The sequence below is a fragment of the Fringilla coelebs genome (assembly GCF_963513975.1).
Source record: "Fringilla coelebs genome assembly, chromosome: 3".
Taxonomy (NCBI): Eukaryota; Metazoa; Chordata; class Aves; order Passeriformes; family Fringillidae; genus Fringilla; species Fringilla coelebs.
Window position 1 is genome coordinate 60,159,011 of NC_140030.1, and position 120,492 is coordinate 60,279,502.

A 120,492-nucleotide genomic window follows, 5' to 3' on the forward strand; every position below is an offset into this window, starting at 1 on the left:
GTTTTAGAGTGGGAGGGCTGGGAAGGAACAGAAAACCCAGGTGTAGCACGCAATCGGCTCTCCCAAAATACAACAGCACAATAATACAGCAGCAGCTTGATCATAAGCATCCCACAGTTACCTTTTATTGTCAAGAAACTTGTAGGAGAATAATATTAAAAATTTCCAGACAGTAGGCTGAGATATGAAACCCCACAAAAATGTAAAACACATACACATTTTCTTTGTGTATTTTTTGTTTAGCGCTGCTCAAATAAAGAATTAGTGCCTGGTCTTACTTCTCTAGTTTCTTTGGCCTTTATTAATTTGTTCAAATGTCCATTTGAATCTTCCTCAACCACAAGATCCTATTTTCATTTCAATCATAAATCAGAAACAGCTCTAATCAACAATTCAGATTTGACACAAACAGTAGAAAGAACCAAGTGCTGAGGACAAAACCTCTTGCCTGACAAACCCTGTTTACTTAGTGGGAGAATTTCTTATTTATGCTCAAGTACAAAAGCAGCACAAGCATGGTGAATACAACACTGCCTTCTGCAGGCACCCAGGTGTGACAATGCCAAAACTGGCTGAGGTGCTCAGCAAGGGCACCCTGAGCAAAGGGAGGAGGTAGAAACATACTGAATAGACTAGTCATTACTGGAAATCACTGAAGACCTAAAGAAAATAACAGAAACGTTGCTTGGCCTGTGCTTTCAACAATGGAAATGAACTTTTGGGGTCATGTAGTGTGCCACCTTCCACTAGGACAGCACCTGGAATTTTGTTTTGAGGGTGCAAACTAGGCAAGAGTACTGGAAAGCAACCAGAAAACAATGTTTTTGGCAGCATCTCTTCTCCCACTAATGGCTTTTGTATGTTTTTTGATTTTATAACTGACTTTCACTTCATTTTAAAATGTAGGCATGTTACACACATCAAACCCAAAAAGCTTGTATCAAACTAGTCAGGGTGATGCAATTCTCACAGCTCCTGCCCTGAGACAACACTGCCAGAGCCAGCCTCACTAGCCAAGATGTCTCTCTTCACAGCCAGCTACATGAACGGCAAATACTGTGTGAGACCAGACGGTGTCCAAAATCTTGGACTGAAGCTGGCTGAATTTTGAGAACACACCAAATGCTTCATTGCTAACTAGATGAAAAATCCACACTTGCAAGAGTGACCTGTGGGAGAAGTCATGTGCTTTGCTAACCGTGTTGTGATTCAGGTTTTTTGAACTTCAGACTTCTGGTGATGTTTGTTTTCACTCCTTGACGTTTCTTGATAGGGATAAAGATAGCAGGAGTACTTCTCATCACAGCTTCCCATCACACCTCCCCCTCGCTTTGGTCAACCACTGGGAAAATGAGTCATGATGCTGAAACCTGAGCCTCTTCCACATCCTTCTAAAAGCCTTATTTCCCACACAGACCACATCCATTCCAAGCACAGCAGCCAGCCACAGTCAGTACAGGCCAAATGCATTTCTAGTGGCCAGATTCACCCAGGTGTGAGCACCCCGGGGTATCTGCCTGCCTCTCCCAGCCAGCCCCAGCTCACTTGTCCCCTTGGCTTTAGTAAAGGCCCCTCTGTGCAGCCCTAGGTGAAAGGTGCCTGTGCCATGCAGGGAGCTCATATGCTGCCAAACCTTTTTGGCTCTGAGATAATGGCTCCCTCATATTACTTCTGTGCTAACACTGTGAGACACATCATGTCACTCCTCAGTGTTCCCACACTTCCACAGGAAAACCAACTTTGCAAATCATGTACCTTGTCTCATCAGCCTTTTATTTGGAGGCCTGTCACTCATATCCTGAGCATGAGGGAGGGAAGAGGGGGGCTGCTGCTTTAGCTGATGGGTTTCCCCTCGCCTTCTTGCTCCTCCACCCCACACAGGCACCGCACAGACAGCAGGAGAGGGCAGGCAGGGAAGGCAGGAGGTCCACACCTATCTCTCCAATGCAGCCTATGAATCCAGCGTTACAAAACTCAGAAAGAAGAGAAAAAAACAGACCTTTCTTCCTATCCAGTGATAAGAAGCTGATGTGTCTGGACCTAAAGGACTAAGGACTGCTTGGGGTGGTCTAAGTAACTTCAAAGTGGAGTCTAAGCCAACAGTTTACTAAGCAGAGAGGAATCAAGAACTTGGAAATGTTGCCTTGTGGGCAGCATTATTTTTGCTGGAAGGCTCTGATCAAAACAAACTGATTATGCTATAAATATTAAAGACTTTATAGCTGTTTGTTTGTGAAATAAATTCTTGGAAAGTCCCTTAGCCTTAATGTAGGGAGGAAAAAGTCTGAGAAGAAAGACATAGGAAAAGGGAATTAATTAATTTAGGACATAATTTATTTTGCTCTCATCCTGCTCACTTACAGGAACTTATACCAACTTCCCCCCAGAAACCAGTGGTCAAGAAATATGCCAGACAATATTAAGACTTCTGCATGTTCAATGGAACATTCAGTGAAGTGGAAGAGTCTCAGCTAAAACTGTGTTACACCTAAGAAAGCCTTTGGTCACATTCCATGGAGAGACATTTAAACACCACAGTTGCACTACAAGAATCTACAATACCTGAACTACAGCCCTCACTTTCTACTATCATGTAATAAAATCAAACAAATCAATCAAGATGCAGCCACTAAAGTTTGGCTGATCTTTTACCTCGATGAAAATCCTTAGTTTCATCATTATTCATGAAATTGTTATTCACAAGGCAGAAAATGTGGGTTTTTTGCCTTGTGTTTTGCTAATGGAGTTTTGTTTGGTTGGGGCTCTTTTACAGTTTACTGATTAAAATTTTATGGCTCATTTGTGACTACTTGGCATTATGAACATTTTCACTGGAAATATGGGAGGATTTCATTAAAAACACTGGTACTGAAAACAGCTAATGGGGGATTAAAGAGGAAAACACATTAATAAGTAGCACTGAGAAACATGCAGTTATTTGGGAAAAAAAACCAAAACATTAAATACACGGTCAAAACAATGAATATCAGTTTAGACTGTGGCATATTGTATGCCTTTCAGTAAATATTGCCCAAACAAAAAAGCCTCTAAGTAATGGTCAAAAGGGTCTGAGGCTCCTCACCTGCAAAGGCATTCCCAGAGCACATCTAAACATGTGGTGGCTGAGCACCATCAGTCAGCACAGCCCAGGGATCCATCAGAATCTTGCCAGGTTTGCTCCACAGGTACATTTCAACAGTTCCTGCTCTGGCTCACTTGCACTGAAAAAGGGCTACACTTACCAAGGAGGGTGTGGAGTGTCAGAAACAACCGACAAAAAAAGCCCAAGCCCAACGACCCCTCTCAGCTGAAGATGGCACAGTGAACTGGACCTCTTGTCCTCTGCTTCCTTGGCTGCTGTCTGGCACAGAGAACATTCACCCTCACCAGAGAACAAACAGCAACCACAATCATAAACTGACCCCAAGGATTTCCCCTATAACTCAGCACTCTCTGGCACTTATTTTATGCTTAATTACTCCATCTCCATACTCTGTTAATCAATCACATGATTGTCTAAGACATCTTTACCCTCTCCCAAAAAAATGTACTGGATAACTCCATAACCGCTTAAGGGAGAAAGTCAGTGGCTTACATCATCCTGAATAACTGAGGTGACCACACAGGGAGGTTTAAAAAGAAATGTTTACATCTATTCTATGTCATCCTAAAACAAACACATTTCTTCCACTGGCAGGAACTGGAGGACACCCAAAGGTCCGGGGTTTTTTCCTCCACTGAGTTTGTAACCCTTATTTTTTCTTCTACTGGCAAAGTATGTGCAACAGACAACTCCTGCCTGTTTCATATCTAGTATGTATAAAAAAAAATCCCAACTCTAAGTGATGTTGGAGCAGTAATATTGCTTTTAAATTTGACTTTCTACTTTTGGACAAAGTTCAGAATAACCCAAACTAAGCTTTTGGACGACTGCACAAGGCCCCGTGGGAATGACACAATCTTACCAGCAGTTGCTATCATAAAGGAAGACAAAAGTGATGGTTAGGGACTTGCATTGTGCAGGCAAGGGGATAAAGAGAGGTTACTATTTTAAACTGATGCAGCAGAAGCACAGGCAGCAGAATTTGGTGAAATTACACACTGACAGCACCTCTTTACTGCTTTTGACAATTTATCTTACAGCTCAAGTGTGGTGTGTGGAACTATATATAACTGCTTTGAAAGACTGCCCTTGTTTCATATTCCAGCATCATACAAATGTAGTGGTAGAAACAAATGTGCATGCTGCAGTTGTGTGGGGTGCTTTCTTTGCAGAGTTACTGCCACTCAGCTGAAGCAGCATTTCACACAACACAGACCCATACATTTAGCTTAGCCTGATCCCTCTTTTTTCACTCTCCAAACTGAGGCTTTTTGGAGTGCTTTTTCTATATTTTAAGTGAATCACAGAATATGCTGACTTAAGTCAGTGGCTTCCTCAAGAGGTCTTGTCCATTATAAAAAACTTACAGCCTGCAAAGAGACAAAAGCATTCCTATGTGACAGCCACAAAGAGCACGTGCTCCATAACCACAGCATGTGCAAAGTAAAGCTCAGGCTACAGCAAAGAAAGAAGCCACAGTTGTACAGCAGGACAAAGGTTACTCCAAAGGACACAACAATTTCCAATTCCCACGAGCATTTCTATCTCACACTTTGAGATGGTGCATTAGGATGTACGAGGGAAATTGGGGGATGAATATTTTAGTGCAGGAAACTCAAGCAGAAGCCAACATTCACACTCCTCTGAGCTACCAATCCTGCTGGCAATCCATTTCTGAGAATGCATGAGCACAAAAGCCTTTCTGCTCAGATCATGTGTAAGATATTCCAAAAATTGAATGATGAATGCAGGAAAGCTCCTAGGTAAGTAAAACCTGCAAAAAAAGGGTTTGAGTTGAATTAATCAAGATCTAAGTTAAAGCCTGATGAGGGGTTTAACTTGATCTATTCAGGAGGTGATTGCAGATATAGAGCAGTTTGGGAAGACTGCCTGGTGGCAGTGTAATAAAACAGGATGCAAGATTTGGACTAAAGAAACATTTATGCAAGAAGAAAATTCTTTATCCTCTCTAACTCTAAAGCTAGTCATTACCATCTGTTTCTGTTTGGTTAAGTTTTGGATTTTTACTCTCTCTCCTTTCTGTTCAACGAGCACCAAGACTATGGAGCATGATGCTTGTAAAACAAGCCCTGCTGATGAGGAAGGAAAAGTTATGGGCTCATTGATTAGCACAAAATTAGTATAATGCTCTCAGTACTGTGTTCACCTCTGTTGGTCAATCAGAATTCAAACACTGATTAATTTAATTGTCCATAATACTAGAGGAAACGCATGGCTTGGAGAATTGCCCTGCACTCTGTCTCTACAAGCCGTTAGTGTTCATTTTTATGTCCTATTTCCTCTCACACATTACCATCCAAAATAGGACCTTTTTTTTTTTTTGCAATGGTTATGTAAGAGAAAACAAAGGTATTGGCTTTCACGTATTCTACAGATTTCAACAGAAGCCTGCTCAATATTCCAAAAGTGCACGATCCCCACTATACATATATGCAACAGTACTAAATATTATTTTCTTTTTTTGTGGGGTTTATGATCTTCTTCAATTAACTGTATTGTTTTGCCACCATGACAGAGTATTTAGAGTATTGTGGAGTACTGTACCATGGCAGGATATCTAGAAATGTATATGGTACTCATTAGGAAAGTCAACCTAGATACACTTTTTGATTGGATCGATACACATATCTTCGACATCAAGAGATGAGCCAAGTTTTTTCATAATAGTAGAATATTTTGCAGTTTAAGCCAGAAGGATATCACCTGTGATTTATTCCTTTTTTTTTTTTACCCCATAACTGTAGAGCATCCTCTATATTCACTATCGCAATAAGAGGTTTAAGCATGATGGCCCCCATTCCTTTTTTAAGTACAGAAAACGCAACACTGAAGATGAGCAGAACTTCCATTTTAAAAGTCTTGTTTGGACAACACCTTTAGAACAGTTCAGCCTTTTTGAGGCTGGACTATACACCACAGAGCCTACAACGTGGCAGTTTCAGCCCTTTTCTTGGAGGCAGGACCAAACTGTTGCAGGGTTCAGCTGCACAGCAGCAGTTCATGTCTAGTACAGACTGCCGTCTCGGGGAGTGGAGGAGAGCGGCAGAAGACAGACATGTCTGCTTTGATCAGAAAGGTCCCAACCAGCCTTTCCAGGCATTAGTGAGTCAAAATCAAACACAATTAACTGAGAAGTGAATGAAACACCCTGTCTCTTTCTGTGGGGCTGTAGCACAATTTCATCAGCTCGTTGCAGCAGAATGGTGACATCTTCACAGACAGAATTACAGTGTGTTTTTAACATCCTGTTATCACATGTGATTCCCGCCCCAGTCCTGAGTGCAAACTAGCATTTAACTCCCCTCCTTCCCCACCAATCATTAAATACAAATCCTTCTTTTCAGCATGACCAAAGGAGTAGAGGCTGTCGGCAATGTATCATCTACAAAAATAGTTAGTCTTATAATTAGAAGGTAATACAAAATCTTATTTTCTTTTCATTTGACTAAGCTGTGCCCAATACTTCAATACAGGAAGGTACAAACTCTATCTGTTGAAATGTAAAAATATATACAACTATATTTAACATTTAAATAACTTTAAACACAACTGTTGGCATACTAACAATCTTATATACATTCCTTCTTAAACAATACCTCTTTAATATCCTCCTCTTTTGTTAAACAAGTTTTATTTTCCTCACAAAATACCCAAGACTACTTTAAAATTCTGGAGGGGTAAAAATTAGAGCTATATAGAAAATAGCAAGATGTCTTACAATTGTAGTGTATGATAGCACATATTTTTCATAAAAACAACACATCATTCAAAAACTGAACCACTGTAAAAGTTCTCGCAAGTCCAACAGGACTGTCTTTAAAGGTTACTTTGGTTAACAGCAAGTCATTCTTAAACAATTAAGGAAAAAAATATATATTCTTTCACCACCTCTACAGATGCATTTCCTTGGCTTGTTGTAGCAATCCATACACCTTTACAGATGAGCACTGCAGTTGTTCAGTGCTCCTTATTTGTACTGTGATTTCAAATAAAATAGATTATATATATAAGGTTGGATTGATTTATAATTAATTAGTCCAACTTCTTAAAATCTCTGAATAAGAGAACTCTCTTCCTAAGACTTCATAGGAACTCTGGATATCAGAGAAAGAACGGTAACACCACTACTTCTTCCTCACAAGGTTGATCTCATGCAGTACTTGAAACAGCATCACCAAGTTGCATGAAGCTGCTGTTTCCCTGCTTATTTTCCCAGTCAGGAGAGAGACAACTTCTGTGAGCTCTTCATATTCTGACACCCTGCCAGCTGCACCAGCCTCTGAGCATTCAGACAACTAAAGTGCCACTGGACTTCACAGTAATGCAATGCTTTCCTCTGAGTCATTACGCATTTTCCAGGTCACTTGTGGCCTCTACCTCACTGAAATTTTACTCATTTCCATGGGAATAAACGCCTTCAGTTTTTGGCCAGGAAGAGGAACTTGATCTTTCTTCCCTCCTTGCACTATGAAACCCTCTGATCCATCAAAAATGACAAACAAAAAGGCTAAAGTGTGAGATTCTCCAGGAAAAGAATACTGCATTAGTCACTGTGTGTCAGTCAAGCTGCAGAGTAGAGAAGTCTGGCCGAGGAGCAAAGGCACTTGGTAACAGCGCTGCGGACAAGTCAGTGAGTCAACAGTTTCAGTCTCGTGAACCAATTGACCAACAGCGAGGGCTCTGCCGAGGAGGATTTCGTGGATGATGTGACCGATGATTTTTTAGCACCTTCCTCTTGAAAAGGAATTGTTGCACTGTTGTGGAGGTCTGTGTTCATAAAACACCTGCTGCCTCGAGTATAATCCGTTCCCCTCACCAACTGCTTGTCAGACACCGGCCTGGAGAGCGGGTGCTGCGTGCAGGGGCTTTCCTCAATGATTGGGGGTATCCTTTCATTGCTGAAGTACCTGCAGAGGACATCTTCACCTGTACAAACAGGAGGGGGAAAACCAATTATTGCTGACTTCAAAACCCTCCAATTAACATTTTCTATTTTCATAAAAGTATTCTGGTTACACTTCAAATACCTAGATCTGGGGTTTTGTTAATAAAACACCTGGACATAAGCAGCAACCAATAGATTCACAGCTTTTTGCCTCTTTAATGTTTTTTAAGTGACACAATAATGAAATAAATCCATACACAGCGCAGATTGTATTTGACTGTTATATTCCAGATTCACACACACCAAAAATGATGATACAGACTACTTCCATGCAAATCATTATCATAAGTGATACTTAACAAATCTTCTTCTAATGTGTCATTCAAAATGCTGAAAAGACCAGAGCTGAATCCATAAACTTCTCAGTATAATTCATGAGTAACTTAAAAGCTACTAATATTACTCTGGACAAGAGAAATTAATTTTGCAAGTGAAGATGTAAGAACTTCCCTCCCTGATTTTGACCAGTGATTTGTGATGCTTTCTTTGTTTTAACTCTTCCCAGACACCTGACCAAGGCAGCTGCTGCTAAAGAAATCCTGCTGGATTAGACAGGCCTTTGGTTCTGATCCAACACAGCTTAAATCCAAGCCTGGAGCACTTAGATACATTTCAAGCATTTAAAAAGGCAACACAAAACCAAAAGTAAAACCAAACAAAAAACCATACACACAAAAACCAGCCCTGCCACCTGGTGATCACTCTGTTAGTATCCCTTCAGGCTGATGCTTCTCGTTACCAACTTCTACTTTATAACAGAATAATAGAATCCAGCTTCGATTTTACCTAGAATTAGACATTAGCTTTCATAACTGATTCCAAGAATAAAACTAGTCATCCTTATTTCCCACTCCAACAGGACTCAAATAGTCTTTCAGATGCAGAAGAAGGTGGGAAGAGGACAGTGTGGGAAGAAAAAAAGCCATCCAACTGAACATAAAATGTTATGAGCTTCTGTCTCTCTCCCATTCAATGATGCTTGCAGAATATGCCCCTTTCTAACAGCAGTAGCAGTGAAAAGCAGCTCCTAAAAGGCCCTACATTTTACATTTTGTGAACAAGCTTGCTTCAACAACAGCCTCCACAGTGAGCTAAACAAAAAGAAAGACTTTGCAAAAAAAGCAGTTTCATCATCAATATTAAACACAGTAGGAAAGGGAAAGGCTGTGTGCAAGAGCAAAATGCTACAAAGTCACAAGATCTGCCCTAGTCATTCTAGCTAACTTTTAATGCTCACTACCACTCTGAGGCAGAAGATTTGAGTCCTGCCACTGAATAGCCTCAGAAATTTCACAGTTATCATCTACGAAACCCAACAATGGTCACCTTGCGTCAGTTCAGCAATGTGCAAACCACAATCCTCCATTCCTAATTTAAACACTTTCATGTAGTTCACCCCAAGGAAATTTTGGAGAGGAAGAGATTGAGGGATAAAACCTGAAACCTTGCCTTTTCTCCCTGATCCTCGTGGCCTCGAGAAGGGTTCTGCAGCTCCTATCCAGCTTCCATCAGCAGGCATTGACAAAGGACGAGGTTTTCCTAGAGACAACACAGAAGGTTATGAGGAGTTACATAAAGTTGAGGAAACCAACTTTTAAATTTTTGCTTTTCCCAGTTAAACAAAGGCAAGAGAAGCAATAAGGAGTTCAAATTGCAGAAAAAATGAATATCTGAAGATAATTCCACTGGTGACATATAAGAAATCAGTGTGCTGAGATTAAACAGCTGCCCTCCTGCTCATTTAGAGCAGGAGTGGACATAATGTTATAATCAAATCACATGTGGAAATGGTGCTCTGTAGCAGCAGACCCCAGCTGAATGACATTCATTAGCGAAATAACAGCTTTCAAGAGACATTTATTTCAGATACAGAATTTCAGATTCACAATTTGTACAAATGGCCTTAATATCAATCAAGTCCAACAAGCAGTTTTCTAAGACGAATCATTTCAGACTGATCAAAGCCCTTATCACAACAGTGATAACAAGAGAGGAATGAACTCACCGTAGGACTGTGTTTTTTCTCTCATCTTGGCTGGCAGGACATTTACTTCCATGGGATACCCAGGCAGCTGATCTGAATCAGCAATAGTGAACCTCCGCCTCCGGCTCTCCTGATCCAGAAAAGAATTGGGAGACTCGGCGCCCTTGGACCCAGGCAGTGGCTGACTGCGCTTGCTGCCTCCTCCATACACAAAGCTCCCCTTTTCATCTCTGAAAGGACATGTCACTGCAGTTAGTGGCTTGAAAGAGTTTAAAGCTACAGACATGAGTAGGTCTGAAAGATGCTGCTAGCAGCAAGTCATGCTCATGACAACTGGCATTGTGCTGCAAACAAGCTGGAAGAAACCTCCGAGAAAGTCAGGTGATGGAAGACTTCATTATATTTAACAAGGAGAAAAGAAAGCTACCCTCCCAGGCTAATTCACTGTTAATGAGCCAGTAATTTAACACACTGAGAAAATTTAGAGGCTCCATTCCTCCAAAATCCAAAAGATTTTGATAAATGAGACCTTTCTGTCCTGAGGGCATCAAAGCCCCTGATTTGCTGCCTGCTCAAATACATAGCTGTGACTCGGGAGTGCTACATAAATTTATCCATCTCTGTATGTGTAATGGTAACAGCTATTACCTCCATCTGAGGGTATCTGCCTTTCAGTCATTATAGGAGTTCAATACATGTCACTGAATATTTACCACCTTCTCTCTCCCTCCTTGAGAGTTTCAGCAACAGATTCATAGTGTGTCTATATATACATATATATGATTTTGATTAAATTCTGCAAGTACTTTTGGAAGAGAAGCTACTCTTCAAGTTAAGATTTGCCTGGAGGTTTTTTGCCCTTCCTACATGTTACAATCTTATTGCTTGAAGCAACCACTAGCCAAGTCAGGCATAGAAACACATAGCTGAATGCCTAAGCACACATACACCCCAGTGTTCATAGAAGTCCCTGGACAGCACATCCCACTTGCCCAGCTCTCCAGCAAGAACAATACTACAGCTCAGTGAATAGGAGGAGCTATTTATGGAGATGCAGAGACCAAAAACTGCACTCAAGTTGCATCCAAAATGTATGTATGTGAAGAGCTCTCCTACACCACCACCATGTGGAGACTGTGCCACGGGGAGGGAAACCAAACACTGCTCTCTGACTCCCAGTGTGGAGCAGAGGAGATGCATGTCAGGAAAGGAAGAGAGTAGGATGTTGAGGGGGAAAAAAGGCAACTATCACACAAACGCACCACAATTCCAAGAGAAAAGCAAAACATACAGAGGTCAAAATAAATGACCAAAGAGAAGGCAAAAGAATCATCCTTTCTCCTCTTCCTCCCTGCCATAGCTTCTCACATATGCTTTCTTTAAAAGTCAAAGTCAAGATGTCTTTCCCTTTCCACCCATCACCCCAGACAAGTTTTACATCTTGTATTGTGATTTCTGTCCTTTTCAACAGGGATTCAGATCTAAAGGCATTTGAAGCTCGATATGATTTTGTATCTCTTTAGGAGAGATAAAGAAATTGAGCACATGGACATAATTCACCAATGTGCTTGAGATATTAATGATTTGAAGAAACAACTAAGGCATTCATCTTCTAAATCTTTATGGTTGTTATTGTGCCAAAAGATTTAAAGATTTGAAGGTTTTTTAATAAGAACTGAGCATGTGTAACCATAAAAGCAAGGCAAGAGCAGGTCAAGGTGGGTCCAGCTTCAGTAAAGAGACCCTACCTAAGCAAGCCCCCCCTCCCCCCCAGTCCTGCCCCAAAAACTGCAGTAATACCACCTCTGTCTGTACCAGCCTTTACATGGCAGGAGGCAAGTCCCCTCCCACAAGGCCTGCAGCAAAAGGTCACAGTTTCTGTGCTGGGCTACCTACACGTAACCTAAAATGTCAGGGAAGGCCAGGAAGCATGCCTGCCTTACACATCTTGTCTGGAAACACCTTTTTCCTCACATTCCCAGATCAGCTGGCAGGGTTCTGGCATAAGTCAACATGGACTTGAGAAGAAACAACAGTCAGCCTTACCATGCACACCACTCCCTCACCTGCTGTGCATACAGGTCTGCATTTTCATAGCTTACACCACACAAAAAAATTAGAGTTGATGTATTGCCTCTCCCTACCCTTCAGTGGGAACATATTTGTTTTAAACAACTTGCAAGTTGAAAAATTTAACGTGATAGGCGTCATTTAACGTGACATTCTTTTCTATCCTAACTCCCACAACAGTCACTCAACTTGCTAAAAAAGAAAAAATCCAACAGTGAAAAATGTTAGGGACAAAAATTATTTCTTGCTGTGTGCAGCTGGATTTAAACAGTGTCAGAAACTTAACTCCACAACAAAACCAGAGATGACATTGGTGTTGTGTTCTGGGAACAACTCTGCTCTCTGTGGCACACAATCTTCCAGTAACAAAATCTGTTACAATCCTGGGAGTATACACATTTAAGCATAAGTTCAAGCAATCCAACTCATTTAGGCAGCTAGAAGAAACTTTGAGACTTGCAGCTTCCTCAAGCTCATCTGCACAGAGCTCTAACAGCAGGCCAGCTCAGAAACAAGTGCAGTGAAGGAGGTTTCTGATGAGTGGAGCAGGTTTGTTTGCATACCGAGGAGAATACGGAACAGCTGGTGGAGGGGGTATGTACAGATCCAAAATGGCTGGCTTCTCCTTCTTCAGTGAGGCATCCACGGTGCTTTCTGGTGACTGAGTTGAAGCTGGTGAGGGACTGGTCTGAAATGTTAAACAGCTATCAAACATCTGAACATTCATTTATCATTCATCAAAAAAATCACATAATAATCAATTGCACCATTTTCATCCCCTAGTGAACCACTATCTCTGTGATATATGGACACTTCAAAAACTCTTAGAGTCCACATTTTCCTCCACCCCCAGTCTTGGCTAGCTTTACAGGCCCTCCCACAGAAGTCCTATCATGGGTAATGCATTGCTCAAGCATATTTTGCTCTTTCCAGTTCTATTTTCCATGTAAATTCCACAGACAAAAAAAGCAACTGAGACAAAGCCCCCTCTTCTATATTTAGAGGTGTTAAAAGAAAGCAACTTGTTTAATACAGATATGATTAGCAAGCCTTGTGAAGCTGGCATATGCCACCTTTACTCCATACACTCCAACGCCTGGGGCACAGACAGGAATATAGTAAAGTTCACAATGGATATAAGGGCCAGGGAAGCAAACTAAAAATAGATCTGCCATTGCTCATCTTTGCACCTCACTTCTATATATTCTCAGCATCTTTCTAGGTTCCTGTGTGCCTTTAGGAGAGAAAAGGTTTCAAAGATCTTTCTTCAATCACTCCCTTCCCTAAGGAAGCCCTGTTGGGCACAGCCTATAAGCCAGCCCACCTCAGCTCTTCACACTGGTAGCACATGTCAGGCACGATGCCACAAAAGAGGACACATGCATTGGTGAAAGGAAGGATGAACAAGCAGTCAAGTATACATCTTCTACCCGCTTGGAGAGAAATCTGCCCTCATGGAGACTTGTGACAGCCACCAGCATTTCACAGGTTTAAATTACCCCCATGGCTGTAGGGAGACCTGTATCACAACAGGAGGAGGAAGAAGGGGAACTCTCTCTGGTTTTATTAATTTCAGATAATTAGTTTAAATTCAGTTGGGTTGCTCACTCCTGCAAGCATTAAGGCCAAAGTTTTCTAATGCAACACACCATTCCTCAACATGGTTATTTAAGAATTACTAACATCACTTTTTCTGCCTGCTCAGTACCCAATCTGTGAATTCCCCAACAACAAAATCTTTTTTAAACAAGCAGTTTAAACAATTTTTTTTGAAAAAAAACCACTCCTCCTCCGCCTTCACTAGACTAAAAACAGGACAAATATATGGAATAGTCTTAAGCTATTTCAGCAAAAACATATTACTGTGATAAATAGAGAAAGCATTTATTTACTGCTCCGTGCTCCATTGAATTCCATATATATCAGCAGTTTTGCCTCAGATAAGTTCTCCCAGTGGCACACAGACTGATTCAAATATTCAGCACACCTAGTCCCTTTGTGTACCCAGAGGGCATTATCTGGTAGCAAGGAAAAAGAAGACAAAAAAAAAAAAGGAAAAAAAAAAGGGAAAAAAAAAGGAAAAAAAAAAAAAGGAAAAAAAAAAGGAAAAAAAGGAAAAAAAAGGAAAAAAAAAGGAAAAAAAAGGGAAAAAGGAAAAAAGGAAAAAAGGAAAAAAGGAAAAAAGGAAAAAAGGAAAAAAGGAAAAAAGGAAAAAAGGAAAAAAGGAAAAAAAGAAAAAAAGAAAAAAGGAAAAAAGGAAAAAAGGAAAAAAGGAAAAAAGGAAAAAAGGAAAAAAGGAAAAAAGGAAAAAAAAGGAAAAAAGGAAAAAAAAGAAAAAAAGGAAAAAAAGGAAAAAAAGGAAAAAAAGGAAAAAAAGGAAAAAAAGGAAAAAAAGGAAAAAAAGGAAAAAAAAGGAAAAAAAAGGAAAAAAAAGGAAAAAAAGGAAAAAAAAGGAAAAAAAAGGAAAAAAGGAAAAAAAGGAAAAAAAGAAAAAAAAGGAAAAAAAAGGAAAAAAAAGGAAAAAAAAGGAAAAAAAGGAAAAAAAGAAAAAAAGAAAAAAAGGAAAAAAAGGAAAAAAAGGAAAAAAAAGGAAAAAAAAAGGAAAAAAAAGGAAAAAAAAGGAAAAAAGGAAAAAAAGGAAAAAAAGAAAAAAAGGAAAAAAAAGGAAAAAAAAGGGAAAAAAAGTAAAAAAAGTAAAAAAAGAAAAAAAGGAAAAAAAGAAAAAAAGGAAAAAGAAAAAAAGGAAAAAAAAGCAAAAAAGCAAAAAAGCAAAAAGGAAAAAAAGGAAAAAAAGGAAAAAAAGGAAAAAAAGGAAAAAAAAGGAAAAAAAAGGAAAAAAAAGGAAAAAAAAGGAAAAAAAAGGAAAAAAAAGGAAAAAAAAAGGAAAAAAAAGGAAAAAAAAGGAAAAAAAAGGAAAAAAAGGAAAAAAAGGAAAAAAGGAAAAAAAGGAAAAAAAGGAAAAAAAAAAGGAAAAAAAAAAGGAAAAAAAAAAGGAAAAAAAGGGAAAAAAAGGAAAAAAAAAGAAAAAAAAAAAAAGAAAAAAAGAAACATTTTCCCTTTTATACCATAGGAGGACAGCTATTTCACCTAGCCTGCCTTGACATATACTCAAACATGAGTACTTTGGTGCATTTCTGGGATTTTTCTTTTTTCTAGCTGCAACCAAGGCATTCCCATCCTGAGATGAGAGTGGAGCTGGCAGGCTCTCACCTGCACCAAGGGTGGTTTCCAGCGCAGGTTCTTCAGAGGAGCAGGAGTGAAATGAAAAGAGCCGGTAGGACGTTTCTTAAGCAGCAGCCTAACTCCAGCAGGATTCTCTCGCAACTTTGCCACCAGATTTTTTAGTTGCCATCCAACCTGGAAGAGAATAAAGACATCTTTTATTCAGCATTTCTTTCCTGAAAGCAAACAAACAAGAAAAACCTAAATCGGCCAAGTTAGACAGCTTGTTTTGGCATGAACCTAGAAGAGAAAAGGGATCCAAAAAAGCCCTCTTAATAATTAAAAAAAAAAAAGGAAGGTTCTTTTTTTGCAAGGTTCTTCATTTTCTTTCCAAGTTCTCTACTTAAGCTGTAAACTAAATACTAATATATCAATCAGTACTCTTTATACTTCAGTTCCAGTCCTAGAAGGACACATGGATATGCTCTAATTTACTAACACAGGGATTCACAGCGAACTACTTTTGTCATGTTTCTCTCTCACACTGAAACGCATTGCCTAATGTGCTAAGCAAAAATGCAATCATTACATCCAGGTTCCCAGATGCAAATGAATAGACAATCATTTGCAAATTACTGGGGTGCATTTTAAAGCTCTTTATCTGCATTTCAGTGGATTGTAACGAGATACTTCAAACAGGTCTTAAATGCAACACAACTATTTTAATATTAAGCATAAAGCATTTTAACATGAAATACTGGATATTTATCAAAATATTGCAAATAATAAAATTTATCTTGAAAATAAAATGTTTAAAAGCCTCAAACATCAGAACTGCCTCCTGACCCCATCCATGCAGCCCCTGTGGTACAGAGCAAGCATAAGGGAAGTTACTCACCACAGTTTGCTGATTAACCTGGATCACTTCATCACCAGCGTGAATCTTCTGGGAGCGATCAGCAGGGGACTACAAAGAGGAAAAGAAGAGTCATGTGCTGCATCAGGTCATCCTCCCTCCTATAACAACCCCCACCAATCTAAGGCAAAGGTTGCATCAGCAATGATCTTCACTATACATAATTTTCAACTCTGCTGATGACTTGAGAAATATAAATTAATGAATTGAATAATTCATTTTTATGCTGGGGGAACTAAATGGGAAGAGAGAAGGCATAGCCTCCATCTGTTAAAGACCAAATTATAATTATGTCATGGGACAGTCTCCACTCCTTTTCCCTCCAGTTTGTACTATAGTTTTAGACAGTAATGGAAGAGGGCAAGGAAATCCTGAGGAGGATTTCTGCCCTAACACAACAATCATCTTAAAGAGCTTTTAAACAAATGTGTATTTATGTTAAAAAATACTTTAAGACTTTGAATGTACAGAACAAAGGATCAAAACCCCTCCAATCCACAAGATAGATCCTTTGCACTTACCCTTTTTGTTTTCCAATGTAAATAACAGCTTCTGACTTTAATATGAAACTGCCTGCCTGAATCACCAAAGTCAGCAGATAAAAATACTTGCACAGACAGGTATTTTTTCAAATACCTATCTAATAATAATACACTTTAAAATACAATTTTCTTGGAATGAAACCTAAGCTCTGGGGAACCATTAGCAAGAAACGGATAAGTATGTCAATATTTAGATTTATCAACAGCTGGTGCAATGCACCAGCCTTTGCTGCAGTTATTAAAAACACTCTCACTGCTGTAACACACCAACTCCTACCAGCCTTGACAACACCCAAAGCACACAGACATGCTACCTCGGTATATGCTGCACCCTGGTCACAGGAGAGCAACTCCTCCCATTCCCTCCACCCCATGAGTAACCACCAGGCAGCAGGCCAGCTCTTCCTAGTGACTCCAGAACTAAGCACTGGGATTAAGGACTCCCTTCTCCACCTCATCACACCTTTAGACCTCATGTAACTTTGTTATGAGAAAGAACTGTGAGAATAAACAGTGCAACAAATGAAGACAACATGGGGAATTTGTGGGAGGCTTCAGCTATCATGAGTAACCCCATTTCTTCATTGTCTTCTTGCTTCCTCTGAGAGGAAATGCCTCTGTGGAAAGCTGCATATATAGGAGTCAACCAAGATCATGAAAAAATGCTGGGCCAGAGTCAAGTTTGTGAAAAACAAAGCTCCTTTCAAGCTGCCCTTTGGGTGACCAACAGCTCATCTGAGGGAGGGTGGAGGACCCTTGCAAAGAGAACTCTCCTGCAGCAGGTGACAGGTCACAGCACTGGCATCACATCGTGAGAGCAGAGGAAAGAGCAGAGTTTAGCTGTAGGTGAACACGACATGGCAAGTCTCACGTAGGATGGCATAACTTAGGGATCCTCCTGGCTGACTCATACCAAAAATGGACTTCCAGTTCTTCCATTGCTCAGTACTGTCAGTTCAGGGATGCAATTCCACTGCATTCCTATACACCAGCCCCTGGGGATAGCTACTAAAATACAATTCCAAATCTAGCAAGAAAACTGAGCTAAGATCCAGCCTGGGCCACCTAAATGATACCACACGACCATAAAGCCATAGTTGCTCACAGATTTCTTAGTTGCTTGTCAAGTTCTGTTGCTCCAAAGGAAGGAGTTTCTCCCAAGGAAGGAGATTCCACAAAGGAAGAACCAGTGTTGATAACAAAAAGTAGACACTTAGGTCAACACTCAAAGCTACAGAAGGAATACAGACCCAAGACCTACATGCAGAAGCAGCTTGTCAGCAGTCAACATTACATTCTTTTGCATTTATCAGATGTTAAAATTGCTGCAGAAGTGGACATGGTCTCTGTGGCAGATCCTATAATACAGAGTTATGCCAGGACAATAGTATCAAACCTATAGAAGCTTACACTCTGCAAGCACAGATTTCCACACTCTCCTGCCTGGTCCCTGGACCTGGCAGGGGAACAATTAGAACCACTGGTTTTTTCCTATCCTATTCACATTAAAAAAAAAAAAAAAGCATTGCTGCAAAAGCCAAGTTTCTCTGCTCTTTTTTTCTTTCAGTCACTGCTCCTGGACAGTAGTAGCCTGTTTGAAAACACCACAGCATCACCTGCCAGCCTCAGCTGCTGGCTAGAGGTCACTCCTTCAAGGGCTGCCCAGAAGCCTTCAATAAACTCTCAGCTGCAAAGGACTCAGTGTACAAATAAAACAAGGAACCACCTGCAGTAAAAAACTAGCTGTCTGTCTTGCCAACTACTTCCTTCCAGCTGACCACTCTTAAAGTCTTACTTGCTCACAGTCGTTTTACTCTGCAAGGTAATTTTGTCATGGGACAGCTCATTGATTTAATTACTCACTACTGAATTTAGCACACTACTGCCTAAATGCTCCCATTAGGGGAGATTGCCTTTGCCAGTGGAGAGCAAGTACACCCAAGACTTTGTTAAGCAAGATACCATAAGAGCTCAGAACAGCAGATACATTAACTTATTAAAGCAATTACTTTAATGCCAAGCATTTGAACTAATTTGTGTACTTGCAGAAACTGGTTTAATCAGACCAACAGTGAAACATGCAGGCACAAAATATTTACAAACTGTGGACAAACAAACGATGGATCACGCAGTACTTAATGCAGTAATGCCATGCAAGTCATGTCTAAAACAACAAAAAGTAGTAAGTCAAACTAACTCAGTCAAAGCTGCTGTCTGAGATAATCTACACTTGCTTCACTTACATTTTCTGTAGTTCCAGTAATTACATGCAATCCATCATAAGTTGATTTGATGTACATTCCCTAAAGAAAAAATGAAAAACAAGTTTAAAGGCAAAACAAACCACATAACTTATCTGATTAAAACACTGTTGGCAACAGACTCAAAACATTGTTAAAACCAGTTAACAATTTGTATATTCTCCCTAAAAAAGTGTGTAGTCTAATATTACAACATGCTAAACTTCTTCACAGATCACTTTTAGTGTAATTTATTATAATATTTATAATGACTTAAAACACCTAGTGTATGGAATAAGACTTAGAAACACTCTCTGGTTGATAATACCAAACACTGATGATTTTTCTGCTTTGTCAGACTTTGGCCTTGAACAGAGTTTTATTTCCTTACTATCCAGCCTGCTTTAGAGAATTACAGGTTTTACTAGGTGGCCACCAGTTCTCTCCAAACAGAGCAGACCCACACTGGTGGGCTACAAGTATTGCTGACATGTTCTTTTACAGCTTCTCTTAGTAAGTCAATACACAGACAGCCTCATAACCACCATGCTTACAGGAGCACTAAAGTTCCAGCAGAGTATTTGTGGCTCTGTATGCTAATGCTAAGTGTGAACACAAGGACAAACTTGATGAAGTGGGTGTTGACTATAAGAGCACCAAATTGAAAATCATGAACAGGCTATTAACTAACAATTATGTAGATTTCCCACAAGAGGTGACCAGCATATTGATTTCATCATTTATGAACAAATACATAACTGCTTTTCCTTTCTACATCTGTTGTTAGAAACACTCACACTGAGAAGTACAGAACTGGATGTTAATCAGGAGCTGAAAGCAGCTTAGCTGCCTGAAGTTATCACACTTTAAAAATAGGTGGAAAATTAGATGATCTTTTCAACCCTTCCTCTCCAGCCAATTCTCTGCCTGCTTTCCTGTCAGTATCCAATTGGGCGCACCCACCTCCTTGTTTCTTATTTAGGCCAAGCTAGACTGACTCTGCTTTGATGTAGGCTGTGTATTAACAAAGAGATTCCCATAATTTCAAAAATGCATGACTGATTCAGTCAAATCCACTGGTCTAGGTAAAACTAGTAAGACTGTGCAGCTTTCTCTGAAAATGCTCATTTCTCCTGCCTTCAGGGCTAGGAGTGAATACAAATGCATATAACAATCTAAATTCCCTCCAACTCATTCTAACACATCTGTTCCCTAGACAGAAAATCCACCAGGATTCCAAATTAAGTTTCTCATAACCAGCACTCAGCTAAGCAGAATCCATTGAATGAATAAAAGTCAGGAATAAGACATGCCCACCAAACAGCTAAAAAAATTCTCATTTTCCTGCTAACAGCAAACCTCAAAAATTCTCCCATTCATGTCTGTCTTGCTATAAACACACATAAAAAAGCATCTTTCAAAACACAAACATAATTTCTCATTGCCTTCTCCCTCTCCCAGCCCCCCTAGGAAAAAAGTGGTTATGGTAACCAGAAAAAAAAGAACGACTAGCTTCACAAGCATTTGTAAATTCTGCAATATCCCGGTTAACACACAAACCTTCAACAATTTAGAATCAGAAATTATATTTGGGATCAAGCCTAATTAATGTGCATATCTGTCCCTAGCAGCCACTCCAGCACACCACCTGACAACTGACCTTTAGGGTTCCTCCTCGTGCCTCTTTCTTTTCCCCACATGTGGGGATTTGAAATACTTTGTTATAAATACACACTTGCATTGGCTCACAGGGCTACCTATTAAATACTGGGAACATCAGCACACTCCAGCATTGCTTCTTACCAGGCCCTCCCCAGGTTTAATGTTGGTTAAATGGACCTCCTCCAGACAGGCACACTGGCTCATCAGTGGGTCTGTAGTTGATCGGATGGCTTTATCACAAATGCCATTTAAAGTCTTTGCCTGCAATGAGAACACACAAAAAACAGTTAGGAAAATTCTCTCCTGGCTTCTTCCTCTTTTAGTTTTTGAAAGATATAAAGGAAATGGGTTCTAAAATCAGTGAAATAGAAGATTTATTTGTACAGATCTATTCTACACCATGTTTACACCCTTATTGTAGCACAGAAACAACCTGTTTCCATTAGTGCCACCTTACCATAACTAACAGATGCTGACACAGCCTCTGTCTGAAAAAACAGACACACAAATTAGAACAAAAAACTGGGTTTGGGGTTTGTTTGCTCTAACCAAAACAGAACTCATTAAAATATTGAAACATTTTGATGATTCCTTGTGAGAACAATTGACAGGTTCTAATGTTGTTCTGTATTTCTGCTATAAGAATACAACTACCCATGTGTCACAAAAAGGGATGTGCTGGCCATTGACATATCTGCACAAAACCTTACAGTATAAGGAAGGACCATGCAGCACTTGAGTGCTTCTGCAGTACTTCTCTCCATTGTGCCTCTGAATGACCTCTTCTGGAATGCTTACACAGGCAAGGTTCATATTTCCTTTTGACCAAAACATAACTGATCTAAGCCAACATTATAAATAAAGGCCAATTCTGACCTTGGCATGTGTGTCAGTAAAGTTGGAGGCAGAATGGCTTTGCCTTGCAGAACATGTAACTATCAAAATATCTAATTAAACATGAAAAAAAGAAAAAAAAAAGTAAAAAAATCTGTGCTCTCTCTCCACTCACAAATTTCAGTATGTCCCATTGTGTTTTCTGCTTTTACATCAACTGAAGCAAGTCTGACACTCAAAGTAGGTTAAAAAATCTTAAAGGAGAGGGTAGAAAAGATTACTACACAGTACAGTGTTAGCTACAAACAGTTTGGGAACCTACAAGGTAAGTCATCTTTCACAAGAGGCTTGAATCCTTCAGTCAAAGTAGACACACGTAACTACAGAATTAGGGGGGAGCTGTGTCATAGGAAGACATTGGTTTGGATTACAATGGACCCTGGAAACAATAGCACCAACGTTTTCTGTTTTGTTTTACGTCAGATTTCTAGAGCAGCAATAAAATAAATCAAAACAATGCTTAAGTGTGAATGTGAGGAACTGCTCAAACAAGGGAATTCCAAACAACAATACCTACTTCCAGTGTGGGCGTGCACAAATGGAAAAAGAAAGATCCAGAGAACTCCCTTTTACATGGTCTCGTTATTTATGAACAAAATTATTTTTAGTTATTGTGCTACAAAATTCCTAAGCATCTATGAGCTACCGGAAGGCCTTATCAAAGTGCACAGCCTGGTTCATGTCAAAAGCAGGAAGCGATGATTAACTGTTACAAAATATAAAAAGCATTCCATTACACTCTGCATTTGGTCACAAGGCTGCTTCAAACAGCCCTAGAAACTCAAGCTCAAGTACAGAGCCAGAGCTTCATTTCTGTGGCAGGGCAGTTCTTCTACATGAGGAAGCATAATAAGGCAGAGCTTCTGCTTATTAAGGTGCTAAATGCTCTTCACAGGCATAATTGGTTTATTTAGCCTGCAATCATTTTACAGGACTAGTCCTCCCTTGAAAATTTGAGGTTAAATTCTCTTGGAAATATAGATGTGTAATGAAACTTTAAGGGAAACTTGACTACATGCTATCACTGCACACTATCCATCTGCTGAAATTTCAGTGATTTCCTCTACAGGAAAGAACATTCACAACACAAGTCATAGTAATGTTTACTTGCATGATATGCTTGGGCATTTGGAACTGAAAAGCTGTTGTCAACACAGTCAGCATAGAAGCATCCAAAATGAATGTGAATGCAGACAGCTGAGTTTCAACAAAAACATAAACTTACCACAGTCTGGACTTTATCTTCCATGTCAGCCACAGTGCAATCCTAAAAATAAAACAAGAACAAAACCCCTACATTAACCAATAAACATGGAAACAAATCATCTCTGAAAACTCTACAAAACTTCCATTTTAACCTCAAATAGAAATAGAGTTATTCATGCTGCAGGGATTAGTCAGATTAGTTTCACCCAGGAGGGCTCAAAAGGACTATTAAGCAACTATTTTCTGGCCCTGACAGAAAGCAATAATAAACCTTGAAAACTAAGAGAATGTGGGATTCAATTACAGCAGCTGACTTTTCCAGAAAAGCAGAACCTTGCACAATTACATCAGATTTTCAGAAGGCCAGGCAGAAGTGCTTGCCTTACACTGATAAACCCCAAGTCAGGTACTCCTCTGCCCCAGGCATCAAAACGGATCTAAAGCATACTGTTAAAAATAGAAGGGAAAGTGATTTTCTAAAAAATATGCTATCAGTGACATTCCTGAAGGGCAGAGGACTGCACACAGGGCATTATTTACATAGTCCAGGTTTAAAAGCCTTTGACCTGAAACAAGTTTGTGTAAAAACCTACAGAAGTCATCACTGTTTTCTGCAAGAAGTGCTGAACTGGAGAATGATATTATTCTTAGATTAAAAAGGTAAAACAGCAAGTTTTAATAATAGACCAAGATTTACAATATCAACAAAGAGAAAACCCCCAAGCATTTTAATAGGCTGAAGGAGGAGTCGTGTTGGAGAAGTTTGTGGAGGACTTTCCCCTGCTTTTCTCTGCTAAATACATCTGCACAAATCAATAGCAAATGCCATCTATCATCACGCAGCCAAAATGCTCAATATTGCAAAGTCCTCCTGCTCCCACTCATTTCTGTTTATACTGTTTATTATTTCAGCCCTAAAGTTTGACATGGAACTTTAAGTGGAGTAAAATCCTGTCCTTGAATCTATATAGCTATCATCAAAGGTAACTAGAATCTTCTTACATTCCTGCCTTGCTTTCTTATGATATGCTTTTATGCATTATTTATGATTATGCAGAGCAGCATTGGTTCCACAAGAGCCATTCTGGCTTCTTCACCATTAGAACTGACCACCTGTTTCTGTAGTCTATGTCTTAATAAGAAATACTTCTGAAGTCTAAAAACCCTCCTAAAGATTTTTCCACTGTATCTCTTTTCCACATCAGGAGACTCCTTCAGACTATTCTAGCATATGTGCCCTGCCCCAGGACAAAACCATATTGGTTGGTTCTTCCCCAATTAATGCTTTTCTCATATGCACCAAGCCCATCTTTTATTATAGCTCATATCAAATTGGCAGAGAAGTAGTCTGACATTTTTTAAAATGCCAAGGTTGCTGTTCACAACTTCCATTCCCCTGCAATCAAAGCCTGACCTAACAGAAAGATTAGACACACTTTTTAGCAGCTTTATTCATACATTAAGTAATCTCCTGTCTCAGTTCCTGTAGCACTCTTGGGTGAACACCACCTGCTGCTAGAAACACAAACTGTTCCAGTGCACAACCTGCACATCTGTAGCCGTAAATCACTGCGTTTGTGCAATTGCACACAGAGTGCCCCAGCAAGAAGGGCACTGAGCAGCAGGCATGCACACCTTGGGGCACCCAGACACCATCCTTTCACAATGACAACTGACATCACTGGCTGGCATCACAGCTTTACAACTCAGGATGTTTCTGTCCTTTGACATCACCCCTTCAGCACGGGGAGGAAATCACCCATGTCACGGGGCATGGTCCTCCAGAGTTCAAACATTATATGGGCACAGAATAATGGTTATGAGCAAGTCTGGCAGTCACTGAAGTGTGCACTGAAATGCCTCACAGCCACAGCAGTGCCACGCTCTCAGAACAGGCTCAAAAACAGGCAGCATTATTCAAAGAAGAAAATTATGTCAGCTGCCAAGATTGCCATGGCTGCTATATATCCTTTTAGCTATTTTTTATACAAGCACTCATCATACAGCTGGTAAATTAAAGTTTTGAAAAATATTCTGGTCTTGCAGTAGTGGCAGAAGCAGTCTGGCTAGTGGGATCTGTATCATAAAGGTGGCAGCTCCTTCCATTACATGCAGCACTTCCCATTTGGTGGCTAAAACTTTCTGCATGGGACAAGATCTATGGAGTCTGCAAACAGAGGTACAAAAACCAATGGAGTCATATTTCTGTTTAGAGTTAGCACTGATAACTGTTTCTCAACATGCTGCTTGGAATGTGAAAATCTTCAAATGCAGATCAACTATTTCAAAGACTAACCTTTTTTCCAGTAAAGCTCAAGAAAATAAGAGTAGCCTTTAAGCTGCAGTCGCTTAAGACAGAGCCAGCAATACCAAAATTGATAATTAAATCGAAAAGCAGGGGAAACAACAAAAAAACCCCACAACTCAGAAACACAGAAAACTGAAACTGACCTTCATGGATGTTCAAAGTTAAAAGTAAGCTCTCATTCCCAGAACTGCCTTTCATTAGCACTCAGCACAAAGCAATCACATTACTTCCCCCACATCTCCTTTCCTTCCCTTCTGGAAAGCAGGGAGGAAAAGAAATCAGCTGACCTTTTGAACAGTAGTAGTGAGGTCCAAGCAGAGCTGAATGATTCTGTTCTTCATTGATGAAAAGTCAGCAATACCTGTAAATGGGGTCCTACAACAAGAGAAAACTCCCCTTAGATTGGAGGGACCAGCCTTCTCCCATCCTGCCTTACCAGTGAGGAAGAGCATATGAGAGTAAATGCTGCAACTCTGACATTGATATAGTGTGAGGATAGTTTTACAATGTAAATATTCCTGATGCATACTCCTGCTCCACTCTTGCACCAAAACTGGGAATTTTCTAGCCCTGTCCTTGGGTTTACCAGTGAGAGAACCTTCAACTTTCTGACTGGAGAAGGAAAAAACGATTCTCTGAAAGAAGAAAAATAGATTTTCATATTTTACACACAAAGGTGCAGTGAGACTTAGAGAAGAATCATTACAGGTAGGGCAGCTTTAGGACCTGAAGAGTTCCACCTGTGACCTTTCAGACAGTTTCAAAGCCTAGAAGAGGGGTTGAGAAATAACTATAGCAGGTGTGGAAATGGACAAGCCATTTAGGGTGAGCTGCCAGCAACAGTGTGAGAGGAGAGGACCAGGTGAGAGGCACAAAGCATTAACATTGCTGCCTGGACACAAATCTTTACTTAAGAGTGGGAAAAAGGATAAAAGTGCACCTTGCTGCCAGTCCCTGTGCAGTCATTCTCCTAAGTCTCCTTCTCAGGCAAGCTACTGAGGGCTTTGAGAATTTATGTTCATCTCTTATCATGGGCTGCATCCCTGCCAGCACCTGACCGGCTGCAGCTGTAACAAAATAACTCTGTCTCTTTCCAGGGGAAAAAAAAATAAATAAATAAGGAGGGAAAAAAAAAAAAAAAGACAAAAAAAAGAGAAAATGAAACAGCAGAAGGATAATCTCTTCCACTGCTCAGTTTTCAAATCACATAGCTAAGGCCATGATTTCATCAGAACGTTAAAAAAACCTTTCAGGAAGGGATCTGCCAATGACAAGTAATTTAGAAGCTGGGAAAGCCATGTGTATGAGAAACTGACCTAAAAGGGAACACTCCTACTTTTATAAATACCAGTTTGAGTGCAACACTAACAGTTTCATTGGTTTTAGCAAGAGTGGAAGTGCAAAAATAGATACCCTAGGTTAAATTTACCCACTAGAGGTCTGCTAGCAACACCAAAAAAAGGTGCTAGCAACATCAAGATCTTTACACCCAGGCATCTAGGGAAGGCCCTACAAAGAGAAACAATTCATTAGAGCAGCAAATTAAAATATAACCATTTCATTCTTACCGGTCCAACCATGCAAGCAAGGCTTTAGCAGCACCAATGAGCTCTACGACAGAAGTAAGGAACTCATTGGGGGGCTTGCGAGAGGTATTTCCATCATAATTGGAACTTTTCCTACGGCTGCTGATGTAGTTTTGCAGATTGTTGGATGAGCCTCGTAGCTTGAGAACCAGGTTCTTCATATTGTCTGTTTCAAGGCCATAGTTCTGCAAGGAACATTATGAGGCTTGATAAATATCCTTGTTGAGTTCTCCTATTTATTATAAAACAAGTTAAAAGCTCACATGGGATGAAAAGTCTTAACGATTTGCACAACTTTCTCATGGTTTTTTGGCAAAAATGCCTTGAAAGATTTGTTCTAACTATAGCCAGTAAAGAATACTTTTGTAAGTGCCAAACCTCAGTTTCTGTCATTAATGAGATTTAAGGACACTTTTAACCAGAATCAAGTCCCAACATCCTAATAGATATAATTTACTAGTTAATAACCAGATAATGTTATTTTCTTTGTGTTAAAGAAGAGCAAGCATTTTGTTTTTCTTAAAACAATTTCTATGCTGTGGTAAATAAACACTGAAGTAACATTTCATTCACAACTAAAGATAAGTTAAATCAGGTAAGAGATTAAAACATCAACAGGATGCAAATGCAGTTTGCAATCAAAAGCTTAAATCAATATGAATCACCAGTTTTCAGTAACTCCTTGACTACAACAGTGAAATTATTTGCAAGTTTGAGGACAGTGTTAACATCATGCATGGTAATTAAACCCAGTTTTAGGCATCAAATTTTTCATTCATTTACAAAACAAAAAAAAGATCTGAGAGCCTTGCCTACAACTTCAACTTTATAGACTCAAATTCCTACTTTCATTGAGAAAAAGAAAAAAGAAACAAAAAAAAAAACCCAAACAACAAAAAAACAATCCCGCCAGAACAAAACAAACGCACAAAAATACAAGAGAGTCTGGTCCTTCACTTTTCTTTTGCTGCTGCAGATTCTTGCAACTAAACTCCAACTTCCATAGCCCAGTCAGATATACCCTCTACTCCCACTTTCCTTTTCAAAAACTGAAACCAACTAAGGCAAATTTTAATTTCATTTAATTCCTAGTTTCCAGGAGTTCCTAATACCTCCACTCAGGATCACCATCCCAGCAGAGGAGGAGCTTTAGAGTCTCAGACCAACCTCCTGCTCAGAAGAGGCTCAGCTGTAAGCTCAGACCAACTTATTCAGGACTTTATCATGTCAGGTCTACCTTTAAAATATTACTGCCTCCTATGGGTAAGATCCCAGTGGGTTTAAGTTACACAAGTGCCTCCCTCCTCCACCTCAGGGCTCTTGGCAAGGAAATATCCTTACAGTGCAGCCAGGAGTAGGGGTTGAAAGGATATGTCCAATTTTAAAAAAGGCCACTGTTGCAACAGCAAAGGATATCCTTAAATTTTCCAGGATTACAGAAAGGGAAAGATCTGGATTGCTAAACAACTTTAAAGTACTTGCACACTGTGATGTGTGAACTTATCACCTTTTAATTTTAACAAAAACAACAACAACAACCAAAAAAACCACCAAAAAAACCCAGCACCCCAAGAGCATTATTTCTTGCAGTTAGTTTTATCCTCCACTTAGAGGATTGAATATTAGTCTCTTGTTGAGGGAATACTTTTTCGCACACAGGTCTGGATGTGGGGCAAGTTCCTATGACCACAAGAAAGAGCCACGTATCAGAAACCCTCCCCTTAAAGAGGGGAACTAGAGGATGCTGGTCCCCTGCTTTCATAAAGAGACAGAAAACACTTTTTCTGTGCAGAGGTACAACCTACCACCCAGATCAGAACTTGAGAGTTTTCATGTAATTAAGAATCTCCAGATCTTTCTTTCTGTCATTCAGATGCAGAAACTCAGCCAACCACCTGTGGGTACTTGAGATTAGAGATGGCACCAGCATTTAAGAGGACATGTGTTGATATAGCAGGTAAGATTTTGGGCTTGGCCTTAAAACATTCACATACCCCTTATCACACCCCTTTCACCTTATTTATACCACAGGTGAGTCTGGTGTGACTCTTCCAGTTCAGGTAGGTTTTAAATAATTGTCAAGTAGTTCTCAGTTTGGAGGGTGACTTCAGCAACACATGTGCAGCCTCTAGAGATGCAGGGGCTCCAGCTCATAACTGCAACTTGTGTCCCCAAAAGACCCTCAAGAGCACATCACAGCCAAGCTCCAAGTCACTGCTCGATGTTCCCTCCCTACAGCTTCCCCCAAAGGCTCTAGAGAGTGCACCTCCACTGCTAAACCAGCAGTTTGTGCTTCAGGAAAGGTCCTGACCAAGCACCACACCTACCCAGCACAACACAGAGTATGCAGCTCTTGAGTACCTGGACACCAAATTGGACAACTGTGGATCAGCCCTAGTGGATGAACTAGCCCAGAAATAGGAGTCATCCCAACCCAAGCCACCTCTGCTCCACCAGTCTCCTCACTGTCTGCTCTAATACACAGAAAGCATTTTGCCCCTTCACCAGCTACAGCAAGTTTCAGCTTTTATCCAAGCTGAAACTCTCTTGACCAGCTTTCACATCACCTGCTATTCTTTCTCCTTCACTTGCCATGTCCAGTCTGTTGGGAGGGTTGGCTTGGGGATCTAAACAATACAAAGAAACCTAATCCCTTGGTTTAGCTCCCTGAAGTAGCTCACTTCAGGGTCAGGTGAGTGCAAGCACAAAGGATCACTAATCAGAGGACAGGAGGGGGTGGAGACAGCAGCTGACTTGGATTAATTTAACTTGTCATAGAACTGTAGCCCCAATCCACGACAGATAGGAATGCTGATATTGTGGCAGCACACCAAACAACCTTCACAGTGACACACAGTTGAAGAGCAAAGCTTAGCAGGCTTTTCTTGAAATATTTCCACAGGATTAAGGCTACAAGAGTTAACAAATTATTACTTGAGCAACCAAAAGGTTTTAGATGTTGCTCATGAACCAAAAAAAAAAGGCTGCACGTTACTATCGCTCTCGATTTTAAACATCAAAGTTGTTTTAACCTAAACACAGGCTGAAGCCAGCGGTCAAGAGCACCTGATGTCAAACATTCCCAGGCTATTACTCATTAACCTGGGGAGCCACATGCAGGGCTGGAAGAGAGGCAGCACCCACACGTGCAGGAGAGAGCACATGAGCTCACTCCTTCTAAACTCCATCACATTTAATGAGAAAAAGTAATCTGACCAAATAATGGCTCAAGGTCAGGCAGCAAACAAACAAAAAATAAAAAACGAAACAAAAAACCAAATGTGGCTAACTGAAGTCAAAAGAGCAGAGCAGTTGTGTCAGAGCTGAACTGGGCTGCTGAAGAGCTCTGCTACTGCCCAGGGACAGCATCCTCTTCCCTTTCACAGCCATGTTCACATGCTGCAATGTGATGAGTTGTGCATGCTGGCTGATTGAACTAAAAACCTGCTCTGGGAACAGAAAATGAATAAAACCAGTTCATATGCTTGCTCAGATGCTGACCCAACTCACTGCAGGCTATATAAAGAATTAACACAAGGCACTGTCACAGTCACCCATTCTTGCTCTTTTCCTATCAACAAAAATGCATTCTAAAGAATCCTCTGGAGTAGCAAATTTCCTAATAAACAGCACAAAATCTGAAGCCTCTAAAAAACTAAAATCTTATGTGGCAGTGCATATTGACAATGACCCAAAGGGTAAGTCTTCATGAATGCTTTTTTTTTTTCATGTTATGATGTTACATTTTGTTATGCTGCAAACACGCTGGCAGAACATTTCCACCAGTAAAACTATGAAAGGCACAACTATGTCCTCTTTCGGTTTATGTGTTTTTTCAGGGTTTGGGGTGTTTTTTTTAAATTGTATATAACTAGTATCTCTTTGTTCTAATCTCAAGAAAAATCCACTGCATTTTGTTTCCAAGCTCTCCCATGATACAGTGTAGGCAAACATTCAGAAACCAAATCCAAAGAACACATTAAAAGTGAAAATATTTGCATAGTTTCTTGCTTACATTGCTTTATATTCATTAAGCCCTCAAAAGCTTGTTTTCTGTCCCTGCTTTTGTGGTTTGAAAAGGAAAGTTATGTATGTTTGTTCCCCCCTCCCCCAGATACTTCAATCAACAAAGAAACATGATCTTTCTTCCAACCCTTTCCCTCCCCCTCCCACCAAGAAGTATTGTCAACAAAAAGTTGAAATACTCAAGTTGATGATTTTTTCCTTCCCTTTTCAGGGGGAATTCAGGTTCTTTGATATATCCTCTAAATTCCTCAAATAAGTCTTCAACACCTGTTCAGAAAATTCTATTAAACCAACTCAACAGCAACAGAAACGTTGTATTCCAGTCTACACTCTCCTGCTGACTCTTCAAGATGCTGCATATGCAGCCACTGCTATGAGAACACGAGGGAACACTGCTTCATCACCAAAGCAGTAGAGAAAGATGCAATTATTTCCTTTTCACACCAGAAACTTCCAGACATATTTTTAGCTCAGTGCTGCCAAATACTACTCAGCCCCTAGAAAAACTAAATTAAAAAATCAGGTGCATTTGGTGTATTTTGTCAAGGCAAGGACGATGTTCACACTCTATTTAGTGACTGATCTGTGGAGGCTGGAACAAAGGTCTCTATGGTAAATGCTTGAAAAGAGATACTGCAGGAGAAAGAGGTTCCAAAGAGAGCTTCCTCACTGTCTGTAGAGCCACATGTGTTCTTGTGGTATGAGGAAACCAAAGCACTGATCTGAAGGAAACTTAGCTGGGAAACTGCCAAGGCAAAACTAGATAAAAGGGGAAATTCTTCTTGGGAACTCCAGGACTGAGAAACCACCAAAATCCCCTCTCAGCCTTTCTCCACCAAGAATGACAACCTTGCAAAGAGTGACATCAGGCTGGCCCAGGCAATGCTACATTGCCAACTGACAGCTTAGTGGGGGTGACAGTAGGGTCAAAAAAGAAAAAAAAAATTAAAAAAAAAAAATAGTTCCTTTGCTTACAAGGCCCCAAATGCTGGGGAAGTGTCAGCATATGTACAAAACATTCATTAAACAATAAACAGTCCCACTTTTAAAGAACTAACACAGGTGGAATCAGGAAACCTCTCTCTTGCACAAAAAGAAACAACAAAAAAAAATTAGCTGTCATTAGCATTTAGTATCCCTTGGAAACAAAATCAGTGGTGATTCTATGCAGTTTCAAAAACTCAAGGGAACAGGCATCAAGAAGGTGGCAAAGGGCAAACTGAAAACACAGGAATTCTTCCTTCACCTCTTAAAAAGGGAACAAGTACATTTCAGCTGTAATATGCAGTATCTGTCTAATGCATTAACTTGAGCTGCATTTCACAAAGGATTTCCAGAAATGGGTCTGAGGTCAAAACTTTTGTCTACAAAGGAAATTAGAAGGAAATTGTAAGAGATAAAACACAGGTTTAGGTTCTGGCAGTTGTCCAGCTTTGTTCACTTTATTCTAACATTTTTAAGAGAATAAAAAAGTGCCTTTGGGGACTACCACATAGATGACTTCAGTCAGGACCCTATACAGCCAACAATACATTTACTCACTCACCAGACCCCCAGACTTGCCCAACAAGTTCCTTCCTACACCATGAACTGCTTTACAGTCCACCTACATTCTTCTATTAGGTTTTCAAGTTAATGTTAAAATTTTTTGGTAGATCAAATACCTAAAGGAAATAAAATGTCTTTCAAGTATAAGAGTAACTTTTTCAGAAACATTTTAGATCGTTTGAAGAGATTTCATTAAATATGCTTCTTTCAGTACAATTTGCTCCAGGTTGTGCAGTAGGAACACTCCCTGTAGCACCTCTCTGCAGCAAATAAAGCACATATCACTCAGGCAATAAACACTCTCCATTTTAAGAAGCATGTGTTCACTGCTCCAAACCTTGCCTAATGTAGGAAAGACAGGCCACTGCTGGCCAAGGAATCATCAGGCAGGCTTCCCCACCCTCCACCCTGATGTAATTATATATACCTCTGGTGCTTATTACACTGTACTGCATCAAACAAGCCTTCAAGGCTGTGACCAGATTATGGCTTTTAAATAAAGCCTGCTCTAGTAAAACAATCCAAAATATACTTATGCTTTTCAAAGCATGTTTGTTTTCAAAGTATCTGCAGTGAAATATCAGGAGTAGGACAAAAGAACAGCTTAAGTTCTGAATCCAGTGAAGAGTTCAGCTAAACTGCAACTGAGGTGGCTAAACATCCCCATCTCAAGAATTAATTTTTATTCACTTCCTAGGTTTGCTACAGAATTACCTTAAACCCATTTCAACTGATGTGAGGAACTTGTGTCATTTAAGTAGTGTGTTTTCTGTCTTCTAAGACAAACTGTTCACTAACGGGAGCCCCAAGATCTAGCAACATCACTCAGACAACTTCTTCCTTTGGAAATGCAAGCAAATGAATTGAAGTCGTCTCTTATCAGGAAAAAGTTAGAGAGGTATTAATACAAAACTTGCAAGAATTAAACAAATTCTCACTTTTTTCTTTTATCGTGATGTATAACAGAAAGCAAGAGACAAAGGTATTCTGGTCTGATCAATTTTGCTTTGGTTATTCACCCCAAAAAGCCCTTCAAGAAATTCTTTGCCTATCCCTTCACAGCATGACTAACCAGTGCACACAGGAGATCCACAGCCTCTAGAACCAGTTCCTGGTGTCCAATCCGTGAGATACCCAAGTCTTCGAGGTCCTGGTGAGAGATCTGTAACAGCTGTTCACCATTTATCTTCTCCCGTTCAAATTTGTGCACATACTGCTGCAGGCAATCATCCAGGCCTACCAAAACACAAAAGAGAAACAAGGGGATGTTAGAAACAAACAAACAACCCCCCCAAAACAAAACAAAACCTTGCAAAAGGCAGAAGTTTTAAGTTCATATAATATACAATGCAAAATTATGAAGGAAACTTGCAGTGTGGCTGAGGTTGTGCCATAAGAGCATAGAAATAGAGCACATAAGTTCTGGGGATCTTTGGGTCACCTAAGTCAATGCACAACCTGCCTGCTACTTGTGGATCAAGCTCAGCCAGTAAAAATGTGCCTTTGTTGTCCGCATAGGCAAAGTGACCAAGGGACATACACATCAGGGTAGCCCAAACCCTGAGGGGCATCCATAGCAACAACAACAAAAAAAAACTGTCCAAAAAAAAATGTCCAGGTCCAGGGCAAGGCAAGAAAAAAGATCTTGCCCAAAGCCTGTTAAACAAGCAAGGATCAAAAGCATAAAATGATAAGAAGGAAAATGACCAAAAAAATAAAACACAAAGGCAAAGCAATCAAAAGGATGTTTGGCTCAAGTCTCATTATTACCTTGATTTACAAGAGCCTGCAGCTTCCTGAAGCAGCCATTGCTTCCCCTTTCTGAGGATCAACAACACACACCAGTAAAAAATGTAATTGGTTTTTTCTCTCTAGAAGTATTTTTAAAACAGTTTAGACTATTTTGTCCCAGCAATATCCCTGAAATCCTCACTTTAAACAGTGATTCTATGATCCTGTTCTCTACAGTAGGTTTTCCCAAGTGATTACAGAAAGCATTTCTGGTTTTCATCTTATTTTACTCTAAGCTTCATGTGTTAATCCTGTTTCCTTGTGTATTTTCCTTATTTCCTTTGTTGTTTAAGAGCCTGTGAACAGCAACAATCTGGGGGAGAATTTGGATGGATGTGTTATTTTTTAAATGTTTCAGTGCTCTTGTAACTGTTCCCCTACAGTATTTTGGCTGGAGCAAAAGGAACAGACCCAATTAGGTCTGTTTCACAGGAATACACCACGCTCATTGAAAACAGTTGACACGAGCAAAAATTCAAATAACACATTTGACGTCTTCTTTGTATTGTCCAATACAGCTACATTGTTTCACCATTCCTTTTTTAAAAAAAGGTTGAACCTTTACTTGAATAAAGGATGTTTATGCACAATTCCGGTTCAAAAGGAAACCATTGAGATGGACAGGATATCGAACGCAGCAGATGAGAAACACGAACAGCATCCTGAACTACAGAGAAATGAGAGCCAAAACACCAGCACTCGGCTCCACTCGTGGAGCTGCAGCAGCAGCCTGGAAAACAAGCACTCCCAGCACACTCTGCCACCAAGAAAACACTTGACTCAAATCACAAAGGGTTTGAGGAGTCACATGAAACATATTCATACCCAAAGAGCGGCAGGAGCAGGCATTGCTTCCCCACAGCGCCTGCTCACAGCAGATGAGCAGAGGATGGGCTCCCCAAGGCACAGCCTGACTGAACACACAGCTGAACACACACCACTCACCCTTCCAAGTCACCGAGGACAGACACCCCTTCACACCACTCAGGCAAGCTTAATTAACAGAGTAAATCAACATCTGGCTGAACAAGCTCGACTCCTCCCTGAGCAGAGCTACCAGCGCGCACAGCTTGATTTTTAAGCGTAATTATGAATGGAAAAACCCATGCATGCAAGTGTAGCAGTGTCTCCCAGGGCTACAGTTGTTCAGGGTGCACTCTTGTTTCTTCCCATATGTCTTGGCAAAGCTGCGCAAATTTTGAAAATTGAGCCCACTGTTCTCTTTCCCACAGGCACCAAATTCCTCCTTAGGCTATACAAACTCTTTTCCCAGGAAAAATAAAAAAAAAACTGGCCTTCATTGTTTAACAATTTATTTTTTCAAACAAATTCACAACCATGGCTGACATACAGTGCACATATTTGGCATTCCCAATTTTTATTGCTGCCTCACAGACCACTGTTTCCCATCATTTGCTCTTGTAAGCCCATAGTTTCCATTACAAACTACACAAACACCTAAAATAAAACACTTCATTCAGCATGCAGTAAAGGCTTTATTTTTTACGTTTTTTTTAATGCAGTTTGGATTTTGTCTACTATCCTTTCTAGAACTTCATTCTATGCTGAAACATGGAGATTCAAATGTATATATCCTCCCCAAAAAATACAGCTATGGCTCTTCGTTTGCCTGTGCTTTTTTTAACTCATGCTTGTCCATTTTTTGAAGGTCTACTAAAAACTTGAAGGGCTACTTTAATTTTTTTTTTTTAAATCAAGAGCCCTTAAAAACAGTACTTTTATAACCACACTGCAGGACTATATGAAATAAGATATTACAAAATTGCACAAATATTGACTCAAAATAGGCAACACAGTGGCACAACTGCTTAGCTAGACTCGTTCTTAAGATTAAATGACCAAAACTATGCAAAGCAGGAAGTGAAGACAGACCCACAAACTCATGTATTGGTAGATAGTTTAAGATGACCTTACCAGCATTAGGAAAATTGTTATTATTTTTACTAAGAAACCTAGGGGAAAATATTAAACATTTTAATTGAGATTGCAACCACATTTTATAGCCTATAGTTTAATTTTCCATGATATGAATGAAATGTCTAATCACATGTGAATCAAACACATCATGTGCAAACCACACTTCCAAGAGGGAAGGGAGGATGGAGGAAGAAGGACTCATAACCCAATTCAATAAATTTTAATAATATTTAAGCAAAGTCTTAAAATCAACATTCAAATGTCACTAGTAGTCTAAATGAACTGCTAATTTTTCCCTTCTTCCACATATCTATACTCTTTCCATGTATTTTGTCCATGAACTTCAGAGCCTTATGGAGACTTGGTATTGTCAATTGCAATGTCTGGATATCGCTGAAGAACTTAGATGAACTAAAAACAATAAGAGCAAGTCGACATTACTTAGATAATTTCTTTCATTACTTAGATACTTTCTTACATGCCAGATCATTTTCAACAGTGCAATATCAGCAGATTCAAGCAAGAAAGTAGTTTTCTGTATTTCTGAAAAAATACAATCAAGACTGACATTGAAAAAAGGTAACTCCTGTATCCACTGAAGAGCCATTCTCAAAGCTAATCTATTAATTTTCAGCTCAAAATGTGTTTAAAAAGCATTTGTCTCAATCAGGTGTGCGAAATCTTTACATTATTGCACATACAACAAAACCATGCACATAAGAATGTCCTTTCTATTTATGTAATTGTTAGAGAATGAGGAAAGGTATAAATAAAAATAGCAATTGCAGAAAATTATTCAAGTTTTAGAATACTAGTAGCAGAGATTATTTGGGGGAGGGAGAGTGAAAGAAACAGACTAATTCAGTTAGTGCTATGTGTGTTGTGAAAACCTTTCTGATGAACAGCAGTGCAATTTAAACAGAACTCTCTCCCAAATTTTGGCAAGTGTAGAGATGTGCAATAGATCCTAAGAACTGTCTAGACTTTTCTGTCTAAAATAACCACCCCGCAAAGCACCCCTGAAGACATTCAATACCTTGCATTCATGCAAAAACATTAGGACAGAGCTTACACTTAAGGATTTGCACTGATACCAATCTCTGTCTGTTTCCACAATTAAGAAAGTGATTTTGTATAAGAATTGAGGGGAAGAAAGAGACAACTTGGAATGAGTTAAGGGTGAGGCTTGGGTCCCAGCCATAACTATCGGTTTTCTATTCAGAGAGAATTAACATTTCTATAGTCAGCCATCCAGCAGCGGCATACCTGATTCCCCAAAAACTAGGGAGGTGTGTTTTGGGAGCAGAGTTGTTAAGCAGTTCCACGCTTTTTGCTCAACTTCTGCATTGGACACTAGCAAACGATTTACTTACTATAAAGCACCAATTAGCTAACTCATTACAACTCGCCACCTCTTTTTTCTTCCCTCACTCTCTTTTCCTGTGATACCACAGTCAACAGACAGTGGTATCTGTCATCTCTTTTCTTGTGATACCACAGTGAACTGCCCGACACAGCAGGGCAGAGGGGGCAGAGAGCAAGGAAGATGAGACAGATAGGGCAAGGGACTGAGGAAGGCACGGGGAGGGGAAGCTGGAATGTGACAGGGATTACTTTCCGAACAGATTCCCAGGACAGCTCATAAAATGGCAAAAGTTGACAGCAGGAAGCGGGAGGAGCACAAGCCACTTGAACAGAGGAAGAACTCGCAAGTACAAAAGCTTTTCCTTCCCTAGCAGGAATATGGGGATCAGTGCTCACTGCCTCAAAGACACAGTGTTGTTATGATCATGTCCTCTCCTCTGCTGGGCGACTCACAAGCAGGCAGCACCTGGCACCTCAGCGCAGAACCAAGGTTCAGCTACAACCCTCATCCCATTAAGGAGCTCCCTGGGACCTTGGATAGCCTGTTAGGATAGGACTGCCAAAGTCATCTTGCCTCATCACCTTAAAACTGACCCTCCCACCTAAAAAAGTCACTCTTATTCTGGTCTCCTCTTCAGGGTCTATATAGTTGACACTTTTAGTATCTAAAGATTCCCTGCACACATCAATTTCATCCCTCCCAAGCCTTGAAAGATAATCAGTCGCATGAGAATCTTTGGCATACCCCACGGTACATGCCATTACACTGTCATTTACATCCACATCATTTTATAACAGTTAGTGTGATAGCTTCCTCTATCAGAGATCATTTCCTCTATTTCCAAGACTGGAAGAAATTAATCAAAGGTAACGCTGGAAGGAATCAAGACAGCAAATGTATACTAGAAAGAGAAAATAACTACTTCATAAGCAGATGAACCAGCACCTGAGAAGGCAAATGAAAATAAGGGAAAAGGGTCTGAAAGGCAGCTGAAAGCTGAAGCAGCTCAGTAGGACAGATACAGGGTCAAAAGAAGTAAGAAAAGTTCAAGGAGAAGAAAATAAATACATGGTTTTCTTTAATATAGAACACAGTGGGAAGGTTTTACACAGTAACATCACAGATGGCATTTTCCTCCTGCAGTATCACAAACAGAACAAGGGATAACCTTAACAGAGAAATTCAAGGTTCTTTTAAAGGAGGATAAAAAATTAAATCTAGAGCAGCAGTAGAAACTTATTTCACTAATAATTTAATCCTAGGTAAGAACTGACTTCCTAGGATCCACATGCCTGATTGTTAGCTATCATCAATGTTTTCATGTTAATCCTTCCAAAAGTTTCCAAAACAAAAGTTTAGTTATCAACTAGTGAGAGGCACTTTTAGGGGTCAGAAAAGACCTCAAAGGTCTTAGTTTTCAAAAAAATGCCTTCAAGGGATCTTTGTACTATTGCTTAGTACAAATGTGAAAAAACTTCCTCATTCCACTTTTTACTCTCGTGTAATTTTAAAATTAGTCATAACACTGCCACCATCTGAAGTATCAATCACTTAATAAACAAAACAACACAAAATCAGAGAGCAAGAGCTTCTTATTAGCACCACGGAAAAATGTCTCCTGCCTAACCAGATTGTTTATTCAGTAAGCTCTCCTCAAGCTGTCAGTTGTAAGCAACTCTTCTATGGCTTTGTCTGAGCACCTGCATCCTGATGAAGCAAGCACAACGTGCTGCCTCAACAGGCACTGGGTGCAGCTTTGCTGAGCACAGGCATTGCCAAGAGCAGCCAGAACTGTACAGAAGTTTCTCATCAGTCTCCCCATCACACAGGGAAGGTACCGGACAAATTGCTGGGCTCTGCCTGCCAGCCAGGATGCAAAGGGCAGCTCTCACATTAAGGTCACAGCAGGACAGAGGGAAATGGTGAAGCCTTCAGCCTCGATAATGAGCGCTTTGCTGTCCCCTCTGTAATCCTCCCTGACTGACAGTTGCACAAAAAGGCTTTTGCAACATGTTTCTATTTTCAGTATTTTCAACTAATATATTTAGCCTGGAAAAACAGGCTCCATACTCATGCATTCATGTTACCTCAAAATAAATCCATTCATTCCATTCAAATCCATCCATAAATCCCTTTGCTTTCTTTTTTTTTTTTTTTTTTAGCACAAAACTGAAAGCTTTGCCTTGTAATAAAAGAACGCGTGGGTAAATTTGGGTTGTAAGCTACCCTGACCAGAAGGGAAACAGAGACTATGTTTAACCTTTAGGTGCCCAGTATAGATACAATCTCAGACTGACAGCCCTTGTGTTATGCTACACTTTTTATCAGTGCTCCCTACAAAGCCACTGATTGCAACCATTCTGGCAGTGCCTATTACCTTGCTACTGACAGTAAATGTGAGGACAACTCTAAGCTTTAGCACTTGACAGTCATAAACTATGTTCAGGAAGAGTCAAAATAGCTTGCTGAACCCTTCCAATACTCCAGAAGTTTTATAAGGCAAGACTTCTCTTTACAAAATCCAGAAAAATTAACTCAAATTTTCCTCAAAAAATATTTTCAGGAAACTAAGCAGACATGGAATAAGTTTTACAGAAGAAAATACTCTGGGGAGAAGGACATGATAAAGGCCTGTAAAGCCAGAAGTGGCCAGAAAGAACACAGATTGCTCCTCATCTCTTCTAATACAGGAATCAGAGAGTGAAGCAAGCACGTAACAGGTCCAAACAAGTCATAAAGGAGCGACTCTTCACACAGCAGTATGCAATGAATGCTCAACATCCATACACAGATTCAGGGAAAGGTGAAGAGGGTCATGAAAGAAAGTGCCACAGAAGCCAAGTCTGACCCTGACAGACTCAAACAGAGATGGTTTAAGGCTTGAGGAATGGGAAATGCAAGAGAAAATACAGTGTGCCATCTTTCCTCTTATATTGCTTAATTTACTCCTTTTTGGCAAACATTCTGGACAGGACACTTAGCTTGGCAGCACAGAACACAGGACTATCACAGCTGGGCCATACAGCACCAAAACATAGATGGCAGCTTCTCTTTTAATTACTTTGGAACCACAGAATTGTTTGGGTTGGAAGGGACCCTAAAGATCATCTATTTCCACATCATTCTCTCCACCCCCCCACAGTATGGGCAGGGACATCTTCCACTGTACCAGATGACTCAAAGTCCCATCCAACCTCCTACTGAACATTTCCAGGGATGGGGCACCCAGAACTTCTCTGGGCATCTTGTTCCAGTGCCTCACCATTCTCACAGCAAGGATTAGCTCCTATTCTAAGACTTAAGAAAACTGTCTCTCTTCACTTGCGAAAGCTACTCTTGGTTTTAACATTTTTTGTAAGAGTGACACAAGATTTTACCAAAAAGGCAAAACTCTGTATAGAGTAATTGGAGTTGGGGAGGTAGAGGGGAAGAAGAAAAAGCTATACACTAATACTGAATTGTGATAACAATTTAAGACAAAGATAGATCCAAAGCTTTTTCAGACTGGTTTAAAAAAATACAGCCAAAAATTTACCCTAGTAATACTAGGAAGCAGATCACAGTGAATCACACAGTGTGTCTCATGGGTTTAGTAATCTAGATTGAGATATTAACATCAAATGGAAAATTGCTAGAGTGAATTAATTTATAAATTGTAGCTTTGATTGACAATGAGTGAACTTGCATCAGAACTCCAAAAAGAGATTTGACATGGAGAAATGGTTGAGTACAATAAGCAGTGATAAAGGCAACTCTGTAATAGCTGAGAAGTTAATGGTACTTAATTCCAAAATTTCAACTAAAATTCAAAGTAGAGTTGAGTTTTCTTTCTTTTTAATAGCTCCTTTTCAGATAATTAATGAAAAAAAAATTGGGGTGGAGAAGCAAAACTTATTTCTAACATTTTCCATAGGGGTTTTTATTATGACATAGCTTTGAGACTTCAAATTAAAGGCAAAATTGAAATGCAATGTTACAGAAAAGTGAGTAGTGATAGCATGTCATGTATCTAAAAAAAAAAAGGAAGAGCGAAAATGCAACCAGAATACAGTGTAACATCATAAAGGTTTAACCAGAAAAGGCAGGTATCAGAATATAGATGCAGCCCTGCTTTTCACTAGCAGAACTGGACTGGATATGTGTGCAAAGCTGTGGGGCCCTAGGCCACAACCCCGTGGGGCTTTGGTGCCATCACACCCACGGGTATCACCCACTTCCCTAAGACACTGACTCATCTGTGAATATTCAGCCATTAAATATCATTTGGCTTCCAGGGGCGAAATTTTCACTCACCTGGGAGAGAGAGGGAAGAGATGAGACACCCCCTTGTTGAGGAGTTACCACTCAGTTACAGGCAGGCAGACTCCATGGTGCTACCCCAAATACTCATGCTGGGAAAAATGGGTTTCCAAGAAAGAAGAGGAACCATAAAAAAGGGTTCATACTCAACCAGCAGCATGATATCTTGCTCCCAGCATTTCAGCTGGAACTTTTGGCTAATCCCAGCTACCACCAGAAAAAGGACTCCTTACCAGAGAAAGATGAAGGACAAAAAAAGAAGATAACCAAAGCACACTATTTTTTCCTGCTGGCCTTGGTGTATGCTCTGTATGCATCAGGGATTAAGGTCCATATGATGCAGTAGCTTCACAGAGCAACACTCACTCTTTGGTTTTCCCTCTTAAAAATTAACTGCATCACTCACTGACCAGCTACGTGTTGCAAAATCAATCTTTCCATGCTTTAACAGATTTTGTTTGGCACATTACATGAATGAGATGGAAGCAGAGTATATCCACATGTTCTGTGCAGACAGACCTGGCACTCTTAGTTTCAACAGAACATGCAATAAAAGCCAACACTCAGCAAATGCATGCAAACACATCATTAAAACAGAGAACACCTGCTTTAGGCAGACAAGCCCAAATAGCCTCCTAGCTAATGCCACAGGATGTCTTCAGGGACACCTGACAACATCCTCCCCCACCCCACAGTAAAAAATATCCTACTTGTGGCAAGGTGCAATTTGTATTCATCTGCTGGGTGCAGCACAAGCAAGGCAATATGAACCAATACAAAGGCAGTATGTTGTAGCTGTAATGAGGCCCTTTTATTTGTTGCTCCAGGATCACTTAAGAACTACTATGAACTCCAAACTGAAACAAGAAAACATCTTTTTTCCCCCCCAGCATACTAATACATGCAGAGGTGGCCTATTTGTCTGTTGGTTCCATTTAAAGCAGTGGTACTCACATGGGTTTAGTATGGCCCCAACTGACACACAAGCACTTCAGCCAGCATGACTCAGATCTTGGTATTCTTTCTCACCCTAATTCTTTACCATAACATCTAGCAACCAACTTACACCCCTCCAAAAAAATTATTTTGAACCCACAGAGACTGGCACAGCATATTGTAGTAGACTACTGCAATAGCAGAAAAAAAATGCACATTTTAATAAAAAATAAGGGGGTTTTAAACAAAAAAAAAGATTGTTCTTGAACTAATTCATGCAAACTTTTGATAGCCATCATGCCCAGTGAAAAAAACCTTATGTTTGTCAAAACCTAATTAAATCATTATGCTGGTGAAGACATGACTGACAGTGTGAGCAAATATAGAGCTCTCAGGACAGTAGAAGGATAATCACTCTGGGTGACTTTACAATTGCATTCATTATGTGAGGCAAGAAAGTCAACCTGTACCGAGAGAGATGCAACAGGACTTAAAATACTGCCAGCTCCTACACCGTAAAGGATTCTCTTCTTTAGTGGTTTGCAACTGATACGGTGACTAAACAAAAGATGTTGCTTAAACAGGGCATCACCAGAAGAGAGTTACTTTATTACACCAGCATACAGCAGCTTCATCAATTTCACTCACACACTGAGGGTAAACTGTTCCACACACATCAGAATATGTTAATATGTCCTATGGACTGCTAGTGACACAGCATATCATCCTTACCTACTGTGCCAAAATTCTGACAATGAAACTTTCACCACAGTTTCAATGTGGGGAATCTGTTCCACCCTGGGTTTGAAAACCACACTCCTCTTGGATACCCCCAAGTTGGTTCCCAACAACTCAAAAAACCACTAAGTCTTTCTCCAGCAGAAAAAAAAAGCAAGTGGTAAAATCAAAAGCAAAAAGTGGAGAAAACCAGATGATTCTGGGATTCATTTTTCTCAGCCCGCTAAGGCTTTTTTTCCACACTAAGTACACTTTAAGACCTGCTGGTCAAGGCATTTTAAATTGTACTCAGACAGGAACTTGCAACTTCTATAGTCCCAGTAGATCTGCTCACCAAAAAACTGTTTTGCTTCACTGATGCAAATAAAGCTTTGCCTGGCAAGAATGAAAGCACAGTGATATCTGGCCACTGAAAGCTGCAGTTGAGAAAAATCTACAAACAAGGCCTTTGTCCCTCCCTCCACACAGCGCTTGACTTTATAGGGAATCACTCCCCTTCACCATGTGTTCCCTCCTGTACAGGGCACACAGGATGACTGCTACAGAAACAAAGCACCTGTGGGCACACCACAGCCCCAAATGTCCCCTTCTGCAGCCAGGTGCCAACAGCAACAGGGGGGTGAGAACAATTGCCATGTCAGCTTCAGGCTGGGCAGTGCCCTGACTCACTCTCTCAGCAAGGAGACCTCATGCAGGAGGACAAACATGACCTCAAAGATTCACTGGATCCCAGACAGCACCAAGAGATGCACAGGTGGTTACTGCCAACTCACTTCTACCAAAACCAGAGGTAAAGCTGCCCTACATCACCAGAGAGACTTGGCTCAGCCACGTAACATCAGCATCTTGCAAGCAGAAGGCAAGCCACGAGGATGCCTGAGCTTCAACTATGCAATAGGACTCTAAAAGCTCAGCAGCAGCAGCAGCTTCAGCCAGTATAATGGGCTGCAAACTGGGAAAACACACAGGAGGAAACAACCCAGTCTGCCTTCTCTGCTGTGGAGTTCCTGCAAAACACAAGGGCAGAGAGATACAGGGGGTGTGGGACAGACAGGAGAAAACGGCACGACTACGACAAGGAGAGCTCCTCTATCTAAAACCTGACTCGTGCTTTGTGAGACCCCCCACACACTCCTCACCAGACTGGCTGCAGACCCCACTCAGAGACATGCATTTCCTCACACCCATTAACAGCTCCAAAGAGAAGCCCAGAAGAAATCTCACTGCTGCTACTAACAGATACAGCTGTTTTCACTAAATCAATGCAACCGCAGAGGAAATACATTTCCCAGAATTTTCCAGCTCACACAACTATGCTAAATTTGTTGTGTGGTTTCTTTTTAATGCCACTATACTAACACACACATCTTACAGGAGAATTTTTACTCAAAACAAGTCTTTAAAACACTACCATTTTGCCTATTGAACATAAAATAGCTCCAACGTTAGATATGGAATCATTCACAAGACTACAAGAACCAGATTCTTTTTTTTTTAAAGGAAACAACTAAATTTTGCTTTATTGTTCAAGTGGAATACATATTGCATCTTAATCCATAGCAGGAATAGGAAATTGTTTCAATCTCCAGAGGCAAAAACTCTAGAAGCTGTGGAAATTATGGAATTTGGAGTCAGTCTGTAGTTCATGATATATGGCTGAAGACCACCTCTTCAATCTTATCCTTCCCATTGTCCAGTCTCACTCCTCTCTCCAAGACCCCTGGTCCCCTACTTTCTCACCTCTGAATGAAAGAACAGGCAAAGTTGGAAGGCACCACAGTGGGTTCTCCTGATCCAACATCCCTGCACTGAACTACCTGCCCCTTGCCAGAAAACCTTTCAGGTCCACAGCAAAAGGAAGGAAAACTGCAGGTGATGAGGGGGTCTCACCATGTGCTCTGGCTGTATCTGAGTATATTCTAGGAGGAATGCCAGGGCACCAGAGAAACACTGCAAACAGCAGGCTGGACCAACATTCCCCATCCCTGGCACACTAGTGTACCACTTGGCAGCACATGACACCATGCAAGGCACAGGTTTAGGCAGAGCTTTGGGGAATTATGGGTGCCATAAGGGGGGAACTGGTGCAGGACTGCACTTGGCACCATGGATTTAAGGAATATAAGGCTCTTTAATGATTGATGGGACATTGGACAAAAGACAGTGTGAAGAGGGTCCCGTGGAGAGTCAGCCGAGTAACGACAATCACACCAATATGGCTACAGCTCCTTCCACTTTATTTAGCAATCCTGTCATATTTAATCTTCTAGACACTGTTTCACACAACGCTCGTTGGTTAAGTGGCTGCAATCACACCTACACGTTACTTGCTGATTGACTGTCACCCTTGTCACATTGGTTGTCACCCATGCTTTAGCTACGGGGTGCTAATTTAGAGGTTTTCATATCCCACCTGGCCTCTAGCTTTGTCCTTGCACAATGTTCATTCTTCCGTGCTCTATCTGTTTGGGGATGGTACAGAGTCTTCAAAGTAACTAATCTGCAGGCCAGGGTTGTCCAGTCCCTGCAGGAGTACAGCACGCCCTTGTTCTGCCAAGAACTCCTCTGCAACAGTGAATGCTACAAAAGAGAGGACATGAGGAGCCCAGTGTGGTATAGGACGTAGGGCTGCACTGCTTGCAAAAAAAAACACTTGAAAAAAAAAATTAACTCCTTACAAAAGGGTATGTCCTTTGGCAGGTTTCACTCCAACTCTCACATATCCTTAATCCAGTTTTCCAAGCAGCAGACATTGAAGCTAAACTTACAAAAAGGCATCTTCCTACTATTGTACTCTTCCAGTTTACTTAACTTCATTATTACTATAATTCACAATCAAATTCAAACAATTTTCACAAGAGCAGACATAGGACAACTCGTGGACAACTTAATGAGCCTTTTCCCTTATAGACTCTTGGAATTTCAATTGTAATGTTAATGCATTCACAGTAACATGAAGTTTACACCAGCACCATCACAAGATGAAACTTCAAGGTGTCAAAAATTCAAAGGTGTCTGAAAGAGGAAGTGTTTCTGCTTCATAGAGAGGTAACCTCAGTAGAACAGTCACCTGTATTTCCACCTATATTATCTTTCACCTACTGACACTTCAAAGCAGTGCTTCTTCAGTTCATTATTTTAATGCATTTAACTATTCTCTTTGTCTACATGGCATCACTGAATTCTTATGAATAATCAAGTTTTCCTCATACTGAGATTTTTCTGTGCCACTATACAGTTGGGCGGGGTTTTTTGTGTTTGAGCTGTATGATTCTGTGTGATTTTTCTGTTTGGTTTTTCCTATTTTAAAAACAATGCTACACTTAGAGCTTTTTTTAGCAAAATATAATTTTCTCTGTAGACTGACTTTTTTTATTAGGGATAGCTTTCATACCAAACTAATTAATCAAGTTTAAAAAAAAAAACAAACATAATTCCATAATTCCCATGCTTGTGTCAGTCAACAAAAAGTCAATAGCTGAAAGAACATGAACTGGTAGATAAGAGAAACACTTACAAGAGACAAAAACTGGCAGATACCTGCTAAAACCCCCAAGCCATTCATGGAGAAAATGTGCTACCCTAGTGGCTGATCCACCTTGTCAGCACCATATTTCTCCTGCATCCTAAAAACAGCTATTCTCTATTTCAGTTATGCCAAACTTCACATCAGCCACTCTACTGCTGTATAGTAACCAAGGGGAAGGATTTTCTAAATTGGATTTTAAATAAGGCTGAATGGATCGGATAACATTTGTGAAAATGGTACATGACCACTTAACAGCCTCTCTTCCAAGAGATTATTAAATGGACAATCTCCCCTTAAAGCTTTGAGTTCTGTATTTGCCAAACTGATGCAAGAGGGATGAAAATCCCGTAAGTGGTTTGCAGTTAGAATGCCTGACACAATTCAGTTGTTTGGGAGCACCCCACATGTGTGCGTACATGTATGTGGAAGATTGCATGAAATCTTTCACAATAAGGCCCTGATGCTGAACCTGTAAAATTACTTGAAACACCAAAAATAACCTATTATCCCCCTGCTGCAATAAACAGGTGGAAAACAGGCTAGAAGCATACAGATGCAAATGCTGTCCTAAAAACAATGGTGGTGATAATTTTTACACCTGTTTTTTCAATGCAATATACTTGCCTCCCTAATTTCTATTTCTAGGGTCACCTAGACATTTTCTTATTTTTCTTCTACTTTCAACTCCACTTGCATTTCAAATAGCATTAAGCTTAAAGAAGCACACCAAGCATCCTCTTAGTGCTCATATTTTTTTGCAAATCGGTATCAAGAACATAAGCAATGAGAAGCAGTAAACACAAGGTTTCATGTGAAACTGAGTGTTTTGTATAGCTCTGTGGCTAACATTACACTTGAAGAATGGGGTAGAAAGAAGAATTAGGTTATATTTCATGAGCATTGTAAAATAGTCAATGCTTTTCTGGTCCCTGAAATTCTGATTTAGAAGAAGCCAGGACATTTATTCCTAACTGTTACATTGTTCTTAAAAATGTCATCTAATGGGTATAAGGGCTGTTTGAAACTGGAAGGTGCAAAAACTTAGAAGCAGTAATAAAAAGATATTACATCCAATCTAGAAATATCAGAAGTTTTATTTATATGCACTTACTTGTTTGTTTTGACCAACTTCAAGTTGTCTTAGCAGCCTCTCTCCTGGATGCATACTGTATCTCATGTATCACAGAGCCTTATTTTCAAGCTACCTTAGGAGATCAAATAACCTCTTCAAGGCCTCAGATTGGACTTCTGCAAGTCAATCTGCCACATGGTCAGTGCTGTGTAGCAGTCTCCGGTCAATGTCTGACTTTTCAAACTTTCAAATCATAAGAAATTGTTCACTGAGCCCAAAGTACTTGCAAACATAAATTCAGAAGTAATACTTTAGTGCAGTACTTTGCAAGGGAAGACAGAACTTGCAACCAGGTTGAACCTCTTTAACCCCTGAGAGTGCCCCTATTTGTCAACTTTATGGAAATGGACTTTTAAGATGGTGATTTATGGAAGCTTGTTTGATCACTCTTTGTTCTTCTCTCACAGGCACTGTAGTGACCTTATTTACACCCCAGTTAATCATTAGGTCCTTACACGAGGTGGGGAATGGTGGGGGAAGGGAAGAGAAGGAGGGGCAGAGGCAGAAGGAGGAGGGTTTACTTTCTGAATTAAAGGCATTAGTGGAATTTAGAAGTTATTGAGCAGCAAAGAAAGTGTCTCACACATGAATCTCTGCTTATGCAGACTCGGCTTTGCATCCCCAAACCGAGACCGCTACGGAGTGACATCTTCCCTACATTCCCTCTACTGAAACTACCAGGAAACCCACCAGCTCCAGCAGTGCCCTCTGCACCAGTAATAGAGACCCAGAAGCAGAAAATTGTGAACAACTTATTTGCAAGCTGTCATCACAGAAACCACCAAGCACTCCTGTCGTCTTCTTACCATTAGCTGGAAAAGAATAATGGCTCTCCATACAAGAGCTAAAACAATTACATTAAAAAAAAAAAGCTTGCTTTTGTCACATCTATAAGCATCTTCTTTACAATGGAGAAAAAAAAAAGTCCAAATACCTCTGAAAATTATTGTAAAATAGCCAGGAGACAAGTAAGTTATGTCAAGTAAGAGACAAGTTACCCAAATAAGACCAACATGACAGAATATCATCTAGGAAAGATCACATTAACAGGAAAATACAAAGAATAAAGGGAAGTACAGCCACAAGAGTAAAGTTGATCAGAAATAACTACCGAAAGTTTTCATAGTAGACATTCACCCCAAAACAGCCATTTAACAGACCTTTAGACAGCCATGCTGCTTCAACTGCAGCAAGCACAAAAAATTTCTTTGCATTATTTTCCTCTTAATGTTTATTTCAAATCAACAGAGGTAGCAGTATCTCAAAAGCAAGCAATCTACAGGAGAACATTACAAGCACATAACAAACAGGGCAACATAAAAGTTTTCTTATCCCAAAGTTACTCTCTCTAGACATCCCATCCCACTCATGTGAAATATGAAAGACATTTATTTTAGCCCAATGTTTTCGATCCTAAGAGATATAAAACTGTCATCAACCTCTTGGTCTGCAGACACTAAACTTCAGCTGCTGTTACCCATCTCATGCATACATGCTAATCCTGCTGAAAAGATGCTGGAATGAGAGCCACAGAAACCAAAAGCATGTATTTACTTGCAAGCCAGAGCTAACAGCAGCTCCTCAGTCCCTGGTCCGAGACTGCTCAGGCCTGGAGAGCTTATGGATAGAGGGGACAGGCCAGACCCCCACCCACCTCCATGCCAAAACCCCTAGCAAGGAAAGCCTTTAGAGATAACTGCATGGCAAAACTTCCTGGCAAAGCAAAAGTCAACTTGAAAAACAGACAACCCATCCCACCTGGAGGAAAAAAATCAACCTTCAGTCCATTTTATCCGGAGCTGGGCTTTCATCAGCCCATACATACATCTCATCACCAAGCCTCTGCCCACCTGGTTTATTGTTGTAAAGAATTTCACAATAGCATAGAGAATTACACTTCCAAAAGGAACAAAATGAAAGTAAGTAGAAGCACAGAATTCAATCACATGCAATATTAATATTAATCACAGTATTTATGTGATAACTGCAGGTAACACAAAAGCACATGCCTCCTAAGGCGGCTGCTTCCATGCCCTGTCAGCTGTATTAGGTTATGACCCTTCCACATGGAAAATAAGTCAACATCTTTGCAGCAAGAATAAATTTTATATTCATTATTGGTCTTTGCTGGCCCTAAAAATAAATACTATCCTTCAACAGGTCAAACACAAAGTTATTTCATTTTCCAAAAGCAGCAACATTACTTGTGTGTCCAGCACATGAACCTAGTGTTCCTGAGAGCTTCATGTGCTTAGTACGAAGCAACAACCCCTCCCGCCCTACAGCCACAACACAATTAAGAACTTGCCTTTTGAAAGTTGCAAGGTTTTTGCGGCTGAAGAAGCAGTTCATTAGTCACAAGAGCTCCTTTTCTTGAACCCAGGCGATTAACACTCTGTTGCCTGTTCCCACAGTGGAAACAAAAAGAAACATTGCAAAACTGCCGGGCTCTTATCTCCCAAGAAGAAATGGGGTGATCCCTTTAATCTGGTTTGGCTGCCTTCTGCAGCACCATGTGGAACTGTTTTGGCAGATCGCAGCAAGGTCCATTACTCACATCTGCCTCTCCTTTGTGTGTACACCCTTGCAAACACTGCGATTACTGTTCCACCCATGAGCAAGTCAGGGAGCAGCCTGCTGCAGGGCAACAGCTGATGCGCTTGCCAGATAGCCAAGCTTTCGGATGACAACCTCCTACTCGGTTACCAAACCCGGATGCCTAGTACCTTACAGTCTGACAGTCACCAGGGAGGAACAAGTACAGAAACATGAGAATCGCCAGCCATCAGCACCTGCTGATGAATGACAAGCTGAATGACATTTACAAGCTGAATGACACGACAGTAACAGAAAGAAGCTGATGGTGCATACACCTTTCCATCATGGACAGATCCCTAGGAGTCACTACTGGATTCTCCTAGGAGATGCTGTCATTACACTTGGATGCACAAATTACTTCCTTTTAAAAAGCTCCACAACATTTACATTAGGAATTCTAGCTTCTTAAAAGTCACTCCTTGCATTATTTTACCCAGCCCTCAGAGTGCCTTCCATGAACCAGGACATACTGTCTTGAGGCACCAAATACAACAGGCATTTTAAAGCACGTCACAACTGGGTCAAAAATAAGGTGTATCAACTGAGCAGTTAAACATCAAATCTTTCAACTTCTCCATATTATAATTACTTTAAACATCTAAAGCAATTGCTTGAAACAATTAGCTGCCTGACCCGTTTTCATTATTTCATCTCTTTCAGCCCTAGCTATGATGCTACTTCCTAAAACAGCAGAGACCTGAGCTCAAGTGCAAAGCCCCAACCATAACAAAGCCAAAGGTGTCTTAAGATCATCAGTGGCAAAGCTGAGGACTCTGTCTGAATCACAGGCAAGTCTAAAATATCATTAAATTGATCAGGAGACCTACCACCCTCCCAGACAAAAAGTAGAACAGGAGAGGGCAGGGAAGAGTCCTACAAATACCTCAGCCAGTCCATCTGACTTCCTCATTTTTCATGATGATGAAGAGGCAAGAGTGTGAGCAGTGGGGTGGTGTCAAGATATTTCTGACCCTGTGCTGAAGCTCCAGACAAGTGTCCCTGATACTTTTAAGCCACAGGTATTTGCATTGGCACTAAGCACCATCAGGTATTTGTCGGGAAGACAGGCAATTTGATTGATGGCTATTTGCCTCTTCCTCACAGCTAAATTGGGTTTGGGCTCTTTTTTTTTTTTCTTTTTAAATCTGTTACAGAGTACAATTTTTTTGATGCAACTTCCAGACCGTGCATAATCCTAGGTGCAAGAAGTATCTCAAGGGAAGACCCATGCATATGTGACTAATAAAGCTGCTAAAGGTATAAGGGGCAGAATGAGAATAGTTTAAATCTTAACTGAAAAATTAGTTTTCAGAAGTTAACGCATTTTTGAGAACACCCAATGACAGGGTAGAATAACAATGAGCAAAATATAATTCAGTAAAGCCACAAAGTTTCCGACTATCATTTCAAGGCTCTCTTAACCCTTGAAAAATTGAGGATGATATTGGACAATAAAATTTACATGCATTATGCTCAATTATACATGTGTTAGAAACCACACAGTCTATTCAGTATTCTGCAGCAACGGAGCCATGTTAATTTGAGCAAACCTGCAAGCGTGCATACAACCTGACCATCCCGGAAATTATCATTTCCATGAAAGGCAGCTCAGCAAAAGTCTCCAGACATGCCTAGCACATGACTGACTCTACTGAGAGCTAGAATTCCTCTCCAAATACATCATCTTGAGAAGGCAGCAATAATCTTACTACAATAAAAAATGGCACATATTGCTGCTACTGGTGCCATGGCAACATCCAATGGGATTATCTAATTGTCTTGTCTGAAGAGATGATTTTATACACCAAAGATGCTAACTAGCTTGGAACTCACACACCATGCTAAAAAGATGTGTTATGAGGAGATAAAACCAAACCCAGCAAGATATAAAAATACTATTGACAGGTTTGATTTCCAAGTCCTTGTTTCAACCATATATAGATTAATTTGTCCAAGGTTATGAAACAGAATAAAACAAAAAAAGGGTTAACACCAGGGACACCCTGATAACGTGTTAATTTTAAATTAAGACAAGAATTACATAAGGCAACAAAAGAACACTTCATCAGCTCCCAGGGGCTTTGCTTCTCAAGGCTCTACTTCAGTTGTCTTCTCTTGATGTTTTAAAATCTGAATAAAAGTAGAATTGGCCAGAATCCTAGCAGTCAGCATCACTCTGGTACACCTAGCCCCAAAGCCTAGGTGTACCCTAGTCCCAAATATTAAATTAGCATGAAACTTGTCATAAGAGCAACCATAAAAATAGATCCCCTCACCCCTCAGAGCACCCACTGGCAGAGAGCACCTGCTATGGAAGGACAGCACCCACTTCAGTCCATTTGAATGCTCCAGCCTTGCATCAAACCCACACTTACCCTCACAATTAAGCAATGAAACTCATCCTCATCCAAACACCAATATTACATGTTCCTCCAAGATGATCTTTAAATCATAATCATAAGTGAGGGCAAAATACGTTCTTACCTTTTTTTTTAGTGCAGTGATGCCTAATATGTTATGAGGAGACAAAACCAAAACCAGCAAGATATAGAAATGTTACTGGCAGGTTTGATTTCCAAGTCCTTGCTTCAATCACATAGATTTATTTATCCAATGGTATTGTCTGAAATAGCGTGAAGTAGGTATAGCTAAGAGAAAAGATGAACTATTTTGAAATACAAGGAAACGACTACAAAGCTTTTATGTTGACACAGGGATTATATTTCACAAGAGGTATAACATTACACCCTCCAGTAAAAACAAAGTCCAAATACCACAAGACATACTACAAATTTGGATGAAAAAGACTACAAACATACAGAATATATAGCACATCTATCTTTTGTCTCCTCTTTCTCTCAAATTTCCATTACAGCTCACCTTAGGAATGTCAACACTTATTAAGTGTAACTTTTGCCACAATACTTTCATAATTCTGTTTGGTGAAATTGACAGAATACAAATAGAATCCAACACCTTGCAAAGGATGCAGTGAAGCAGTGACTAGAAGAAGACAGGGAAGGAGGAAAAAAAAAAGGTTTCACATGAGAGTAGATATCTGTATTTAAGTAGGTTCCCACTTTTCCTCTGCAATACTCTCTGGGCACATCTCCATCCACTACACGTTTTTCAGGCCACATTCCTCAGGCATGTCTGAACTTGTTCTTAGAGCCCTCTACACAGGACAAGTCATATTGGGGGGTGAGGAGGGGGAAGAGGAGGGGAAATAAGTCGTCAACCCTTTTTGATCCCTTCTCCCTCCCCACCTGTATGGCCAAGCACACACAGTCAGCACAGCAGTGCTATGATACCTGCTCAGGTACAGCTTTCTGCCTCCTGGAAAACTGCGAGTCCTTCTCTTCTGGCTTGAAAAGCACATGTAGGGCCTCTTTTATTTAATGATAAAATGGGCTTATTGCAGAGCTTTTAATAAAGCATTCGCCCAGCCAACTTCATTTCACTAAAACAAGACTATGAGATAAATAAACACAATGATAAAAGGATGGCAACCTAAGCAACATTCATTTTGCACACCCAAGAAAGAGACATCAGGATGATTAGCCCAGAAGCATGTACCAACACCTGCTTAGCAGAAGCCTTAGCCCTTGATGAGCACCAATTAAGTTCTTTCCTTTGATCAAGGAGCAAGATAAGATCACATTTATGCCACAAAGCTTTGATTGTAACAACACACCATACACGTTGCTTACCTACACCTAACTACTAGTCTAAGAAACAGTCCAAAATATATTTTGTCATTACAGTGACAAAGAACATTCTTCATTCAAAAAATTGTATAGAGAAGCACATATTAGAAAGTACTTTAACACAGAACTGATAGAGTATTATAACAGAATCCAGCCAGGTGCTGAACACAAGACTGTAGACCAGTTACAGAGGTCAGTGATCTGATCTCACCAAATCAAACCCAGATGCTCGGTTTTGTCCAGCATGTGTGATGCTTGATGAAAATTAGCTACATCTCATAATACCATAAATATCTATTTTAATAGGTAATGAATGTTTAAAGCCAGCAAAACAGATCAGTCTGATTCAGTACACCTCCTGCAGATCCTACAAGCTGTGAAATGTCATTGCTTGTACTCTGAAAAGATGAAGGCAGGCATATGGAAACCCACAGGCAATTTCCTCATGCAGAGGAAGCATGGCCCAGGGACCTGAATGATAGACTCAACCAAAGTTATCCCACTCTGGCAATGAGAGCCCTAATGACACAAGGACTCTATACCAAGTCTAATGTCAGCCAGAGACCCACAGTCAAACAGCATTTTTATTTGAATCTCCTTTATTTTACAACAGCCCTGTGTACAAGCACACTAAAATCTTGAGCTACCCCATCACCACAGGCAGCTGGGGCCTGAAGAACTCCCATAAATGCGTGAGAGGTTGCTACAGAGACCCCAGTTCAATTAACTCCTGTCCACCCTTCCATTCCTCTCCTCAGATGTGCCTTGCCATGTCAGTGCCTCACTACCCCCTCCTTTTGACAGGATTTATTTGGGGTGTGGGGAGGACAGAGCAAGCAGAAACACTGCAGATACACCATTCCTCTAGGAAGGCAAGGCTTGACTGTGGGATACCATTAGGCAAAGACAAGGTGCAAATTCAGAACAATATCATCACTTCTACGGAAAACATACAACAACATCTTTCCCTTAAGTCACAGAGGCACTGTTTAGACTTATTAGTATGCCTTCTGTGTGAAGCATCAGTGAAAATCCTGTCCTGAAACAATGGAGCAAACCAAAAACTGCACAGTCTTACCACCTCTTCTGCAATTCCTTAATCCTGACCAGCCAACATCTGTTAGACCCGCCTGGAAGGAGCTCCATGTCTTAAACCAGGCAAAAAAGAAATTTTGATTTAAGAAACAAAAAAGAACAAACAAACACTACCCAAAAACCCCCACATACTTTCGAGTACTTGATAATAGGCTGTATTCACACATCACTCATAGCTGCAATTCATCCTGTAGCACATGTTGAGTAACAGCTTTTTGTTGGGGTCTTTTACTAAAGAAAAAAAAAATCACCATGGCAAATTTCAGCATACATTTTTATCTTCAACATACATTTTTATCCTGTACTTTGTCCTCCTGTAGCTCTTGCAATGTGCTAATGAGTGTAAAAACAAGGAGAGGCATGATTCTCGCTTAAGAAGCTTTGCACGCTGAAAACACAGGGTTCCAGGCAAGAAATGCAAGGAAGGAACACATAACCAGAGTCCTGAAAACCTGGAGCCCAAACAATATTTCATCAAAAATGAGGCTTTTCCTATAGAAGTGTCTAACAACAGATACTAATTACTTCCTGACCCTCAAGTTTGAAAGGAAGAAGGAGAAAAGCAGCCTGCACAGTGGCCAATCCCTGCACCTTTAGCTAGGCAGTTTCACTACATTCTGTGAAGTTACAATCAACTTTCCACTAATGCCTATTGCAATTTTTAGCTCTTAAAATATTTCTTTTCCAGACATTATGCTGACAGCATTCAACTTTCAGACTTTCTGATGTTTGATTATAGTAGTTTGAACAGCAATTTAATGGCAAATAAACAGAGCTGACTGAATACAAAAAGATCAAGGGGGGAAAAAAAATCACAACCCATAAGCAGCTCAAGAAAGAGCAACACAGAAAAACCCATGAAAACGTAATCTAAACACAAGAACACAGAGGCCAACTTTGATTTATGTTTTCATATATATTCACTCATCTTAGCAACAATGCATGAATAACTTTAAGACTGCAGTAGTACAAACTTGTTGTGCTAGTTTTTACTTTGTTTCAGCCCACAAATAAATATAAATAGATGTATTTAGTATATTCCACCTTTTGCTAGTAAAACATTATGGGCAAGCTTGGATGTGCAAAGAGTGGTTATGCAATACCATTCTCTGATCTAATTAACAAATACTCATACAGAGTATTTTTTAGGTAACCAAGAAAAGGTTAGAAAAGAGGAAAGAGATTGTTCTGTATCCCAGGCATGGACAGCTCTCCCTGCTATTCCTCACTGAAAGCAAAATACCAGGGGTTTCTTAGTGTTAGATTTTCCCAAATAACTTGAACACAATGACATTCACTTGTGAATGCCTAAAAAGAAAAGCTAAAATATAACTCCAGTGCTAGGCATCACCCATAACTTGTTCTAAAATCCAGCTCTGGTTTGCAGTTCCCAGCACACACAGTTAACATGACTGACCTTGTTGAAATCTCCCTGGGTAAGCAAGATAGCTCTAAAAAAAGAATACCAGACCCTCTCCATTAATTGCTAACTATTAATAAATTAGCATATTTCTCCCTCTTCTCCCAGACATACCTATAAATGTAGCTGCCCAACAGCTTTACCAGGAATGGAAATCTGAGTATTTCATGACATATGCAGGAATAAGTAATGTCCATGAACTACTGAGAAAGGGAATAACTGAACCTGGAGTGCAATAATGAGCCCGAAGCAGATGTGTGATCCCCAGCCAGCCGAGTCTACAGCTCCAGTGACAAAGGCCAGACTGCAATGGAACCTCACAACAACAGAGGCCTCTAACCACAAGCATGTCAAACTTGTCTTTACCGTGTAAAATTTTGCTTGAAGTCACAACTCACACAAGCATGTGAAGCCTGGGGAAAGAGACAGATCAGGCTACAGCAAACAAAGAGGAGGTACAGCAATGTCTCTAAGACAACAGTGACATTTCTCACACAGGAGCTCTGCGACAAACGCTGCTTTCCTCCTCCTCACATCTTTTGAGGAACGACCTTAGCTGAGGGGTTTCCAGTAGCCAGGGACTTCTGAGACCAGAAAAAGTTTCACCCTACCATCAACTGTCATTATGCCAGTAAAATTAAGTCACTTTTATACAGTGTGCTGCAAATGTGCTGCAACTTCTACGGCCACTCACCTGCCCTGCAAGAAGCTGAATAACTCTAGGAATAACTCTTGAGGAACTCTCAAGAAATTCAGGCACACGAGAGAGTGCTGTGATATACAGGTGAGGACTTTGAGCCCCCAAGCATCTTACACTGCACAAAAGCAAGATCACAGGTCAACTACAACACTATCCAGATATTAGTCTGTACCACAACAAGGATCAACTCAAAACAACCCAGAGAAACAAACCCCAAATACATCTTCTCAGCAGAGTTAGGAAACAGTGCAGACAATATTGTTCAAAGAGCACCAACTCCACGCCAGCCCAGGCACAACTAAATCAACAAAGCATCCTAGGAAAATACATACCTTTTCATGGCTGAATATGGCCCCTAAATACTATCTTAATTCATTGTGCTCTAGGAGAAACCTTTAACTACACCATCACTTCTTTCAGACAGAAATCAAGGTGGTACTTATAGAAAAAAAAATCAGATTGTTTTCAAACAATGATGCTGTAGTTAAAAAGTTATCACATCCTTGCTTAAAAAATGCTTCACGTACACAGAAAATTGTTGGCAATAAAAGCACAAGTCTTCCTCTGCAGTTTCAGTTTAACTAGACCAGCTCTTATTAGCTGCATAGCCTGCTATTGCCAGTACAGCACCCTGTGCCAGAAAAAACACCCTTGTTCACAAAAAATAGCAGCTTTCTAGTCTGAATTAGCAAGAGAAGACAAGCAACTGTGTTTTGTATCAGCTGTTGTTGGTAACAATGAACAGAGCCCTTTTTATTTAAAACCTGACTACAAATATCTAAAAATATTTATGTTTAGCTTACTACTTCTTGATAGGTTCCATTTTAAATGCTAGATAAATGCTTCTTACAGTATTTTCCAAGGACTGAACATCTCAAAATCTCAGAGCAAAACTCTTCAGAACAAGAGTTGCCTCGTTAAAAAAGTTACTTAAAAGCAAAAAAAAAGGTAAGCTGACCAGGAGCAAATAAGCTGTCCAGCAGTGGTCATACAGCCTGCTTTGGGATTTCGCTTTTTAGGAGTTTGTTTCATGGAAAAGGGTAAGTTTCCATGATTCCTTTTGGTTTGGAAAAGTTATAGAAAAATATTTAATTTATTAAAGTTTGATATGGGGGGGAAGAAGGGGAAATATTCCTGGACAAATATTCTCAGTTTCACATTGAACATCAATATGGACTGAGTCAAACCACTTATTTCCACCATTCTCTACATTTTACCAAGGTATTTTTTATCATTGTATGATAAGTAAGAATCATTATCTGCAAAACCAATCTCCCCACTGAGAGCTGGCATCTCCCAGAAGTTTTTTTGCATCATGCTCCTAAAATATATCTTCATGGCACCACAGCACTAACTACTGGCAGCAGATATCACCAGCCAAATAATTTTTCCCAGAGTTCAACCAGTTCAGTTAAGATCATGGCATCACTTCTCACAGTAGACACGTGCAAGACAACAAAGAGCTTAAGCTCCCCTCCAAAGACTTGTTCATAAAACTAACCTTGAGAATGAAATGAAATATTCATAAGGTAAAATTAAATTGGTCTTGGTCAAACATGAAACTCAGTGGTTGTGAACTACACAGTAAATAACTACTTCAGGTTGAAAATAAACTATGAGACATTGTGCTAACAAGGCTGTTAGCTAGCTATTAAAGCCTCTATTTTCATGTTCAGAGATGAAAGTATAACCATAAAGAAAAATTTTCCACATGTCATTTCTTTATTACAGTCTTGTCATACAGGGAGTGACATAAAATGATTCTGTGTACTAAACAAGTCCAACGCTTACCTAGAAACTGAAAAACAACAGCACAAACAAAAGTCACCAGCAGTCTTTAATTTATTCCTTTACATTTCAAAGTACACGTGTTTGCATTAGTCAGAAGATCCACCTCCCAACTACAGCCAGCCCTCAAATTATTCTGCATAACACTAATTGAGGGTCCAGCTGAAGAGTTACCTGTTCAAGGAACCTGCAAGTAAAATAAATTATGCAAGAAAGGAAGCCAAGCATGCTTAAGAATAATAAAGGCTTTTAAAATGATTAGCAGGTTTACTCTTTAATCTAGCAAGGCAACAAACTTTCAGCACCCAAGAGAAAAAACACAATGAGGGAAAAGCTTTATATAAATATCCCACATGCCAAAGCAAAAGGCTTATTTCACTGGAACAATGCACTCCTGCTTAAACCAATTCCAAGCATAAAAAGAGAGAGATCTTTCTGGGGAAGTTATTTATATGTTAACGCATAACTTCACAGCACGTTTGTGCGGAATCCTCTCCTCACAAAGGCTGCTTGGACAGTCCCTCACTGGCACCGGCCCCTTCAGGCAAATGTTCACGCTCAGGAGGGCTGGGAGTATCCATCTCTGGCCGTCTGAAAACACGAGTCTGCTTTCCAAACTCGCCGGAGAGTTCGGAGGCGCGCAGCTGCCAAGCGCTGACCGCAGGCACGCAGTGCGAGCGGCGCGCCGGCCCCGAGCGAGGCACGGCCGGCAGCAATGGCTGCTGCGAGCCAGCGAGCGCCGCTCCCAGCGCGGGCAAACTTTCACCCCTCACAACATTCCCAACTTCTCATCAAATTAAACTCCAGCTAAGCCTGCGAAAATACTTTATGTAACCAAAGAGGATCACACTAAAACCTAATGCCGCAAGGAAAAAAAAAAAAAAAAAGAAAAAAAAAAAGAAGAGAGAGACGTACGCTCCAGAAGCCATAAATCCCTCACCTAACTCATAGCTCCACTTCCCTTTTGATTCATTCCCTGTAGAGCGGGAACTGCGACACCCCGGTGGGCATTCGGAGAGCGCTCGCAGGGTGCAAGCGCAGGATGACAGCACGAGGTTGAACCTGCCCTCGGAGGAAGCCCCGGTAACACCCGGCGCTGCCGAAAGGCCCGGGCAGGAGCGGGGCGCCCGCAGCCATCCCGCCCCCCGGAGCCCCCGGGGCTGGGCGCAGGGGTAGGCGGGCTGCGCACCGCGGCCCCGCCGAGGCTTCCGCTGCTATGTCAGTGCTGCCAAGAAATATCGAAGCAGAGGAGGACGTTTTTGCTAGCGGGAGAGACACAAGCACACCCCCCAGAGATGAGGGGTGGGAGGGACGGACGGACAGACTGGCGGACGAAGGGGCCGCTATTCACCTCTCCGAGCGGCAGCCCAGCGCTTCAGTCCCATCACCGCTGAACAGGATAAAGAGTTCTTACTTAGTCGAGCTAGTTTAAAAACTTCTTGCTTACCTTCCAAACCTGAAGTTTTTTCGAACTGTGGATGGATTTCGCTTGAGAAGCTGAAAGTTAACTTTCGCAGGACTTTTCCGACCTGCGCTACTCTGATTCCACGAGTCTACCTGCCTGAAGGAGCGCGGTAACCCCCCTCCCCACGCAAGCAGGCTGGCCAGGACGAACACATGGAGAAGGGGACTGAGCCATGGGTAGAGACCCCACTGCAGATAGATATATATATATACACATGGAGCTGCAGTTAGCCAGTCTCGCTGCAAAACTTTCTCTTTCCCAGCGTCAGAAAGAGAAAAAACCAAAACAACACCGAAAATCCCGCAAGGCGAAGCAGGCGCCAGCAGGCGCGGAGGAGCGCCGGCAGGAGGGCGCGGGAAGCCGCCAGCTCCCGAGCACCGCGCCGGGGAGTCCCGGGGCTCGGCCGGGGCCGGCGCTGGCAAAGGCCGCGCTCCCCCCGCCGCCCACGTCGCTGCCCCGTCGGGCAGAGGAGCCGCGGCGGCAGCTGGGCACCCCCAGCGCGCCGCCGGAAAGTTCCCCCGGCGCCCAGACGGCACGGCCGGCTCCCTCTTACCCTTAGTCCAGTCCACCACTTGCTTCGGGCTCCACTTGGTCACCGGCTCCATGGCGGGTCCGAGCCCGCCGGCACCAGCCCCCGCTCAGACCGCAGCTCCTCCGGCCGCGGACTTGCCCCCTCTCACGCTCCCATCCCGGCAGCGCCGCTCCGGGCCGCCCCCTCCCCGGCCCGGCTCCTCCCGCCGGCCGCGGCCGGGCCCGCCCCGCTGCCGCTCCGCCCCCAGGTGCCGCGTCCCGCCCGGGCCTCGTGCTTGGGAAAGTGCCGAGAAAAAACTTCCAGGGGTTCCCGCTCCGACAGGTCCGGAGAGACGGCGATTCGGGAGTCGCCCGGCATCCTTCCCCTGGAGCGGCGGGCGGGCCATGGGGTGGAGTGGCGGCCAGGCGCTGCGCCCTGCTTCGGTGGTGGCTCAGTGTGAGTCACAGCCTTGGGGCAATTTTAGCTGCAAGTGCAGAGTGCCTTGAACCACGCTTGTCCCCGTACTGGCATTTGGGGTTTTTGTTTCTGAATCCCTTGTCTAAAAGCGTCCTTGGGTGTGGAGGCTGTTTCGCCAGAAGAGTTTACTTTTGTTTCGCTGACTTCTCTTGGGGGCTGCATTAAGCCATCAGCTACACCTCAGACTCGCATTCCTCATGGGAAACGTGTCCTGGCCACCTCCCGAAGCCCATGGAAGCCCTTACTGAATGTCAGTCTCTTCTCAGAGGTTAAAGGGCTGACCTGCAGAACTGTGTGTCCAGCGTATCGGCTTCTGCCGTTCCCTAGCACTGAGCACATAACTCGGCCTTGCAAACATCTTTCCGTGCCGCAAGGAAACATGAAGAAAACAGGAGTTTTTATTGTGTCTATCACAATACCATCTGGTTCACCAGCAAATTGCAGCCTGAAGCCCTTCTGTAGCGTGCACAAATGTCCCACTGCTCCTCTTCCTCAATGAGGAAGAAACAGTGTAAACTCTGCTGTGACAATAAGTCTGTGAAATTTTAACTTGGCAATATTACAGAGTGGGCAAGCAGCTGGGATTTGAGACTGTCCAGTATCCCACTGTTTTCATCGTCTCCCATCTCGACCCATCTGTTATCCCTAGTCATGCAGCTGAAATGTGAGCTCTTTGGGACAGGGGTTGTCAGTCCGGTGCACCCAGCTGTGCAGTGCCCAGCTTTCCCACCACGGCACAAACAGCTGCCTTCTGGCACACACTGCTCCAGACCCCTATCGGAATCAGGAGGAGTTTTAGTTCTAGTTCTAGCTCTAGTTTGGGGAACCAGTCGTTAAAAAGAAAGGGGGTATGCATGTATACCTCAAAAGTATAATTTGTTCTCTTTTTTTGTTACATGGTGACTGAAGGTATATTTTTAGTTCTTTATTATTAAGGTTAACTTGTTTTAGCTGATTTCTCTATTTGCCTTCTAGTTTGTGAAATAGAACGGCTGTCAGTTAACCTCTCTGCCTATCTGAAAGATTAAAATGTAGTTGCTCCCAGCTTTAATATTGGTGCAACTACCAAAAGTTTCCTGATTCCCTATTGAATCGTGTTGGCATTCATGCTTAAAAAAAGGAAAAGCAGCAGCTCTCCCCCCTCACAGAGGCCTGGGTAAACAGATGGACCCTGCTAATGGTTTCACATGGGTTAATGTACCAGCACTTGTTTTAACTACACAGATGCTTCCCTAGGTTGCAGGCAGGATAGCAAATGTCTCTCGCCCTTGGTGTTTGGAACACTCACCTGCTGTCATCCTTCTCTGTCACAGGTCTTGGGCTAGTCCCTCTGCCTGATTTGGGTCAGATGAGCACCATACTTTGTGAGGAAGGCACGCAGAGATGGTCGTTTGCTAGCAGATTGCCAATCCAACAAATCCATTATTAATACTTAGTATTTTTGGTCATTTTCAAAGTGACAAATCTACTAATTTATTTTATTAAGCAGGACAACATTGCAGTGACTTTCTGATCTCTTACTACATGATGTCTCCCAACACCAACTGCTTTACAGCCTCCTCTGGACAAATGAAATGGGGCTGACAGGGGAAGGCAGCGTGTCTCCTGTTTCTCAGAAGGATCTTAGCCACATTGCTTACCTGCCCTACTCTTTGCAAGCCCACGTTGCAGCTGCCTTTGAGTTGATCTTTCTCATGATTACATCACCATAATCTGATCTTTATTTGAGATGAGATTACCTAGTAGTCCACTGGCATAATGCAATTAGAAGTTCTGTCTATAGATTAAGGTGGTTTTTGTTTAAAAAGAATACTTATTGCCAAAAGAAATAATAATTTTTAAAAACCAAGCAACTCTGTCCGTTTTCTAGCAATGCCATATTAAAAAATCACCCTTCTCCTCTGAATGCCTTCAGATGCTCTGTAGTTTAGTTTATGAGTTTTTAGCCAGTGTCAACTACTAGGAAAGATGTCCATTCTTTTTTCTGCTTGCAGCCTTGCATGGAATTCATTGCTCTGCCAGGGACCTGGCTGCCAGCTCTCCAGAAGTGCACAGATTTTCTTTTATTACCATTTTCCAGTGGTAAAAGTAAATTGATTTGAGAAGACGATTCAGACCAATTGTTTGCTGATTCCCTGTTTTGTTTTCTTCCTTTGTATTTCTTCTTGCACGCCAGGTTTTCAGAGGGCTCTCCGGCCGGTTTGCCTGACAACGCAGAGCTTAGTGTGGACCATGGTCTTGGTTTCACAGTCCTAGGCACAGCAATATGTACCCTCCCACCACCCCAGAGGAAAGACACAAGAGTCTTTTGTCTAAACCCACAGCCACATCCTGTCAAAATGGCAGAAGCTACGCAGTGTTTGTCATCTTCAGCTTTCTCCCCTGGCAGCTGATCAGCAAGAGAAGGGCAGATGACTCTCTACAACAGAAAGTCTATAGGAATAAATTATCCCTTCAAGAAAAAAAAAGAGTATTTTGATAATTGAAAAAGCTTAGCATCATTTCATTAGCTATATTGGCGGTACTCTAGCTTAACAGTGCATTTATAATTTTTTCTAAACAGAGTCTGGTTGACCTTGCCTCTTAGGCCTTAATTTTTCATTCCAAATCTGACCTATCAGCTTACCTACCTGGACCTGGTTTTTTTTTTTGACATATAGATGGTCATATGCTTGACAAAGTAACCAAAGTGGAAAACAAGGACGACATTCAAGTTTTTAACTAGCACAAGGGTGAGAGGCAATAGATGATCTAGTACAAATACCTGCTGATACAGAGAGAACACACCAAAATTCCTTGAACAGTTGAGAGTTAAGTGAGTTTGAACCAGGTTATCTCTTCACATCACATTGCTGCTTTTGTCCCCTGGCTGCTGCATCACAGTCTGTCTGTTGCCAGACTTACTACCATTGTGCAGGTTTGCAGGGACAGCAGCTCCTTTCTCTAAGAGAGATAACTGCTGCTGTTCATCTCTAGGGGGGAAAAATAACCAGCTGCTTAGCCAAAAGTCACATACGAAGTTCAAAAAGTATGAGGTTTGTTCAGGGCCACAAAAAGGTGGCCCTGAACAAAAAAAAAATTATTCTTACTGGATCAATTTTTTTTAGGGATGTCAGCATATTTCAGTTTGTGTTTTTGAGTGGAAGGGATGTTTGTGTTCCACAAAGCACTGTCTAAGCAAGTTTTACATTACATTACATTTTAATTACATTGTTCATGAAAGGCTCAAGATTTACTTGTTTCATATTCATAGCTGAAAGCTGTGAAAATTGACAAATTTAAAGTGTGCAGAACTAAAACCAGTCTATGGGTAAAAAATCCACTGTTTGCCTCTATCGACAATCCACAGATGAGCAGTTAGGTGCTCATCCCTAACCTTTTATAAGTCATAATGCTTCAGGGACTACCTCAAATGCTGTCACTACAAAAAAAAAAAAATTGGGATTTACCTTTTCAAGCATTACCTTAATCCCACACACTGGCCACAGAAATCAGTAGGATTTTTTGCACAACAAGAAAATTTTACCCTATGTAGCTAGTACTGAGAACTTCCCAGTAAGGTTAGTGAGTATTAAAGTTCTTTTGGAAATTGCAACAGGTAACTGAGTCAGAGTGAGTCAAGTTCAGAACTGGGTTTGGTTCTATCAGCATGTAATTAAAAAAACTCATGCTAGTGGGAAACTGTTGTTGCATAAGAATCAACATTCTATTTCTCACTTTGATATCAGTACTGTTAATGATGCATGTCTTCTATACATGAGAGTGTGGGAGACCTTGGTGTAGTCTGACGAGAGAAATAGGTCTGCCCAGTGGCGTTTCAAATACGAGGTTATGCCTGGTTTGTCAGTAACCAAAGTTAGGTTAGGAAGACCCACATATATGGCTGTATTTATAATGGATCTATCAGATTTATTGTTTTTCCCCCATAATAAAGTTCCTGTTGCACCTCTTGTGCAAAATATAAATGTATTAAAAATGTATTTCCTAATTATTAGAAATTAGGTTATAAATTTATTTTGGTCTACCTTATGTCCCTTTACCTGGCTATGAAACTATCTGACTCTCAGGTAAACAAAGCATAAAAGCAATTTGTGGAAAATTACAAAACTCACCAATATCAACAGATAAAGTGAAACTTGAAGTCAAATGAGAGCATTTTTGTATAGAGAAAGAGAGAAATTATTTTGTCTGCCCAAAAGGCAGACAAGAGGAAAGATTTGTCTTTAACATACTTCATCTGTGAGTTTGATCGGCTGCGGAAGATTTACGTTCCCAAATGGAAAACAACTTCTGGGAGTTCAGCACTAGCAAGGAGACATTTTTGCTGCTAGAGCAGGGAAACCACTTTGCAAAATTACCAGGGGCAGCGTCTGCCCCACCAGCTGTGGATGTTTGTCCAGCAGTCATTTATCACAGGCGCACAGAAGCAGAGTGGGACCCAGTCCTGCCTGGTGCCTGGAGGGTGGAGAGAGCAAGACGTAGCGCAGTGCAGGTGAAGCAGATGTGCACAGCTGAGTTCCTGGCTCAGGACCCCAGGTGGGGGCTGAGGTACCATTCATCTCCCTTCAAACACCACCTCACCTGCTTTGGGCTGAGGAAGTGTGAGGAATGAAGGTGCAACGGGCAGCTGGTGCAGGAGCAAAAGGGGTGTTGGCGCAGATGGGATGTCCCCGCCACCCCCAAAGCCACAGACAGATGGTGGAAACCTCCTCCAAGGCAGAGAAGACCACCCCTCATATATCACTGGTACTGTCCACACAGCCTGGGCCATATTTGCCTGGAAACTCACTCAAAGTAAGGTCTAAGAGAGACAAATTTATGGAAGGAAAACAGGAGTTATTCCTACATGGAGCATGTAGGAATATTGTATATTTGTATTTCAAGACCTTGATTCAATAAACCTGTGTTCTGCCTAAATCACACCAACTCTTCCTCCTTTTACTTGTCTTCAGACATCAGAAAACAGCAGCCAAAGAGATTTAAGGTGAGGCTGGCTAAATGTGCACATGCAACAGTAGAACCACAAGCTGGAAACATTTATTTTAAAAAGCTATGTGACCTTGAGAAGAAAATTTTTTGCTCACTTTTGCAGTCTTCTTGCTCCTCCTTTTCAAAGGAAGTTAGATATACAAGTATTTTAATTCACCCATTTTTCTTAATAGCCTAAATTTATGTGCAGACTCTGAAATGTAAGAAAGGTACATTAACTCTACCTGCTAGAGCTTTTATTGCAAATGGAAGTTTTTTTTTTGAAGGCAAAAAAAGTAATAGGAATTCAAACAATTCATTTGAATATCTGTTTAGCTTTAAAAAAATACCTAAAATCAGAGAGAAATATTTGATTTTTAAATTTTTTTCACAAATTGTCATGTATTTAAAGCTTTTAAGTAGAATTGGCAGCAGTATCACAACAGGTTATTGTAGAAATCCACCTAATCAGGAATGAAAATCTCCAGTAACTTAAGCACCAGTTTCTCTAGAAAGCTAGAAAGCCAACTATTACTGTGGTATCTTCTATAGAATTCTCAAATCTTCAGATCTTCAAACATGCTGCAAACATTAATGAGCAGTCTCTCAAAATACCTGTGGTCTTGTGGTTAAGACAGCCCAACACAGTTTCAAAGAATGACTTTCAAAGCCTTGCTCTGTCACAGCCCAGCTCACACAAGACTAAGACTGATCCTGAAATTCTTTATGATTAGGGATGAGAGTAATTCTGTTAAATTCTGTGAGAAGAATGTGCCTAAATGTTTTATATTAAGGGGATTTAAGGATATCTTTGGGTTCAAAGTCCAAACAACCATCCTGCAGCTACTAATAGCCTCACCTCTGACTGTCCATTGGAGCACCTGAGGAGATTCCAAAATAATTCCATGTACTCCCTTGCAAAGGCTGAGGGTCTGCTCTAAGAAATAGAGCTGGGGTAGGAGGAAAAGCAATAATATCATAAAACACAACTTTTGAACTGTTGCCCCAGCTGTCTTGTCACACATCTGCCCAGGCCCTTGGTCCAGGTTCAGCTCTACACAGAAATTACTATTTTTGGACCAAGGGCTCTTCTGGGTTCAGGTGCTAACTTTGTTCACTCCTCTGTGGCACGTGGGGATCCTGAAATAATAGGCTTATTCAGGGCAGGTCTGATCAAACCAGCTGGGTGAAAACATTGGGGCTTCATCCACCACCTGGGTGAGCCGCAGGCTGTGGGGCATCTCAGTTCAGCTCCCCTCTCTGCCCCACAGGATTTCAGCTTGCTTCCTGGGGCTGTGTACAGGTGTAGGTTTCACTCCTTAGTCCAACCCTAGCAATATTTCTTAACAGACAGGCTGAGCTAGTTCTTCCAAAGCTTTTTAGATTTTGTGGTTTATACCCTGTATGCAGCCAGCTTTCCTCACGTGTTGTCTGTGCAGTCTGAGGAGAAAGCTCACACCTCTGCCCCCCTGCCCTGACAGCGAGGGCTGCTGGTACTGGCAGAGTACCGCTATTATAAAACACAGCTTGAAAACTAAATTATAAATCAACTATTTGCTTGGGAAATTACCGCTTTTTTATCACCATTGTGGAGAACTATATACCTGTCATTCCTTTCTTTGATGAGCAGCATTGAAATATTTCCTGCACATTCATCAGAAGCCTTTTCCTTTAATAAATTACTACATTATGCATAATACTTCCTTAGATTGTATGTTACTCTTGCTTCTGTAAAGAGTTGACTCATTGGTTGTGTTGAGCCTGGGATGCAAAGTGAAGCCCCAGGGAAGAGAGGCTCTGAGGAATGGAGAGGAAAAAGTGGTCATTTAGTCCCCTGAAAATATGGCTTTGCAGAGACCAAAGACTGGGTCTGTCCTTTGAATGAATGACTGCTCTGAGAGCAATAAAAGTCACAAACAAATGTTGGTACCACAAGTGTGGGAAGACCTTATAAATCATATGAGAAAGGTTAAAACAATTATCTGAAGTACAATAGTCCTTTTTGAAACATACTGATCTTCAAAACAGGTTTACAGTCTCCCTTCTGGACAATAATTTTCATAGCAGAAGTCTGGCAAAAAGCTTTGGAAACTGTATTCAATAAGTATTGTCTCCACTGCATGGATGTTATGTTTTCTTTCCCCCCACTTTCAGGACTTTTTCCTCAACATTGGATAATTTAATTAGAAAGTGTAGCAACAGACAAAAAGTTTATCAGACTGGAATAGCAAGTTTCTGCAAGAATCATGCTTTTAGTAAAAGAGCACTTTGGCCACCTCTACCTCAGTAACAGCATCCTAAACATGAGGAAGGAAAATTTGAGAAAGGTAAAAAAAAATATCCCAGGGCAGATAAAGACTTGAATGTAGGAAAAAAACCCAAACAAACCAAAACAAAACAGAAACAAAACAAAACAAAAAAAAAAAAAAAAAAAAAAGAAGAAAGAAAAAAAAGTCATGTCAACAGCTCCAAAACAGCATATTCAGTGGACAGAAATTAGGCCAATACATCAAATATACACTGTTTGTTGTTGATGCCCGAGGCCACAAAATTATTTGGAGTCTTTGGCTTTCTGTGTGTACAAGATGACGGCAGAGGCCAGACAATGGGCTGATGTTTGTTCTTCAAACCCAACCACCAGATGAGTGGAGTTCTTGCTTTTAAATATTTAGTGTTTTGTTGGAAGGCTGGCACCTCTCACATGCTCCTTGAAAGAGAAACAGCAATACAAGGATCTGGTGGGGGCTCAAAATCCTTGTTTGGCTCTCAATTAGACATCCCTACCACACAGACAGAGATGGATTTGCAACATACTTGTTTGGGGCCTACTGTTTTTTAATTTTGATTTTGATTTAGTTTATGAAACTATCTATTTTTCATGGTCATGGGAAGATGTAGAGACCAAAAACTCTAACTGAGCAAAGCACAGAAAGGTGTGCTGTGCTGAGCACATTAGCAGCAGTGGCCTTTGGTGCAGGCTCACGTCAAAGCTGTCTTCGCTACACAGCCTGGCCAAAGCACAGCAGTTCTGCTGTGTGCAGACAATTATTTGTAAGGACCTCTGCTTTTGTCTTCCACAAATGATGTACCTTTACAAGAAAGCAGAAGGGAATTGGCCCATCCACTGGGAGAAGCTTGTTTTAATACCAAATCCCATGTGAGCATCTGAACATCAGTATTCAAAAGAAGTAGAAGAGGAAGACAGAACTCACTTATGATCAGCCTTTCTCCATGGCTCCCCTCCCTTTCTGAAGTCAAGAGGAGAGACCACCAGAATGCAAATGTGCTCTGTTGGGAAGGGAGTGGAATGAAATCCTCCTCCACTGGATTATATGAGAAGTCCCTGTCTACCACTAACAAGATTTATTCACTTAAGACCTTCCAGTGTTCTTGAAATACTTGTCTTTTAATTTACAATTTGATTTGGGACATTTTCTGATGGTTTCAAGGGAGAATCAAAGAGATTTTGATAAAAAATTGTGCAAGAAGAAAGAGAACAGTGCTCCCATAAGCTCTTGCATTGTTTGTTTTGCCCTCCATGGTTGAAAACAGAAAAAGTGGGCAGAAATCTCAAAGGTGAAGACCTTCCTATTCCATGGGACCAAATCAGATGCAATTTTAACCATGACCAAAAAAGATACTACAAGAATTAAACACCAGAAATGGAAAGGGCACATTTCCATGCGGGATTCCCATCAGCTTTCTGGGGTAGATTCCAGCTGTGAAAGCCACAGGAGCAGCTCTCCACTCACTGACCCTTTTTGTGGTCAGGATTTGCCCTATAAAGGCCTAATTGACACTAACATGAATGGATTCTTAATTCACTGCCTAGAGCAGGTTTATATGAAGCCTGCTTCTTTTGGATCCCCGGCAATTTCCTCTGCACTGTTTGCATCAAAACGTGAACCTCTTCTCAAAAAGACAGACATGTATCCTGCACATGAAAGCAATCAATGGAAACCTTTCTCCCTGAAGAAGTAGGGAAGAGCTAGACAGCCCTGTGTGTCCTTTGTCTGTGTTCTGAAAGGAGCCAATTTCAATGGAAAAATAAAATACATATCCCAAAGGTTTCGTGACTCCCTTTTCATTCAGCGTTACTGCACTGAAAAATTCCTTTATATAGCAATATTCTACTACCTTTTGACAAAATTCTAGCTTTATCGTGACCAATTGCTCTGGTTTTATTGCACTATTATATATTTGCTATCTCAATCTGTAGTTAAGGCTGCTGAATGTTTCTGAACAAAATAGGTTTAGAAATGGGCTACTTGCCTGGTGAGGCTTGAGTCTTTTCCTACCTCTGTGTGTAATCATCTAATCATCTTTTGATAGACAGAGTTTCACAGTACTGTATATTTGACTCTTAAGGACTATGCTTTCTGTTACTGTCAGTTAAATCATGGATTTTTCCCATTGGTTTTCTTGTTTTGAAGACCTATGCTATTAAAAAAAAAAGAAAAGGAAAACAAGAAAACGAATTGTGATCCAGTCACAAATCTGCCAATTTTACTGAAGCTGCTGATTCAACAAGGTCTTTCAGAATTTGCAAATTAGGGGGCATGACAGATGGAGCTATTTTTGAAACACTACCACTAGTCATATGTTTAAAACTACACTGGTGTTTTAGTGCTTTGTGGAATCAAACCTTAATTCTGTGGGTTAAACTGAGATGACTCATTTAAGGGAAAATATCATATTATGTAAAAAAATATTGCCATTTCCTGGTAAGTCATCAAGCAGCTGCTTTTGTTAAAATTCCCAAGATGAGTTTCTCTTAGTTGAGTCTACCACTGTAAGTCAATAAGCTCAAACCTCAGTAATATGAGATGTAAGGAGATGCAGCCCCGCCAGTAGAAATAAAAATGGCTAATGTAAATAAGAGATGTCTAATTAACTTGCATAAAATCTCTCTAATGGTCGATTAATGAATTTAGATAACTTCAAGTGAACAAACAATACTGAAAGTATAGGTCAATGGCTTTTAATGAAAAGAAGGCCAAGCAGAAAGTACTGATGACTGATGATCTACCCCTAAGTCCATGATTTCTGTAAGCATAGTGTAGTGGTGGATGCTAAGTGCTAAGCATCCTGAAACCTTCATCAGCAGTTTCTACATCAGCAGGCAAATTTTCCAGTCTGTCTTTAGATGATGTACTAGGCTGCTCCTAACTGCAAGTTCCTCCTCTATGTGTTGTCTTTACTGCTGCTTCAGTGTGCTGGTAAAGCCTTTAACCATTAAGCAGCTGGCACAACTTGTGTGAACAATTCTTAGCACTGCATGTGAGAATATTTACAAAATTTATAAGCCTCCAACAGACATTTTACTCTTAGTATTTAGTTTTCTATACAAAATATTTCAGAAACATACACAGGTAAGGCATTGTCAGCTCCTAGTCAGTCAATATGCTTTTTCAATGAACGCCATTTACAACAGGTAGTCCTTCCAAACACTGTAGCTGCAGGAACAAAAAGAGCAGGTGAACAACATCAACAAACACACAAACAAACAGACAAAAAACCCAAACCAAACAAAAAGCGCCCTGTTTAAGTAATACTGTCTTCCTCTGCTGAGTAAACAAAAGTCTCTAATGACTGTCGTTTTGGGCTATTTTTCACAAATCTCTCTTTTAAAAAACCCAAGAGTACAGGAATATGTTCATGGAGTTAGTGAGATTTTACATTTGATTTATCCTTTCTTTTTATGGCCGCAGAGCAATAGCATTTCCTTTCTTTTTTATTTTTTTCCTACCATCTTTTTTTGCTCTTTTTTTTTAACTTTTAAAATTGTGTTTCAGAAGATTTGCTTACATATGAAGGTATGAAGTCTTGAAGATATTTGGAACTTTTGATTGTCTACTTGTTGACATCTTTAACTGTTCAATCCAACAGAAATAAGGTGAAATCTGCTGAAACTCAGATGAATTTTGCCCTGGATATATACCACTAGATTTTCTCATAGTCCATTACAACATCCAGTATTCTTGTGCTTATACAGGCAGCTTTGAGATATCACATATGTGGTTTATGGCAACTTCTGTTCTAACTCTCCTGGGTTTTGACAGACCCTTGTTAAAATCCTAAGCAACCACTGTTTCTAAGATCAGTGGTCTTATTTGAATATTTTTTAACAATCTAAACCATGTTTGGTGCTAATCTCAGACTTCCCATGTTGGTCTTGTTATATGGCAAAATCGGATGAAACTCAGTTGAAATTGTAAGTAGCAATTGTGACATTTGCTTTCACAATTTGTGGCAATGTATGCATCATTTTTTCAAATGCTTAAGTAAGGATATTTCATAGTAACCTCTGTTGAAACAACAGAATGTTTCATATGGAAAAATAGTGAGAGGTCTCTCTCTGACTTCAATATAAATAAAATTAGATTCAGCACTTTGGACTTCAATAGGTAGTTATGGCCAAATAACCAAGTTATAAATTTAACTAAATGGAGCCTCTGAATATTTTGGGAATCTTTAGCTACCATTGGTTCCCCATTTAACTCCTCAGTCTACTGAAAACTGGCCAATAACTGATATTAAGAGCTTCCAAATCTATTGAGATTTTGGTTTCACTTTTCATTTGATGTATTGCTTTTGTGGTTTTGACTGTGCTACAGAATTTGCTTAAAACAATAGGTTGCAATAATTACCTCAGTCTTCTTGGTGGCTTCAGCGGTGACGTGGCAGATCTTTTTTAAGACTTTTCCAAGTGACAGCATCTCTATCCAGACAGTTCTTATGCAGTCCTGGTATGCTCAACTTATTCAAAGGACTATAAAGCATTGATGTGTTTTTATTTGTCTGACTACTACACACTGAGGAGGAAAAGGAAAGAACCTGAGGCAGCAAAGTGTTTCAATGAATCAATCAGAGCAGGCAGTATATATTCAATCTGTACTCAGCTCTGAGAAGTTAAATGAATTTATATTAATTTTTTAAATATTTTTTCCATACATGTTAATAATCTTTTAAACTTGACTTACTCCTTTTCCTTCAATATGACTCACAATTCCTTAAACACTTTTGAAACTCACAGCTTGAAAAATTTTGATGCCACAACAGTTCCTGATTTTTTGGGCTGGTCTTGTGTTTATTCCATGGAGCTGTGTGCCAGTGGGGCATTTGGGCTATACAGGTGATAGCCTAAGGATTTTGTCTTCTAACCAGACCAAGAATAGCCCCAAGCTGCCTGCCTGTCACTGCAGTGGAGAAGTCAGGTTTTCCTGAGTGTGGAGGTGTGCAAAGAAGGTGGGATTGTTCAGTTTAGGTTAGTAGTACACTGGAGCTGGCACTGACCTTGCAACATTCATGAGTTTTGGAGAAGGAGGTGAAGGCTCAAGGGGATCATGGCAGGAGGGTGTTCTGGCTGCCAGACACACCAGGATAGAGGAATGGAGAACCTCTAGGGAAAAGAGCTTCCAGGCCCAACATATCAAATAGTAAAAAAGCAAAGCATGTCAGTAAAACCAGAAATACTGCAGAGTAAACTAATAATACTTAGCAGGGCAACTGGGCAGTCAGCTTGCAATACCTACTTTTTGGCAACTTAAACTTTTGTGTCTCCCAATAGTCACTCATTTTTGTCCAGATCCCAAGGAAAGAGGTACTGTCAAAGTCCCCAGAGAGACCCCACTCATGTATAAGAATCATGCATATGAGGAGTAAGCAAGACAGCCATTTGGATTACATTCCATAATTCTGAGAATGTGTGAAAAAAATATTTCACAGAGAAAGAAAGGAGATCACAGAAATCAAGAGGAGAATTTGCTTTTTGACCAAGCAGATTATAGAAATTGAGTGTTTTGGCCAAATGACCTTTGGCTATTTCTCTATATTTGTTTTTTCTCAAAGGTAATTTTCTCCTGGACAATCCTGTGAAATATAATTATCTTTGCCAGCTGATGTAAGACAGAATGTAGTCAAAGTTTAAATAGAAATAAAATGGCTTTTATCCTTTTTTTTTCCCTCCAAATGTTTCATCAGTGTTGACATAGATCAAAAATCTATGCTGCCAAATAAACACAAGGAATTCCTTGTGCTAGTGGAAAGTGTAGGAAAATTCTTATACAAGAAGTTGAGATGGACATGTATCACATGCATATTAGCAGAGAAGAAAAAGACTCATAGGTATTCTATGTCACAAGTACTTTAATAAAGTGAAAAGACAACTCATTCATTTGTTTTATCATGATATTACAAACATGAGGATCATCTGCTGAAACCAATCCTTTCAGCAGAATATCAACTTTATTTTTATTACTAGAAGATATTTCAAAAACATTACTGCTAGAGGCACTTTGAGGTCTCACTGGCATTAGCAAAGGTCTAGTTTCTAAAGGAAAGGAAAAATACAATGATGACATTATGAGACAAAGATAAGCAGAGGGAATATGTTCCTTTCACTCAATTACATCATGATAATACAGTTTGATTTGTCCTTGCATAAACTTTCATCTGAGGAATTCAAGGAAGTTCACAGATATCTGCATGATAGAAGGAGTATGTTCTTTTCACTGCATTACGTCATGATACTGCATTTTGATTTGTTTGTCCTTGAACAGACTTTCGTCCAAGGAGTTCAAGGAAGTTCCTAAATGACTGAGTCTCAGAGAATACAGAAAGTGATAAACATTGACTGATTTATGCATAATAATTTAAAAATCAATAGCAGAGAAAGGCCCAGAGCTCATATTTTCTGACTGCAGCAACAGTCATGCTACTGATTCATGAGCACACTGAGATTATGCCTGGCTTGAGCATCAAGGTTCATTTTGAGCATCTGAGCACTACTCAGGTGCTCAAAGCAGAGAAGACACCTGAACTCATTTCTGAATCATGATCTAACTTTGTTTGTTAGGAAACCTGGTGAACCTTGCACCGCAATGGACTTCTGCACCCATTCAGTCAGCAAAAAAAAGCTCAGTCTCTGGCCTCATCCAAACACAACCATGACTACAAGAGACCAAAGAAGACAAATCATCTTTATTTCATGAGTGTCCACCATCTGCTGATGACTATAGGTGAAATGGTTTAAATGAGGACACTGAAATTCCCCTCAGCCCTAGCTGAAGCCTGGTTTAGCTGTGCACACCAGGGCATCCCAGGCTCAAGCACCCAGGCTGCACAGCAGCTCAGCAGCACCCTAGATAATCTCCAGCAAAAAGGTGCAGTGGACAGCAGGTGGTGGGACACAGGAAGGGAAACACATTCATTGAGTGCAAGGCATTGGGCCAAGCCTCAAGTGAAGATTGGACACCTGGAAACTTGTCGTAGTGGGAGTCTCAGAAGTGCCTGATAGATGTTCTATAGGTTTCATACTGTTAAAAAGAATCAATAAAAGATGGGCTAGTGTTCTAGATTTCTACCATCCTATACAACTGTCTCGTTTTAAACTTCAGTGTAAGCTGTTCAGTTCTGCTCTGCTTTTACCAAAATAGAATTTGAACAGTGATGAGTAAGAACCGTGTCCCTTGGGCTGTTGAGTGCACTCTGGCTAGCTATGGACCCTGGCCCACGGTCTTACATGGATGAGAGCAAAAGATGAGAAGCGCTCTTCTCCACGTGGGGATGAGTGTCCTGTTTATTGGCTTGGGAAGGGACACCTCAGAATCTGGCAGCCCCCAGGTAGAAAAGAGAGGAGGTTCCCTTCTTGCAGGGAACTTTTATACCCGAGGAATGGGGGTGGGAGGAGAGGACCACAGCCAATGGGATACTGCTGAGGAGGGGCGAGGAGAGGGGTAGCCAGGGGACAGACCACCAGGGGTATGGGGCAGAGGGGTGGATATGGGAGAGACCATGTGATGGGAGAAGGGAATAACATTTCGAATCACCCAGTGCAAAACAACAACTACATAAACTATTTAGTGCAGTCCAACAGTGATGGATGACAGGCAGTTCATTTAAATCAAAGAGACCAGCTGGTAGTGGGAGCTGTGAGGGTCAGTTTCCTCTGTCTCTGTACTGACATGTGGTTTATTTCCTCTGTAACCAAGTGCAGTGTCTGATCAGAATGTTTCTGAATTTCCATCATCTGCCTCCCATGTGGCATTTTCCAGTGGCTGGAATAAAAGTTGAGCTCATTTACAGAAACTTTCCTCAATAGGGGCACAAATTTTCCTATATTGTACCAAATAACTTTACACCTTGATGAGAATTTTATAACACAGTATTGCATTTTCAAAAGTACTTAGTTCACTTAGTCTGTATTTTATTTTCAACCATCTGTCAAAAAAATCAGTAGGTTTTTGGTAGTTTTTTCTTGGGTTTTTTTTTTCAGCAACATGTGGAGTAAATTGAGGTAACTCTCTAATGCTGTGGCCTTACAACACTACACTATAATGCAAATAAAATACTCTAGAAAAATCATGTTCTCTTAAGCACTGCCTGTTTACAAGAACAAGCTAATTCTGTGAATTAGCAGGGCTTTGCATGTCATAGAAGACTTATTTAAAAATTTACTCAGTTACATGGATCATTTTGCAAATAATTGAAAAATATCACCACACAATTTGCTCCAGATTTGTGAGCCCTGGGGAACTAGATTTCAAGGGAAAAAGATGATGAAAGTAACATTACAGATTACACTGAGCCAAGTCTGTTTCCACTCTGTTGCCAGATTGGCAAGTTGAGGAGAAAGTAAAGGGTCCCCTTATTTAATAATTGTTCAAGTCCTAATTAGTTTCAGAAACCTAGGGAAGTGAGTAAATTAAAATCCTAGATAGAGATGAATTTATATTGACATTTTTCTACGGTTACTAGCAAACAGGAATAAGTACTGCAGGAAAAGATTAACTTGTATGATGTAGGTAGAAGACCTACTCCTAAAGCACTTTCAAAGCACTCAGAAAAGTACCCTCTCATATCTGCAACCATCACAGCTACAGAAATGTATTGCTGCTACTATTCCTGTGCTTACAGACACTGTTGACAATACATTACATTATGCTCTGAGAGTTATTATGCTGTAAAGACCCACCTGCATCCTATAAAAAGAAAGTCAGAACCTACCCCGACAAACTATACAGAATCAAGACAAAGGAGCAGGAGACATCCAAGTCCCATTTTGAACCAACCTGAAGGCAGCAATAACAAGATATGTACTGATCTGCTTTAGAGTCTGCTATGTTCATTCAAAGGGCAGATTGACCAGAATGGCATAAGAAACTGGATGAGTCGTTCTGTCTTTGCAACAGCTGGGAAGGAAAGTCAAGCTGACATGGTGGCTTAATGAATTGAAATTTTAGCCCATTAGACCCTGGTGGTACAGCTAGGTCAACACTGTTATTACTGTCAAGCCAAGTCATGCCCACATAACTTCTCTTTCTGGGAAGGAAGAAATATTTGCATTCATTTATCTTTTCACTGAGAGGCAAAAGTTCCCATGAAAACCATGAATGACTTGCTGACTGAGTTTAGCAGCAAGAATGCCTAACAGTGAAGGCAAATGTGTTGCACAAATTTGTTTATTCCTCCAGGTCCATCCTGGTTCCATTTTGCACTATTCCCTGAGGTGGACAAAGCTCTACAGTTTGAAAGTAAAATGAGGGTCAGAGCAGTATGCCATCATTTCCATACGGATCCAAGTTTCACGGTGTGGAAATCCCAGCTGGTTGGAAAACAAGCTAGAAATACCATGAGAACAGATTATTTTTCTGACTGTTGGGTGTGTTTGTTTTATCTCCCTGGGGATAATGTGGGTTCCCTAAGCCACACTCTGCATTTAGATTCTTTACCAGGAAACCCTAGAGAGGAAATTCTAAATTATAGCTTTCTACTAACTGTATTTGGCAGCCAAGTCTTGGAAACCTTCAGTGTCTGGTGCTCGCCCAGCTGAAGCCAGCAGGATTTCTACAAAAGACTGAAGGGGTTTCCCACCAGAGGTCCATGAGGATGCTACTGTGAGTTATGATGGAGAATTCCCATCCTAAGCATTCTCTTGTGCTTCTCTTTCACAAACAGGAAGAACCCCAGTAGCTCATTCCAAGAAGAGCAAGCACAATGTCATCGATGCAGGCTCATGTATACCTGACCAGGCCAGGTGTAGATATGAAAGAATATATTTTCCCTCACTGATTTTTTTGTCCTTTCTTCATCTTCCTCACTTAATACTATAAAAATTTGGCAGTATTTTAGCTTAACACCTTCCCTTCAGAAGACAGAAATGAACATTCTTTTATTTCTGTTTTTAAAGGGGCTTTGGGTAAATCAAACACAAAACTCCAGTTAATTCAGAAATGTTTTGACCCATCTGACTTTAAGCTTGTTGAAAGAGAAGACTCGATTTCACTGGCTACCTCAACAAACTACGGTAGTCTATTTTGTCTTTTGATTTGATATCTGATAATCCACATTTTAGGTGGTGTATTTACCCTCTTCATAAAATATGGAAAGCAAAAGTCCCCGCCTGTTCTCTAGGATTGTGTCATTTTTAGAACTACTTATAAGAAAACAGGAAGATGATCTACTGCATCTTCTGGTGAGTACTGAGGTAATTGCATGCATTAATATAATCATCAAGTAGCATCACCTATTCTAAAGATAAGCCAAGCTTAGTCACAGCTGGAGATGAGAGATGAAAGGTAGAAGTTGAAGGCAAGAAGGATTTCAGGACATAAATTGGCTTCACCTGAGCTCATTTCTCTCCCTTGTGGAAGCTGAAGGTTGCCATTGGGAGTAGGGCTGTCACTCCGGATATCTTACATGTTCTTCTAAAACATCTGGACCCCTGCAGCATGACCTGCTGCAGCTGAGCATTCTGCAGAGCTGCAGGAGCTCTCCTGCAGTTCACCACACAGTTCATGCATCCCCACTGAGATGCAGGCAGGGGTTTTACCCAAGAGCTGATAGCATGTAATCATCTGCATTTCTCCTTGTGGGAAGGAAAGGTCTGCGGGTCCTATTTGTGGCAGAACTCTCATTTATTTGAGCACAGATAAAAAGCTGCATGAAGCTAAACGGTGTTTAGGAATATTATTATAATATGGAAATCAATCACTGAAAACATACAGGAGTCAACTTTTACTTAAACTAGTTTGAAGTTAGTGAACAGATCAAAGTAGTTAAAATAAGAATAATGACTTGCAAAGTCTAATGATAGAGAATAAGAACCTGTACAAAAACAAATAAAACACCTGCCTGAACTTGAGGGTGGCAAGGGAATTACCCACAATGAAACGTATTTCCTGAAATATGTTTACATGAAATGTGCTTGGGGGTTGGGAGCACAAAGTAATTAGCTGAAAAATTACTAGATGGGTGAGGTCAGATGATCTGTTTGTCTAGTCAGCGGTTTGGGGCCATTGCAATGGAAGTAGAGAAAGGGCACTGCAGGTAAAAAGAAAAAAAAGGGAGCAAAGGACATTTTCTTATTTGCCAGAGTCAATAATAACACCCCATAAAGCTACAGTGCATAAATTATTGGAGCTGATCAAGGATCTCTCACTGCAATGCCTTTCCAACAGAAAATGCAATTCCCATAAAGATATTTGTTTCCAGAGGAGCATTATATTTAAATGTAATTTTCTGAGGAAAACAGTGTTTTGTGTTGTCGACTTGAAATGTTTCATTTTAAGTAAGTTAGCTAAATTGGTTTTCTTTCCTACGGCAGATAGCCTCCTGTGAGCTCTGCACTGAGCGCCTCACTGTCTTAGGGCTGCACTGGACATCGGGGCTTTACAACATCTACAACATCTGCAAAGCAGCCATCACCTTACTGTGTGATATGGGGCATCACAGCATTCACTCAAACAGAGCCTGTACTGAGAGATGTAACTTCACCACACCAGGCTTGTCTCTTCAAAAAAGAATGAATGAATCCAACTACCATGAGGCAAACCAGACAGTGTTGTCTACATACCAGCAAGGTTCAGCTGCACCAGACAGTGTTGTCTACATACCATACTGAGTATTTACCAGCTGGAGTATTACAGGAATTATGATCACAGCTCCTGCAACTCTCAGAAAAAAAGTCATGTAAATAAATAAATAAATAAATAAATAATTCTTATATTCTTTGCTATATAGTACCTATGTTTTTATGTCGATGTACATGTTTGGCAAAACATCACGAGATGACAGTGAATCTTTATCATTTGGTGACCACACTGTCAGTATTTATCACAGCAACTGCCTTGGAAACAGGGCTCTTTCCCCATATTTTTGTCCACTTTTTAATGTCTTCTTGGAAACCCAGTGACTCTGGGTGCAAGTCTCAGGTTGCCTATTCTTTCTGAAGACTGGACAGCAATGCTGTGGTTTAGCTAGCAGGAATAAACTTAGCAAAGTCTTGCTCCAGGAAATAAGCATATACTTACATATACTGTCTTAAACTTAAAGCCTTCATACTACATTTGAAGGGAAACCTTTCCTGAGCAGGGGTTTGCTATTTTACCCAACTTGCAGTGATCACTGCTGCATGGAGTCCCTGCAGGTGACCATAGGCTTTGACTTTAACATCCTTTCACCATAATGGAGCTCTCCTTAGAAGCTGATCCCCTTCATTACTATTCATGGCTATTTGCTCCTATTATCATAATGCCAAGTGTAAGCAAAGTGCACAGGTAAAGAAAAGAGCTAAAAGCCATGACCTGTGCCACTATCTGCCCACCCCACCTACTGATACAATAAATTCCTGGAATTTTTCCAGGAATGCTGACATAAGGAATGCTAAATTAAGTAAGTATTTCTGGCTGTGCATACTGGAAGTCAGAAAATCTGGATCCCCGTGGTAAAAAAGAGGAAATGAGTTAGCATCCCAGGGACTTTCCACTAAGAACATTCAGTTGCAGCACCTGGAATTGAAATCTGGGGAGTAAACCTAAAACCATCCTGGGAAATATCATGGGCCAGCCCAGGTCATATCCTCTCAATAGAGAAGAGCACTGAGGCCCTAAGACTCACTCAAAAAAAATTGGAATACTGTTCTGGAGGAAATCAGTTAGATGCAGGGACATTCAGTAGTTTATGTCAGCAAGAGCACATGGGAATTAAGGCTGTGGGAATTTGTGATGGACAAGGTCATCCACTTCTCCTTTATACCTCTGGTGTAGAGTCTGTCCACAGACAGAGCAGACAGCAAGTCCATCTCAACCTGCAAGGACAAGAGCTGTGTCAAGGGGAGACAGGACCTGTAACTCCATGTGACAATGGGAGCAGCCCCCTACAGTAAGTAGTTTTACACCCACCAGTGTAACATCCTGCAGAGCCAGCTCTGGCTCCTTCAAGAAAGGAAAGATGTGGATGACCTTGTGCATTCCTCTTCATTCCAAGACTTTCCACAGGCAGGGCCAGGGATCACTCAGAGCCCACAAAAGAACAAGCAATCCCTATTTCTGCATTACTTGCTTCTTTTGACAGCCAAGCACCAAACATCAATAATTTTTCTATCCATCTTTCACTCTGCTGGTTTACACCACTGTAAGTAAAAGGACAATCTGACCTCCCATTTCTACTCCACATATGACAATCAGCATCTAATGTATTTGATCTGCAATACAGAAAATGTATATGATACATAAAGTGTTCAGCTATCAGCTTTAATTTTGTAGTAAGAAGAGCTGCTTTTAATTGTTACCAGGAATGTATGTCAAAGGGAAAGGAACCAAAAATAGAACTGGATGCAAAAAAAAGAGAAAAGCATCTCCATAGCTGCTATTCTAGCAACACATGTATCTCTGTTAATCTTGAGGATTTGCCAAATGTAAGGGCACATGTTTTAACTTGCTGTAAAATGAATGTGCCTATGGGCCAGATTTTTATCTTAGTTATAACTATGTAAAGCAGAAATAAACTTCTTTGAAGCTGTTAGACTTATTTTAGATTTATAGTACTCTGAGATCAAAATCGGAACTGCATTTTAAATTGAGATGAGCAGAACAATGAAAGAGGCATTAGATTCAGAGGGCAGTGAATACAAGAAGATCTCTAGCATAAAGCTCAATTTTTCTGTGCACAGTGTAATGAAGCAGTGGAGCATTGCTGGCTCGATGGTCCATGTTCCTACGTAATGTAGTTAGTATATAAATTATTGTATGCAGATGTACACTCTCACACGCTATTTCTTTGGCATGGACTTTCGTGAATCTCTTTGTTCTGGAAAAAAAGTAATAAAACAAAATATAAAACTGAATAATATGCATCCAAGTGCGCACATATTAAATATACTTGGAAGCATAATGATTATTTTTTTAATCTGTTTTCCTTATGATGTGCCTGCTAGAATACAGAAGACAAATAAATATGTGTCTTTCACTTCTTATGAAAAAAAAAAAATTCCAAAGCCTCTCTATTCTAAGCAAAACCAAAGAAATATGTAAAATTCTGGTATATGTAAGGGGATGCCTTCAGCCAGCATCTTAGAACATCATAGTAGCAACATGGAGTATGCCTTCTCCTGTTTACCATAAGAAAAGATAATTAATTAATAATAGGAAAATGCCGGTGGTCAGTGAAGCCTCCCATGTAGTACATTGACTTTGTTAATCTTGTGAGATAAATACAGGCACTAAGACAAACACATGGCCAAGGAACATAATTAATGGTGGGTGAAATGAATTTTAAAATTCTTTTATGTAATAATAATAATAATAATAATAATAATAATAATAATAATAATAATAATAAGTTCCTAATGACACACAAAAACTGCCTCTTAAAAATATACCTCTTTGACAGAAATTTCCACTTCTGATTGTTTTGCTTTTACAGAGAGAATAAACTCAGATGATGAATATTACGAGTTGATTTAATGGGATCAGAATATACACAGTCCTCCAAAGTCAGGCTTACCCTGCTAAGGAAGCATGGACTCAGAAAAGCACCTTTACCTCTGATAAAGGCACCTGACTCACAGATGAATAACTTTTCACTCAGCTTTCCATGCAAGAAGCCTGGCATACAGAAATAATGACGGGTATCCCATACCTAGTGCATATGAAGGATTCTTTTCTGCATGTTGCTTGTGAATTTGCAGTGTGAATTTAGGTAGTTAAAAAAATCTGTTGAGGACATACAAAACCACCCCAGCAACAGGGTGGCTTGTTTTCTTGCTCAAACAGCTGCTGTACCCTCATGTTCTGCCAGGAAACTGCTTTTGGTGGGGACACAAACTGGTTTGGAGAAACCCAACCACAAAATGTGTATTGTTTTGAAAAGTTTGTATTTCTGCTGTTCACATGCAAATAGCCATGGCACACACTGTTCACTAGGAAACATCTGTCTATGGATTTTCACAGTTGCAAGCATTTTAAAGCATAATAATGATTCTGAGAGTAGATAACGTTGACACTGTTATATGCAGGCAGACTTTAGTGACTAAACAGAAGTCACACGGAAAATTCATGTCACCGATGAAATGTCAACATGCTGATGTACAGGAAGACAGGGAAGAACATCCAGCCCCATAACTGCTTTGTGTTTGAAGGCCAGAAAGGTATTTCTGTGCAGAGAGGTTCCCTCTGTATTTGGAAGACATATCTGTTGTGATTCACAGAACAAGACTAGGTCATACCATCTCTATTTTGCTTGTATAAGTCTTAGGGATTTTCAATTATTTTGGTCTCCATAAGAAATATAAAAGCATAGATAATTTAGCAAAGATAATTTGATGATGTAAAATTATTCATGCGAAGAAATAATTTCTGGTTGATCTGTGTACAGTAGGAGTGGTAGAGCTGCACAAGAGCAACTGCACAGGACAGGCACAAACACAGGTGGAGGAAGGACTGTATCCCCCTGGAGCCATCTGACAGAGGAATGTCTGACTGTGTAGAGTGAGAGTGTAAAATTTCCTGCAATGGCCTATTTCAGAGTACTCACTACTGAACTGTGTGTAGTAAAAACTACCACAATATGAGTGGCAAAACAGTGATGGACAACTGGGACAGTCAAAAAACCCAAGACATTAAGGTGCCATGAATGCATCTCTCTCACAGTCTAAGCATAATCTTGATCATTTGGAAAAGCTCTTAATCTCAGAAGCAAACTGTCAAAGTGCAAGAATCTTGTTAAAGCAGATCAGTGTTGATACTCAAAGGGTGTGAGCAACAATTCCTCAACACCTGGAACAACCCCTCTGGCAAATCAATCATTGCCAAGTTATTTACCTCCTGCCACCTCTTTCCCAAGTTAAGCATAGCAGGACAACTGCAAGAGCCAGGAAGGTGACAGGGCAGGTTGTGAGATACACATGGTTTGCAAATGCAATGTCTTCCCTGCCAACAGGTGATACTTACAGTAGCTGCTAAATACTGAATATCTATTTCCGTGCTTTGCGGATGCTGTCACACCACACCAGGCGGGAGCACACAGAAGCTGTAGAGTTACATTAAAATCTTAAGAAATTGAATAAGCTGGTGCAGCAACATACCTGAAATCTCATCAGCTGGAGATACTGGAATTCTTTCACTATCACATCAGAGTGCTTGCAGGCAAATGAAACACCGTGGGTAAGTGTTGTGTATCTAGAACGTTGCAATCTCTAAGCCATACAACATTGCCACAGAAGAGAACTTCTGCTACAGGCACACTGACTATGCATAGCCAGAAGTTTCCACAATTAGGTTTCGTTGTCCTTTCTCTCCTGCCTGCTGAGTAATTTCTTAATATACCAGATTTTCTTGAATTATAAATACTTGATAACAATTAAATACATATCAGGTAGCTGCAAGATTTAGAAAGTTCCACTTATACTTCTTAATAAACTCAAAACAAAATATAAAGTATTTTTGAAATAAAAATAAAAGTATAACAGCTTTTACTCTTTACTATAAATATATAGCAATGCAACAACCTATTGAACAAAAGGAAGTAAAAATAAATTAAATAAGAAATAAATTTAATTACACTTTTATGCATTTTTTTAGCCTTGTTCACTATAATTTTACTTGGTGTCTCTACTATCAGCTGTGATATTACTCCAAGCCAAAAACAAATTCCTCCTGTCCTTTTGCTGGGATTTAGTGTTTAGAAATAAATGTTCTTAATCTTTAAGGATTTGTAGAACAAGCTGTCTTTTTAATCCATCTTAATGCAACTTGCCTAGTATCTGAAGAAACTTCACCCATTTCCTTTTAGGTGAAGTAAAACATGATGACTGCTACATAGTAAAACTGCTCACTTCTGCTGCAAGAAAATTCAAGCGTGGATGAACCAACCATGTCTCGCTTTCTTTTCCTATATACAGGAAAAAGGACAGTGCCAGCCAGAGCAAGTTTTTCAGTAGCCTGGAAACAGACTTGTTTTTAATATTTCCAGGAATTTCAAGCAATAGCTAGGCTAGTCTACCCTTGCACAGCTAAGCACTGGATTTCACCAGATCAACACAGGACACAGAAATAGAAGCCCAGTGTTCCCTCTCACACAAGGGCACTGCACAACACACATCACCCATTGTATCGGCCGTGGCTTCGCTGAAGCACCTTTCATACAATTCTTGCTGAAAATAATGTTATCCATGTCACCACACAAATTAAAATTGATTTTTATGCTCCTCATCTTTACATTAATATGCTTTGTTCACAAAATTAATTGGATTGGGGATCTGCCATGTTTTATGTATTTGTGGCACTGGGAGCTGGATGCTGTTCTCATCTCTGTCACTTTGAGCAACTCACATAGTCTTTGTCCCAGTTCATGCAAGAATCAAATGGTGATAATAACAACTACCTGTCTGACGAGAAAGTTGCAAAACACTTTTCATTAATGTTTGTAATCAGGTTTTAGAGTTTCATAAGAAAGATTTTCAGACTGGCCTTTTGCAGGTCAATATTTTTATAGCACCTAAGTTCTTCTCCTTTGCAGAACCTGTCTCGTTGGAGAGGAAGAAAATGGCACCCAGATGTTTGCAGTCACATTGGAGGGGTAGGAGAGGATGATCCACACAGTAAGGTTTATGCCCTTACCCTCATCCACGGAGGGGAGAGCCTGCCTTTAGAAGCAGATAAGAAGAAGCAATCAATTCCTCCCTTGGTTCTATGTGTGGGGAACAGTTGAGCGTCCTTCCTTTATGTGGTGATAACTGTTTAACCCAAGGACTCAGGAAGAGCCCAGGAAAATTTAGGCTTACAAAGTAACAACTGCCTGTGAGAAGCACTCGCTGAACTATATTCCTTCATAGAAGAATGAGAGAGGCACTAGTTATTCCCAGTACAAATTTCTGTGTTGCTGCTTGAGTTCTTTTCACAACAAAGGTTTTCTGTGTTGAGGAGGTCACACGTTCTTCACGCGCTTGATCTGCAGCCAAGCCCAGGCTCTGGGTTCGGTGTCTGCAGAGGGCTATAACCCTTTCAGGGCAGTGAGACCAGCCCAGATAAAAACGGCAGGCAGCATAGCTTGGGAGTGCCATGCTTGGGTCCAAGGTCTGCACACTCTGCAGTCTGCTATCCCACCCCCTGTGTTCTCCTGCAGGAAACAGGCAAGAAAACAAAGATGGATTCACCGCCTGGTAGCTGAGGTCTATTTCCTGAGCCCGACCCAGAATCATCGTCTGAATGCAAATACTGTGATGTGTCTGTTTCTGTAGTAATTATTTTTTCTTGTCTTTTAACCCTACAAGTGTAACAGGACAATTAGAAGGACAAGCCTGGAAAATGCTATTATGGGCTTGGTTTGAAATGCATTTTCTTTCTCTCTCTCTCTCTACTTTTGAAGGGGATTTGTAAGCCATAGTGTCTGTCAATGATATTGAGCCAGTGAAATGCCAGGAGCTGAGATTTGGATGGTCATGGTTCCCCTCATCAGGACTGCCAGCCGTGGGATGCACTTGACTCAGCAGTGCCCTTCAGCTCCTTGTGTTTCTATCTGATTTGGCATGGTTGTTAGAGATATTGGAAATATTAACACTGTTGAACACATCAGCATCTTCAGCAAATACTGTATTGTGAATAGCAACTCTTTTGACAGCCGTTCTGAAATACCACCTAAAGAAACAGACAGAAGATTCTCTATTGGACATGAGGATGTGTCACTTCAGTTAGGATGATCTGAGTGAATATGCTTTCCCTTTGTGGATGTCCAGCAAGGAAAAAAAAGAGAGCTATTAGATAGCTGGAGTTTGAAAATAAATTAAAATCTATTTGTTCCTTATAGATATATCCTATCAAGCATAGCACCCCTGAATCCTGTCTTCCATCCTCTGCCACTCAAAGCTGTATCTAGAGCCTCACAGAGCACTGCCATCAGATGGGAAGTAAATTTGAGTTTCCCACAGGTGATCAGCTTTTATAAAAATACAAAGAGGCCAAATAAGCTCATATGTGTTCTGACCCTCTAAGCTGCATTAATTAAGAAAATCACAATTAATAAAATTGACTAGATTCTCAAAGGTGAAAAAACAATAAACTGGCAATTTCATTGCACACAGTTCCTTTCTCAGCTGTCAGTGAAAGGATGGGATTTTACTAGTGCCTATAACCAACATGACTAGTTGTGCAAGTGCAGGCTTTAGAGACTGCAAATAGAAACAAAGAACCTGCAACAGCTGAGATAAAAACGAGTCACAGGATGAATCAGATCAGTGGCTGTGGGAATGAATTTCAGGACTTTTATGAAGCTATGTGACCTGGCAGGAGCCCAGGGAAGAATAAGATAAAGATGATTTGATTGAGGAAGTCACCAATGACACGTCTGGTATTATATAAGAAAGTGGGAGAGGTTGGAAATAGATTTTTAGAGTCATCATCACAAAGGTAGCAGTTAAATCTGTGGGAATAACTCAAGTCACTTATTCATTTACCTACCCACACACGTACACACCCTTGCTGGCTTCTTAATTGACATTGTGGACAGAGAAGGAACACTGAATTCAAATAGAGGCTATTTGTATTTTATTTCTGATCCAGCTGTACCCAAGAGGTGCCAGGAATCTTGTGAGAAAGGCTCCTTTCAGAAAGAAATTGAGCTGTATTTCAGGCCGTGTGAATTATGGTCCTCTGAATCCTCCAGTCATTCGAAAAATGCTTTTTTGACTCACTAAGACATCATGGTAACTTAGCATGATAATGTGCTACACTATCAGATAGAGAATTTTTATTGATCCTGTACTGTGCTAATTTTAAATACCAACAAGTAATGATTCCATGAAGAGAAAATTGCCAAATCATTTTTTTCCTTTTAAATTGGCATTTTTCCAGGACAACTTGTTACGGCTCACCCTTTCCATTAAAATTTAACTTCCTCACACCTCAGAAAGCCCTCAGCTCCCACGCTGTGTTTTGTCACTAGTGACTGTGGAGGGGCAGGTGGCACCATGTCTGGCTGTGCGCTGTGTCTGTGCTGGCCAGACACCTGCTGTCCCCATCACCACTGGCCAATGGACACCCTCATACTCCAGGCTTTTCCTCAACAGGGAAACCCCTCTCAGTCTTATTCCACTCTCCGAACACTGGCTTTCCTTAAATGTGGGGAAGTTTCATGTCTCTGAGATCACTATGCCTTTGTCAAAGTGGCTGAAATGGTTTGAAAGTTTTAGAAAGCCACTGAGAAATACAGCAAAAAAAAAAAAAAAAAAAGAAAAAGATAATAGTTATATTGAATTTGGAAGCCTTGCGTTTAAATGTTCCACCCAGTTCATGCCTTTAGCTTAAAAATTTTATTAACATCTCTTTTGTAAGAAAAACAAAATTCTGTTACATCACTTTTTTTACTGAGATATAGTTCATTCTTATCAGGTATGCCAGGGAGCTACCATTAAGCACTGCCTATGCCATGCCTTCGTGACACATAACTGAGCAAGAGCTGCTGTTTGATTTCAGTGTGAGTTCTGCTGATATAGTCTATTTTTTCCCCATGAGGTAGGTATGCATATTAGATTAAAAATTTGGCCCTGCTGTAGTGGGTGCAGTCACTGGTCCTTCTTGCCTAATATTTACATTTGTCAGTCTCTTGTCGGATCTCTGTGATCTGCTTTAAATGAAGTCAAGCCCTCTTGTGCCCTGCCAATGCCAGCTGTGTAGTGGTGTGTGTAAGCAAGGGAGTACTCATTCCCTGTTCATCACTGACAACTAATTTGGGAAGCAGAAGGGTCAGCACAAGCATTTCATCACCTCAAGAATTGATACAAGTAACTGAAGAAAATTCCAGTTTCATAAGCACTCTTTCTCACGCACTCTATTTAAAATATTTCCCTTCTTAGGGCTAGAGGATAATCAGGAGCATCATTATTGCCACTGAGTAGGGAATGGCTCTTGGGCTACAAAGAATGGAGATGGCTGCCTAGGTGCATGGAGCTGCAAATCACCCAGTTTTCATCTCTCATGGACATTTCTGGTGGCTTGTGCTGGGTCTCCGTGTTTGTTCCTTTCTTACTTAATGAATGTAACGCTAGTCTGACACCAGTGTGCTCCACAAGAGGGGGTGTGCAGGACTATGGAGCTCCCCATGGGGGCAGCCAGGCAGGATCCATCCCATTGACCCAGCCAGGAGCAAGCATCCACGAGCACCAGAGCAGCTCCAGCCCCAGCCCCAGGCACTGGACCCCTCACTGAGGACGAGGATGGGCTGAGACTGGTTGGGACTTGTTGGAAGCAACTTGGTAGAATTCAACTGCGATATGGGTAACTTTCCCAAGTGGCTTCATGTATGAACTCTTTTCCATATTATTATTCTGGATATTACACCTTGCAAATAGTGGATGAGGATGCACAGAAATTAATTTCTCTGCTTTTACAAGTTCACCGTGTTTGTCCATTTACAAATACAATCTCCTGTAGCATTCACTGCATGAAATTCCAGCTTCTCAAAACTTTCCTAGGAGGTTTCTCCTCAAGTACCTTATTCTTGATTAACTGGACCCCTTATTGAAATTACGGTACCCAGTTTGTTGCCATTATTCTCTAGAGAAATTCATCCATATTTATTCATTTTGGCAAAATTGGGGGCCTAATTAGAAACAGCTTTCCAGATTATTCAGCTGGACATTTTGAGCCACAATAGCAACTACTTATTTGCATATATTTTAAGGGATCAGAATTTAGAGGGAGTTACACATAGGAAAAAAGCCGAAAATATTTCTGCCTTAATAAACCCTGCTGTTGAGTATAGAAACAGAAAAAGAACATTACTTCATTATGTGTCAATATATTCTGATCCAAAGATACCATCCTTGTTATTAAATGTCCTGCAGCTGCTTTCATTAAAAATCTCAATATTTATGCTCTGGGAGGTGCCAAAGTGAAGTCTTGCCTAAGAGCAGCAATGTAAACAACATTATACCTCCCTTCAGCAGGAACTACTCACACACCTGTCCTTTTTGGAAGAATTTCAGTTTAATATTTTTATTTTCCTATGCTTCTGAACTCAGTAGGTTAAGGGCTGGGGTTTTTTTGTGTTTTGGCTGGGGTTTTTATCATTTTTGATGCATGTGCCAGCTACACCTTCCCTCTAATCCTTACTTGATCTGAGGGTGGGTATATCTAGTCCCAGGAGTGTTCAGTGACCTCAGGGCATAGTGAGTATTTTGCATGCTCTACCTACTTCCACTGCGTTAGCTGCTGTTATCTTAGGCATAACTATTGCCTCAGACTTGCCAAGTGTTAGGTATGTGACATGGCACATATTTTCCCACAATGTCCTGCTCTTCCTCACAGAACTCAGGACTTCACTCAACCGTGGGAAACACCTCTTTGTGCACCGGCACATTGACAACAGGAGTGAGTATCATAAAACTGGCAATACCCAACGCCTGGGGTCCCCACATTTCACCATAGCACAAGAAAGTCTGACTCACTGCATTTTTTGTTGTCCCTCTAGGATTTGCAGGTGTCCATATGTGCTCCTCAACACTTCTTGGCAAATGAAGGTATAGGATAAATTGTGGAGTGAGGCTGGTGTTCCATTCCAACATCCCTCAGTCGACACTTTTCTCAGTGGTAAACCAAGGAGTCACAAATTACAGTAGATTTTATTTCTAAAAAGGCTTCCAGCAACCAAGTTTCTCCTGACAGCACAGTCCTACTATCAGCAGGAAGCCAGGCTCCTTCCTTCTGGGGGACAGCTTGGGGCCACTCACCAGCTGGGAGCACTCTGAGTCCTCTCAGGACTTTGGCACTTCTCACCATCACTTGACATAGTTTAAGTACAGGCAGGGACAGGGACAGTGCTCATGCAATAGTAATAATACTCTTAAGTATTTCATAAAGGTTGTGACATGTCTTTTGCAATATATTTTCGAGCTTCCATAAAGACAGCAAAGCATAAACATGCCTTGTCCATAATGTTGAACCCTAGAAACAAAACTTTTGCAGAACAAACAGTACTGTAGCACATGGCTAAGTCCCATGAATGTCACATCTGTTAACAGAAATAATGGAGCATATCAGTTCCCTGGAAATGGAAATATACCCTCTGTGTTGTGAGGGATGCCTGAAGACTAGGGAACTGGGGGAAACCCGTGTGCCTTAGAGCTGGAGCTGTAGGAAGGCGATTTCATGAGAGCCTCCCAGAGACTCCCCTGCAAATGCTTTGCTACATTTTGGTTAGGTACCAAATCTTATGGTAAGGGATTTCTGCAGTTAATAGACAGTCTTATCTTATTAATGTCAATTTTAGAACATTACAGGATTACAATAAGTTTTATATATTGCAAAGTTTGTAATATGTCCCAAATCCTTCCCTTGGTAGTCAGGATCTTGACATAAGCGAGTGACATAAGCGTGGCTTTGAAAATTTGCCTCACAACAGATGCATAGGCCAGGCACTAAGTAAAGGTGCAAAATCTCACTCTTTTCTAACCAGGTTGGATCAATAGCTGAAATGCTCTAAATTCTGTCACTGAAAAATGTTGTAGTGAAGCATAGCCAGACTTAGATCATTACAACATGGATATACTTCCAACACACAATTCTGTGACTTAACAGGCATAAAAGAAGAATTGTTTGCCAGTGGTGAGCTGCCTGTCTACACAACATAATGGCAATATTTTAAGTCAAGCACTAGAAACCATCTAAACTTGGTCTAGGTTACTGCTTCCAGTGCTAGCAGTACTGTTATGGTGGAGGAATTTTCTTTGGGGGAAAAGGGGGGGCAAAGGGGGATGACATTGCTGGCATAATCCTTCCACTAGCAGTGAATGTAATTTGCTAGAAAAATATTTCTCATATCCTTTTTGAGACAATAAACAGCAGCTCTTACATGCCAGTTCTGACATACCTTTACTGAAAGTTAAGCTACCCAGTTTTATGCATCTTCCTCACATAAAATAAATAATTTCTAAAAATCAATTTTCTGATTAGAGTGTAGCTTGAAAATAATAATGAAAAATTAAAATTGGTTTACCTCTGAAATGATAAGGAAGAAAAATACTTCCCTTAAATTACATTCTTGCTAAACAGATTTCACTGTATTTATTTTTTCGGTAAAGAGAACATAAGTAAATAAATAAGCAAACAAACAAATAAAAACCTGAAATGTCATTGAGATGTTGTCCCAGGGGTATTTGATAGAAAGAAAGTTTGAAGTTGGCAAGTAGAAAAATTTCATAAGAAATATCTGCTAAGTTTAACTGATAGGTCCACTATTGCAAAGATGATGTTTTACTTATGTTCTGTTTCAGAAATATTATTTAAAGCAATTGACAAAGAAGTTTCCTGCCACAAGAAGGGAAGGAAACCTTTTTAAAGCTGTCACTGCCTTCCATATAAATGAATATTAAGTGATTAAGTAAAGCATATAGCTATCAGCCATAACCATAAGAAATTTAATCCACTGCAGAGTGCAAAGGACATTTGTAAAGATCAGGAGAATGGCATCATCCTCCAATTATCAGTAATGGTTTTAGACCATCAATAAATTCTGAAAGAAAAATTCTGTAGTGTGCTGATTTGGCGCTGCACATCACAGCAAAGTGAGAAATATTTAATACAGAAATAATACCTCTTGTATACATATATACAGACACATGAATATACAAGCATGGACATAAACTGAGCAACACCCATCACTAAAAACTGTGAAGAATATTTGAGAAGGGCTTGATTCACTTCTGCATGTCTCCCAATCTTGTTCCCCATGACTCCCATGTTAGAGAGGAATTGTACAGAAGCCTAGACACCTCTACAGTTGTCCAAAGTGCTTAAACCCCAACAGCTTTGTTACAGGTTTGGAGATAATGGTTGGACAATCAGGGAGCCTAAATTATTCAGCAATAGGGAGGAAGAAAATGGAGATCAGGACATCTAATGCAAAAATGTATCCCTTATTTCACTTTAGTTGTTTTTAAAATGTATCAAGTCTATTAATTTAGCTGAATCTGAGCTACATGCTGAGAAGAACTTGTGCTGTTTGCTGACCTGCGCAGGGGAGCTGTCCTGACATGAAACATTGCGCATCACAAGATACTGAGGAAGGGCGTCTTCTTTCACTGTCAAAAAGATAAACTAAATTTTGATAATTTGAACATAAAATGTTCAGTAAAGGAATTAAAAACACCCCTATTCTGTTTTGTTTTCTTTTTTTTTTTTCTTTTTGAGGGTAGGGTCTTAGAAGAATCATTCTTTGTTGATCGCCATATAAAGTAACTTTCAATTCTGTGTTTATTTCCTAGAAAAGATGTTTCTTATAAACGATAGCATAAATAATAGTTTTATTTGTTATTCCTGTCATTATTTTCTTCTTTTTAAAAAAAGTCAACATGAGAATAAAATCCATACATGAAAATCATAGTGCTCCAAGCCAAGCATTTTCCATGTCACGGTTCAGGTAAGAATTATTTTCTTCTCAGACAAATTACATCACTTCATAAAGGCCAGCAGATTCCTGAACAACAGCAAAAGCAGTATTATTAGAAGGTAATTTCTTTAGAACTAGAGGGCAATCAGGAGCTAATATTCAGCAGTGTTCCCTTAGGGTACAAACTTCAGTTACATTTTAATAGGAGAGCAAGCTGTAAAAAATAGATTAAAACATTGCTTTCCAAAATCTACAAACTTCAGTTCCAAAAAGCTAATTACTTAAGGCCTTGTTTCAGAAACTAAAGCTGAAATTAGCCCATGGTCCTGCAATGTGCTTCATTATCCCACGACCAAACACTGCTCTGAGGTTCAAACCAGGCACAGTAAACCTGGTATAGAGCAATTGCTGTCTACAAGTCAATGTATGCAACCTCTTTCACAGGCAAAAATTATTATTCCATAATGGTTATTTTCTTCTTAAACTTACTTGCTCTTGGAGTGTTACCATGTCCCCAGTGGGTTTTTATTGCCACAGGGGCTCTAGGACATTTTGAGCATCCCCTAATATCCCAATAAAAAGTATGGGTTTTCAGACTTTTAAAGGACCAGGGGTGAAAGTATAACCAAAAATAAAATTATGATTCAAGCATTCCCAGTGTCACAACTTGAGGAAAGTGTCACGAATGTCACAAATACCAACCTTTATTTTAATAGTGAGCATACAGAATTATGCTCTCACTATATAGTTATATCAGGAACACTAAAATGTCTGAGACACTCAAATAAAGGTTTTCATACACTCAGTGCCAAAACTGAATACTGAAAAAAAAAATATGAAAAGGAAATAAATAAACTGCAGTTTTTTAACTGCTGGAATATAAAAAGAATATTTGCTTTCATAGTCTGACATTAATACTTGCAAACTTTGAGTGTAAGCAATGAAAATGTGCCAAGAACAATAAAAAGAATGAAAAGGCAAATGCAAAAAAAAAAAAAAAGAACCCTGTTTTGCCTTTTAATAAATGAAGTAAGGTTTTTAATATGGGTGAAGCATTCCCTCCACAAAATTATGGGCCAAATATCCAAGGAAACCATGTAAGAGAAGGAAAAAGAAAACAGTTCCTTAATGGATAAAACAGTTCTTTGATGACTTATTATTTCATTAGCATGCATCAATCATTTCTAAAATATAAAAATTTTATTGGGGACCTCAAATGTGGCATCACCAGTAAGTTGCTGTATGCTTATAATGTTTCTTTCTCAGTGATCTGAAAGATCTTGCTTTATTTTTTGTCTCTCTATTTCTTTCTTCATACATCTTATTTGGTTATCATACTGAATAAACAGAGCAGAAAACACAAGACTTCTATAAATTCAGAAATGTTTCTAAGGGTTGGTCTTACAGGTTTCTGACCCAAAGCTTTACAAGATTAGGTATGCATTGCAAGAGGAATTTAATGAAGTTTTGAGGGGTTTTTTTCAGCTCAGGGCTCTTTATTTTAAGCCACAGCCTCTGACCTGCTTGCTTTGCAACGCGTGGAGGTTACAATCATCAAAGCAATTTCAGCAACACCTTCATGAGTTTCCAGACCTGATTTCTTCATGTGGAGGAAATGATATGTTTTCTTTAAGCAGCTGCATTTTTTGTGCTATGATGAGTTTTATTTGTGCAGTGATAGGAATGGCACTCCATCTTCCTAATCAAAAGATGGGATGTTAGTTTTCAGTTCCTATGCTTATTAATGATTGCCAAAATTGTGGCAGTCGATTATCCAGATTTAGGGCTTTGCCCATCACTAATATCTTAGTCTTGCTGAGATACAAACGAACCAAAATAGAATCAATTAAACTCTTAATGGGAAGGAAGTAAGAAAGACAGTGCCTCTGAAGAAAAGAGGTCTGCTCCTGGCTTGCTTCTCTCAGCTGGTGCTTCTTCAGGCCAGGAGCTGACATCACAGTGGATGGACTTCACAGGTTGAGGTGCTGGCTAGGCAGGGAGGAGGGACAGTGAGCTGACAGTGAGCACAGAGCAGCTCTGGGCAGTCAGGGGGTGCAGCAGGCAGCAGGCTTCCCGACCAGGCTGGGGCAGAGCCAGACCTACAAGCAGGTCAAGCTAGGCTATGGCTCTTTGCTGTTAGGCCATTTCTTTGGGCACATCTTTGGCAAATAAACACTACTTTGTTTTGGAGAAGCTGTTTTCTGAGTCACTTTAATTAACTGCTGTCACAACAGAGATAAAGGGTGTGTATGTGCCAAATCCAGTTGGGCTTGTTGAGTTAACCCTGCTGCTAAGCAGGAAAGTTGGAGCCTTGAGATATAATCTGAAATAGGGAGCATGTGTGATTCCCCCGAGAGGGACAAGATAGCCAGGATCATCTGTCTCCCAAAGGTTGCCTTAATGGGAGACAAAAATAGGTCACCTTTCTGGATGACCACAACTGCTGTCAGGAAAGGAGAAGGGGCCTCTCTTTAGGCAAGAGAAGAAAAATGGTTCCTCTTCTTAAAAGATGGGAAGACTTTGTCTTCTTCTATGAGCTAGAAAGGAAGGCATGAAGAAGTGCTTCTATTCACCTGTCAGTTGGTTATTAAAATGACAATCCATTGTGATTACACCATGGATTATTGTCCTAGAAAAGTAGCTTTTGCATGTGTCAGCAACACAGGGCGTGTGAAAAAGAATCAGCATGGTACAAACCAGCGCACTATGCAATGGGCAGGGTCAGGTGACACAAGAAGGCAGAAAGCCTCTGTCTACTCCACTGATGACACCTCTTAGAATTTGCTGGGTTTGCCTTGAAATTAAATTTAATTTAATTAAAAAAAAAAAAAAAGTTTTGCAAAGATGAAGTCAAGACTAACTACTTCAGAGAACCGACCATAGTTCTATGTACTTCCACAGGAACAAGTAGTGTTATTTCTCTCTTTGCCTTTTCCTGGTATGTTCCTCTGTCCCATTAGTGACAGACACTTGGGTTTTCCCAGGTTCTGAGGACTCTGGGATGGTTGGACAAGCAGAGCCGTTAGAAGTATATGAAGATTATTTCTACCAAGCAATGGTACAAGAAGCGCCAAGACCTTTGCCATCTCCATGGAGATCAGGGACATGTAAGAATGCTTTGTGTCTCACTGGAGAAGTTGATGTCCTCCCTCAATGTTTTCATTTACAGAAAGGTGGCTGCTGGTTTTCAGCCAGCTCTGTGCCTTCTAAATCCTGTAAGGGCCTCTCTACTCAATCCCATAGAAAAGTCAGTCCCCCCCACCTGGGACAGCAAACTCCATGACACTTTTCTGTTCTGTAGGCAAAGGTGAATTTTGCAACCCTATGTGGAAGGGACCGAAGCTACTTCTATGGAGGGAGAATATGGCGAAAGACACAAAAAACATGCAGAAACTAGAGGGAAATTAGGAAAAGGCAAGTAGAATAGAAGCTTAGAGAGTGAAGGTTGTTGCTCCTGTAGTCACAGAAGGTGTGGAAGGGCGGGTTAACCCTTTTGACACCCTTTACTGCTACCCTGGATCCTCCGATATTTTGCTGGGACAATAGCAGTGTTAGTCTGGCTTTCAGAGCTCTCTGCCACCCCATCAGTCTGACATGACAGCAGCCTGATTTGCCTTTGCCTCAAGCCAGTATGATTCCCTTTTGCCTCAGCACCTGCCAGGATGTGCTCCTTGCTACTGACTTTTTTCCTTTTTATTTTCCCTTAATAACTGGATTTCAAAAGCTGGGGCTTTTACAATAAGCTGATAGTGCAACATTTACAACAAATCCTAGAGGGCTGGCAATTTCACTTAGACCATAGACTCAAACCTTTGCAGATGCTTTCTAGTGGGCCCAACAAGGGATTTTCTTTGATACAGCTTCTGGTAAGGGTTAAAACTTTGTGTTTGCAAAATGACATTAACTATAAATTATTAGAGCTGCTAATTGTCACTGAACTGCCATATGTAACTATGTCCAAACATCAGTCTCTTATTGTTCAAGTGTGTGCTTCTGCAAATTGTGTTGTTTTGCTAATTGAGCTTTGTCTTTATTTGGCTGAAACTTGTTGTGACTGCAACAGTTATTCCGGGGCTGTACAGAAGCCAAAATACGGAGGCTTGATTCCAGCTGGGAGCTATAATTGATATTATTATCTACCATGCAAATAGCTATAACTCCATGTACTTCCTTTTCAGTAGGTTTTTCTTGGCAGGATGAGTTGACCCTTACTGTTGAATTATTCATTTTCTCCACACTTTAAATATATAGCCTTTTTTTTTTATTCCACTAACATGACAGTCTGTTCAAGAGCTTAGCCAAATAAGGCCCAGTTCATGCACATTTTGAACCTCATAAAAAACACCTCATTGGGACCTGGATAATATAAAAAAATTACACTGTCAATTTTGTAAACTGGTAGCAAACTACATATTAAGAAATCAGTTAATTATATGAAGATCACAAATTCAGTATGATTTGCCAGCAAGCCTAGTGTAACCTGCATGCAAGCAAACTGCAAGCAAAGAACAAGTAATAAATCTACATGTTCAGTATAAACAAACCTGAGGTGAAGGGACTACCAACTAGGCAAAGAAGAGGAACACACACTGGTCACAGGCGGGGTGGTAGCAGGAAGATGCTGCGCTCGCCCACGCGCTCGCCAGAGCGTTTGCCTCAGCAGCATTCCAGCTACCACTGGCAGAGTTCAGAAACTGGCTTCCAAACTGCTCCTTCAGGGTGAGCTTCATTCCTCCAGAACAGAGAGACAGCACTGCCACTCCTGTAGGGAGATGGGCTCCCAGTCTTTGGGAAGGGAAATGTTCTTAATAAAAAAGGCAATTGGTAGGGCTACAAAACTTTCTTCTCTGAGTGAGAATGACTTCATCAAAACTGGTAAAATTTGCTGAAAACTAACCAGGTTTCATATTAATTGCCATTATCTCCTCAGGTAGTGTCATTGGGCAATAGGTGGTCCCTCCATAGAGTAGGAGGTGACCCCAATACAGCTTCACATATGCCTATAAAATGGAATTTCTTCTTCCATGGGCTCAGTTTTATCTGTAGGAATCTCTCTGAATATAGAGCATTTGCCTGTAATTTTATTTCTAGGGAAACAGAGATTAACTTTTACCATTTTCTTAGATTGCATATTGCTGCATAAAGGTGCAAAAGGAAGGCCCTGTAAAATCATGGTTAAGCCCTGTTACTTTCGCTATGTAGAAAAGGACTTTGGGAAAGAGACTGAGCTGAATTAGGGGTAGAAAGAACAAGTTATGTAACCATTGTGTGTTCTCATCATGGTGTGTGGTGGTTGGTTGAGTTATGTTTGTTATGTTTTAAAACCATGTAGCTGAAAATGGGCTAACTGCTCAGTAAGGTGTCTTGGAATAAAGTGTCTCTCTTTGCAAGTGCCTGGGGACTTTGCATCACTAGGGACCCTCCCCATATCTTGTAGAGAGTCTGGGGAAGGAGAAGAAGGATTTCTGTTCCGCTGCATGAGGGATGTTTTGCTGAGTCTTTTTGTTTCCAGTTGCTAAATGGTATAGTCAAACTACATCTGGATTATAGGACATAATACCTTACATTATGTTCATAATTGGCAGCTAAAATGTACCTCTAACTCTTTACAAGAAAGCCAGCATTCCTCTAGCCACCATAGGACATTACATGACTGAAAATTAATTGGACCATCCCAATGAAAGTAGGAAACATTCAAGAGGACGGTGTCAGGCAGTAGGGTAACTGAGAGGACACATGAAGAGCACCTCAGTGGATGTCCCTCCCATCACAGCAGAGGTGGAAGGGAAATTTGGCAGAGTATCCTTTGTCCTCTCTGAACTGCAAGTCCCTAACATTCCAGAGACCAGCTGCAATGCTCCGGTCTCACAGATTCTCTCTCCAGTTTCTTATACTCCAAAGTGTCCAAGAGAACAAATGTGACCATTGCTCTTTCTTCAGAATCTCCCAGTGTTTCCCAAGCTGAATATCCAGCCTTGTACTCCTTTTTTCCCAATGTTCCTCCCATGTATAACCTCACCATCTCAAAAACTCTTCCTTCTCCAACACAACCAGGCCTAAGCTCACCCACCCTGTATGTCCTGTTTCATTCTCCTTGCTGGCCTAATGCACTCCCACTTTTCAGCTCCCCAGCCCCTACTTCCTTTCTGTTTTTCCTCTGACCAGCTGGCCACAGTTCTGCCTCAAAATGCCTCCAACCCCTTTTCCCCCTCACAGCTTTGGGTGTTCCTATTTCTCTCAGTTTCCAGGTCCTTCTGTTCTGTTGGGAGGCGCTCAGTTGGAGGCTCTACATTTGCAGAACCTGGGTGAGGTGCTCATCTTCAACTTGTTACATTACCCTCAGCCATTGGCACTTCCTTCTCTCACCTATCTGAGAACAGCCTGGTATTCCCAAATTTGTTTTGTCTGCATAAGACTGTCAATAAATAATAAATAAATAGCAGGCAGGGACTAAAATATTAATTGTTAACCCAAATGGGACATAAGGGATAGAAAAGAATGATCTGTCTGAGAAAAAAATTATTATGTGTTAGCCAGAGGAATGTGTAGAGGGTGGCTCATTTCATCACAAAGTCTGCCTGATTGAAGCAAAGTAGGGGCCCTGAGGTAGATGCTTCATGGAAAGGAAACTGCAGAGGAAAACAGCTCCTGGTTATGTACTAGTGTGTACCTGTTTCTAGTATGCTGGCAAATCAGAAATTACATCAGATTTCTTTGGGCAGTGCCAGCTCTGAAAGGAGAAGTATGCAGGCAAGTGTTTGCTTCTGCATTTCTTATTATGCTAAAACATCCTTGCCCATAAAATCCTCCCCCTGTGGTGGTCAATACAAAATAAATGCAAGACAAGAAAAGGAAAGGCTCTGGTGACTTTCCTCCTCCTGCCTTTGAAGTCATAAGTCTGTCCCTTCCTTGAGCCCTTTTGCATGCACAGGAGATCCCAAAGAACTAACGCTCAAATTACTCTTTTGGTGGCTTACCTTGAGGCTTCCATTTGCAGGTTTCCCTCTTTTCTTGGCCAGAACAGCTTCCCTCACTCCTTTTTCTTCACTCACTGCTCTGCCCTGCCAAGTGCTGGACGTTTGTGGGCAATGAAAGTTGGGGTCCCTGACAACAGCATGCCTAGAATATCTTCACAGGGCTTTGCTAAGACAAAGGTGTTGCTGACATTACTGAGCTGCATGCATCCCTCAAATCTCTTGTCAAGTTAGAGCTTCAAAGCCACAAAGAAAGAGAGCCACAAAGAAAGAGAGGCAATTAGCTTTGCAGAGTGGTTTAATGCCACATGTTAAGACAAAAAATTGCACACCTGTTAGGTTTTAAGTCTTATTGGGTCATTAAGCCCAGCTACTGGACCATCTAATGCTATATATCAGAATATATTTCTCCTGCAAAGACATCTCTGGATCTCTTCCTCTGTGGCAGTGTGAATGTTGATCAGGCCCATCAAGCAATAGGTGAGCAGTTTGCAGCAAGATGAAGATTCAGAAGTTCTCCATGGCATGCATCAAGACAGTGAATGAATGTTCATTCTCAATTTCCATGTCTAAATTCTGCCATATGAAACTCCATAGCTCTCCCACATATCCATTGACATTCTTGTCAATCCTTAGTTAATTAATCTGTTAATCTCCTGTGATCATTTCAGTGAATTATGAGGTGATTGTACAACTGAAAAAATACCAAGGCACCTGGAACTGGCAGAAAATTTTGAAGCAAATTTTTAAACTTTACTAAAGCCTGTTGGACAGGAAGAAACAGTCAAAAGACAAAGCACGTTAGAGAAACCCAACACATATATCCACTGGGAATGCTATACTCCTGCCCATTCTCATTTCATTTTACTCCTGAATAAATGTTTTGAAAGTGGGAAAAAAGCTGTAGAAGTTTAGGGGTGGTTTGAGACACCCCAAGGTAACAGACACTGTGACTGAACAGCACTTTTCTGCACAAGTGCCATGCTTCCTTCATAATACTCACTCAGTCTGTGTTTGAATACCATTGGACCATGAAGATTTCATACCCCTCAACCTGCATTAACTACCTATGAGAGCATTTCATTCCAATTGTACATAGACAATAAATAAAAATGCACAGGGGAAGGACTGCAAGCAAACTGAACATCATTTTGGGGGGAGAACTGCCTAACCCCCAGGAATGACAGCCAAGAGTGAGACACTCTTTCTCTTACAAGTGTTTTAGCTGGAAAGGCAGAAGCAGAGAGCATTCTTCCTTTAGTAATCATTTTAGCTCAACCTTGACCTCAGAAGAAAGGGCAATGAGAGAAAAACTAGCCAATCTATTTCTCCATTGGTAAATTACTTATTAATGTCACAGCGGAAATACCTGAGATTATTTACAAGGATCCAGTACTACAGAGTTTGATTTTAAAATAATCCCCAGATTCTGTTTTCATAAAGGAGCACAGTTCTGTAGCTTTTGGCCAACATTTTCAAGATTATGTGCCTGGTGGTAAGCACCTAATACTGGGGCCTGGTTTTCAGAGTTGTTGACTGTTACATAAATCTCTCTGTGTCTGTAGTTTGTGTGCCTCTTGCCATTCCTGGAAATCAGACTGCTTATCTCTATACATCAACATTGAATGTGTTTCTCTGAACCAAGGTACTTGAGTCTGAAGGGGTTTCTCTCATGACTCCACACCTGAAAAATTTAAGGGTGGGAACCAGGCGTACCCATTCATTCCCTGACCTTGCTAGTTTGCTTCCCAAGCTTATTGAAAATGTACCTGGAGTTCAGCAGTTAGTAAACTGCAAGTGGGAACCCCAAACCTACCAAGGGCTCCAGCCATCCAAAACACATGCCACAGGACTGCTTGTATGCTCAGAGCTGCTTTGCTAAAGCAAATAGTACTACAATGTATTACGTACGATGTTTAGCCATGGCAGATATTGGCTACCACTCTCAGATATTTATAGCTCCTGAGCTCCTGAACTCCATCAGCCATTTGAACAAGCACAGAAATGTTTCCTTTACAGCTCCTGTACATAGAACTCCAGACTTTCAATGTATGCATGCAAAAAGTGGGATCTCCTATATCTGCATAGAATGTGTTTGTGCAACTGCTCACAATCTTCATTCTGCTCATATTTTTCATATTTTCCTTTATGATTGAATCCCATTATTCTTGAGTAGTCACAGCATAAATTTATGACATCTGTCTCTGCATTTTTTCAGACCCTTGACTCAGCACATTTTGTTCATGATAATGCCAATTATCAGCATTACTTCAGAATTCAGGTATCCTCTTCCCTTTCATTTGCTCTTCACAGGCTAACTTCCCTCAGTAGCTCAACAGAGCCAGTGTCTCCCAGAGAACACAGCCAGGCCATGCAGCCAAATGGGTTTAGGGGAATCATTCTGCACAAATCCTGAAATTGACTCCAGCTAGTAGTTTCATACTGAAATGATGAATAATATGTGGCTTCTTGTCTCTTAAAACAAGCACAGAAATGCCTGTGGGCAGGATGATCTACTAGCACTTGCTTTTCCTTTATTCTCATACAGAAAAGTAAGGCTTGGATGCTCAGAAACATCCACTTGTGGCTGGACTTTGTGCCACAGAATATGTCACTAAATTAATATAAAATAAAATGGCAGAGAGTTTAAAAAAAACACAAGGTATGTTTCTCAGTCAAACTAATATTTCCTTAACTGAGCAGTTAAGAAATGCAGACATAAGAAAGCCTTCATGAGACAGCTATCCAGTGTTTTTCTCCTCCTTGGGATTCCAATCTTTTTCAACAGTGAATACCTACAAGATGATATTAGGGCTTTTAACTGGTTAGAACTTGTGCAGAGTACTCTGTCTTATTCATGTCCATGCGAGGGTTTTTTGTGAAGAAACAGATCTGGTTGAGGGAAGTTCAGTACTATTACAGTGGCATAAGAGACTAGTCCAAAATAATAAACACTTAGAAAGGATAAAATTATGCAAGTACAAAGCACTCTGTAAACATCTTTTAATCCTCAGATGTTCCTGTGCCAGTTTCCCCTCCCCTCTTTATAAACCAGGCTGTCCAAGGCCACACAACAAGTCAAGAACTGAGCCAAAACTGCCTTCTGATGCTTGAATTCCAGTTTTAAAGCCTAAATGTATCTCTCCTCTTTTATTTCTACACTCTGACCACTACTCAAATTGCTCCTTTACTAAAAAATATAGAGAGAAAGATTACTGAATCCTTTGACCCTTGTGCCCAGCAAATCCAGTCCTTGGGCTGCCAAGGAGCTTTGCAGAACTTGGTGCTTTACAGTTTTGTAGTCTCTGTAGTTCAAAGTGACTTTAACCTCAGCAGACACCAGATACTAGCTTCTTTTTCCATATCTGAATGGCATCTGGATTCACACAAATTCTATCCCCTTAGCAACAATTTTGTTTGGTGACTTGCAGGGAGACAAGCAACCTTAGGGAGAACACAAGCAAGCAGTAATAAACCAATAAAGCTGCCAGAAGGGCAACTCCAGCATTTCCCAGGTTGGAGACATGTCTAGGTTCACAGTCATGCTGTTATCTTCAAAGACAAAGTCACTTGATTGTTTCTATTCCTTCATCATAGCAACAGCTTCCTTTCCTCCCAGTTCAGCAATGACATCTTGCATCCTCCCTATCCATAAAATAGATCCCTGCCTCTAGCATTGTGCTGATGAAGAGTTCTGCTTTCCTGATTGATTGTCAGCCAAGACTGCTCAGATGCAAGTGAGGGTGATTCAAGCTTTTGGATAAACAGTCTTAAGTTCCTGCATACCTGAATCTGAGCCAGATTCCTGCAGTAGCATTGCTCACTGGAGCTAGCTACCATCTCCAGATCCCAAACAGCATTTGAACTAAGCTCTCTTGAAAGGATGTCAGTGTTGAGATATATCATTAGTACATGGAAAACAATCTCCAGCTTTGAGTCTTTGGTAACATATAAGGCTGCACACTTCTTTTCTGTATTTATAATACAGACTTTTTGTTTAACATTTGTCTACTTCATGTATCAGTGGCACATATTTTGATAAATGAAAAGCATTAATGTGTTGTCTTTTGATGAAGCAGCTGGTATATCTAGCTTCAGTTTAGCCTGACTCCTATCAAAGGCTCCTTTAATTCTAACCACAGATGCACAGAAATAAAGAGGACAATTTCTTTTGTTACACTTGGAGGGGATCACAAGCTCTAGCATATTTGTTGCATTTTCTTTCTCCACTGTTCTTTCATTTTTCTTCCCAAATCCTTATCTAAAATACACTTACTGCACACCTCAGCTAGACAAGGCAAAATCTGTTTGCACTCCTTCTATGCTCCCAAGCTAGAAAAAAACTTTTCAACATGTGTCTATCCCACAGGCATGAGTAGGACATGTTTTCTAGAGGAAACCTTCTTGCAAAGCAGAGAATCCACTGTGCTTGGTGTGAGCATTTTTGCATGAGCACCACACAAGGAAACCATGAAGTCTTTCATTCCCTTGTACTTGGCACGGTGAGGCAACACCTCCAAACCTGTATTCAGTTTTAGCCCCAAAAAAAGACATTGAGGCACTGGAGCATGTCCAGAGAAGAGAAAGGAAGTTGGTGAAGGGTCTGGAGCACAAGTCCTTTGAGGAGCAGCTGAGGGAGCTGGAGTTGTTTAGCCTGGAGAAAAGGAAGCGCAGGAGAAACCTTGTCGCTCTCTCCAATAGCTGAAAGGAAGCTGTAGCCAGGTTGGAGTTGATTACTTCTCCCAAGTAACTAGTGACCAGACCAGAGGAAAAGGCCTCAAGTTGTGCCAGGGAAAGTTTAGACTGGATATTAGGAAAAATTTCTGACTGAAAGGATGATCAGGCATTGGAAGAGGTTGCCCAGGGAAGTTCTCAATAGGCGTGTGGATGTGACACTTGGGGAAATGGTGAACAAGGTCAATGGCTGGCCTCAGGGGTCTAAAAGGTCTTATCCAGCTTTAATGATTCTATGATTTTTTGTGTGTGGCACATACAGGGGGCTGGAAGTGGCAACTCTGTGAGAGCTGGTTTGTCTGCAGCTTTCTGAAAGACAGGTGAAAGGCAATGCAGGGCAAGGCCAAGTATGCTGTTTTTTTGTGCTGTTCCTTTTTTTTGTGTTTCAAAGGAGGCTGTTCAGAGCTGGGAGATTCAAATGCCACCAGAGCTCATTGTCAAAAGTCAGTAAAATGAAGACTTGGTGTTGTCATCAGAGGTGTAGTATCTTCTGCTGTTCTCATGAAGATTTTGTAACCTCACTTTAAGAATTGATCACATTTGTGGTACTGTACTGTGGCCCTTGACTGAACGGCATTTGTGAGTCTGTTCAGGGGCCCACAGATTGTGAGGGTTTTCAGAAATTCTGTGATTCTTTGCCCCCACTTCCCTTTGCCTGGGAGTAAAGTACTTGATTATTAGTAACTGCAGAATATTTATATCTGAAGAAGGAAAGTGAGGCTTTGAACGATAGGGCTGTGATCCACCCTACAGGAGAACAAACTGGACTTAGACGTGCTTATCTATCTCATATGGAAAATTTATGCACATACCTCACTGCTGTAGCTTGTTCGTGCAGCTAAAGCAAAAGCAAGTCTTTTGTATAGCATGAGATTTACATTGTTGGGGTTTTTTAAAATGTATTTATTTTATTATTTATTATTTAAAATGTATTTATTCTCAAATGATATTTTTATTATGTATTGGGGATCATTTAGGTCAACTTTAAAAACTGGAGAATGGCATGAGACAGGAGTCACGTCCAGTGTTAATGCTGAAAGATCACTGGCAAGCACAAGCCCATTTAATAAAAAAATGGAAACTTCACAGAGTTCAAGATACCTTCTTATCTTTTGCTGTTGAATGGCCGACAAAAGGAAGGGAAGTGACTCACTATCACTGAAACTAAATGGAAGATTCGTACTTTGTTCAGTTATGAGTTTAGCTATAAATTATTCAGGAAAAGTTGTTTCCTGACAAAGAAATTGGCCTTTTGTGTTCATAATGTCCTAGCAATCCTAACAGGTAGCACCTGTATGCAGAAAAAGAAATTGAGATCCACTGCTGAAAATGTAGTTTGTTGCTAACAGTCTATTGAAGAAGTTTGTTAAAAATTATAGTTCTGAAAGTGAAAGAAAATTTCATAAAATTCCAACAGCTTTAGTGGTTGGGCTGTGCAAAAGTACAATTTTTCAAAAAGGTCATATCTAAACTTTCTAGAACACAGAAATATATAATATTTTCTCAGATGACTTGAGGACTTAAAAAATGACACCATGGAATCCTCAGCATTTTTTGCAGCAGGTAGATATTGGGCTATGTCAAAATAATTCAAACTCTTCTTGAAATAATACAGGAACATAATTCAAATAAAATGTAGATGTTAACACATCCTTTTTGCATTGAAGTCAGCAGAAATGCAAGATGTCATGAGCATTTTCAGCAGTACAGCACAAGCACTTGAGCTGTTTGAAGACGCTGGTAGCCAGAAGAGGCATAAGAGACACAGTTCAGAGAGGACCCCAAGCACTCAGGCGTTCAGGGGACCCCTCCTGCCCCAGAGAAGCCGTGCCACTGCTCTACCAGCCCAGCTGAAGGCCATGCTGGGCCCGTGCATTAAAGAGCCTCCATCCCTTGCTGTGGAAGCAGGATTCAGCCCAATGATTAATGTTGGAAAGTGATTAATCTTAGCATAAGCTCCTGACGCACTCAGCCACCAGCTGGATGCAGCCATCTGTATGGGAGCTGGAAGAACAGCTGCTCCCACCGCCTGGCAGAGGAGCTGGGAAAGCACAGGGAGGAGCTGGTGCTCATCGGGAGTGCATGCTGGAGGGCTTCTTTCCCCTGCTTTTTCTCCATGGGGAGAAGGAAATTTATTGTACTTTGGAAAGCAAGGAGGTATGTTCAGCCGCTATGAGATGTTAAAAGAAAAAGCAAAGTCAAACGAAAAAAAAAACAGGAGTACTTTACAAAACAGTTTGAGCTGTAAGAGAGAAAGGAATGAATTTGAGATCCCATGAGTAACTCCCATAAACATTTCTCACATCCATTTTCCAAACAATTCAGAGTAGTGACCATGAGAGCTGAAGGACTTTTTTGTTGTTCTTCTTCTGTCAGATTTATTCTTGCAGTAATCTTCCTGAAAATTACATATATCAGCATGCAACAAGAACTCTGCATACTTAATACAATATCTGATTTTACTTTTGGTTTCTAAGTGGATTAATTTAAATGAATCATTGAACAAAGAATCTTGTAGCCCTACCATTATATCCACTCAAGTACCTTAACAGGTTCTGTGGACTTTGGGTTAAGTGGTATATTTATTTAATATGGGTGAGAGTGAGTTTTATTCCTTGTCTTAGCAGTGTGTGAAAAACCTCACACTCTTGTCATGTTCTTTACCCTCACACATTTGACCAACACAGTGATATTGCCATGTACATGAGTTACATTTTCAAGTACATGTTATAAATATTCCATGAGAACAGGCGAATAAGTTTTCCAGATGCACTTCACCCTTTTTTTTCAGGCTACAAAAGCTTCTTGCATTTTAGGGAGTAAAAACAAACAAAATGGTCATCTACTCCATTATCTTCCTCTCTGCAGATAAAGGTGACTGGTACATACTTGAATTGAGAGCATGTTTGCTCTAGGTGTTGTGGAAATTCCTTACTTTCCTCTCAAGCAAAGTGTTGGAGGCCTGGCACAAGTACCCAGAGCACCTGTGCAAAGTCCAGAAGGTGCCAGAGTCTTGTCCAGAAGTACTCTTGGCTGGTGGGTAAAGGCATGGCCTACTTTCTGTATGAGAGTTTGAACTAGAGATTGTCAGAGATCCCTTCAGACTCTTTAAGATTTGGTGGTTTTGCAGTGTTAATTTCAGTTTTCTCCTAGGCATGTCCTTTATAGCTCTGGCCAGTGCCCATCACAATGACAGCCTCATGCAACAATAATGTTTAGAGATGGGGAAAAACTCATCCTTGCAGCCTAAAGACAGAAAGGTAAGACATTAAGTAAACTCTTCTCTTCTTTCTAACTTCTGCTTTTAAAATGGATTTGTTTCCCCAAAGGAGAAGAAAAATCTGGAAGTGAGATATAGCCAAATTCTTCCTAGCCTCCTTCTGCCCTAAATCCCCAAGCAACTTTCTAAAAAGAAAAATGGTGAAATGCTTTCTTACTTGGCAACTTCTTACAATTTCCTCTAAACAGTACATGTACCCACAGTGCCTCTTTCTCCTTTCAACTGGAAATCTCAAATATTCCACATTATTATGTGACACAAACTAAGGCAGCAAATCATGACTCTGAAAAACGACCAGGAGTACTCATCTTCAAATGTTTCTCTGTCCTTCCTCAGAAGAGATGTAGCTGAGCAGGCCCCCCATGGCAAATACCCCCAAGCACTGCAAGGAGACTCTGCTTTCAAAGAGGAATAATCTGTTTTGAACAGTACTTATATTTTTTCATTCTCCCCAGCAGTATTTTTTTTAAATCAAGCTCTTTTCAAAAAAGCTGCTTTTAATTTCTTTGTCTGTCAATAAAATTCTTCACGTGAGCAAGCTCTTTTGTAAAGACAATGTTTTTCAACTGCATAAACCCAAATAAAGCATTTAATTCACAGTGAAACATTGAAGAAAATGGCCCTGTTTTCTGAAGAACTCTCAGGAACTTGACCTGCACTGGAAGAAATAAATTAATTAACTAGGACTTTTTGTTTAAGTGCTTCAGTTTGACAATTTGAGCACTTAAATTTAGGCTTGTATTTTTCCTTAAATTAAAAGAAATCTGAAGTATGAAGAGATATGACACCCTGGCTAATGCAAAGCTGTCCAGACCAATTAGTCCTGCTGTACCAAAATACAACACGTTTTAGCAATCTCGTGATTTCTCTTTGTTAAAAGCTGTAGTTAGATCTGAAATACAAATATTAATCCACAAAGCTCTTTGCTTTAAAAAAAATACCACAAATCATTATCCTGTGTTAGTACAAGCCAAATTTTGCAGCCCCTAGTAGAAGTTCTGGGTTCTGAACGAAGCTGCTGTGTGCTGCTGACCTGGTGGGGAGCTGCAGTGGCTGGGAACAGTGAGCCCTGTGAGTGCTCTGGCCACTGCATTGTCTCACCACTCGACAGTCAGGTAACTTAAACCCCCTGGTTTAGCCCTTATTTTTGCACAGGAACCCTGACTTTAGATCCATCTGTCAGAGAGAAGCTTCACCGGCTGCAATGCAAAGGGGAATTTCACTCACTTCCAACAGCTGGACTGAGCTCTCTGCTCAGATCAAAAGTGTCTGGTTGGTGAAAAGCTGTTTCCTCGAGGAGTACAATTCATTTTGGCCAAATTGCATTCAGAAGTGTTGGAATAGTTCAGTAAACCACCTAAGCACAGCCCTGCAAGCTGCTGCAGGTTTGGGAAGTCCAAGGCACAATGCACACCCCACCACCTGGTCAGGGTCTGCAGGCTGGTGGCAGAGCAGGCAGGGCAGATTTACACAGCCACACAGCTGCTCCCATCTATGTCCTGAACTGAGCTCAGAGCCTTACTCAGAAAGGATTTAAGGTTCAACTCCAGCCCCTTCCAACACAGTCATCAGCAGGCGACCTTCTTGATGAACCTCAGTGGGAGGCAGCGCTCAGCAAAGGGGAGAGCAGACAGCAAGAGGCAGCAGGTGTCTGAGAAAGCTCCTCTCACCAGAGCCCATCAGCAATGGCATTATTGGTGACACTACTCAAACAGGTCTTGTGCCAAACATAAGGCTCTTAACTGCTGATCTGCATCAAAACAGGGGTCCTAAGGAACTAAGTGATAAAAGTCAACATAAGCAACCCATTTACTTTTTTTTTTTTTTGAGATTAACAGAAAATATTGTGGGTTATGAATTTTAGAGATGGATCTAAATTCAAACCTCATGTTGAAGGAGCAGATCTCAATGAGAATACAGTGTCTTGCCACACATTATTTCATTTAATAAACTCATATGCACAACCATCTCTGGATGTTAGGCTGTTCAGGCTGGGATCTGCCTTTGCAGTAAAGATAGTACTACTAACTCTTTTCCCTCTGGAAATTACTTCATATTAAAAATATTTGAAAACTTAACATGTAATAAGCAGAGAAATTTTTTTAAAAGCATAAGAAAGAGGAAAGAATAAATAAAATTTATTTTTCTCACTGAAGAAAGGGGAGGGAGATTAGTGGTAGAGAAGGCTGCTGATAGCAATTTAATACAGACCAGTGTCACAGTATGTTGCTGTCCTCCTCATCCTCCTCCCTCTAGCCTGACTCAACAAGGGCAGCTGCTAATCCTTCCATTTTTAGCACAATGCAAACCTTTCTCTGTTCACTAATCCATCACCACATCAGCAGCATCAGCTGATGCGCAGCCCCTTTTGCCTACAACCCCGTAGTCTCTGCCAGCATGCCTGATCCTGTGCACATCTCCTGCCCAAAATTCAGTGCCTCGGAAGGTTTGTGTGGAGAGCAAAACACAGCCCCTTGAATGGTGCCTCAGGAGAACTTCGGCAGCCTGAGTTTTGGTTTGTTTTCTTTAAAAAGCAGTTCAGTCGAATAAAGCTCAGATTTACAGGACAAAGGGGGAGAAAAACCTCTGCTAAACTGTCATTAATCTCACTGCAGTGGTGGAAAGAAATTCCATTTGTGTTCCTAGGGAGGGTCTTTGCTTTATGATCCAGCAAATGCTGGATGCTACAAGGCCGTTTGAACTTGTGCCAAATTCAATAGAGACCCACAGCAGTGGAAAACAAAGTCATTTATTTCTACAGCTAACTAAACTTCTACTATAAATTGTAGGGATATACTGTACAATTAAATCCACAGCTTTGGCACTCAGACTAGTTTGAATTTGAATCCACCAAAAAATTTTTATAAATAAATCCCAATTTTTTAGTCAGTAACATGCAGAGAAGGAAGATCTGTAGAGTTGAACAAAAATAGTTTTTCTTTGGTCTTCATTCATCTTTTGCACCATTTTGGTAATATAGAGGGCTGAGTACTGATACAGATCATGCAAGAAAGGACACCTTCATGAAACTGAAGAGGGTACACTTAAGCTGCATGCAACTGCATAATATAATAAGGGCATACCACCACGAGTTTAAAAAAAATGAACAGGACAAAGAGCAAATGAACAAAAAACTCAAAAATACAAACAACTCTACAATACTCTGCACATGGTAAAGGGACATTAGTATACAAGGCCTCACATCCATTTGTTTGGTCCTGAGAAATTGTGGGATACCTTGAATTAGCTGCTATATAATGCATGGCATAAAACAGCACATCATTCACTCATACACTTTAAAAGCATTTAAATTTTGAAATCCTCTGTGATACCAATAACATAAGAGGCATTTAACCTTTACAAAGAATGAAATGTTCATCTAAAATTAAATTTATTTTTATTCAGATGCAATAACCTCTGTACCACATCCAGAATATGGATTGTTCCTCCTTCCCCCGCTATGTTTTTTCCCAAGGAGAACTGTCCAGGCAGAAAATATCTCCTCTTGTGCTTGCAAACAGCTCTCTCAGAAGCAGCAGGACTAATGCACACATGCAAGGACATGGGCTGCAGACACATCCCTGCACATAACATGAGGGAGTTCAAAGCACTTGGAAGCTGCTTCTGCACCTTTGGCAACTCCCAAGAGAAAACAGTCTCAAAAGTGGGACACAGCCTTGGTGCTGATGGGGAGGGTTACTCAGCTGCAGGGACAGCATGCTGCATATTCCTGCTTTGCACCATGGTGAGTACCGAAGAGCTTTCATTAAAAAAAAAAAAAAAAAAACCAAAACCAACCCAACCAGGAAAGCGTGTGAAATCAGTGTCTGAGAGTTGAATTATATCAGCTCTGAGGTGGCACACAGTAGCAGTAGTTAGGAACAAAACAATCATAGGAGGCAACTTAATAATGTAATTGGCTTCTGCATTAGGTCAGAGTTGCTATAAACCTCACCCATCTGTGAAGCAGTCAGATTTTCTGCTTGAGTTCAGCTTTATCCAGTAAGCCAGGGGAAAGAGGAGCGCAGAGGATGCAGATAAAAAATTCTGGCTCTTGGCTTTGGAAGAAACAGGAAACAAAATTACATTGTCTGAGGAACTTCCTACAGCACGATTTTGCAAGGCAGACAGATTCAGCTATCAGCAATACAGAGCACTACCAGATTACCTTAGAATAAAAATGCTCCCTGTACAATTTCACCTTCATAGTTCAGCTTGCTGTGTTAAAAAGTGAAAAATAAGGAATAACTTCTTGGGAAATTGCCAAAAAGGTCATAACAATAATGCAGAGAGTGATGTAATACAGCAGGTGTTTGGAAATGTGGAGTTTTATTTACAGGCATGGTACTATCTGCTGAAGATTTCATGCAGTAGAGGTTGCCCCGATACGCTTGGGTGTGGAGAACCTGTGCACTTCAGAGCCTTATCTCCTTCTCTCATTAGACTGTGTGTATGACAGAAAATACCATGCTGCCCCCCAGCCTGAAGCACGAGGGAATTTCCCCATGCAGGAGGAGGAGGAGGAGGGAGATACTCACCAGGTCTTGTCCCATGACTGCAGGGAGGGGAGGGGTGTCCAGCACATGCACCCAGACTCAAGCTCAGGAGCAGGCACAAGGCTCACAGGCTGAGAACCAGATTAAAACCTGTTTACTAAAGGCCTCTTCAGATAACCTTGCACAGAGCCTGGCACCCATGGGCAGTAGGGAGGGAGCTCCTCAGTGACCCCCATGGGGAGGACAGCCATCCCTGGCACAGGAAAGTGATCTTCATGCTATATGTGTTATGCAGGGAAAGTGAAGGCAGCCCTGGACAGACACACTAAATACAAAATGGCTTTCTCAATCATTCCATTAAAAAAAGTTTCATTGTTCTTCTATAAAGTGAGAGAGAAAAAAGCTTAAAAAGCTTTGCCTGCTGGTGTCCATCACTCTGCATCTGAAAAGCCTCCTTCACTACTGGTAAATGCATATTATGCCTCCACATATGGAGGCACTTCCCCAAAACCCAAAGGCAAGCAAAGTCTGCCTGTCCTAGCCAACAAGGAGATGAAGCATCCGTGGGCTGATCAGCATTTTTAAAAGGAACCAGAAGCTTTTAACATGAGCTTCATTTGAATAAGAAACAAAAGCAAGATTTAAACTGAAATTAAATTCAGTGACACAAAAGGCTCTACTGTGATACAAAAATACAAACAATGTGGTTCTTAACATGATACTGATTCATGTTTCCTTTCTGGAAAAAAACGAATCTTTATTTTTTTAAAATCAGTACTGGTAGGAACATATAGTCCAGCAAATAACATTTGTTACTTTTCCCTTTCCCCCCACTCCCTTCCCACCCAGTTATATGCTTATAAAGAGAGAGCGATTACAGCAATTTCAATGTCCAGACACTTGAGAAGATGTTGCAGTGAACACAGACCACCCACTAACTTCCTCTGCCTTGTTTTTGTAGTCCTGAATTTTTTCAGATTTTCCACTGCCCTTGATAATGAAAAACATAAGCTTTTTCTTTTCTTTATTAGTTTTTATATACAAAGGGCAAAATGCAAGGGCAGGTCAAGGAGAATTTGTTAAATGCCAAAAAATCCAAGACATCCCTCCACACATGTTGGGTTTCCTCTCAATTTGTGTGCCATCAGGCACAGCACAGTTTTCTTTTCCACTCTCATTGTAGCTACAAGATCCAGACTGGTTTCTCACCAAGTTTACTCTCACAAACCTGGTAGACAATGACCACCGTAGCTTTCCTTTCTCACACGAAGCTTACCTCTCTTAAAGGAAACTACACAGGTAAAACAGAAGTGAAATTAGCCCAGAAACACAGAAAATTTAGTGTGATTTCATAGGTCAAAACTGTTATAGAGCTTTCTTCCCAGAGTCCACAAATTCTCTAATAATAAATAATTGTAATAATAAATATTTGCTTGCATACCATAGTTTGTGTGCTATCACACAGAGCTAAGTTCTTGGATGGGTCTGCAAACAGGAGCTTACTGCTGACAGGGACAACGGTAAAAGAGACAGTTTAAACTATATTTCACTGCTGAAAAACAAATAAATCTTGATAGTCTGCTTGCTAGTTAACATATTGGCTTTGCTGTTCACTTCCAAAGGTCACCTTCTTCCTGCTGTGGAGCCTTCTGCCACATATCTGTCCAGTCTAACAATTTCTGCCAGACAGTTTTTGTCAGATCAGGTTAATTATTAACACAAATCACAAAAACAACCCCATCAAAAATCCTTTTCTTTTACTGGCAAACTGGGTACATTACAAAAGCTGAACAAGCTTAATCTACCATAAACAGCGGTCATGTGTTACATTTACATAGCTTTTGTCAGCAGTGCTTCAGAAAAACACACACAAATAGGGATCACTTCACCCTTCACTGGACTTCATCAATTTGGAATTTTTGAATGGTGTGCAGTGATGGTTTGTAGAGCGGAGTAAAGAGCACAACTTCAGTGAAATACAGAAACCAGAGGGAAAACATTTTAAGCAGGTCAGTCATCAACACAACCTGAAATAGATCCTGAATCACAGAGTAAGGCCCTTATAAACGGGGCAGTGTAAGTTTTACTGACTGCAAATGGTCAATGGCTTTGATTTTCTGCTTCACTGCAAAGGTTCAAACCCACACATCTCATTTTATCAGTAGATAAACATCTATCTCAGGGGAAAGCACAGTCCCATAGCTGAAACCTGACACCCTGAATGCTCGATATCCAGACTTACTGAACTGTGTGGATATCTTTACATGATAATCCATCTGTAAAAGATACTATGAATTTCCAGTTGCCTAATTTTCTTCCCTTGACTTACTACTGAATTGCCTACTCCAATTCTGAAGCTTTTCTGTGGAAAAGGGTTGATTTCTCATGGGGAAAGGCAAGCTTAACACCTGAGAAAAAAAAATACCCCACCACCAAAACTCCACCAGCACAGAGACTATCTCCTCAGGGAAAATTTCAAAAGCAGATATTCAGAATATTGCCCAATTGGGACCACTTGTAACAGCAATTATGTTTAAAAACCAGTGCCAGAGGAGCAATTTTTATTTCTATACTAACACTGGGTTTGGGGGGCATTTTTTGGAGTTTGGGTGGTTTGAGAGTTTTGTTTGATCGATTTTTTTTTTTTCCAATAAAACCTTTTCCATTATTCTTCCTGATGTATTTCCCAAAAGTTTAATGAAGACAGCATTTAGCTTAGCTGTTGTCCACGGGTCAGACAAAGATAACTCTATTGGCAGGTTTCAGCGCAGCACCACAGTCAGAACATGCTCTCAGGACACGCTTGCACACACTAAAGCTCACAAGGTCTGTTCTTGAGGCAACAGGGGCTGCCTCAATTGTCTAATAGGGTAAACACTAGGAAAACAGCTAGAAGACCCTCGAGGATAAACACCAAACTATAGTTTAACAAGGCTAGAGAACATTCTGGACAGCTGGCAAGAAGATACTTTCTCAGAGTAGGCACCAGCTCACTTAACACCACTAACTCCAAGGCCTTGCTCAGCTATAAAACACAGCTAATCAGAGTATGAATTAGCTCTCCTACATCTTCTGGGTGAACTCTGCCTGCACCCCTGCCAAAACACACTACTCTCCTCCCCTGCATTTCCAAACAATCCCTCGCCGTAGGTATTTCCCCTGCAGCTTCTCACAGTGCTGCGCACATAGCTGCAAATTGCACAGCCACGCCAAATGATCAGAGGCAGAAATGGATGCATGGAAGTGTTGTTGGCTGTGTATCCTGGGAACAGGAGAAAGCTCTCAGCCCTGCCTCAGCACTTCTGCTCCTAGCTCTTCTCCCCTTTCATCCAAAAACTAGACCTAAAAGGAAGAAATATTTCCAGGCTCCAGCTCCGGCTTCTGCCACCGAGGTCTGATGGGTCTCAGCCCAGCCAGCCCTAATCCCAGTTGTTCTCCACGTTCATTTCAGGGACAGGCTGCAATGCCTGCAGCGCTATCCTCCCACAGGGAGGGCAAACCAAAGCTGCTGTGGGAATTCAGCAGCTGCCCAGACAACAGATAACAACAGGATGTCATTTATCCTCGGCAGCGGGGTTGGAGGTCTTGCCGAAGCAGTTAGAGGTCAAAATTAGTTACCAGGCAATGGCTGCTTAGTGATTCATGCGAAATTAATTGCGACCTCAGCCAAGGGGACTGCGGAGAAGTGTTCACGTGGCACCAAGGCACTAATTAGCACTGCCACTGGATGGCTCCATGCAGGTCACAGCCGGGTCTGGATCACACGGTGAATTACCCCATCCCACTAATGACGCCAGTGCTAATGAAGTGAAAGTTTGCTCCCATGGAAAAATTAAATCAGAGATTACTGCCTTATCTGATGTGAATACAAGAGGGAATGAAGGCTCTGCTCCCTCCATGAGCATCAGATCAGAGAGGGAAAGCAGGAACCCGTCCCAGAAGTTGGACCCTTTACTCCCAATCAGTCTTTAAATTAGTCCTTCCTCTTATGTGCTGGAATCCCCAAAAGGCACAGTTTTTGTCCTGAAGCATGGGAACGAGCAGAAAACAAGCGATGTGTGGGAATAGTAGTGAGTGCATAGCAAAGGTGTAAGATTTGGTGCCACTGTCAAAATCCAGACTGAGCTTCCTCACTTGCTGACCCCGGCGTGGCTGAGTGCAGGTGAGAGCAAGGGCTGGGTCTATTTTTCACCACATTAGAAGCACTTTCAAGAAAATTTGTATTTTGACAATGCAATTCCCTTGGAAAAAAATAAAGTTCTTGCGTTAGATATACACAAATACATTATAAGTAAAAACACAGCACTGCTTCCATTCTGCATTAAACTTCATCACAACCTCATTTTTAGATTTTAAAAAATTCAGATTTATTTAGATAAATCGAATTCTCCACCCAGTCCCAATCATTTTGAAATATTAAAGCCCAGGAGTACCCAAGGAGACACAGTGTAGCAGCTTGTATTTTCTTATTTGATGGTGTGGGGAGAAGACAGAAAAGACAAACTCCAGAGAACATCCCAGCATTGGAGAAAGGGCAGACCTAGAGCAGCTAGGCAAGAACCAAGAGCAGCTGAAACTCAAGTATAGATTAGGGAGCCGGAGTGATGGCTGTGTGGGTACCACGGGATGCAGCAGAACTCCTGATGGTGGGCAGGTAGTGTGCTGACAAATCCTGGCCAGAAGACTGTACAGCCTGCTCTGGAAGCCTACATCCATTTCATTTCAGTAGAAGCCTTTTCTTCAGACCTTATTTATTTATTTATTTATTTATTTATTTATTTATTTAACTTCCTAAAATTTGACTTGGCAGAGAGAAAAAGGGACTTGGCAGAAGGAAAAGCAACATTTCCCAGTAGGGTAACTTTAAGTTAGCCAGGGAAACTTGATATGAGTTCTTAATCTTCAAGACTTGTGTTGACATCACAAGCTGTGAAAGTGGAGCCAATGATCAGGGGAGCTGAAGTTTGGGTTACATGAAGTGCTCTCTTTCTGTTTTTCTTTCTAAGCTATTATTGCTTTTAGTGCAAAACTAAAGAATTAAAAGAATTTTAAGGGCATGGGGAGTCACATATTTAAATAACAACAGCAGCATGGGATGGCCTTGTATTTCAAGTCAGTCCAAAAGCAAAGGCAGAATGAAGAAGGAAGCCAAGGTGAGAGCTGGACTAGAGAGACTGCAAGGCTTATGTGAAAGAAGTATCTGGCCAAATACAGGGGATGGCATCCTGTAATGTTTAACACAGCCTGAGCAAAGACGTTCTTTCTCCATGACTCCAGAGGAGCAAGGAATACACAAGCTGGCGCAGAATGGCACTGCTTGCTAGCAAGAGTGCTCATACAATCTGACACTGCTGCCCATTGTGTCACCAGCTCCAGTAATGCAGCAGCCTGGATGGTGACAACCTTCACCCTCCTGTAGGTTTTGGAGAGCCCAAGGCTCCCCAGTTCCATGCAAGGAAGAAATGGTCTGGAAATGCTGCTGCCCCAGAGAGGAATGCAGTTTTGTGGCCATTGCCCTGGACTGCAGCTTTAGGGTTAAGGCACTGCCTAAATTATGGCTCTGGGATTCCAGGTGCCTGGCTGAGGCAAGAGGTCCTCAAACCTGCTGGCTTTTCAGATTTATTCTAGTAAGACCAACCTTTTGAAAAGCTGCGGAGCTGACTGTGCACTGCAAGCAAGATGCAGAGCACTGGGAGTCCAATCCTGCTCTTACTAATGTAAAATAGGAGTTTTACTGTTGGCTGCAATGGGGTCAGGATGGCATCCTCAGAGCCATGCAGAGGAAAAAAGATTAAAAAGGCAGACTTTTCAAATCTAAATAAAACAGCAGATTTCAGATCATACATTTCCAAACAAAAGTTACTGAAAACAAGGGTTTAAAGAGCTGGTTGCCACTTTTGAATGCAGCCCTTTCTGACAGCCCACTTGGACACACCAGCTTACAGTGAGGTTATGGAACTCCAAATCCTTTTATATAGGCTGGGGCAAATTAGCACCTTAACATTACCTGTTCTTTAAGAGGGTAGGGAAGATACTTTGAACAAGAGAGGAGAGGAAGGGGTGTAACTTAACGGCAGGAGTAACTTTCCGTATTTTTCACACTGTTTGCCACCAACCTTAAACACACAGAAGTTATGTCCTCAAAGTTCTTACAGCAAAAATATGATACCATAGTATGAAACACACCTTCTGCTCATTTGCAGAAACAGATGTCCTCGCTGCCTTGCCAGGCTTGACAGAGACACATAGAGCCTGGAAATCAGTAAATGTTACAAGAAAACTAAGCTCAGTTTTATAGGCCTGACTTCAGTTTGTTGACATGTAACTTAATGCCTCTCTTGAAAGACCTCATCAAATATTTCAAAGAGCACAGATTTCTTTAATTACTTTTACAGAATAAACCCCATAGAATAAAAGCCTATCAGAGTGGGAAAGGGCAAGCCATTAAAAGTTTAGTCTCTGCTAAATGCTCCATTCTTGCTGTGTTTGCCACTTATGCAGTCAGATGAATGACCCCAGACAGCAGAGCATGCAAACTTTAACCAAGGGGTAAAGCAACTGTATTTAACCACAGGTAACAGAAGACTTTTTTCTGACCACTCAAGTAAAACTCTAGGCAAAAGCCTATTATGGTTGTCCTCAATGCAGGCAGGACAGAAAAACAAAAAAAGCAAACA

General features: G+C 40.7%; 1 protein-coding gene across 2 annotated transcripts; it reads right to left on the reverse strand.

Annotated features, from left to right (window-relative positions):
- Window positions 1-4,617: 4,617 nt before the first annotated feature.
- Window positions 4,618-61,393, reverse strand: CNKSR3 (CNKSR family member 3). Of its 2 annotated transcripts, none has more exons than XM_084202806.1 (13): window positions 61,269-61,393; window positions 33,286-33,449; window positions 26,622-26,824; window positions 25,341-25,428; window positions 22,765-22,806; window positions 20,787-20,906; window positions 18,987-19,046; window positions 16,187-16,252; window positions 15,334-15,480; window positions 12,687-12,811; window positions 10,075-10,283; window positions 9,519-9,608; window positions 4,618-8,050 (listed from the first exon to the last, which is right to left on the reverse strand). In XM_084202806.1, the coding sequence occupies exons 1-13, from the start codon at window positions 61,318-61,320 to the stop codon at window positions 7,752-7,754; spliced, it is 1,665 nt and encodes a 554-aa protein (XP_084058932.1). In that variant the 5' UTR covers window positions 61,321-61,393; the 3' UTR covers window positions 4,618-7,751. The 2 variants fall into 2 exon arrangements, with proteins under 2 accessions (XP_084058932.1, XP_084058931.1); XM_084202805.1 differs by having other exon boundaries at window positions 16,184-16,252.
- Window positions 61,394-120,492: the final 59,099 nt, after the last annotated feature.

What these genes read in the sequence shown, in the direction of transcription:
- CNKSR3 (XM_084202805.1), bottom strand. Translation starts at nt 61,320, where the DNA reads ATGGAGCCGGTGACCAAGTGGAGCCCGAAGCAAGTGGTGGACTGGACT. An exon ending in TCACTACTACTGTTCAAAAG is followed by an intron (nt 22,807 to 25,340) that starts GTCAGCTGATTT and finishes TTTTATTTTTAG; the next exon opens with GATTGCACTGTGGCTGACAT. An exon ending in AGAAAAAACACAGTCCTACG is followed by an intron (nt 9,609 to 10,074) that starts GTGAGTTCATTC and finishes TGTTGTCTCTAG; the next exon opens with GAAAACCTCGTCCTTTGTCA.